This window comes from Dreissena polymorpha, chromosome 6 (assembly GCF_020536995.1).
Source record: "Dreissena polymorpha isolate Duluth1 chromosome 6, UMN_Dpol_1.0, whole genome shotgun sequence".
NCBI classification, from domain to species: domain Eukaryota; kingdom Metazoa; phylum Mollusca; class Bivalvia; order Myida; family Dreissenidae; genus Dreissena; species Dreissena polymorpha.
In genome coordinates, this window is record NC_068360.1 from 14,463,967 (window position 1) to 14,572,087 (window position 108,121).

The following is a 108,121-nucleotide window of genomic DNA, read 5'->3' on the forward strand; positions in this document are numbered from 1 at the left end:
AATATTTTTTCACTATTTTGTTTAAAAAGTACTTAAAGAAATCCAGGCAAGAATACATGACAAGTAAGGGTTGTGTCAAGAAGGTGCCATTTAAGACCCTATTATCAGTTTTGGATGCCCTAACCTGTATAGGTGAGAAGACTGTGAGAAGATTTGGGACAGTGGGGCATGAGGAACAACTAATACACAGTAATTGACAGGTTCGTGTTGAATCAAGCATAGAATTTTCTGAGCATTCATGATTCATTAGAATTGAAACAAGAAATATCTTTAAAAAAGATATACGGCGTAAATAGTTTAATGAATGAGATCAAGGATAGCGAATGTCTTTTTCTGTGCAGTTCTTAGCTGCATCACACGCAGTACGGGATGTTACGGGGAGTTTTCGCGGCTTATTTTACATTATAACATATTGCTGGTCATAAACCTATAGATACAAAACAGAAAACCAAAAGAAGAATGGAAGTGAAATTTAAACATATGAGTCAACCGGCCACACGAGAACAAACCTGTTTTAGTGGTCTGTCGGGCATTGCTATTTGATTCGATTATTAACAGTATCGAGAATCATCGTGCTCATGCTTGAAGTGATATTATGGGCATTTTGCACTGTTGAATTGAGCTGAAAAGAATTAACAGGTCAAAATAGTTAGTTAAAATGTGGTTACTGATCAATTATCTGCAACTCACCTTGCTACCAGTTGTTTATAAAAATATATTTTATATTCGATATTCTTACGTGACCCACCCAGTCCTGTAAGCCGAAATGATCCGTAAAACAATATTGTGTCTTTGTGTCGTATGAACAAATCTGCACTAAAACTAAATTTAGGTTCAACTCGTAAACGCATGATCAGTTGTCAAACGAAAGTACGGTTAATATTCAAATGCATTATTTTTCTCTTTCTGGTATATTGTTTTAGTATGTTGATGCTGCATTAATTACTATAAGTGTATATGAAGTAGAAACATCAAAAATAATCAACGGTTGCGATAGACACCTATAAACTGTTACATGCTCATAATATCACTTTAGTACATTAGGCAATATGGTGGAATAATTATTGTTAAATTTATTAAAAATAATATTTATCATTGTATTGTTGAAAACACATTAAGAATCTATTATTGACATACCATAATTATATTGCTGAATATCTTCTTTTAACATATTTCTGGTCTAAAGAAAATTCCAGGTCACCTAGTTCACGGATAGCGTCTTTATTATATAACGATTATTTTACTGACCGCGAACTCCGGTGATGACCTGTATATAAACTCTGAATGTCCGCGACTTGACCCGAAACCTCGCGGGTTGAAATGCAATTCTTTAAAGTGAGGCCTCGCTTCCACTGCTCTTTATACTTTTACATGTTAACATGTTGACAGGAATATGGAAGTAAGTACTAAATATGAGAACATAGCCTTTTAAGTATAAACGCTTTTGCGCTGGTAATACTCTGAAAATAAAAGGTGTACGCACAAACTGTATTGGTGTCGAGAATTGAGTGTAAAACTGTTCTATCTATTAAGCCTTTTCATTAGAGATAAAATTGTTTCATACAGTAAAACAGTGTTACAAAGACGCGGATATGTTTCCAATGTTCTGGTGGTATACTCAAATCAGCCAATGGAATAAATGAAGTGTATTCATTCGTACCTAGCCGCGGGAAATTTTATTTGAATTTTATTGGACACTTACAAAGGTCAAGTCAGGGTAAAAAGCTGGCTTATGCAGCTTACGCCGAAAAAAAATCAATCAACCAGAAAAATCCAGTTGACCAACTTTGACTTATTTGCATGAACAGGTATAAAATAGTGGGTATTAATAGCTTAAGACATTATTGGCAACATGTCTGTTTAATTTATATTATCAATATTGTTAATTAAGCATGGAATATTAATCAAAATTGGGGGTACAGTTCAATCGACCAGTATTGACCAGTAAGGACAAATTTGGGAGTATTGACAGGTAAAAACCGCCGGTTAAAACCGGGGGCGGTCGATTGGTGCCAACCCTGGGTGTACTAAAGGAATACTAGAGGAATACATGGGATATTCTCAAAATCTTACACATGTTGTTTTTAATATAATTAAATAGGATCAATTGATGAATTAATTCAGTTTGTGTAAACTTGGGCTGGGTTGTGGAACTATAGTTATTTGTTGTTATACAATTAAATAGGGTACTATGTAACTGTCAAAAAAACATATGCATTCACACGCATATAATCCATTTATTGGATGTCACTGATATTTTCAATTTTACTAGTAGCTAATTAAGACTAATTAAAACAGAATTGGACTTTCCTTGCAAAGTATTTCATTATTAATAATATAATACTATAATTAGCTAATATAATCAAAACATATTGATATTTTAATAATTTAACTCAATGATATTAATAATATTTAAATTTTCCCCAAAAAACTAGGGCAGGAAGATAGGAAGGATTTTTTTTGGAAAATCAACAGTGTTGTCAGTGTAAAATATTTGTAAAGCTTCTTCTGAGTTTGAACTTCAGTTTTACATTTTATGACCTGCAACATATTCTATGCTACTTTATTTCACTAAGGTAAGTCATTAAAGTGTTATTTATTTTTCAGCTAATCTCATATAATGAATTACTACCCCATTTAAAAATGACACCTAATCTAAATTCATTAATACAATAGTTATAATTGTTTTATTGTAACATGCTATTCCACTAAAAATGACCATCATAGAACATCAATGCTGTGCTTTTACTAAATTTTTCAATGATTTCAATTATTTAAAGAAAGAAATCTATCAGGCACTTATAAAAAAATATATAATAAGGGTGTCAAAATTTAACAAACTGAACAAGTCAATTTGAACTTCTTGCAATGCAAATGGAGCCACTTGAAATACCAAATTGTTCCCATACTAGTCGGCAATATAGCTATGACATTGTGTCTTTTCAAAACATGCATCAGACACACCTTCTGAAACTTTATAAGCGGTTTTGAAAACGCTATTTCATTGCAAACTTTCGTCAATAAAGGATACATGTTGTTATACAACCGAAAGTGAAAGTTCTGTTTAAAAAAAATATAATAAATAAAGAGCGAAATTGTTGAAAACTAACGAAAATTATAATTGATACCAACATAAGACCGTAAGACTGAACAAAATAATACTTAACTTTTAAATCATAACATGAATGTTTACTTATAAAGCAAATTCTTCATTCATCCGCGGACTTCTTTGTGTCGTAGTCATAAATGCCTCCAAATGGAGGTGCGTGATGCGTCTAAGTATAGAGGTGACAATAACGTAGTGACGTCACCATCTATGTATAGAATGCCGATCCCTATATAGAGAGTAACGATAGATAAGGGGAGGTAACCAATCTAGGAAGGTTATTGCTCGTGTGACTTTAGGTTATATTACACTAATTCCGATTCCCATAGGGTCCCATTATAAAACTGACAACTTTCACAGCATTTTTCTTGCCTTTCCGACGTATCAATTTTTCCGAACCTGGTATCATTTTAAAGATGGATCTGTCATCTTCCAATAATTGCAATCAAAAACATACCGTCTCGCAACTTCTAAGAAAGTAAATCGCTGTCGAATGAACCCACCGTAGAAAAACGTGTTTCGGAATCCTAATTTCGACAAAAGCCCCACACAATAGAAAACACACCCTCAAAAGTTCATCTTTTAAGTTAGCTTCCAATCCAAGGCATCAAAGTACTCCAGACACATACAGGATATTACAAATAACCACAAAAGACATGTCTCACATTGTTAAATGGCTTATATTCAAGAAGAGAAAAGGAACTCTTTAGAAATAGGCACTACTTTCGAATGGACCACGGAGGGATACACAATGATTTAGTGTAATGTAACCTTTAATAATACTGTTATTGTTTGGGTATTGAATTGGGTCTAGTGTGACCCATTGTCACGTGATCAAAACTTCCGCTTTTGGTCGAAAATCTGTTCCCGCTAATATTGGATATTAAACTCGTAAGTTTGCTATTTTTGGTCTTGCATTTAAAGTTTTGAGAAATGCAGATCGATCATATATACCAAGCAATTACAGTTTCGTTCCCTTTCATAGCTCACGTTCTTTTCGTGGTTTGCGGTGATCACTGCATTTAGAATCTCTATCTGCACAAAGCAATTTTCATAATTTTATGGCAGTGGCAAGCCGTACATGTATGAAGCATTGCAAAGAAATCTGCACGTAGATCATTAAATAATCAATATGTTTATTTGTTATAACAGCCGTACGGCTAGACAATCCCCATAGAAAAGACTATACGTACAGAGCCGTACCACTAGCCAATAGGCTTGCCGTATGGCTAGCCTATTGGCTAGTCGTACGGGCCCGTACTACTAGCCACAGCCTAATTTTATTTTAATCTATTCCTGATTCTGCTGTTTCAGTCACAATGCCAGGCGTGAGACCCAGACGGGCTGCATTCTGATTATAGCCTTCTGTGTAGTACAGGGTTTTCCCCAGGCCATTTAAGCGCCCCCTTGCTGGGGCGCTTGAATTTCGAAATCAGAGTCCCCGGGGCGCTTGAAATTTTCCGAGATTGTAAAAAAACACAAAGGTTTCTCTATCAGTGTATCAATATTCCCTGTTTTAATAGAGCACACCGTACCTACTTTCACAAGTAATCGCCATAAACACCACATGGGGTAATTGTTAATCCACTGATAAGAGAATTGCATAACGCGTGTATTGATTATTCTAGCCACATTACAAAGTCATTTAAATGCTGACAAAGATGTATCAGGTAACTTTCCAGTCGTCAAACTGTGATGTTCATCGTCCAATCGGTTACGCGAATGCTTATGAGGGCTGGGTTAACTATCGACCATTATTTTTGATTGAAGTCGGGCACGCTGTAAAAGTTTATCGCAGCTTGATTAGCAAGAATTTGTACCATTTACGTAATAAAAAAGTACATTGAAGACGGTTTTGGGCATCATCATCACACCTTTTTACTGTAAACAAGTGTTACCTATGACTCTTGTAATTAATACAAGAAATTAACTGAAAGAGGTAAAGAAATAATTACTTATAGCGAGTAAGTTGTGCAAATACAGGGCCCTCAATCTGTCAAATCCATGGCCGAAATTCGGCCGCATCCCCCCCCCCCCCCCCTGGAAAGTATACTTTTTTCCCCTTTTTGGGGGAAAAATTCCCCCTAAAAATTTTTTTTTTTTTTTTTCTTCTTTTTAAATAGATAGATGTCTCATGATTACTTTATCTCAATTCTATTTTAATTTAATCTTGTCAAACATACTAAATTATGAAATAAGCAATGAATATAGTGCTAACATGTACAAATGTAATAATTAGAGAGTAAGTTAAAAATCCCCCAAAAAGGGAAACGCCGCAAAAATTCCCCCTGCTATGGGTAGCGACCCGCTTCCCCTAAAATGGTTTGAGGGCCCTGAAATAACTCCCGTTTACAATTATGCGATAACAATTTAATTCCAGTACATGTATATTTCATCATGTCCATTTATAACGTTTTTCTGGAATTTATTCGACACGTAATGCGTTAACAAATTTTCTTTGAATTAATTACGCACACTAGTAAATTTTTCGTCCGATAAACGATACTTAGAAGACTGATGATGGCAACCGGCCGTCATCCTCGTGAATTTCATGCATAATTCTGTCAAAACATTTATTCAACTTAAGTGTTTAAACAAATTATCGTTAAATTCATAACGCAACTGTTAATATTTATTAAAATCTCAAATGGGAATAATTAAATTTGTCATCCGGAACCCTTTTCCGTATGTCGACGTTAACGCGTTTTTAATCCAAAAACTTCCGAATGTAAATGTTACCGCAACGTTAAAATATTCTTGCTTCAAATTAGTTGTGTAAATTTATTTTGTGTGGAATCTTTTTCTCATATAAAAAGAGCGCGAAAATTATGCAGCATGTACAACGTCGCGTGTATTGTTTTAACAAGCACACAACACGTCAGAGGATTGACGCATGTTCAGAGGCAATATTTCATCAAATCTATAAATAGTCACTTAAAATTTATTTGATACTATAGAAAAATGGCAAGGTTTGTTCAAAAGAAATAATTGAGAGCTTTTATCGTAAATATTTACCAGAAAGTGATTTATAAAAACGGAATAAACGGGATTATCGGATAAATAGAAACTTGAATAGTAGTAAGTATGCAGTAATAGATTCGGGTTGAAACAGATGTATTGGAGAATCGTTCAAGTCAGGATTTAACTGTCAGAACGGGAAAGTTTTAAAACAATTAGACAATATAAAAAAGTATATATATTTTTTAAATGATAGGGGGATTTTTTTAAGAGTCATAGCGCACCAAATGACGTCTTTAGACGCTGTTTTTCTTTGAGTTAAAACGCACCACAGAGCGTTAATTGACACATTAAATTAAAAAAATCAAGAACCACCCCTATCAGCCCCGGGGCGCCTGACAAACATCCTGTGGAAAGCACTGGTGTAGTATTATCAGTCAATCTATTCATGATTCTACTGTTTCAGTCACTATGCCAGGTGTGAGGCCCAGACGGGCTGTGCAGGAACATGTGCAGAGCATGGCAGAACCAGCATCAGAGATCTCCATGTAAATGCAGTAGAGTACAGGGCTTTTTTTATGCCCCCGAAGGAGGGCATATAGTGATCACACTGTCTGTCCGTCACACTTTGCGTTTAGGTTTCAAAAAATGCTCGTAACTTCTATTTCGCTTCAGATGTAACCTTCCTAGTTGGTATGCATGTGTATATGGACAAGGCCTTTCCATACGCACACAAATTTTGATCCCTTTGACGTTGACCTTGAACTTAGGGTCCGCGTTTAGGTTTCGAAAAATGCTCATAACTTCTATCAAAGCGTTTTTCGGGGGCATATGTCATCCTATGGAGACAGCTCTTGTTTTTTAATGAATTGCAACATTTTGTCCAATTCCCTATCCAGCTTTGTAATTATAGGTTGAACCCAGTCTTCGAATTAGCCTATGAGCTCGAAGCCCGAGTCGATTCTTGGGCCAATCGGTCGATCCTAAATGCTTATAAAATAGCCCAACCAGTCGATTAAATATTTTAGCTTCATATCAATAACATGATTTATACGCGCTTTTAGAGGCACGCTTGAATTCGCTATTTAAATGCCTAAAATGACGTTATACGTTTTAAAGCATGTGGCCGTCATTTTTCTAAACTGTCGTGTAAACATCCAGGTATGTTGCTATTTGAAGTAATGATGCAATTGACGCCCAATCAAGATGAGGTTACTCAACCTGAACATGCGTAGATCACGTTCCGGGATGTTTGCGCATTGCGGCACTTTATAATGTTTTAAAATAATGACCAATCTAGAAGCGTATTTAATTTTAGAAGCGTTTTCCGAAAATGTATTTATAATTCATGAAAATGGACGAAGTAATTTTTCAATAAAAATAAAGAGTCTGTAAGGGATATTGTACGCATTGGGTTTAAACAAACTGATCCTTATTACAGTTTGGTTTCCATGTGTTTTAATCAATTATTCTTGCGTATTAGAAGACGTTAGTACTTTCGTTTATTCTATAATCTTTTTCTGCTACGTGACCTACTTTGCTACTTATAATCTGTTTACGAATATTCGATACTTTTCACGGTTGACACATGATGCTTATCAAAACATCGGGAGTAAATTACAGAAGCAGACATTGTCACTTGGTAGATTGGGCAGTTAACACAACCAGTGGCTTTTGTTCTGAAGCCACATGCCAACAATTCAGAAATTCACTGGCGATTGTCCTTACTCCTAGTAATAATACGATAATAATCTGTTATTTTAATAGGCTGATGTATTTTTGAAGTTCTTCGGATATTTTTTAAACATGATAATAATTCAATTTGCTTTAAAATAAAACCAAACACCGGTCAAACTGATTAATAGAATCATTGAATGAGAACATGCGTAATTATAAAGTTACAATAAACAGCATAATTATCTGGTGCATTTTGTATAAAATGCATTTGAAAAGGAAACAGAATACCCTTTATTACTCTAATCACATGCATCTGTTTTAATGGAAGTAGATTTTCTGATTGTTAATAACTATTTTGGTGTTCCTGGCCAAAAAAGTCATAAAATTTAAATTGACCTACTTGGGCTATTGAACGTGTTTTCGGGCTATTCAAAATTCCATCTGATTAGCCGGAAGGGCTATTTGGCTAAAATATTTAGCGTGAAGACTGAATGAACCATAGCAAAAATAAAATATTTTAAAACACTTATTCTCAGTTCTTATGTATTAACTATTTGTTAACAAAAAAACACACAACAAATGGCAATTTTTCAAAGTTATTTTTCCATATTCTTAGTATCGTTGAGTGACCCGAATCGACGCTGCCCCAATTCAACGCATTTTTTGTTTTGCCTTTGTTTGATACATGAGCGACATCCGTTGACGTCATACAATAGCAAATGGTACTCTTCGCACAAATTACTATAGTTATTGTGTGTTATGTGGAAAATAGCGGGTTAAAAGGTAAGATATGGTTGATCGGTTTGCAATTGATGGATTTTTATGTACTTTACTTAATGCAAAACTTTTGAACACTTTACACCCAATTGTCTTTGTTAATAAGACCGTGGGATAATGCATCGGTTTCGTATGCAAAAGTTCACAATTTCATTCATAAGTCACGTGACTGCCATTTGACAAAACATGGTATAAATAGATTTATTTTCACTATGAAAAAGGTGTACGCGTAAACTTTCATTTGAAGTCCGGATATGTTTTTCGTTATGCTGTAATACAATTTTAACTATATGTAGCACGTGTTTATGTTGGTAATTGCATATTATGTTTATTACTAATTTTCATTTAATTAATTATAAGTGTAGGTTCCACAAAAGAACTACAGGTTATATTCACATATCTATCATAAACACAGCTTATGACAGGGTTGCTGACACAGGCCCCTATTAAAACCACTGCCATACAGTATGGCATCACACAATTAAAAATCTTAATTGATTTAATTAATTTCAGTTTCATATTACTTTTACAGCAATTACACATTTAAGTAGAACAACCATGAGTTATTATTTTATGCATTCAGTCTCCACAGGAGTGATATTTACATTAAAATCATATAACCAATCAGATGCGTCGTTTTAGGGCACTCTCAACAGATATGGCCGCCGTTACATAGACTTGGGTCATTTCGTTTTTCAACGAATTTTTGTTGATAACACAATCGATTGAATTTAAAATGTGTAAATAAAAGGTGCATGTGTAATGAAATAACAAAATTTATTACATAAATCCCTATATTGAGCAACAAAACTTCAACAAACTGCTTGTATGCGTCGAAATTGGGCACTCGAGGATATTGTTGTTGATTCTGAATTTGTTAATGTATTACTTCTGCAGGGACAATGATGATGACAGTGAATTTGAGGAGCCCACCAGACCATTGGGTAGGGGGCGTGGTCGAGGAAAAAGGGGAGGAGCCGTCGGTGATCCCTCGGTATGTGGCCAGCCACTTGTTATTGAATCAGTTAATTTTCCTTAAAACAGACAGCAAAAACCTAGTTAGGGCCTTCAGACAAATTTTCCTATAAAGTTTTGAATTTTATCAGGCATTTGGTCAGTATCATACACACATCCTTCTTACCTACACATTTATTTTCGAGACATTGTATTAACCATTGTCAGATTTATTTTCAGATTTCGTAATTTTTGGTCTGACTGACAGGTTTTGCAGCCTCTGTATGAATGTGCACCTTGCTCTGGTAAAATGAGGCTTATCTGGGACAACACTTCACAGATACTTGATTTTCTTTTAGAGCAGACTTCCACTATTAAAACATAAAGAATTATCCCTGATTAGCCTGTGTTGACTGCACGGGCTTATCTGGTACAACACTTTTCGCACATGCATAATGATAAATCCAGTTTTCCCAGATTTTATCTCCTAAAATTCCGCCTGTGTTGTAGGTGTCCAGGAGAGGTCGTGGCGGTGCTGGTAGGGGTCGAGTCACAAGGGCTGCAGCATCCACAGATGATGATGGCGATGGAAGCTCCCTCTTTGAGATTGTCAAGGTTGGCAAGGCCTCCTTACAGGTGGGTTCACTGATATACCTTCATGCTTGTCACTCCTTACAGGTGGGTTCACTGATATAACTTCATGCTTGTCACTCCTTACAGGTGGGTTCACTGATATAACTTCATGCTTGTCACTCCTTACAGGTGGGTTTACTGATATAACTTTATGCTTGTCACTCCTTACAGGTGGGTTCACTGATATTACTTCATGCTTGTCACTCCTTACAGGTGGGTTTACTGATGTAACTTTATGCTTGTCACTCCTTACAGGTGGGTTCACTGATATAACTTCATGCTTGTCACTCCTTACAGGTGGGTTTACTGATGTAACTTTATGCTTGTCACTCCTTACAGGTGGGTTCACTGATATTACTTCATGCTTGTCACTCCTTACAGGTGGGTTCACTGATATAACTTCATGCTTGTCACTCCTTACAGGTGGGTTCACTGATATTACTTCATGCTTGTCACTCCTTACAGGTGGGTTCACTGATATTACTTCATGCTTGTCACTCCTTACAGGTGGGTTCACTGATATTACTTCATGCTTGTCTCCAGTATTTTGTCAGTCAGGCACAGTAGCAAAGCAGCAGGGGTTTACTGATATAACTTCATGCTTTTCCCAGGTATTTGGTCAGTCAGACAAAGTAGCAAAGCAGCATGGAAGGGGTTTGTGCAGAAAAGGACTTGTAAAGCACATTTTTTTATACGCCCGTATAAAATACGGGACGTATTATGTGAAACCCCTTGGCGGGCGGGCGGGCGGCGGGCGGAAGGCATCACTTTGTCCGGACTCTAATTCAAATTGTATTCATCCGATCTTCACCAAACTTGGTCAGCAGTTGCATCTAGTTGATATCTAGGCCAAGTTCGAATATGGGTCATGCCGGGTCAAAAACTAGGTCATAGGGTCAATAAGTGCATTTTCAAAGGGGCCACTTTGTCCGGACTCTATTTCAAATTGTATTCATCCGATCTTCACCAAACTTGGTCAGCAGTTGCATCTAGTTGATATATAGGCCAAGTTCGAATATGGGTCATGCCGGGTCAAAAACTAGGTCACGGGGTCACTTAGTGCATTTCAAGCATTTAGCATGGTGTCCGCTCTCTAATTGAAGTAGTTTTCATCCGATCTTCACCACATTTTGTCAGAAGTTGTGTCTAGACAATATCTAGGTCAAGTTCAAATATGGGTCATGCCGGGTCAAAAACTAGATCACGAGGTCATTTAGTGCATTTCGAGCATTTAGCATGGTGTCCACTCTCTAATTGAAGTAGTTTTCATCTGATCTTCACCAAATTTGGTCAGAAGTTGTGTCTAGATGATATGTAGGTCAAGTTCAAATATGGGTCATGGTAAAGTTATCAAGTTGTCCAAAACCTTTAAACGGGCGTATCTTGTGACAGTTTGGCACTCTTGTTTGAATATGTATTAACCATTTTTGTATCACGCCGTTTTTAAGCGCCACTCTGCCCTTTTCAAAGGCAAAAGCCACCTCGCCCCCTTATGGATGACATCTTAAGAGCCTCTTTACCAAAATTCTAAGCCAAATAGTACAAGAGTATGGCCCGAAGGTAGTGAAGATGCTCATGGTTGTGATTTAGTCAGGCATGAATAACCTCGTGTCAATATCAATCGAATATGTCAACGGTATTGTTGGCTTTGTATTGTATACCAGCCACTTAAATAGGTCCCATATGTGTACACCAGTACGATAAAATCATGAACAGTTATTTAGAAGACCTATGCTGGCAACCTGGGTGTAATCCTTGTGAAAATAATGCATTTCATGCATAATACATTAATGTCAAAACATGTATTTTTGCACATAAAGCTTTAAAAAAAATTATAATTGGATTATTTACAAACAACTGTAAATGTTCTGTTGATTTCTAAAATTAGCATTACCGGGTATTAAATTTCTTATCCAAAACATGAATTGTAATGTAAACGTGACATTAAGGAATTATTTTTTGAATAAACAGTGCTAATGTATTTCTTGTTGATCATTTTGCCTTATTAAATACAGGTGAAAATTAGGTTGCACAAAATGTCAAGTCCTCCGCATGGAAAGCGTGGGTGTATTGATTTTGTATAAATGCTTTGAAGCGCAAGAAAAATTGAGATCTTTAATTACAGTTAAAAGTTTCGTTGTTCATACTGTGAAACCGTTATTAATCGTCAGGCATTAATTTTCGTGTATTCCGTCAGTCGACCGATTGACGAATTCAAGATCATTACGAACAATTATGTCCCATTTGAACAAATTATAAAGCCTGAATTACCAAAGGCATGAGGCCCTAAAATTCAACGTAATCCACGCAAACATACTCCGTCTGTTTCGTAATTGAGATTAATCCGGTTTTGACACAAAAGGGTGTAGATTACACAGTGTACTTAACAGACACGTGACATTGCTCTAAAACGCAAGCACAGTACAGCTGTATCGACTGCATTGACTTCGTTTAGGTAGAATAGTAATGATTATTGATTAGCGCTAATTTTTAACTCCTAAATTTTTAACCCAGTGTGTGTATTGTATTTTTCAGTGTTGTTGCAAATTATACAGCCTCCACACAGCGGATCTGGATCAAAGACAATTAACAAAATTAAAAGATGATGATGTGTGATCAACACCTTACTTGTATACATTCTCCGCATTGATTACAAATTTATACAGAACATATTGATTTGTGTTTGGTTGTTTGCGTTTAACTACAATACATTCGTAAAATAACCTGTGTTTCGTTTATGGGCTATCGATATTTTAATTATTGACAGCTTTGACAAGTTTTACGATACATATAGCAATTGAAAACGTAACAGGTAAAGAGAAATTAGCAATCATGACGATTAATTTCATCCAAACGTAGGGTATTTGTTTAAAAAAAATAACTTATATTTTTGCGTGATTTTCAGGAAATCCCTGGAAAGCATGTTTTTCGGATGCAATAAAACATTGTTTTGTATCCTATTGCATTCAATCTAATTTAAACTCATTCGTCCATTGGTTGTTACAATTAAATCTGAGCTGTGTCCTATGAAACCGCTATCCCATAATGCACTGTTAATTTTACACTTCAGAAAATTATTGTACTAAAAGCGATCAAATATTTACGCTGCAAAACTCTGGAAACTTTATTGAAAATTTACCAAATAGTTTGCTAATTTTAACCAATAATCTTCGCATCTTCTTTAATTTGCGCCGAAAAAGGTAAGATTGTTATTAGTTTGGCGATGATAATAATTGAATAAGACCAATTGGAGATTGGCTTCACTGTTTCAAACACTCGTTAACGGTTATTCGGTCCCACTAATCCGCTAATCTTAATAATGATACCCTGATAACAAAAGACTAGTTTATTGACATGTGACAAACAGGCCCCACCTCCTGCATGTGACTCAAGTGTCCTCCCTCTTTTCCTACTAAGATTCATCGCAACCGCGATATATTTCGGGCAAACAAATCGGATATTGACTGAAGCATTTTAATTTTTTTTTCAAAGTCAGGAATTGGCGAATTTAAGTGCTGACGAAAACGTCATTTTTATAAAAATGGCGAAATTTCGCTCTGGCGAAAATAAATGGTTTCACAGTATTGAGAAACTTATATAGCAACTGATTTGTAAGTATATCTACACTAATTACTGATAAAGTTCGAGTTTTGTTCAGGTTCATTTTTTTCAAGAAGTTGCGGGTCTTTGACTTTGGAATCTTCTTTAAAATAACACTTTTTTAAAATGCTTTCACAGATAATGACCTTATTTTTGGTGTGTGTGTTTCTATTTGCATGACTTAAAAGTGCAAAAACACAGCAGTTGTATTATTGATGTATTTTATTGAGTTTAACTCTTTCCCCATAAGAAGCAAAGTGAAAATGGCTATGTGCAAAGTTGCAAACAGCAGAAAAACAGAACAGCCTGCGAGTAACTCGCAGTCTGTTCAGGTTTTATGCTGTTTGCTGCTTATCAGTATCTTGGGGTTATGAAGCCTTTAAAACTTGAATCTAGTAAGAAAGGTCTTTAATTAAATTTAACTTTCTGAGGAACAGTTCCATGTTGTTTCAGTAAACTGTACAGTAATTGGTCAGTTAAACACAAAAATACAATACAAATTACCAAAAAGCTAGATTACTCATGTTAAAGATAAACAAATTCTTAATTTTCATATTACATATAAAAAACAAGGTGCAGCATTTGATAAACTTTGATCTCAAAAATTACTATAAGTACAACTAAATTTAAAATGTCCTTAAAATGAACTGGATCTGTTTTATTATTAGTTTTTGTGAACCAAGTGGGGTGGGTGTGGTATTCTCCTTGTCTATGGTATTTACCAAACTTACACCCCTGTATGTGCAAAACCCACTTCATAAAGCAGACGGTTGTAGATGAGTCAGAGTGGATAGAGAACCACAATTCATACCGTAACATGTTTAAGATAAAAATATTTATTATGGTTGTATTACAGTGCAAACAAGGTGTATCATATGATGAACTTTGATCTCAAAAGTTCTTTTTTTGTACAAAAATTTCCTGAACGAGCATAAGGAGTACTTGCGCTGAACCAAATCCCTGAAACAATAAGTTTTGGTTTACCCAGTTGGGTGGATTAGGTATTTTCTTCCTCTTAGTTTTTGCCAAACTCACACCCCTGTAAATGCAAAATCCACATGCAGCCGTTTTTATCTTGCAGACGGTGGTAGACGAGTGGATAGAGAACTACAAGTCAGACCGGGACACGTCCCTCCTAGAGCTGATCCAGTTCTTCATACAGTGCTCCGGCTGCAAGGGCAAGATCTCCCCCTACATGTACTCCAACATGGAGCACGCGGAAATCATCAGGAAAATGACCGAAGAGTTTGACGAGGTTACTGGCGGATTTTTCTGCATTGAAATTATTATTTAAAAAGTCAGCATTTTTTTGGAAGCTGGTTTATGGTGTGCATGCGGGAGTATTTATTATCAGAATCATCAGGAAAATGACAAAAGAGTTTACGAGGTAACTGGCAGAATTGCCTGCATTGAAATTATTATAAAAAAGTCAGCATTTATTTTGGAAGCTGTACTTTGGCGTGCAAGTGGGGGTATTAATAATCAGAAACATCAGGAAAATGACCAAGGAGTTTTACAAGGTAAGTGCTAGAATTTCCTGTGCAGAAAGTGTTGTCCCTGATAAGCCACCTGTGTGGACTACACAGAAAATCTGGGACGGCACTTTATGCACATGCATTACTCCCAGTTTTCCTGCTTTAACCCTTTTCCACCCAGATTCGCATTTTTCCCTTTTGCATACCCTTTGAAAATCAAATGAAATTAAAGACTTTTCAGGCTTTTAAGGCTTAGTTTCCAAGTGTGAAACTAGCAGAATGCCAGTTACTTGCAGGCTGTTTTGTTTTTATGCTGTTTGCATACAGCCACTATCACTTTGCTTCTGAAAGGGAAGTAGTTTCTTGCATTGAAGGCATTTTCAAGTAACATGGCACAAAAACTATATGAGAAAGTTTTCTGCTGTCAATAATCCTATTTTGATATTTAAGTTGAAGGTCATGGTTTTAGATCAAAAGTAAAAATGTGGCCAGAGAGAGGCTAAAAGGTTTACCCCATTCCTGTTAACATGACAGCAGAGAATACACTCTCATTTTGTCTGCTATAGTTTGTACACTTTTTGCACCTGCATTAACCCTTTTCCCCCATAAGAAGCGAAGTGAGTAACTCGCAGTCTGTTCATGTTTTATGCTGTTTGCTGCTCATCAATAGTTAAGGGTTGGAAATGAAGCCTTTAAAACTTGGATCTAGTAAAAAAGGTCTTTAATCAAATTTAACTTTCTAAGGGACTACAAATGAGTCAAAATACATATATATATGTTTAAGGGTTAACCCAAGTTTTACCAAGAGCAAGGTTCAAATGTTTATTTTGCTATTACTGTTGCCAGGACAGCGGTGACTACCCTCTCATCATGGCCGGTCCTGCCTACAAGAAGTTCAAGCCCAACTACGTGGAGTTTGTTCAGGTGCTGGTGAGGCAGTGCCAGTACAGCGTCATCTACGACCAGTACATGATGGACAACATCATCTCTCTACTCACGGGGCTCACTGACTCACAGGTCAGGGCCTTTAGACACACCAGCACACTGGCAGGTTGGTATTTGGAGCATCTGATAACATTCCTTAGAAAAGTACCTAAATGTTTCAGCAAACATTTGATGGCATCGACATTTGGTGGACATCACCCTTAATAATGTTCAGTTTTGATGCTGATCAATACCATTATCTATTCTTATTTGAGACTCAATTAAAAAGGCCATTTCCTTATGATAGGTTACATTATTTTTTATGTTAAACTTATGGTTATTATGGAATGAAAATTCCTATGTTCAAAGCGACAACATTCTGTAAAACATGATTAAAAAATTTAAACATTAACATTTCGCAGTTAAAACTCAAGTTAGTTGTCATTATCTTTCTTTCATACATTTTTTCCCATTTTCCCAGATTTTATTATGCAAGCTTTCTGATTTGATAATTATGAAATAAGAGGATATTTGTTTTCTATATAGACTATCAATTTTAATTCAGGAGTGATCAGAGAAATCCATATGAAGTTTTCTCTTGGCGTAACCAGGAGTGAAATTATTTATTATGCTCCCCCAATTTTTTTTTGGGGGGGGGGTGCATATAGTCACCGCTTTGTCTGTCTGTGCATGTGTCAATCTGTCCGTGCATGTGTCAATCTGTCCGTGCACAATTTTTGTCCGGGCTATTTCTCAGCAATTAATGACCGAAATTCAATTAAACTTTATGGGAAGCTTCACTAACAAGAGGAGATGTGCATATTATCAGCTGGTTCTTGTCGGATTATTTTCCACAGAGTTATGGCCCTTTGAAATTATCTATTAACTGTACATATAGTGTAATTCTTGTCCCCCCAACTACTAGACGTTTCCTTTTATCTGAATATATAATGCAATATTGTGACAAAAAAAAACTTTGGGGAGCATCACCCGTCTCCGATGGTTTCTTGTTTTCTATGGTCTCGAGTGAATGCAAGTCTAATCAAAACAAGTTTTATTTTAATTTAATGCTTTTTGACCTTTTATTTTACATTTGAAGAGAATTCAGCTGGAATGATTACTTATGATTACTTACTGATGTCAAAATGACGACTTATTTGAAAGCTGAACAGTGAAAATTATTAATTATTTTCATGGTCATTTTTCACTGTTTGAAACAGTGAATTATCAATTCTAAATCACAGATTTTTTCCTATAAACCACAGAAAAGCATTTTTAAGAGCGCAGTTAATAAAGGCATGCCATTTTGACTAGTTCATATATTTTCCTATGTTTAAACTAGGTTTACTTTAGAATGAAAATTACCATCATAAAAGTGTTGCACAATTTTGTGCAACATACATTTACATTATTTACATCATTAAAATAAAGCACAAAAAAGCTCAACAAAATTGACCTGGTTATTCCATAAGTATAAATTAAATTTTATTAATATATAATAAGATTGTTTTGCATGGTGTTTTGTAAGCACATGATACCAGAACCGAAAAAAACCTATTCATAGTAACATGAGTTTGCTATACTCATGCCATTTTTTTCCCCTTAAAATTCAGGGCCAGTATTCTGTCCCATTCCCAATGAAAACAAGTATGCAGGGAATAATCTACATGTGCGTCCCGCGTCTATGACGCACAAATATCGAAATAGACGCATAGTTTTGAAATATGTGCGTCCACTCGGGCGCATTGCTGAAACGAATCCGTTAACTCATACGCGAATCACGATAAGTACGAACCATCTTGGGTATGAGTCAAAAGTGTAGCGATGAACGCTGAGTTTAACCGAATGAGGCTTAAAGACGGCAACAAGACTTTTGATTGGCTCTAGTCAAGCAGCTGCTGTATAATACGAACCAATTAGAATCGACCTTTTAAATAGTGTGTGTTTAAAACCTGATAAAAACCTGCTTTAACTTTTTGTAACTTAGTTATAAGTAATACAGAAAAATGCCTCCGAAATAAGGTGTTGAAGCTAAATCCTAAACAAACAAGGCAACGGCTTGCAATTCGGACATTAACAATAATATTATCAGGTTCGCAATTCGGATGTTAACAATAATATTATAATTGACTTGAATCAAGTTGAAATGTTGTTACAGGTTACATTTATGAAACAGATAATGTTATGGCCTATGTGAAGGAAAACAAGATAGTGATAAACCTGAATTTGTTGTTTTGGTTTGAACATGTTTTTGAGATTTTTTTTAAAGTTTAATGCAAAATATAGTTATTGAGCTAGTGTGATTAAGACTCGTTTTCTACATTACTTGGTATATTTCAAAATTTGGGACCCATTCTTTTTCAAGGTGGACTCATTAATTTTGGCCTGGGACTCATTTGTACAAAATCTGCGAGTTCAAGGGACTCGTAGATAGTAAATTCTAGATTATTCCCTGAGTATGTAACAAGTATGTCCCAAATGGGACCTAAAAATTTCCAATTCATGGTTTCCAGAAAGAAAAAAAAGGAAACAAATATTATAATTATTTTCCTGAAAATTCGGGTCCAGTATTATAATCCAAACGGAACCCGGCCCCATTCCCAAAATGGTGTTAAAAACACTGAATTCATACAAGTCAGTGCCCATTTAATATTGGCAAGCTACAGTTATCAATTCAATATCTTGCATTTATACCCTTTTGAATATTTACTGAGCAAACTTTCTCATTTGCTGGCTATGAAACATCATTAATTAAAGTCTTTCACTCAAAGCCATGAAGCTGATGACAGCGCTGGTGGACGTGGCGCTAAATCTGAGTATCAACCTGGACAACACACAGCGCCAGTACGAGTCTGAGAGACAGAAGACCAAGAACAAGCAGGCCACGGACCGCCTCAACCTGCTGATGAGCAAGCGGCAGGAGCTCGAGGAAAACCAGGCAGAGATCAGGAACATGCTCACATACATCTTCAAGGGAGTCTTTGTACACAGATACAGGTAGACAGTTCTGAATGAAATTGTTGTATTTTGGTCCTATTTTTGCCCATTATTCAGCCCCATTCCCAATGTAAAAAAGTTTACATTGTTTCCAAATGACTGCATTAAATTCCCAATTGAAGGTTTCCAAAAACCTTTTTGTGCAAATAAACTGCAACGATTAGTTAAGTTTCCTATGCAGCTCTATGGATTGAACCTTAGCAAATATAATATTGAAAACACTTAGCCTCATTTTTCAAGTATTTTTAGCAAAAAAATAAAATATCCTTATTTCCAATGTTGTGTCAAAGTAAAATGGAAGATTTTTTCCAAAAGAATAAAATACTTTTATTTCCTTTTTTTTCAAAACATAATGGGAAAAAAACACTAGTTAGATTGTTTTGATACCTGTTAACCCTCTGTGCCACACGTAAGCTCCACATCAAAGCAGAAAGGTGTCTAAGACACAATCTTATCATGACTGACTTAGTACTCCTTCACTGTTAATTCAATACAATAAAATTCAATATGTCAGTTTCAACATTGCATAGTTAAAAACTTACTATGCTTTCTTCAAAGTGACTCCAAATTTGAACCTATCTGGTCTGGTCTTATTCTATGTATATATTGAAACATAGAGCCTTTAGTTAAGTGACACGACTTAATAGATTTTTATGCATATGGCGTGGTTGATTTGCAGAGCTTATGTACTACATTCATTTCAAAATTTTAATTTATTTACACTTATATTTGATTAGAACAAGCAAAGCCAGTTACATTATGTTTCAATAGTGAAATGGTCGTTTTTGACCGTTTTTAACCCCCAAAGTCAGCTTTCCACAGTTTACAACAGCTGTTTCTGTGTGGCCCAGTTCGATTTGTTGAGAGTCCATGTCAAAATTGTTTGAAATGGCCATCCAGGGTCGCTGTCAAGAAGTTAAAAAAGGCCTTAGTACTTATTTTGAACCGGAAAAATTATAAATGTGAATCTGTATGAACACTTTGGAATTTAAATCAATGTTGTATTGAAACCAATAAGTACATGTAAGCTCTGTTTCATACTTAATTAAACATATTTGTTAAAGGGACACCCAAGCTGAAATTCGGTCAATCTGTATGAAGGAGATTGGAGTTTGGATGAAGAAGTACCCCAACATGTTCCTGGATGATGGCTACCTCAAATATGTGGGCTGGACATTGTATGACAAGGTATGGGGATTTACGTCAAAAATGTGGGCTGGACATTGTATGACAAGGTAGGGGATTTACGTCAAATATGTGGGCTGGACATTGTATGACAAGGTATGGGAATTAACCTCAAATAGTTTGGCTGGACATTGTATGACACGGTATGGGGATTTACCTCAAATAGTTGGGCTGGACATTGTATGACAAGGTAGGGGATTTACCTCAAATATTTGTGCTGGACATTGTATGACAAGGTATGGGGATTTACCTCAAATAGTTGGGCTGAACATTGTATGACAAGGTATGGGGATTTACCTTGAATATGTGGGCTGAACATTGTATGACAAGGTAGGGGATTTACCTCAAATATGTTGGCTGTACATTGTATGACAAGGTATGGGGATTTACCTAAAATATGTGGGCTGGACATTGTATGACAAAGTAGGAGGATTAACCTCAAATATGTGGGCTGGACATTGTATGACAAGGTATGGGGATTTACCTCAAATATGTGGACTGGACATTGTATGACAAGGTAGGGGATTTACCTCAAATATGTGGGCTGGACATTGTATGACAAGGTATGGGGATTTACCTCAAATATGTGGACTGGACATTGTATGACAAGGTAGGGGATTTACCTCAAATATGTTGGCTGTACATTGTATGACACGGTATGGGGATTTACCTCAAATAGTTGGGCTGGACATTGTTTGACAAAGTAGGAGGATTAACCTCAAATATGTGGGCTGGACATTGTATGACAAGGTATGGGGATTTACCTCAAATATGTGGACTGGACATTGTATGACAAGGTAGGGGATTTACCTCAAATATGTGGGCTGGACATTGTATGACAAGGTATGGGGATAAACCTCAAATATGTGGGCTGGACATTGTATGACAAAGTAGGAGGATTAACCTCAAATATGTGGGCTGGACATTGTTTGACAAGTTATGGGGGTTCACCTCAAATATGTGGGCTGGACATTGTATGACAAGTTATGTGGGTTCACCTCAAATATGTGGGCTGGACATTGTATGACAAGTTATGGGGGTTCACCTCAAATATGTGGGCTGGACATTATATGACAAGGTATGGGGATTGACCTCAAATATTCGGTTTGGACTTAACATGGTATGACAAGGTATGGGGATTTACCACAAATATTTGGGCTGGACATTGTTCGACAAGGTAAGGGAATTTTGGTGGTACTTTAACCCTTTGCTACTCAGATACGCACTTTGACAGGTTTGTAGTGCCTTAGATTATCTAATCAAATTTAAGCCTTATCTTACAAGTTTGAAGTTTTAAACGCTTCATTGCCAAGCCTAAGCTACTGATAAGCTGCAAACAGCATAAAACTGGAACAGGCTGCAAGTTTCTTGGAGGCTTTTCTGGTTGTATGCCTGTTGCGTGTAGCCATTTTCAATTTGCTACTGAGCAGAAAGGTTTACAAAAAATTGCATTGTGCTAATGAAATGATGGCCTGGCCATGTTAGATATAAAGTTTGTATTTCATAAGTGGCAATTCCAAACAAAAATGTCTGAAATTTGAAAACTATTCTTAATTTGATATGTGATGTTCTTTTCATATGAAAAAAGGCAACAAACAAATTATAATATGGACAAACACAACGGTAGTAGCTGTAACATAATGCATTTCATTATACCCACACAAACGAAGTTTAGGGGGATATATAGGAGTGAGCATGTCTGTAGGTCGGTTGGTCTGTCGGTCCCTATTAAGTGTCCGTTCTCTAATTCAATTTGTTATACCCCCGGTAGGGTGGCATATAGCAGTTTAACTGTCCGTCAGTCAGTATGTGTGTATGTCAGTCTGTCCACCCGTCTGGAAATTTTTTTAACTTTGGCCATAACTTTTTCAATATTGAAGATAGCAACTTGATATCTGGCATGCATGTGTACCTCATGAAGCTGCACATTTTGAGTGGTGGAAGTTCAATGTCAAGGTCATCCTTCAAGATCAAAGGTAAAAAAATAAAATAAATTCAAAGCGGTTGTCTCATAAAGCTGCACATTTTGAGTGGTGGAAGTTTAAGGTCAAGGTCATCCTTCAAGGTCAAGGTCATCCTTCAAGGTCAAAGGTCAAAAAAATTATAAAAAATTCAAAGCGGCGTTATCATGAAGCTGCACTTTTGAGTGGTGGAAGTTCAAGGTCAAGGTCATCCTTCAAGGTCAAGGTCATCCTTCAAGGTCAAGGTCATCCTTCAAGGTCAAAGGTAAAAACAACAACCAATTTTTCAAAACGGCGTTATCATGAAGCTGCACATTTTGAGTGGTGGAAGTTCAAGGTCAAGGTCATCATTCAAGGTCAAAGGGCAAAAAAAAATCAAAGTGGCGTTCGCATGAAGCTGCACATTTTGAGTGGTGGAAGTTCAAGTTCAAGGTCATCCTTCAAGGTCAAAGGTAAAAAAAACACCAACAAAGCGGCGCAATAGGGGGCATTGTGTTTCTGACGAACACATCTCTTGTTTTCATCCGATCTTCACCAAACTTGGTCAGATGTTGTATCTAGATGATGTCTAGGTCAAGTTCGAATATGGGTCATGCCGGGTCAAAAACTGGGTCACTTAGTGCGTTTTAAACATTTAGCATGGTGCCCCCTCTTTAATTCAAGTTGTTTTCATCTGAGCTTCACACTTGGTCAGAAGTTGTATCTAGATGATGTATAGGTAAAGTTCGAACAGGGGCCATGCCGGGTCAAAAACTAGGTCATGGGGTCACTTAGTGCATTTTTAAGCATTTAGCATGGTGTCTGCTGTTTTATGCGAAGACAACATGCAAAATATTCTGTGTCAATGCGGCATGTGGGGGTATTCGTCACGTTTGTGACAAAGCTCTAGTTGTATTTGTTTTCAAAAATACTGCATACCATTTCAAGCTTGATATCCAGTCAAAAAAGCCCTGAACCCATAACCTAGCCATGGGAGATGTTTCTGTTGTCCCTAACAATTATGAATCTCTTTTTATCTTTAGACCCCTGTTGATTAGGTTTATCAATATTCTATAAATTGAGCCTTGTTTTTGAAAAACTGGGCTTAATACATGTGTGTCAAGTGCCTTCTGAGATAAGAGTGTGCAGGCTTATCAGGGACAACACTTTCCGGCATGTTCTGGAATTTTGCTAAGAATAAAAAAAATGCCATAAAAGCGGAAAGTGTCCCCAATGATTAGCAGGCATCAAACCCCATTTTCCCAGTGCAAGACTTGTATTTCAACTCTCTAGTTGACTTGGTAGATCAATTTTCTATAAATTAGCGCTGAGATGATGGATACGGTGTCTTGTATTCCCCAGATAGGAGATGTGCGGCTGTGCTGCTTGAAGGCCCTCTACCCACTGTACGACACGTCAGATCTCTGCCATAAACTGGAGTATTTCACTAACAGGTTCAAGGTAGGGCAATAAACTGTTCATTTTTGGAATGGACTCAAGTTCTGATGTGTTACCTCAGTCAGCTGTATGACAAAATTGTACAGAAGGTCTTGGCAAATCAACTGGATTACTGATTTGTTTGAATTGAAAGAAAATAATATGATGATGCATAGAGGTTATAAATAATAAACTTAGACACAAATAGAAAGTTTAAAACCAAAATAATTCTGCAAATTTCAATCACTGCAAACAAAATTTTTTTTATTAAGAAATGATAAAATTGTGTCACTGAAATCTTTTAACAAATTATGTGCCTAAATAAGTATATTGCAGGGATTGGATTTCTCCTTCTTTCAGCTGATTTTCTCCATTTCAATGTCACTTTAATTTTACAAAAAGTTATGAATTGTTATGGATCTATATACAAATGAAGAGTTTAATTGAAAACCCTGAAAGTTGGGTAGAGCATTTTCCTCCCTGGGGTCGTATTCCAGAAGCATCTTAAGTTAAATTTTATTCTTATCCTTAAATTGGGAAATTTTCTTAAGTGTTTCATTTCATATTGCAATAGATTGGCATCAAGATATACATTTAAATAACATCATTATGCCAATGTTATTTAAGGAATACCAAAAAAACATGTGTTTCCTTATTTAGTAACGAAATACAAAAGATTGTAATTTTGAACTTAAGTGAAATTATTTAAGAAATTACTTAAGATGTTTCTGGAATACCACCCCAGGGGATGATTCTTTAATCAGATAATCAGACCCCTTTAATTATTTTGTGTGAATTCCAGGATCGTATTGTTGAGATGACCCTTGATAAGGAGATGGAGGTGGCCGTACAAGCAGTCAGACTGGTCATCAGTATACTCAAGTATGTTTGCCGCTATCTGAGTCCATGCCCTGGGAAAACGGGACTTAATGCATGTGGGTAAAGTGTCATCCCAGATAAAACAAGAACCCTTTCAGCTATAATGGAATTTTTTGTTTGGTCAAAGGCGGTGCCTTCTAATAGAACAATCAGTGTAGGCAGAAAGTGTTGTCCCTGATTAGCCAGTGCAATCTTCACAGGCTGATCAAGGTTGAAACTTTTCACACACATGCATTAAGCCCCATTTTCCAACAGAGCATGGCTTATTTGTTGTCCAAATTGTGTATGTAAACCTCATCTATTAAAAACATTGCTGAACCATCTTTATGAACCAATGGTAGTTCATCCAAATTATAATGTTTGATATGATGTATAATTTTGAACACATTTAAAATGTGTGATTGGTTTGTAATCATCGATTAGTATGTGTTTTGTGTGTGTGCGTGTTTTTTATTGAACCTGCTGTGGAGTAAGTCTATATAGGGATTATTGTTCAAGTTTTATGCATCGATAAATGTTTGGTACAGTGCCCTATATTTTGTTGTTACTTGACTTGAAACTTGTTTTAATTTGATCCTCAAATAAACATATTTAAGTGTTGGATATTTTAGTTATATTTGTCACATTGTGACAAAGCTGTCAGTGCTTGTGTTTTTTATCAGAACAAATTGCAGTCCTTATATCCTTCCTTTTTCCATTAATAAAAAATCAAACATCGCATATTTTGTTGATTTTGTTCTGTAGTTGACAAGAACAGATTCTCCATTTTGGGGGAAAAAAAGGGTTAAGTGAGGGTTTTTATAATAGTTAAATCTTAGCTGTTCTTGGTGTTCTGTTTGCAGTAGTTTTGGTGATGCTGTGCTCAGTGACAAAGACTGTGAGAATGTGTATGAGCTGGTGTATTCATCACACAGGCAGGTAAGTCACTATAGAACTTTTACAGACTTTTAAAGCGGGTATATACGATTTTGTCAAATATTTATGAATTTATATAAAATGTGTAAAAAAACTAATTATATATATATTTCAATATAAATAAAAATAAAAGTTAAGAAGAACATGTGTCGAAAAATGCGAAATACGCCAGATATGTAATTCTCAAATTGAAAACGGCTGTACAGCCGAATTCGCCAGCATGCATATCATACATGTACAATGTGAATCTAAACTTAGTTTAACGGTTTATTTGAATTTCTGCAACGATATCTATTCATACGACACACGAACACTAACTCCAATCCTAATAAAAAGACGAATGCTTCGGTTGTTGTAGGAAAATATGTTCGGCACAATCGGCTCGGGCTGCTAATTTGTCTTTGCTGCATTTTATGAAATTCGGCTTTAATGTATAATTTTTCTTGTCTATTTTGTGTAATTGTAACATATTTTATCAATATATTACAAAGAAACACATATAAAACATCGTATATACCCGCTTTTAGAGTGTGGAAAAAACTGTTATGTCCTCGGGAATTTTCATGCCGACACTTTCCGCTTAAACTAGATTTTGGTAAAAAGGGACTTTCTTTAAATGGAAAATACCATTTAAGTGGAAAGTGTCGTCCCTGATTAGCCTGTGCGGACTGCACAGGCTAATCTGGGACGACACTTTACGCACATGCATTATATGAACAGCTTTCACAGAACAAGACACATGTATTCCCCATAGAAACCTCTATGCTATTGCAACCTGCAGGATTTGATTCATTCATATTAAAGCAAGGCTCACAGTAGAGAGGTGTCCTTCATTGGTTATTGCACGGTAGGTAGCTCTTTGTACCCCCTCTCGGTGGCCCAAGCTGCGGGTGAGTTCCTCAATGCCAAGCTGTTCAATATTAGGGAGGATTCTTTCATGAAGGATTATACAATACCTTTGTTTGTTATCTCCCTAGGTGGCTCAAGCAGCAGGTGAGTTCCTCAACGCCAAGCTGTTCAATATTAGGGAGGATTCTTTCATGAAGGATTATACAATACCTTTGTTTGTTTGTTATCCCTCTAGGTGGCCCAAGCCGCGGGTGAGTTCCTCAACGCCAAGCTGTTCAAGCAGGACGAGGAGAGTCAGGGGGCTAGGACCGCCAGTGGCAAGAAGAGGAGTGCCAACACCCCCCTCATACGAGATCTTGTCCAGTTCTTCATTGAGAGTGAGGTAAGTGCCAACACACCCCTCATAGGAGATCTGGTCCAGTTCTTTATAGAGAGTGAGGTAAGTGCCAACACCCCCCTCATACGAGATCTGGTCCAGTTCTTTATAAAGAGTGAGAAGTGCCAACACACCCCTCATACGAGATCTGGTCCAGTTCTTTATTGAGAGTGAGGTAAGTGCCAATACACCCCTCATACGAGATCTGGTCCAGTTCTTCATTGAGAGTGAGGTAAGTGCCAACACACACCTCATATGAGATCTGGTCCAGTTCTTTATAGAGAGTGAGAAGTGCCAACACACCCCTCATACGAGATCTGGTCCAGTTCTTTATAGAGAGTGAGAAGTGCCAACACACCCCTCATACGAGATCTGGTCCAGTTCTTTATAGAGAGTGAGGTAAGTGCCAACACACCCCTCATACGAGATCTGGTCCAGTTCTTTATAGAGAGTGAGAAGTGCCAACACACCCCTCATACGAGATCTGGTCCAGTTCGTTATAAAGAGTGAGGTAAGTGCCAACACACACCTCATGTGAGATCTGGTCCAGTTCTTTATAGAGAGTGAGAAGTGCCAACACACCCCTCATATGAGATCTGGTCCAGTTCTTTATAGAGAGTGAGGTAAGTGCCAACACACCCCTCATACGAGATCTTGTCCAGTTCTTTATAGAGAGTGAGGTAAGTGCCAACACACCCCTCATACGAGATCTGGTCCAGTTCTTTATAGAGAGTGAGAAATGCCAACACCCCCCTCATATGAGATCTGGTCCAGTTCGTTATAAAGAGTGAGGTAAGTACCAACACCCCCCTCATATGAGATCTGGTCCAGTTCTTTATAGAGAGTGAGGTAAGTGCCAACACCCTCCTCATATGAGATCTGGTCCAGTTCTTTATAGAGAGTGAGGTAAGTGCCAACACCCCCCTCATATGAGATCTGGTCCAGTTCTTCATAGAGAGTGAGGTAAGTGCAAACACACCTCATATGAGATCTGGTCCAGTTCTTTATAGAGAGTGAGGTAAGTGCCAATACACCCCTCATACGAGATCTGGTCCAGTTCTTCATTGAGAGTGAGGTAAGTGCCAACACACACCTCATATGAGATCTGGTCCAGTTCTTTATAGAGAGTGAGAAGTGCCAACACACCCCTCATACGAGATCTGGTCCAGTTCTTTATAGAGAGTGAGGTAAGTGCCAATACACCCCTCATACGAGATCTGGTCCAGTTCTTTATAAAGAGTGAGGTAGGTGCCAACACACACCTCATATAAGATCTGGTCCAGTTCTTCATAGAGAGTGAGGTAAGTGCCAATACACCCCTCATACGAGATCTGGTCCAGTTCTTTATAGAGAGTGAGAAGTGCCAACACCCCCCTCATATGAGATCTGGTCCAGTTCGTTATAAAGAGTGAGGTAAGTGCCAACACACCCCTCATATGAGATCTGGTCCAGTTCTTTATAGAGAGTGAGAAGTGCCAACACCCCCCTCATATGAGATCTGGTCCAGTTCGTTATAAAGAGTGAGGTAGCGCCAACACCCCCCTCATATGAGATCTGGTCCAGTTCTTTATAGAGAGTGAGGTAAGTGCAAACACACCTCATATGAGATCTGGTCCAGTTCTTTATAGAGAGTGAGGTAAGTGCCAATACACCCCTCATACGAGATCTGGTCCAGTTCTTCATTGAGAGTGAGGTAAGTGCCAACACACACCTCATATGAGATCTGGTCCAGTTCTTTATAGAGAGTGAGAAGTGCCAACACACCCCTCATACGAGATCTGGTCCAGTTCTTTATAAAGAGTGAGGTAAGTGCCAACACACACCTCATATAAGATCTGGTCCAGTTCTTCATAGAGAGTGAGGTAAGTGCCAATACAGCCCTCATACGAGATCTTGTCCAGTTCTTTATAAAGAGTGAGGTAAGTGCCAACACACACCTCATATGAGATCTGGTCCAGTTCTTCATAGAGAGTGAGGTAAGTGCCAATACAGCCCTCATACGAGATCTTGTCCAGTTCTTTATAGAGAGTTAGGTAAGTGCCAATACACCCCTCATATGAGATCTGGTCCAGTTCTTTATAGAGAGTGAGGTAAGTGCCAACACACCCCTCATATGAGATCTGGTCCAGTTCTTTATAGAGGGTGAGGTTAGTGCCAACACCCCCCCCCCCCATATGAGATCTGGTCCAGTTCTTTATAGAGAGTGAGGGAAGTGCCAACACACCCCTCATATGAGATCTGGTCCAGTTCTTCATAGAGAGTGAGGTAAGTGCCAAGACACCCCTCATACGAGATCTTGTCTAGTTACATGAACGATTGAATATACTATTACTATAGCAATGATTTTGTTTGCACCTGTTTCTTGTAGTTACATGAATGATAGAATATACTAATACTATTTTAGTGATCTTGTTTGCACCTGTTTCTTGTAGTTACATGAAAGATAGAATATACTAATACTATTGTAGTGATCTTGCTTGCACTTGTTTCTTGTAGTTACATGAAAGATAGAATATACTAATACTATTGTAGTAATCTTGTTTGCACCTGTTTCTTGTAGTTACATGAAAGATAGAATATACTAATACTATTGTAGTGATCTTGTTTGCACCTGTTTCTTGTAGTTACATGAAAGATAGAATATACTAATACTATTGTAGTGATCTTGTTTGCACCTGTTTCTTGTAGTTACATGAACACGGTGCGTACCTGGTGGACTCGCTGTGGGAGATCAACCCCATGACGAAGGATTGGGAGTGCATGACAGACCTGCTGTTGGAAGAGCCAGGCAGGGGAGAGGAGGGTGAGTGGGCTCTGGGAGCAGTGTTGTGGGAAAACTGGGCTTAATGCATGTGCAGAAAGTGTTGTCCCAGATTAGCCTGCGCAGTTCACACAGGCTAATCAGGGTAGACATTTTCCGATTTATAAGAATTTTTCATCTGAAGGATGTCGCTTCTAAAAGAAACATCCACTCAATGAAGAAAGTGTTGTCCCTGATAAGCCAGTGCGGACTGCAAAGGCTTATCATGGAAGATACTTTACACTCATTCATGATACTTTACACTCATTCATGATACTTTACACTCATTCATGATACTTTACACTCATTCATGATACTTTACACTCATTCATGATACTTTACACTCATTCATGATACTTTACACTCATTCATGATACTTTACACTCATTCATGATACTTTACACTCATTCATGATACTTTACACTCATTCATGATACTCTGTATTCACAGAACAGGGCTCTTGAGTTAACCCTTTCCCGCCAAGAAGCAAAGTGAAAATGACACGCATAAAACCAGAACAGCATGCAAGTAACTGGCAGTCTCTTCAGGTTTTATGCTTTTTGTTGCTCATCGGTATCTAAGGGTTGGAAATAAAGGCTTTAAAACTTTAATCTTCTAAGACTGTCTTTAAATTTATTGGATTTTCAAAGGGACTATTAACGTGTCAAAATGAGTGGTAAAGGGTGAAGACAGTGTTTGTAGCTTGACATGGCCATACTTTCTCACTTGCTGCTCTTATCTGTCCTTCCTGAATCATTCCATTGGATGTTTGTGTCATGTTTATTTCTTAATGTAAACTTTGGTGGAGTAATTAATACTTTAGTGAGGGGCATCAATGTATTACAGTAACTTGTCTTGTTTTAAGCTTACCTTTGCCTTTTGATATTTGTAAGCTCTTTTATTTTCGTAACATCTATTTGAACTTCACTAAAATCAAATGATCGTTTTTCGTTGTTTGACGGCAATTATTAAAACATATTTATCTACACTGGGTTTTAAATTAGCAAAAAATATCCTTTGAATGTAAAATTTCATAAAAAACAGAAAATATTGTCGCTGAAAAGCCTGTGTACTGCACAGACTTATCTGGGATGGTACTTAAGCACATGCATCGAGCCCAGTTTTCAAAGAACGATTCTGAACTAAAGTGATCTCTTTGAATACTGTTTATTGTTTGTGTTTTCCAGCGCTGGATGATCGCCAGGAGGCTAGCCTCATAGAGATTATGGTGTGCTGTGTGAAACAGGCAGCCACAGGGGAATCACCTGTGGGCAGAAGTGCAGCAAAACAAAAGGTACCGAAATGTGCAGTATGCAAATTAACTGTCCAATGTTTAGAGTTTTAGTGGAATCCCTCTTGTTGGCCAGGGAATCAGTATCATTATCAGTATTTGAAATGTTGTGGAGAAATTTTTATCTGCTCTGCTTGTGTATTTGTAAAACAAACATACCATGCAAATTGCCTTTTGTGTTTTTTTGTTTTTTTTCAATTAAAGAAAAAATGTTTGTATTTCTTGATCTTTTAATAAGATACACTGTGTATGTATTACATAAAGTGGATCAAATATTTGTTTCTGCACAGCATAAATAATTATTAATTGTTTACAGATAACAGGATAAATAGTTCAAATTGAATGTTTTCTGACAAGATATTTTCCAGTTATTGTGCAAATTATGTATTTTACTTTTTGAATTATTCGCATGTGTGAGTGCGTGCCTGCTTGTGTGCGTGTGTGTTTGTAGCAGAGGGTTGTAGATTATAGTCAATAGTTTTGTTCTTTGTCTACATTATTTGAGCAGTGCTCTTTGTAAATTTGCTCCATGGATGTGCAAAAAGTGTCGTCTCAGATTGACCTGAAACACTTTCATTTTTTAGCTTGGCTGTTTTAATGTCATAAATACTGACCTGTTATCGTATGCTTATACTTTCCAAGGGGAAATAACTCATCCGGAATTTTAACTGGGAATCCGCCACCTCAATACCGTAATACAGGCCAGGTTAAACATAGTGCAATGCAACCTAGCCAAAAATCGGTAACCAACCCTCAATATTCTTTCCGGATCAACCAGGTGTATACGTGTCTTTTACGGCTCTGAATTAAAATATTGTTTTTCACTTGGTTGATTGGGGTTTTGAATAGATAAATTGTGTTATTTATCTTTTTATTTCTCATTCGGATTAATTTGTGTGGATTTAATGGATTTTGTTTCATTTGTAAAAGGTAAGCCATGCTTGTTTTTATCGAACAATGGTTTATTTCTACCATGCTGGGTGTTTTCAGGCGCGAACGACCACGTGCAAAACGTGCTCTTCTAATACATTGCTAGAACGTGCAAAGCATGTTCTTCTAATGTGTTACGAGATCGTGCAAAGCGTGTTCTTCTATTGACAGATTGTTTATCATTTGCCATTGTGTGCAATAATGATTTTAATGTTCCGTATGACAATCTAATTGATCGTCATTTTATTTTTCATCTGTTTTGAATTAAACTTTTGTTTAATTTATGATCTACGGCAGTATTATTATAATTTTCATTATGGTCAAATAATGATTTTATGTGCCGTATGATAATCTGGTCTGTGACCAGTTTATGGTTGAATATGCTTTGCTCTTGTTTTTCATATATTCGACTACATGATGGTCGCAGAAACAAGAGTGGATAAATACCCGGTGACTTCGCAGATCATGGATGATAGTTGCAGTATCAGTCACCGGGTATCGGGCACGATCGCGACCGTACTATGCTAAGTCTCTTAGACAGTCGGTCAACATCAGACCATATGGCGACACCCGTCAGCCGGTCTTTGCCCGATGGCATTGGTCAAGGACATCGACCAATGCCGGACCATTTGGCATCCGCCATACGGTCATTATCCGGTGACAACACTGGTCATGATATGACCGGTACGTCACCGGGGACGTTGATCACGGACCATTGATCGACGTCTGACCGGCCGGTCCGGTCAACGGTCATGTCACCGGTCCGGTCCGGTCATTGATCACCGGTCCGGTCACCGGTCATGTCACCGGTCCGGTCCGGTCACCGGTCATGTCACCGGTCCGGTCACCGGTCCGGTCCGGTCACCGGTCCGGTCCGGTCACCGGTCCGGTCATTGATCACCGGTCCGGTCCGGTCACCGGTCCGGTCACCGGTCATGTCACCGGTCCGGTCACCGGTCATGTCACCGGTCCGGTCACCGGTCATGTCACCGGTCCGGTCACCGGTCCGGTCCGGTCACCGGTCCGGTCATTGATCACCGGTCCGGTCACCGGTCATGTCACCGGTCCGGTCACCGTACATGTCACCGGTCCGGTCCGGTCACCGGTCATGTCACCGGTCCGGTCATGTCACCGGTCCGGTCATGTCAACGGTCCGGTCCGGTCACCGGTCCGGTCATTGATCACCGCTCCGGTCACCGGTCAACAGTCATCAGTTAGGCCTGCCACCGATAACACCAGTCACCGGTCAAGAAGAAGAACTCGGTCTTCTTCATTGAATTATTCTCCTATTCTTCGTTGAATACATCGTCTTCATCAAGGATTAGACATCGGACACGCTCTTCTTCGTCGAGCAGTTCTCATCGTCGCGGCTCTCGTAAGCGATCACGTCGTCACTCACGGAGACGTTATTCTAGAAGATCTCGGCCTCATCGCAGCCGATCCACATCTCGGCCGATCCAGATCTCGACATCGCAGGAAACGAGGACGCCGTCAACCTTCACGTAAACATCAGCGGACTGCATTGAGCACCACTGGATAGTTATCGAACATACCTCTCCTTCATTGAGCAGTTCTCGGCGTTGATACGCTCGTAAGCGATCATGTCAATGCTCACGGAGACAATATTGTAGAAGACAATATTTCCAGTGTAGCCGAACAATATTTCGGCATCGAAGTTATATGGATGTCGCCACTTCTCACGTAGGCGTTAATGAACCTACTAGTCATATCGACGTTCTCCATTTTATTCCTTTAGGAATATCATGTCTCCATTCCACGTGTGATGGTTCTTCTTATGGCATCCACACATGTTGCAGTCACCGAGCCGTAGTTGTATACGAACACTAGTTCGTTTAACATTCAGGCTTCGGGATAAGCTGTTCTTTTCTCCACTACGACTACAAGGACACTTATGCCTATTAATACTGATAATCTACCGTTGTTTTCCGGTTAACATTATCAGATGACTTCGTGGATGGTCATTCTTCTGCACCAGATATTTCCATTCTGACGCAGTTATATTATACCGGTCCCGATCACCGGACATCGGTCACCATTCATCGGTCATATCACCGATCACTGATCACCGGTCAGAATAAGTGATGTCTCATCGCCATCGGATTGGATTTTTTTGGCATGATCTTCTTTTCCGAGCAGTGCTTGACATTGATAACAGACCATATGGATTCCACCATTTTTCGGTCTTTAACTGGTAACGTCACCGGTCATATTATGACTGGTCCGTTCACCGGGCTACAGTTACCGGTCATTGACCTGTCCGGTTCGGTCACCACTTACCAATTACCGGTATTCCACTGTGTTTTCATCGGTCAATTTTTAGTATCACGGGTATCGTCTACATTACATAGTTGTATACCCCTGGCTTTGATTGTATTGAATACTATATTTTATGGATTCAACAATCTACATGACTTTTTGTGTTTTTCAATACTGATGTTCTACTGGCGACGGTTACCAAATCATGCTATATCTGTTATTTGTACTTCTATCTCAACCGGCTACATGCAGACTACTGGTCTTGCAGATAGATCGGCTGAAGTGGGCTCGGAGACTAGCATTGAGGTCGAACATTACTATTTGACCTCTATTAATTTATGTTCGAGACCCGAAGGATGAATTGTTTTAACCGCCTTTACCTGTCGGCTACAGACTTTGCAGTCAGTGTCACGGAACAGTTGGGACACATTAATGACGCTAGCAGGATTAGCAAGACGACATTTGTATCGACTTCTGCTTTTCTATTGCTCCTACGGCAGTGCATATTTTCAAGCTACTGGAATCAACAAGAGTTCTGATACATAGGATTGCCTATCAGATTGACGGCTACAGTCTTGTAGATGGCTTAGGACCTATTGAACTCAGATCTTAGATCCTAGGATCTGGAGGGACCTCATCTTAAAGTTATTCTTCTATTACACTTCTGGCCATAACAGGCCGTCTTCCTATAACTGGTCGTATTCCTTTCGGAATTCGTCCAGGTTAGAAGTCTTGAAGTAAATGGATTAATCAAGTCAGAATTTAAGACTTCCATGCATTCTACCGGCAAGCGTGGACCCGCTTAAGGTTATCCCTAGGGTTTTCACCTTTTTCTGCCATCACACCTCCGATTCCGGAGGTACCACTATCAATCATATTTCCGTACTTCGCAAATCGATGACTTCGCGACCTGTATTATCCAGGATTTTAAAGGCGCCTGTTATTGGTTCAAGAAGAGGCTATATTCTGTAGATAGGTCATAAACTTATAAGTGTTAAACACTGTCCTATTCTACCAATTTTCAAGTGTGTTTGGAGTGGGAAAGTTCGGCTTGCCGTGGTTTCTTTGCCCACCCATCCTTGACAAATGGTTCCGGTCACCGGTCGGTATTTACCGGTCCGGTCACCGGTCCTTCTGCTGAGACGTCTTTTCTTACGTCCGTTTCAGCTTTATTTTTAAGATAATTGTATTAATCTCGGGATTATTTAAAAAAACAAGATTTCCTTCCTTTTGTCATTATTTACCACTATTCAGTGGTGTCTATACTAGAAGATTATCTTGGCAAGAATATAGTTTATTCTACCACAACCTTCCTTACATCTTATACAGATGTGAGCAGATAAGGTTATGGACGATCACATAGAACAACGTATCTTGATTTTCTCAATTATGTGGTATCCTAACGAATATCACCTGCACATCTACATCTTGAAAAGCGAAAATTCTTTATAGCTGTTTTTCATTTACAACACATTTTCACGATTCCTTTGTGATGGTTTCAACTATCACACATCGGTCGTGGTTTACTTACAGACACGGAGGTGATCATATTATCACTCCTTGTAACTGGAAATCAGGAACTTATTCGTTCTTTGCAAGAACAACAAATTTTCTCTATCGTCTTTCTCATACCAGTTCGTCTCGCCCTGTTGGACCTTTTGTCCTGCAGTTCTTTCTTTCGAATTATTTTTTTTTTCCGTTGGGTTCAATAATGTAATTGCGCATGCGCGGCAGTGAAGTTGCAGACGAGTTGCATGGTGTACATAGTATATCAAAGAATGTTGTTTATCATCAAACGCTAGTTATTAGCGTTATGCGATCGTATATCGCAGTGTATACCGGTATGCTGAACAACGTCAACAATGCAGTTCACAGAAATCGATCCAGCAGGGTGTGCGATTGTTATACATTCGTCCATTGACATAAACTGGAATATCTTGCCTTCTTGGTGAGTTTTTGCAATAACTGAGTTTTTGCCATAATTTCATGAAATATACTTAATGAACCATGGGATTATGGTTCTACGACCTTTTAAGTCTCCTGTACAATTATTTTCAGGAAACTTCTTCACAGGTCAAATATCATATCTCACTGAGACATATTTTTACTGATCCAAACATGTGCCACTTCATGTCTGGCCATTAATAACTTTTAGTTATCTCTACAGAAGAACGTTTTTCTGTTAGAGTTTCAATCCTTGTTACTTGTGCAAGGATAATTCCATCAGAACTGTATAAAGGTTCTATGGAAATTCATTTTTTACTGGGTAATTGAGAGCATAGTTATTACCTTAATCACTCTGCTAGATACATAGAGGTTTTTCTCATCTTTTTCTTGATGATAAGAAATTTGTTCTTTTCTTCATCAAAGGATAGAGATTATGCTTTCGTATACCTTGTTTTGTGTAAGTCATCGCAACTCTGTGCTGTCTTACCTATTTTGGAACTGATCCAAACTATGGAACGTCAACACTATGTTTTTCGTTCCTTTACCTTCTTAAGCGGTTTTGACTTGTGTAACATGTTGGGATGCTTAATGAGCTCCTTATGAACCTTTTTCATCAGGCTTATCAACAGTTCCAATATAATTTTAAGACGGTTTTCCTTCTTATTATGGCTTTTACGATACAGAGAAGTGAAATTCATGCTTTTTCTGTTGAATACGACCAATTCCAGTTGGATCTATTGTCGTTTTCACTTTGTTGTGTCAGCCAGGATTCCTTGCTTAATATCAAGTCCTCTATATGGCTTCTACCTTCAAGTTTCCAAGTTTTCTTAAACTGGTAGTCATGAAGATGAGGATAACTTCTTTGGGCAATCAGGGCTTTGAAGTTCTATCTCAGCAGTGTTAGTCAGAAGTCCATTCGAGGTTCTCAAAGACACTCTTCATTTCCCCAAAAAAGGGGGGGGGGAGATGTGTCTGCGGCTTCTATTTCTCGGGGTTAGACCTCGACTAAGGAAAGTTAATCTTATCCTATCTAAGGATTCATTCCTTTTTAGGATCTGACCGCATGAATTAAGAGCTCTGTCTGTTTTGTGGGCATATATTAATCACACCCCACTTTTTGACGTGCTCTAAGCTGTTTACTGGAGGAATCCGACCACCTTGTCATCTTTTTATCTTCGTTTTCTGAAGTGCCAACAATACAATTTGTATACGTTTGGGCTTGTTGTGGTTTCACTAACGGTAGTGTCTTCTTTACGACATAGACATATTACTCTGTCCGAGAAGTCATAATTTATACCGTTTTAACGAAGATTACTTGATATCATTAGCTGATAACCCTGTTTATGGGTTCTACTGTGTTGGGAAAATATATACGAACCTTCCCACCGCAGCTGCAAAATCAGCATACGATAACAGGTCAGTATTTATGACATTAAAACAAATTTTTTAAATAAAATTCATTTTAATTATTAAATACTTACCTGTTATCGGTAAGTCCCACCTCCCACCCCGCTATTCGATTAATATTTTTGTATATATATTGAAAGAATATTGAGGGTTGGTTACCGATTTTTGGCTAGGTTGCATTGCACTATGTTTAACCTGGCCTGTATTACGGTATTGAGGTGGCGGATTCCCAGTTAAAATTCCGGATGAGTTATTTCCCCTTGGAAAGTATAAGCATACGATAACAGGTAAGTATTTAATAATTAAAATGAATTTTATTTAAAAAATTTGTTTTCGGAGAAAACCCTGAGGTATTGTCATAGCCAGCTCGTCGTCAGCCGTCCGCTGTAGGCGGCGTGCTAAAACCTTAACATTGGCTCTAAAATCAAAGTGCTTCCACCTACAACTTTGAAACTTCATCTTTAGATGCACCTTGATGAGTTCTACACGCCACACCCATTTTTGGGTCACTAGGTCAAAGGTCAAGGTCACTGTGACCTCTAATATAAAAATTTAACATAGGCTCTAAAGTTGAAGTGCTTCCACCTACAACTTTGAAACTTCTTATGTAGATGCACCTTGATGAGTTCTACACGCCACACCCATTTTTGGGTCACTAGGTCAAAGGTCAAGGTCACTGTGACCTCTAAAAAAAATAAAACATTCTGACAAGCTTTCGCAGCCGAGCGTTTCACCCGTTATGCGGTGCTCTTGTTTATGGATTTATTTTGTTTAGACGAAGTTTCTGCTTAACAAAAATTTAGTCTAGTCAGAAAGTGTCCTCTCTGATAAGCCTGTGCAGTATTCAAGGGATAATCAGCAACAACACGTAACACATGTACTTTAGGGTCAGTTTTCCAAAAGCACAGATCCTTGTTGATTATTAGGACAAATCATAAATAACATGCATTTGTGCTTTTAAGAGGCCCCATAGTCCGCCCCCAATGGTTGTAATCACCAAAACCCAGTATTTTTTATTCGTCATTGTTGCTGAACTTACATTTCAGTTGACGGCTAAGGAGAAACAATCTGTGCAAGATGACAAGACTAAACTGACAGAGCACTTCATTGCAACTCTGCCTCAGCTTCTACTGAAGGTACCCACTCAGTTGTGTCTCTATTAGCCTCCATCAGCCTGTTACTTGAAAACTCGGCTAAACACATGTGCGTAAAGATACATCCCTGCTTAGCCTGTGCACTCCGCATAGGCTGATCAGGGATGATGCTTTCTTCTTTTATGGTTGTAATCGTTCAAGAAATTCTCTTTGTAGCAAAAATCCAGTTTAAACAGAGTAAGTGTTGTCCGCGCACATGCATGAAGCCCAGTTTTCAGAAACCTGCTGCCATGGTAACACGTGTGATTCAGTGGATGTGTTGTCCGCCTATCAACCAGGCGGTCAGGGTGTCCATCCCCAATGTGGGGAACTTTCTTTCACTCTCCCCCAGTACCCAAGTACTGTTTCTATCCAGGGAACAGGCTTGAGAGCATCTCAAAAACATGATTGTTTGTGTTAAATAGAGTTTGGATGAATCTAATAAATTATAATGGGGAAGAGTATTTCACTCCTAGGAGTCATTTCCAAAATCACATCCTGGGTGTAGTGGCTGGGACGTCTGGTCTCTTTATGGTCACAAAGTACTGGCTCTTTGCAGGAACAGAATGAAGACCGTCTTTATAACCAAAAGGTTGTCTTTGCAATTGTGTTAAAATGCATTGTTTTATACTGACTTAAATGTGTTGTTGTTTTTAACCTTTGAAATATTGATAATCCACTGTTCCCAAAATTGTTGTTCTATTCCTCAATTATTTACCATAATTGCTGTACTTCAAGTGTCATGACACTTTAAAATACTAGTTACTGAACGTATTAATGTGTCATTTACATTTCAACTGTGCAGCGTGTACATGTCCCCTGTTTCAGTACCTGATGGACCCAGAGAAGGTGACCAACCTGCTGCAGATCCCACTCCACCTGGATCTAGAGATCTACACCTCCAGCAGACAGGAAAAGGTATGCTTAACACTTTCCCCACTCGAAAACTAGTGTTTTTTTACACTATTTTAGAAATGGGGCTTGGTTACTTTGGATAGGGAAAAATCACCGCAATTTTACCAAAATTGGGAAATTAGTGTTGTTGTTTTTTTGGCTAACAAATGCTTTCAAAATGAGAATGAAAATGTTTTAGGTATAATATTTAATACAGTGTAACTTGTAGAACTGGATGGGAGATTAAAGACTTAATGTTGAGCTTTAAAATAAAGTGCAAATGGTTATATGCAACCAGCATACAACCAGAACAGTCTCCGAGTAAATATAATACTGTTGATTCATTTAATTTTGTTGACTCAACATTTCATGGATTTATGTAAATATCAATACATATGTACTGTGATACCATTATTATTCGTCAGACATTAATGTTCGTCTTTTTCGTCCTTCGACCGATGGACGAATTCAAGATCCTAACGAACAATCATGTCCCATATTTGAAACAAATAAGACTGAATTACGGTAGGCATGAGGCATTTAAATCCAGCGTAATCCTCGCATATACACAGGGCTCGAAATTAACACTCGCACACTCGCAAAATGCGTGAAAAAAAAGATTGCAAGGTAAGTTATAAGCCACTAGTATTTTTTGCAAGTAAAGAAATAGTGAAAAAAAACACGAGTTATATTGCTAAATGCGTTCGGCGGCGTGAACGCTAAACCGTAGGTCAATTTTTTGAACGTCCAAATACCATGTGCGGAAGCGCGCACCTTGTTTGTAGACTGGTATACTTATAGTACAGATACCCGGATGGAATTGATACAAAGAACATGAAACAGTTGACTATTCACACTCAAGTTAAATCCGGTTATGACACAAAGGGGTGTACATTATACAGTGTACTGACAACTGACATTTCCTGTAAAACGCGAATGCAATAAGGCTGTATCGAATGCGTCGACTTCGTTTAGGTATTATAGTGTTGATTAGCGCTAATTGTTAAAAACTTTATTACCCAATGTGTGTATTGTGTTTTTCAGGGGTGTTGCAGATTACTGACAATACTATTAAACGCAATTAAAATATGACGATGTGTGATCAACACCTGACATATATTCTGCGCTTTTATTACAAATTAATAAAGAACATATTGATTTGTATTTGGTTGTCCGTGATTGTAATGGAAAAATACTAATTGGCAATTGGCTTCGTTGTTTAAAACACTCGTTAGCGGTTATTCAGTCCCACTTATCCGCTAATCATAACAAAGAACGTGTCAATTACATAAAATAATAAGGGACAGTTACTATTACCTGAAATAACAGACTTGTTAATTGGCATATGCCAAACAAGGCCCACCTCCTGCAAGTGACTACCAAGTGTCACCTCTCTTTTCCCAGCACGATTTTTTCGCAACTGCGTATTACATGTATTACAAACATAACAAAAAAATCGGACGCTTTTTTTTCAAAACCAGAAATGGACGAATTTAAGTGCTGACGGAATAGTCATTTTTTTTAAAAAGGACGAAAATAAATGGTTTCACAGTATAACTTTCAAATGTGTGACCTATGCAATAAATGGTGGTAAATGTCTGTCTGAATTGTTAATGACGTGATTTGTTTGCAGAGTTTGGAAGGACTTCTTCGATACCTGCATGAGATTGTGGAAAAGCACACAGACCAAGAGGTCAGTAGAAAAGGCATAAGCCAGAATGTAATGTGAGGGTTAGGCGGTTAACTATTGTACCTGTGAGGGAACTGTTGTGCAGATACAATGGTTTCACACTACACACATTTCTCTTAATGACTTCAGTTTGTATTGTGCCTTTAAAATACAAAATAGAAATTCAATGAAGTCGTAATTTTTATGCCCCCGGATCGAATGATCGGGGGTATATTGTTTTTGGCCTGTCAGTCAGTCATTGTATGTGTCTGTCTGTCACAAACTTCAACCTTGGTTTAACTTTTGCAATAACTTTTGCAATATTGAAGATAGCAACTTGATATTTGGCATGCATGTGTATCTCATGGAGCTGCACATTTTGAGTGGTGAAAGGTCAAGGTCATCCTTCAAGGTCAAAGGTAAAAAAAAAGAAAGAAAAAAAATCAAAGCGGCGCAGAAGGGGGCATTGTGTTTCTAACAAACACATCTCTTGTTTTTATATTTGTTAAGAAAGTGGGGGAAGCCTTAGGCTTTTTATGCAATTGAGCCTAAAGTAAATGGTTTTGACGTAGGTTCTGGAGTCGTGCTCCAAGTGCTTCGAGACCCTGTGTGATGAGACGTATGCCATCGCGGGACGGTGTGACGTGGCACGTAACACTCTCATTGACAGCCTGGGGGTCAAGTTCAAAGAGGCCATGCAGGATTTCTTTGCTGAGGTAAACATCGCATTGATTCATATGTCCGCGCTCCGGGAAAACCTGGCTTTAAATGCATGTGCATAAAGGGAAGTATGATCAACCTAATTTACATCAAGATTGGTTGGTAATTTGTCTCATTCATAACAGTATGTAGAGCTTCAAATAATATCTGCTATAGATATAATGAAATTTCACTACTGTAATAGCAACATGACAAATATAATCTCAATTAACCCTTTCCCACTCAGAGGCAAGTGAAAATGGCTATGGGCAAACAGCATAAAGCCAGAAACAGCCTGTGAGGTTTTATGCTGTTTTCTTCTCTTCAGTATCTAAGCGTTGGAAATGAAGCCTTTAAAACTTGAAAACTATTCAGGAAGGTGGTAAAGTAACTTAAATTTTCAAAGGGACTACAAATGCATCAAAGTGCCTATCAAGAGTGATTAAGGGAAGCATCGTGTCCAGTTTTAATGCCCCCTTTCGAAGAAAAGGGGGTATATAGTTTTCGCACTGTCCGTCAGTCTGTCTGTCACACTTTTTGTGTCCGCTCTCTAATTCAAATAGTTTTCATCTGATCTTTACCAAACTTGGTCAGAAATTGTATCTAGACAATATCTAGGTCAAGTTTGAATATGGGTCATGCCAGGTCAAAAACTAGGTCACGGGGTGGAAAAAACAAATCGAAGGGAAGTAATAAGCTTGAAATGGACATAATTATCTGACCTGCCAAATTATATATTCTTGTTAATAAATCAAAGCGGCGCAGTAGGTGGCATTGTGTTTCTGACAAACACATCGTGATAAAAGGTCAAAGTCAAGGTCATCCTTCAATGTTTAAGGTCAAAAATACAAATCCAAGGGAAATAATAAACTTTAAAGGGAGATAATGATTCAAAATTGAACTTAGCAACTTGATATTTGGCATGCATGTGTATCTCATGGAGCTGCACATTTTTAGTGGTGAATCTACAGTCATGGTAGTGGCTTTTAATTATTTGCTACTAAAAATAGAGATTTGTTAGAGACAATTTTTTTCAAGGGAAGTAATTTATATAATTATAAATCTCATATTATATATTTCCTAAACAAGAATTTAGGTTCTTTTCACAGTTACTGTACAGATTTTTTACTTTGATTATTTATAACTCAAATGATTGATTTGTCAAAGGTTTTTTTTTATACATAATTATCATTTCTTTGTACTAATTTATGAATAGTAGGGTTCATTATATACCTGTGGACTTATGTCCAAAGATACATGATGAACTCTGGCTATGATCTCTTTCTTTGATAAACCACAGGCCTTGGTTGTCAGTGATGTCTGACTTGGTCATTTTTGACTGTCTACAGACCCCCCCCCCCTGTTGGATTGGACAAAATCCAAGGGAAGTAATAACCTGTAAAGGGAGATGATGATTTCTATACCTAACAAATGATAAATAGAAATTTTATTTCATAGCGGCGCAGTAGGGGGCATTGTGTTTCTGACGAACACATATCTTGTTAGCTCGACTATTATACCGGTATATGAAATATATATAGTGGAGCTATCCTACTCACCCCAGCGTCGGCATTGGCGTTAGCGTTGGTGTTAGCGTGCAAATGTTAAAGTTTGCGTACTACTCCAAATATTTCCAATGTCCTTGACATATTGCTTTCATATTTTGCATACTTGTTTACCATCGTGACCCCAACCTATAAACAAGAGCAAACAACTGTATCAAGCATTTTGACAGAATTATTGCCCCTTTTATACTTAGAATATGCATATTATTGATAAATCTATGTTAAAGTTTGTGTACTACCCCAAATATTTCCTGTGTCCCTTGACATATTGCTTTGATATTTTGCATACTTGTTTACCATCATGACCCCAACCTATACACATGAGCAGACAACTGTATCAAGCATTTTGACAGAATTATTGCCCCATTTATACTTAGAATATGCATATTATTGATAAATCTATGTTAAAGTTTGCGTACTACCCCAAATATTTCCTGTGTCCCTTGACATATTGCTTTCATATTTTGCATACTTGTTTACCAACATGACCCCAACCTATAAACAAGAGCAGACAACTGTATCAAACATTTTGACAGAATTATGGCCCCTTTTATACTTAAATAATTGGACATTTTGCTTTAATTGCTATAACTTCTTTATTTATGATCAGATTTTATTAATACTTTGACAAAACAACACTTACCTGAATACCACAATGGATTCCACCCAAACAATACCCCACACGCCAACCCAGAATCCCTGCCCCCCCCCCCATTTTTTTTCCTTTTTTTATTTTTGAAAGATCATCTAATAAATGACCAGTACCCACATTATACCCCCCTCTCAACCACGTCTACCCTCCGCCCCCCCCCAAATTTTTTTATTTTTTTTTTCCTTTTTTTATTTTTGAAAGATCGTCTAAAAAATTATTGAATATGAACAATTTCCCCATGATGGCTTATGTTTATACTGTCAAGCACACGAATATTCGAGCGCGCTGTCCTCTGACAGCTTTTGTTGTACATCTTCCTTGTGTGTTTTCAGGGTGAACAGCCGGATGAGGATGAAGTGTATGCCCTGGTTGCAGCCCTCAAACGACTGTATTCATTCTCATGGTAGGGGCTGACTGAGACATAGTTATCAAGTTGATTTAGCTGTGCAACAATACCATTGGTCTCTGGTTGTGAACAACACCTGCTGCTCATACAAGGCATTATAACCAGTTGTATGATTGTGGTATCAGCACCGGATAGTTATCATAGCACAATACCATTATACAATAATATTCCTGTTATTTGTGTTTTATATTAGTTTCTTCAGTTAATCATATCCTAGAACTGCAGAATGAGATATTAGCCTTGCTAACAAGGCTTAATTCATGTTCATAAAGTTTCGTCCAATATAACAGGCCTTTTTCTGCCTATCTCCAGGGTCTGATAGTCGGACCCATTCCCAATGCCAAATATGCATATTTTTTCCCAATTCTCAAAAAAATCCCAATTTCCAAGGGAAATTCCGACCGAAATGACAGAAGCAGAAAAATGTGTTTCCCGGTAGGTACTGTGTTTTAAATAACCGTGTGTCGTGTTTGAGCGTGCCAATAGTAATACCCCGTAAAACGTCATTGTATCGAGTTTATTCAGAATTATTAGGTAATGTACCCGGTATACAACAAGTGATAATCATGTGTACGTTTTAATTATTCTAAATTGGTTGAGAATCGATGTCGATGGTCTGAGGTAGAGAAATGTGATCTGGTTTCACTTTAAACTTTACTGTGTTTCAAAAAATGGTTGCCTTCAGACATTTGGCAACTTGAATTTTGAATAATAATATGTTGAACGCAGGTCCTTCGACTGTGAAATTTCATAAAAAATCCTAAATGACATATCAAGCTATGTATTTTATTTGAACTTAAGCATAACATTAACAAAGTCTGTATTTTTATCATACACATACTTATGCTAGCAGTGGACAATGACTGTTGCATGGAAAAATTGTTCTAATACTTTTCTTAGCATTTTATGGCAATACCAATGTATGAAAACATTAGATTTAATAAAAAAAAAATCAGACAAATAATTTCCCCAATAATGCTTTTATCGATGAAATTTCTTCCCAATTTTAAAGATTTCGCGACTCGAAAAATCCCAATTTTGCTAGGTACTTTTTCCCAAAATAGACAGAAAAAGGCCTGTATAAACCTTTCAATTTCAAAGAAAGTCTAAACGTAAATCAAGTCTAGGCAGTGTCGTGCCTGATAAGCCTGTGCAGACTGCACAGGCTAATATGGGCAATACTGTTATGCAAGTATTCTCTTCCCAGGGTGTTGCTTTTATATCAAGGTTAGGATTTCTCCTTCTTGCAGGTGTTTTCCTCCCTTTCAATGTCAAACTTATATTACAAAAGGCATTAAATTTGCTGGATCTGAATACAAATAATGAAATTAGTTGAACCCTGTACGTTTATTTTTGCATTTTCTTCTACTGAGGTAGTTTTTAAATCACAACCTTGTATCTATAGCTCTAACACCATTTTTTTAAGAAATGAATAGCATTTTTCTGCATTTTAATTCTGTCGGGAAAATTACGCCTAATTTGCATAAATGCCGATGGCGTTTATGCATAAATTAGGTGTATTTTTCGCGAATGTTCATACACCGATAAAATGCAGAAAAATGCTATTCAATTCTTATAATTACAACACAAAATTATCTAAAAGCTGAAGTTCTATCGTGGTAAGTGTAATAAAAGTCCTTTTTAATCTAGCGTATGAATCTATTTTCAGTTTCATCTCTGTCAAACGGGTATATCGTTGAAGTTCGCGCAAAAATATAACGTCATTTCGCTATTGACCAATAAAAAACAACGACATTAAGTTTCGCGTAAAACATATCGTCATTGTGGCAACTTCTGCAATAGAGTAGTGCCATGAATATATATGTTTAAATTTGCATAAGAAGTGGGCTCATCAGAAAATGAAAAACCTGGTCACATGAACAAATTATCCAATCAGAATGCAGCATTCATATGAATGTGACAGAAGTTGTAATCATAATCCATTGAATGCTCTTCACATGCACATGATTTCAGTTGCCACGACCTGAGTTCCTGGGAGCTGTGGGAAGACCTGTTCCACATTGTAAGGCTTGCCTCAGAAAACGTCGACCTGTCTGACGAGGTAAATTGAATTTACATTTTATTAACTACATTCATAGATTTGTTCCATCAAAACTTCATGCGTGATTGCTGATAGGTTCGCAGTAATTGTTACTAAATAAAGATAAAGTGGCTTCCGCTGAATAAATCAATAACAAATGGAGCACTTGTCCATATCTAGCATGGGACTGCATATATTTGATGTGTGGTCAAGGTCATTATTGGTAGATAAAGAAAAATGGTTTGTATACAATAACTAATTAAGCAATTGTAGTATAACTGTATACATGGATTTCTTACCTCAAGTAAGATATGGGATGAATGGCATCAAGGTCGTGGTAAACTGTTACTAAATAGAGAAACAGGTTTTCAGAAGAGTCAAGCACACTGTGAAACATCAGCTCTTGTTGTTTTTTAAATCATGAATTCAGGTCTTATAAGTTAAACCTTAGAAAATGTCATCTAAAAACACTTTAAACACATTCAGGGGTTTTTCAGCACTGCCTGCGCTTCAGGAAAACGGAGGCACTCCCAAAGCAAACCCACCCGATCCCAAACCGAAATTATAAAAACATCCCTTTTTTCCAAAAAATTGTTTTAATTTTTTTTTAAGAATGAAGTGTCTTATTACTTGTGCGACTAACCAGTGTTTGTTTTGGTAAAAAATATCTGCTATAAGGTTTTGACTGTTCAGTCTTTATCTCAGAGTGTAACTGTAACTGAAAAACAAAACTGCAGTACTTGAATAAATGTTGAACATGCCCAATATTGCATCTGTTTATATAAAGAAGACAAAATAACAACTAAAAACAATTTTTTTGTTAAACCACTGAATTATTAAGCATGATAAATTCACATTTTTTTCCCAAATGAGCTGTTTCATCAAAGCAAAATTCCCAAAATGGCAAATTTTGTCGATAAAAAATTCCCAAATTGGTCAGACTCCTTTTCCCAAAATAGGCAGAAAAACCCCTGACAGTTTAATTTATGTTTTTGAGCGGGTTTCTGGGAAAACTCGGCTTTATGCATGTGCATTAAATTTCATCTCATATCAGCCTGTGCAGGCTAATCAGGGACGCCACTTTCCACTTATACTAGAGTTTTGTTTGGAAGGGACCTTCTTTTAGCAATTTTTTTCCATAAAAGCGAAAAGTGTTGTCCCTGATAAGCCTGTGTGTACTGCACTGGCTAATCTTGTATGACACTACGCACATGCATCAAGCCCTTTTTTCCAAAAGAGAGGCTCATTTAGTTAAAACTTTTACATACATGTATGCTCAGGCCCATGCTAATTTTTTATCTGCTTATGTCATGTCCATTTTCCCACCTTTGCATTATTCTTTGATGCTGCTATAAATACGAGTAGAAATGACCTCTTGGTCAACAAACTCAAGGGAATTTCGACTCAGAATCCAGAATCACATTCCTAGGCCCGTATTCACCAATCCTTTCTTAGAATTAGAATAAAGAAAAGACTTAGAACCCCAAAATGTGTTCAGTGTTTTAATATATACAGGCCTCCACTGGTGATTATGTCATTAACAAAATGATATAGATAGGGATGATTAATGCCAAGTTTGACTCAAAATTCAAGCAATTCTTGGAATATATCAATTTTAAGAATTTTCTTTATTCTTAGACTTGAGTTAAAGAATTGTTTGGCGAATACGGGCCCTTATTTTGGTCTATTTCTGCGTGGTTGCAGATTGTGAGCAAGGCCCAGATGACGCTGCACATGCTGCTGCTGTGGAACATGAAGAAGATAGACGAGAATGGCAGCCAGGACCAGGCGCTGGTCATCAAGAAGTTCCAAGCCGACCTCATGAAGTACTGCCATCAGCTGCTCTATCATGGCCAAGACAAGATCAGCGAAGACGTGAGTGTTTATGACTTACTGACCATTGCTTGGCTTTTTAACCAGGTTTTCCGAAGGAAAAAACTGATTATTAGATTGGCGAATGTCGGCGGGCGGGTGGGCTGGCGGGCGGAACAAGCTTGTCCGGGCCAAAACTTTGTCGTTCATTGTGAGATTTTAAAATCATTTGGCACATTTGTTCACCATCATTAGGCGGTGTGTCGCTCAAAAGAATTATGTCGATATCTTCAAGGTCAAGGTCACAATTTTAGTTAAAAGGTCAAAAATGGCTATAAATGAGCTTCTCCGGGCCATTACTTTGTCGTTCATTGTCAGATTTTAAAATCATTTGGCACATTTGTTCACCATCATTAGACGGTGTGTCGCGCGAAAGAATTACGTCAATATCTTCAAGGTCAAGGTCACACATTGAGTTCAAAGGTAAAAAATGGCCATAAATGAGCTTGTAGGGCCATATCTATGTCATTCATTGTGAGATTTTAAAATCATTTGGCACATTTGTTCACCATCATGGGACGGTGTGTGGCACGAAAGAATTACGTCAATAATTCCAAGGTCAAGGTCACCTCAACTAAAAATATATTTATTTTGATACAAATGGGGTTAATTATAAACAATTATCAGATAAAGGGAGACAAATAAAACTGAACTGATTAAATCAGTTAAGTTTTAGTTGTCTCCCTTTATCTGACTTTTTCACTTTGAAAACCTGGTTTTGTGACAATTTTGTCCCTTGTTATGTTAGTAGCTTAAAACCATTTATTTTAGCTTGATTTGTATTGCAAGACTAAAGGCTAATTGAAAAGTTCTGGAGTCAGTTTTTATTAGTAGAACCAGAACTCCATGTCTTTTGGAGATTTAAAGTGGGGATCGAACCTGGTACCTTCTTATCGCAAGGCTGACACCATATTCATTTCGCCCAAGGTCACCTTGTTTTGGCTGTTTATGTTGATTACCTTATAACACCATGTTTGAGACAGAGTTAACTACTGCTGTCAGCTGCTGTGCCTTGCCTGGGACAAGATCAGCAAATTACTGGGTTTTCAGTATGTTTCTTTGGTCAAATGTTGGGCAGAAATTGGACCCCATTCCAAACCTAACATAAGTATAATTATAGTTTCAAAATTACTGCCTCAAATTCCCATTGAAATGTTTCTGAAAAAAAATCAGTAAATTTCATCATTTATGTTATTTCCCTACTCAGCTCAGTTAAGCCTTAGTAAATATAATATTGAACACAATTTTATTTCACTTTCATCCTCATTTTTATGCCCACCAAAAATTTGTTGGGGGGAGTATATAGTCGCCGCTTCGTCTGTCCGTCCGTGTGTCCGTCCCTCCGTGCACAATTTTTGTCCGGGCTATTTCTCAGCAATTAATGATAGGATTTCAATGAAACTTTATGGGAAGCTTCACTACCAAGAGGAGATGTGCATATTATCAGCCGGTTCTGGTCGGATGATTTTTCACAGAGTTATGGCCCTTTGAAATTTTCCATTAACTGTACATATAGTGCAATTCTTGTCCCCCCAACTACTAGACGTTTCCTTTTATCTGAATATATAGTGCAATATTGTGACAAAAAAACCTTTGGGGAGCATCACCCGTCTCCGACAGTTTCTTGTTATAAGTCTTTGTAGGCAACAAACACACAACACCAGTCTCCCAATTTTAGTTTTAATGAAGCGATTTTTCCCAATCCAAAAGCCCCAATGGTGAAAAAATGCCCGTATTGATAACTAATGTTTATTTTGGTTCATATGTTAATTTTAACATAAATTTAGAAAAAACAAATGAATAATACCGCCATTTTAACGGATAAGACTCCTAAATGTCTACCATCTGAGGATGTGGACCCAAAAATTGTATAACGATGTCACAAGTCGTTTTTCTCCTTTGCTAGGCCTACTTGACCCTGTGTGACTCGCTGATCATCTACAGCAAGCACTCCACAGAGAAGGAGGTGCTGAAACAGCTGGTGTATGAGCCAGACAAGAGTCTGCAGCTGCAGCTAACCACCTTCCTCTTGAACAAAGTCTTCCTCGAGGACGATGATGGTAGGTCGCACTTTTGTCGGTTGGTCACAAAATTGTTTGTCAGTTGGTCATGCTCGCTGTTATTGGGTCGGTTTTGCCTACATTTTTGCTTGATCACGCTATCGTTTGTCTGGAGGTTTTGCAGCTCAACACATTTATCCTGAACAAAATCGGAACAAAAAGTATGATGATGGTAAGTCTCACTTTTGTCGGTAGGTCAGAATGTGAAGCTTTCTGTTATTGGGTTGGCTGTTCTTACATATGTGTTCGGTCACGCTGTCGTTTGTCTGAAGGTTTTGCAGCTAATCACATTCCTCCTGAACCTCAAGGATGATAAACTCTTCTTTTTCAGCTTTAATATAATAAATACACCTTCATAGATTTGCTAGCCCTTGCCTGAAATGCTATAGAACAAAAAAGTAAAAACAGAAAAAATTATGCTTTCTTAGTAGGACGACACTGTTTCAAATGCAGTTGAGAGTATCCATTATTTTCTACCGGTATACATGGTTATTTACCCAAGTACGCGAATGTAATGGTCTATTTTCCTCAAGCATGCATCTGCCAGGTTTTATAACCTTAATCCGGTTGTAAAAGTCCATTATCAAAGTGACTTGAGATGAGCAAAAACAGGGCAAAAGTCTGTAGAATAGGCCAGTAAAATGTGCTGTCTTGAAATTAAGAGACATTATATATAGACAAATCCTATATGTCCGAAAATGAGTCAATAAAAATAATTATTTTTGCTTAAAAAAGAGGGTGTCCGAAAACTAAGAGTCTGAAAACTTAGAGTAATTACGGTAAATGGTAACATTTGGACACATTTAGCGCCACAAGTAAGTCAATTTAAGTATTCAAGATGCAAATGATTAACCCTTTCCCACTCATAAGCAAAGTGAAAATGGCTATGTGCAAACAGCATAAAAACAGAACAGCCTGCGAGTACCTTGCAGTCTGTTCAGGTTTTAGGCTGTTTGCTGCTTATCAGTATCTAAGGGTTGGAAATGAAGCCTTTAAATCCAGTAAGAAAGGTCTTTAATTAAACTTTCTAAGGGACTACAAATACGTAAAAATGCGTATCTAAGTGGTAAAGAGTTAAAGGGTATTAAACATAGACTTCAAAAGAATAATGTAACTGAGGTGTGTGATTTCTCCTCCTTTCAGCTGATTTCCTCCTTTTCAATGTCAAACTAAGTTTACAAAAAGTAATACACTTTTCAGCTATTCAGGATCTATATAGAAATGAAGAGTTTAGTTGAACTGTCAGGGATTTTTTTTAGAAAAAGGGGAAGACGCTGGACGCTGGGTAAAAGGGGAAAATCGAGCTAGAAAGAGACATATTTGGGGAAAAAATAAAAACTGTTCATTTCAATGTCTATAACTCACCTACAGACTTCAGGTTTTTTATAGAAAAAGAGGCATGTCTCTGACCTTTTTGTTCTTAAACACATGAACAAGTAAATTAAAGTCAAAGTCTAAATAAAGTTGCAGGTGTAGATCTAATAATGGGAAATGTTTTCAACTGGGGCCGGGGAACGATGTCAATATTATGATTTCAATTTCATGATGAATGGGTTGACGATCTAGATCTGCTACAGTATTGGAAGGGAAAGGTGCGGCAGCTGCCGATTGTCTACTTTCACTTTCACAATAATCCGACAGTATTAATCGATGTTGATTTCATGTACCTCCGAATCCTGCTGTGTTTCAACGGTTTTTGATGATTCATTCTTAAAAAATGCGTCAATGCAATTGATATTTTCCGAGTCCGAACGTTTTGTTCGTGTATGAACGCCAATTGTGAGACTTTTTTCTGTTTTAACGTTGGCTTTCACATAACCCGGATGAAAATTCGACTGGTTTCCGGTAATTAATTGAAGAAACACCCTTCTCGCGCAAGACCGGAATCCAGTAAAATAGTCACATGATTAATACGATTAGTTGCCCGGTTTCCATGACGTAATTTAAGAGCTATATATAGAATCACTGGGATTCCCAGATTTGAGTGTTCGTCGGGAGAGAGAGAGACAGAGAGAGAGAGCGAGATCGTTGTACATGGTACAAATTGGATAAGTGTCGACTTCCCAAAAGAAAAAAAAACATTTCTTTGAGGGTAAAATATTATATTTTGGTGAAAAAATCTATTTTGGAGGGAAAATGGTATTTTTAGGGGAAAAATTCTGGTAGGGGAAGACGCCGAATATCGGCGTCACTTTCTTAGTAAAAAAAAACCCTGACTGTGTAAGGGGGGTAGGGCATTTTCCTACCCTGTGATGGTTATTAAATCACACTCCTGGAGCTTATGGTAATATTGCGTGCTTAGTGTGACAAAAGCTAAATTGACACTTTTTTACCCTTTCCCACTCAGAAGCTAAGTGAAAATGGCTAAATGCAACCACCAACTAGAACATCGTGTGATTAACTCACAGTCTGTTGAGGCTTTATGCTGTTAACTGCTCATCAGTACCTTAGTTCCCAAAATGAAACCTATAAAACTTGAATCTATTAAGAAAGATCTTTAATTATCCTCCGCCATAGGCGGAGGGATATTGTTTTTTGCGTTGTCCGTCTGTCCGTCAGGAGCCATATCTTGGAAGTGCTTTGGCCATTGAAACTTGGTATGAGTATGTATATGGATAAGAGGATGATGCACGCCAAATAGCATTGTACATGATCAGTTAATAACAGAGTTATGGCCCTTTGTACCTTAAAAAAATGCTTTTATTGTGTTTCCGGAGCCATATCTTGGAAGTGCTTCGGGGGATTTCATTGAAACTTGGTATGAGTAAATATATGGATAAGAGGATGATGCATGCCAAATGACATTGTACACCATCTGCTATTAACAGAGTTATGGCCCTTTGTATCTTGATATAATACTTTTGTGTCCAGCTGCATATTCGCGGGGGATATCAATTCAATGAATTTGCTTGTTTAATTTGGTTTTCTAAGGGACTACAAACAAGTCGAAATGTGTATCTTGAGTGGTGAAGGTGAATTTTGGTTTTTAGATTAGTAATTACATGTGGAAAAATATTTATATTTTGGTCTTAATAGTTTGAATGTATGAACCTTGGTCCATGTACAGATGAAGGTGATGAGAACATCAAGATAGAAGAGCTGCACAAGAGACGCAACTTCCTGGCCTGCTACTGCAAGCTCATTGTTTACAACATAATGAACATCTCCATGGCGGCACCCATGTTCAAACACTACATGAAGGTCCGTGATGCTTTTCAGTTTTAGCCTATTGATTTTAGCCCAATTGCATGAAAAGCCTTAGGCTCTCGAGTCCGATTCTTAGGTAGAACCAATACTCGGTGTCTTACGTGAAATATTTTAAGAAGGCTCATACAGTGGGGATGGAACCCTTGACCTCTCGGTTGCTAGGCAGACACTATTTACAATTAGATGCGTCAACCTGGTCAGACTTCACTTGCCCATTACTCTACTATATGTCTCCATTTTCAAACACTACATGAATAGAGGGGGTAATCACGTGATAGTCAAGATGGCAACGTCCATCCCTAGACAGTTATGTTTTGCCATTTTATACCCTTTATTACTTTTATTAAATTTTTGAATGACATTAACTTTCCAGCCAAATCAGTTGTAATTAGCGTTTATTTCATATTAAATTCGGTTTATATCTCGACTTTACACCCGGTGAATTTTCTTAGAGGAGCTGTAATACTGTCATCCCTCCAAGAAATTTTGCAGCGAGTAAAGTTAATATATAGAGCGGATATTAATAGGAAATAAACACTGGTAACTCTCTCGCTGATATGGCTGGAAAGTGAGTGACATAATTATAATACAACTAAGAAAAAGTATGATCTGGCAAAAATGCCTGCCTTGACTATCATGTGATTACCCCTGTGTTGCATGTTGACTGTGTGAAATTCACTTGCCCCATTACTGTAGTCCTGTCCTAAATGTCAAGTATCAAACATCACTTAAAAGTTCATGTTACAGTGTTGAATTCACTTGCCCTTTTAATGTAGTCTAATTGTCCATGTACCGACTCTGCCACACCTCAAATCTCCAGATATTTAAAAAAAATGCAAAATTGCCTTACAGAATTTTCTTTCTGATGCACTTACTTAAAAACAATAACAAAAATTAAGATAAGAGGCAAATGCAAACTAATTAATTCTCTACTCTTATTTTGAATGAAGCGACAATTGCTTTGTATTTTTGTCTTCGCCATCAACATTTGTGTCAACGTAGGGATTGATGTATGTTTTATATTGTAGTTCTACAATGATTACGGAGACATCATCAAAGCCACATTGAGTAAGGCTAGAGAAATCAACAAAGTGTCCACGGCCAAGACTCTCATTATCAGCTTGACACAGGTAGGTGATCTAACATGACATGTTTTCATACGGAATGTGATATGCTCTGGGAAAACAGGGCTTAATGCATGTGTTGAAAGTGTCGTCCCAGATCAGCCTGTGCAGTCTGCACAGGTTGATTAGGGACGAGACTTTCTTCTTTTACGTCATTGTGTTTTTTAAGGAAGTTTTATTTTTATCCTTTTATGCCCCCATTTCGAAGAAAAGGGGGTATATAGTTTTCGCACTGTCTGTCGGTCGGTCGGTCAGTCAGTCGGTCGGTCGGTCACACTTCGTGTCCGCTCTCTAATTCAAATAGTTTTCATCCGATCTTTACCAAACTTGGTCAGAAGTTGTATCCAGACAATATCTAGGTCAAGTTCGAATATGGGTCATGCCGGGTCAAAAACTAGGTCATTGGGTCACTTAGTGCATTTCAAGGATTAAGCATGGTGTCCGCTCTCTAATTGAAGTAGTTTTCATCTGATCTTTACTAAACTTGGTCAGAAGTTGTATCAAGAAAATATCTAGGTCAAGTTCGAATATGGGTCATGCCGGGTCAAAAACTAGGTCACTGGGTCACTTAGTGCATTTCAAAGATTTAGCATGGTGTCCGCTCTCTAATTGAAGTAGTTTTCATCTGATCTTTACTAAACTTGGTAAGAAGTTGTATTAAGACAATATCTAGGTCAAGTTCGAATATGGGTCATGCCGGGTCAAAAACTAGGTCACGGGGTCACTTAGTGCATTTCAAGGATTAAGCATGTTGTCCGCTCTCTAGTTTATGTGGCTTTCTGATTTATTTTGATATTCTAAGACATTTTTATGCCCCCGAAGGAGGGCATATAGTGATCGGACTGTCCGTTCGTCTGTCCATCCGTCTGTCCGTCACACTTTGCGTTTAGATTTCAAAAAATGCTCATAACTTCTATGTCGCTTCAGATAGCAATTTCATATTTTGCATGCATGTGTATATGGACAAGGCCTTTCCATACGCACACAAATTTTGACCCCTGTGACCTTGACCTTGAACTTAGGGTCCGCGTTTAGGTTTGAAATCTGCGTTTAGGATTTGAAAAAAACCTAATAACTTCTACCAAGCGTTTACACAGTTATACTTTTATGTAGTGACAAAGTTACAGTTGGGGGCATCCGTGTCCTGTGGACACATTTCTTGTTCCTGTTTTCTTTTAATTTTGACTGTAACAGTAACTATTTAACGATTTATAACCTTTTTATCGTTTTGTGCAAACACAAAATCTACAATGTTAGAACCCACATATATTTGTGTGGTCTTGCTTTCTTTTTACATGCCCTTTTCCAATAACTATAATATTTTCATTGTTTTGTACAAACAATCACCAATGTTACAATCCACATTTATTTGTGTGTTCCCCTTAGAAGGAAGCAGCGTGTAGTAACGCTGTGAAAACTTCTTGCCTTTGCTTTAACTATGTTTTAAAATAACGTTTCCCCTTCCGCAAAAGGTCAAGGTCACACAGTAGGGGCAAAGGTTTATTTGACTAAAATATATATGTATTTTTTTGCCATTTATTGATGGATTTGGAAATAACTAGCTGCAAATGTTGTGCATCGTAAGAAGCTTTGTTGTGTGTTATACCTGTGTCCCGTCCTCAAAGGTCAAGTTCACACTTAGAGGTCAAAGGTCAAGTGTGATGATAAAATAGCTTGTTTTTAACAAATGGGGAGTTTTTCATAAGGCTCTGTAACTTCTGTCCCCTTTGTTATTTACTCATGGCCAATAATTATGCAACCTTGAGCCTAGTTGAATACAAACAAAGGCATAAGAGAAAATCTGTAGATATCACTGGAAGCATTATCACTACATTTTTTGTTTGTTTATTAGTTTAAATACATGTAATGTGTCAATAACTTGCATAAGAACTGAGCTTGACGATGAATTTTCAGCTGTTTGGAGAACTCTTGGGGGAAGCCAATGGAGTGATCGACAGATCTGCAGATGCCTTCCAGTCTATCAAGGTTTGTGGTTGGACAATTCACACATACGGGCATGCCTTTCTTGTATTGTCCCTTTTGGGGAAATATTGTAATTTGTGCATTTTAAACAATTTGGGGGAAATTCTGGGAATTTGCTTCAATTAGTGTTAGTTATTTAGTTATTTTCGAAAGACTGTCAAATATTGTAAGAAAAAATTATCTGCTCAGGAGAATATGTGTGCATTCAACCTGATAAGGTTATTTCGTGTGCAATATAGTGGGAAGAATGTGTGTCATTTAGATTGCAGTTGTACTCGAGGCTTCCCTTGAAAGGCATATGAGACAGGTCATGCAAAATTATATATATTGCCAACGTAGCTCCCAACCAGCCTGCTCATTGGGGCAGTCTTGCCAGGAGCTAACCTGTCTGCCTATGAGAACACTTAACCTTGCATGACTTAACTCTTTCAGTGCTGGAACCAAATTTTGAAGGCCTTTGCAAATAGTTTGGATCCAGATGAGACGCCACAGAACGTGGCGTCTCATCAGGATCCAAACTGTTTGCTATTCTAATAGTATTCTTTGAAAAAAAATGGAAGAAAATGCAAATTTTAGAAATTCAGCAGACAACATTTTAGCAGACGACAAATTTCCCAGAATGCAAAGGGTTAATAGCAGACAGGGTAGCACCTGGCCAGACTTTGCACATACTCAGGATGGTTTGGAGCTAGGATGGCCACATTAGGCATGAGACCCAGTTTTGCACAGTTTGAACAATTATATGTTTATGCCCCCGGATCGAATGATCGAGGGTTAATTGTTTTTTACCTGTCTGTCTGTCATTCATTCATTGTGTGTGTCCCAAAACTTTAACCTTGGTAATAACTTTTGCAATATTGAAGATAGCAACTTGATATTTGGCATGCATGTGTATCTCATGGAGCTGAACATTTTGAGTGGTGAAAGGTCAAGGACATCCTTCAAGGTCAAAGGTCAGATGTATTGCTTCAAAGCGGTGCAATAGAGGGCATTGTGTTTCACTAACACAGCTGTTGTTTATATTATATTTATAAATATATTCATTATTTATTTTAATTTTGCAGCAGATACTTTTGATAATCAGCATATTCTGTTGTATATATTTACATGTTCTTTTATCAATCTGCACTGTTGCAAGAATTGGTGGTTTGCTCAAAACTTCATTAAAAAAAAAAAATCAAATTTTTAATTTTGAGTTATTTGGCTATTTGAGCTGTTGACACTGGAAGCCCTTCTTAACCTTTACCCACTCAGAATCAAAGTGCAAATGGCTAAATGCAACCAGGGTACAACCAGGAGAACCTAAGAATAACTGGCAGTTTTTTTCACGCCTTGTGCTGTTTGTTACTCATATGTATTTTAGGATTGGATATGAAGGCTTTGACACTGGAATCTATTTAGAAAGGTCTTTAATTTAATTGGACTTTCTTAGGGACTACACATGCGCCAACATGCTTACCTAAGTGGTTACGGGTTAGCATTAATTGTTGTTTGATGTTTTCCAGGAGCTTGCTAGACGTTTCTCGTTGTCGTTTGGTTTGGACCAAGTCAAGAACAGAGAGGCCGTGGCAGCCATGCACAGGTAAATGTTGGGCCTATATTCACGAAGCCTTCTGCGGGGCAAAAATTAGGTTTATGTTAAGGAGAAATTATGGTACAGGTTCCATGAGCTGCATTGCAGAATCAGCAAATATTGGGTTCTGTATCTGTCCCAGTGGTTCAGTTTTCATCGTACAATGGTGCACAGTTTTCCATCTGTATGGGGGTAAATATTAAGTTGATCAGGATACTCAGTAATTTGTATACAGAACAAAATTATTATTAATAATAAACACTGGAACAAAAAGAAGCCAGACTTTAAAGAAACAAGATATTATAAAAATTCAGATTATGTCAAAATCTATATAATGGTCAATTTGAAGGCCAATAGACAATTACATTACTAATGTGTGGCCATTTAACAACTTTGGCTACTCTGGTTTGTTTCCCTTAAGATTACAACTCAAAATAATTGTTTATTAACCAAAGACAATGATAAAATTTAAAACAAGGTACACAAATATCTGTAACCCCCCCCCCCCCTCTTGATGTTTCTATCCAAGAAATGGCATTCTTTCTGTAATCCCTCCTGATGTTTTTCTGGATTCTTTTTTGTAACCCCCCCTCCCCCCAAAAAAAATGTTTCTCTCCTAGACACGGCATTGTTCTTTAACCCTCTGCCCCCCCCCCCCCCCAAATTTTTAGCTGGTGAGCTTATGTGACCGTGTGATGTCCGTTGTGTGTGCGTGCGTCCGTCAACAATTTGTTTGTGTAGACAGTAGAGGTCACAGTTTTCATCCAAACTTTATGAAATTTGGTCAGATTGTTTATCTTGATGAAATCTGGGTTGGGATTGTATTTACTTTATCAGGGGTCAAAAACTAGGTCACTAGGTTAAAAACTAGGTCACATACTAGGTCAAATAATAGAAAAACCTTGTGTAGACAGTAGAGGTCACAATTTTCATCCAATCATTAAGGAAATTTGGTCAGAATGTTTATCTTGATGAAATCTGGGTTGTGATTGTATTTGGGTCATTTGGGGTCAAAAACTATGTCAAATTATAGAAAAACCTTATGTAGACAATAGAGGTCGCAGTTTTCATCCAATCTTTATGAAATATGGTAAGAATGTTTATCTTGATGAAATCTGGCTTGGGAATGTATTTGGGTCATCTTTGGTAAAAAACTAGGTCACTAGGTCAAAAACTAGGTCAAATAATAGAAAAACCTTGTGTAGACAAATAGAGGTCGCAGTTTTCATCCAATCTTCATGAAATTTGGTCAGAATGTTTATCTTGATGAAATCTTGGTTGGGATTGTATTTGGGTCATCTGAGGTCAAAAGCTAGGTCACTAGGTCAAATAATAGAAAAACCGTCAACAATTTGTTTGTGTAGACAGTAGAGGTCACAGTTTTCATCCAATCATTATGAAATTTGGTCAGAATGTTTATCTTGATGAAATCTGGGTCGGGATTGTATTTGGGTCATCTGGGGTCAAAAACTAGGTCACTAGGTCAAAAACTAGGTCACTAGGTGAAATAATAGAAAAACCTTGTATAGACAATAACGGTTGGAGTTTTCATCCAATCTTTATGAAATTTGGTCAGAATGTTTGTCTTGATGAAATCTGGGTTGAGATTGTATTTGGATGACCTGGGGTCAAAAACTAGGTCATTAGGTCAAATATTAGAAAAACCTTGTGTAGACAATAGAGGTAACAGTTTTCATCCAATCTTTATGAAATTTGGTCAGAATGTTTATCGTGATGAAATCTGGGTTGGGATTGTATTTGGTTAGTCAGGTGAGGGATTCAAGGCCATCATGGCCCTCTTGTTCTCTACCTCATTCCCTGAATCTTTCTCTCCAAATCCCCCTTCCAAGGATTCTCTCTGTAATCTCTCACCAATATTTTTCTCTGTTATCCCCTCAATGTTTTTTCTCCCTCATCCGGCCATGTTTCTCTCCCAATCGCACATCCACTATTTCTCTCTGTAATGCCCCAAATGTTTCTCTCCCAATGCCCTCAACAATGTTTCTCTCTGTAATGCCCCCCTCAACAAATGTTGTTCTCTGTAATGCCCCCAATGTTTTTCTCCCAATCCCCCCTCCAATGTTTCTCTCTGTAATGCCTCCAATCTTCCTCTGTAATGCCTCCATCGTTCCTCTCTGTAATGCCCCAAATGTTTCTCACCCAATTCCCCCTCCAATATTCCTCTCTGTAATGCCACCAATGTTTCTCTTCCTATCCCCTCCTCCAATGTTCCTCTCTGTAATGCCCTCAAAGTTTCTCTCCCAATACCCCCTCCAATATTCTTCTCTGTAATGCCATCAATTTTTCTCCTTTTCCCCTCCTCCAATCTTCATCTCTGTAATGCCACCAATGTTTCTCTCCCTATCCCCTCCTCCAATGTTCATCTCTGTAATGCCACCAATGTTTCTCTCCCTCTATCCCCTCCTGCAATGTTCCTCTCTGTAATGCCACCATTGTTTCTCCCTCTAACCCCTCCTCCAATCTTACTCTCTGTGATGCCACCATCGTTTCTCCCTCTATCCGCTCCTCTCTGTAATGCCTCCAATATTTCTCTCTGTAATGCCACCAATGTGATTCTCTGTAATACCTCCAATGTTTTCTCTGTAATGCCCCCAATGTTCCTCTCTGTAATGCCCCCAATATTTCTCTCTGTAATGCCCCCAATGTTCCTCTCTGTAATGCCTCCAATGTTCATCTCTGTAATGCCACCAATGTGTCTCTCCCTTTATCCCCTCCTCTAATGTTCCTCTCGGTAATGCCACCATTGTTTCTCCCTCTATCCGCTCATCTCTGTAATGCCCCCAATGTTTCTCTCTGTAATGCCCCCAATGTTCCTCTCTGTAATGCCTTCAATGTTTTTCTCTGTAATGCCCCCAATGTTCCTCTCTGTAATGCCCCCAATGTTTCTCTCTGTAATGCCTCCAATGTTCCTCTCTGTAATGCCTCCAATGTTCCTCTCTGTAATGCCTACAATGTTCCTCTCTGTAATGCCTCCAATGTTCCTCTCTGTAATGCCCCCAATGTTTCTCTTTCAGGGACGGCATTCTGTTCAGCCTGGCCAACACAGACCCCAATGACCTAAGCAAGGCTCCACCCAACATTGCCTTCCTGGAGGTGCTCTGTGAGTTCACCAACAAACTCATGAAGATGGACAAGAAGACTGTGTAAGTAGGAACACGGGGCTGGATGCATGTGCGTTCAGGGTTCGCACAGGGCTTAAAAAGTGCTTGAAAACGAGTCATAGGCTTGAAAAGCCCTTGAACAAAGGTTGGCCTTGAAAAAGTGCTTGAAAAGTGCTTATTTCATGTAAAAAAGCCTTGAAAATGTTTATTTCTGCTCAAAATTACTTTTATCATCGCTTTAATTATAAACTTAAATCGTTCTTTGGGGGAAAGCGCTTTGAAAAGCCACGAGAAAGAGGAAACCCACAAAGAAAACATGACATTGAGAAGCAATGTGTTTGCTTGTAATAACTTTAAAAAGTAAATACATACAGTCATTCAACCAGTTTAGAATCATCCGGCAAAAACGTTTATTCTTTTGACCACACTAATTTCTTTCGGGATTTAGTGTCAATGTGAGAAGATGTAAAAATAAAGGGTAATATTTATTTTGTATGGTAACAGGTTAAGCCAGACGGCATATGCAGTTTTTTTGTCAAAAAAAGCCAATTAAAGATCACCTGGATACCTGGATACCTGGACTGTTGGGCCGTAATTTAGCTATGCTGTAGTGGCCCCTCTGATAAATGGTCTCTTCTTTAGAATCTCTCTCTGATAATTACTATTTTATTAAAAACTTCTCTAGAGTGCGCTTAGTAAAATTAATTGTTAATTTATCTTAAATTACCGACGGGTTAAACTTCTGAATGTTCCATTTTTCAGAATTTAGCAATGATTTAAATTGATTAACACTTGTGGCAGCTATTGTTGATTCTTCCAAACTGTTCCAGTAATGAATTGATCTTTGACTAAAGGTGTTGAGTCTTACATTACTTTTGGAATTCTTGCCTCTTAGTTTCAAGTGATGACCACGAAGATTATCCTCAGCCAGATCGAACAATTTTTCCCAGTTTAAATCATCTAGCTTATGTAAAGATTTGAAAATTTGGATCATATCCGCCCTGTCCCTTCTGTACTCAAGTGTGACAAGTCCCAACTTTCGAAGTCTCTGGTCGTATGGTAGGTGTGCCACCAATGGCACTAATTTAGTTGCTCTTCTTTGAACATCTTCAATTAACTTTATATGTTTTTTTAGGTGAGGGGACCAAACACATGATCCATATTCCAAGGTTGGCCTGATTAAAGCCGTATAAAGAGGCAAAAACATTTCTTCATCAAGACACTCAAAGGATCTATGTACTAAGCCAAGAGTTCGCTGTGCTTTATTCGTAATGTTTGTAATGTGTTGGTTAAAACTTAGCCGCTCGTCAAAAGTCACACCTAAATCTTTCTCATTTGTAACTGCTTCAATGGCTGTATAATTTCCGTCCGGGTCTCTCATGGAATAGCGAAAGTCACTATTTGAACTTCCAAGGTGAAGAACTTTGCATTTTTTTGCATTAAATGTTAATTTCCATTTATCACTCCAGTCACTTAAGTTGTCTAGGTCAGATTGAAGATTATAACACTCCTCATTTGTTGTTACTGGTGAAAAAAGCTTTGTGTCATCAGCAAAAATCTTAACAATTCCTGATACTATGTCAGGTAAGTCATTGATAAAACACAGAAAAAGTATCGGTCCGATTACACTGCCCTGAGGGACTCCGCTAACTACATCTGTCCATGATGATAAAGTAGATCCTATACGAACACACTGCATTCTTCTAGACAAGAAATCCCTAATCCAATTAAGGACTATTCCTCGAATACCCAACTTGTGTAATTTATGAATCAAATGTGTGAAACGCGATCAAAGGCTTTGGCAAAGTCCAGGTAAATGACGTCTATTGGCACACCTTTGTCTAAGGATTCTGTCCAATTATCAAGAATCTCTAATAACTGAATAGAGCATGACCTTCCTGATCTAAACCCGTATTGTGCGTCAGAAAATATCTTGCTGTCATTCATATGTTTAACGAGTTTATCCCGGACAAGACGTTCACATAATTTACACACCACAGAAGTTAGGCTAACTGGGCGGTAGTTTGCTGGCTCTTTCTTACTTCCATTTTTAAAAATGGGAGAAACAATGGCTTTCCTCCAATCCTCGGGAATAACTCCTTCACTCAACGTCTGATTAAATAAAATTAATAGTGGTTTTACTAGTTCCTTCTTAGTTTCGTAGAGAACCCGAGGGTGAATATAGTCCGGACCAGGTGATTTCTCTGGGTTAAGTGAATTCAAGGCTTTTAACACATCCTCCTCAGACAACAAAATATTCTCTAGTAAATTCCGATTTTCATGTTGAACAATATCAATATGGTCATTTCCTGCATTGTCTGGTCCAACAAAGACACTGCTGAAGAAGCAATTTAATGTTTCTGCCTTATCAAAATCTGTCTTAGCTTCAGTATTATCCTCCCTTACCAACATGCCTATGGAATCCTTTGTTTTTCTCTTAGAATTAACATATCGCCAAAAGGATTTGCTGCTCTTATTTACTTCATTTGCAAATTTTTTCTCATAACTTCTTTTGGAACGTTTCACAATATTAGCACATTCTTGTCTACACTCAGCATATTTCAAGTAACTATCATGTGAACGTGAAAACATATATTTTTTCCAGGAGCTCCTTTTCTTGTTAATTGCTAATCTTGCAGTTCTATCCAACCACAATGGTGAATTCACTTGTTTTAAGTTTGACTTTTTCTCAGGAATAAACGCCCTCGTAATCCCCTTTAAAATACTGGCGTCTGACTGGTTCCTCACCTAGTTCAGCAACATATAATTTCAAATTACAGCTAACTATAGAATGATCACTTTTCCCCAATGGCGGGTTTATTTCAATTGAATCTTCATCTACCATTGCTTCCTCATTAGTGAAAAGTAAATCAAGGCAACTTGGCAATTGTCCATCCCTAAAGCGTGTACTTCCTTTCACATGTTGAAACAGAAAATTATCCAAAAAACAGTCAAAGAATTTGTGTCCATCAGAACCAATAGCATAATCACATGTTGGTATTGACCAGTCTATATCCTTGTAATTAAAATCCCCCATGACAGCATAATGAGTGTAATTCTTTTGACATGAATAATTTAATAATTCCAATAATTCCATATTATTTTCATGACTTGAGCCTGGACTACGATAAATCAATCCAGCTTATAGCGACACACCAATTCCAGGCATTGCATTTTGATTTCACACCAGACACTCTCGTTAAATCCTGAATTATCAAAAGTAGTCACATTAGTAGCTTTCAAATATTTTCTTATTAAAAACAATACGCCTCTGTTCCCATTCGAAGTAGGACTAAAGACATCATAGTCTGTAAACTTCAGATCATTTATACTCAGTTTTTCATTAGCTGACTTTGGAAAAACCTCACAAATTCAAAATATATCTGGATGTACCAAGTCTAAAAATGCCTCAAGTTCTGCAACTTTATTCGATAACGAGTCAACGTTTGTAAAGCACAATTTTAAAAATGTATCTGTATCTTCAGATGAACCATTTAACAAATTATTTGAACACCCTGCATAATCCACACCTTCATTTGAACTACGTAATAACTGAACATTTTGAACGTGATTAACAATATTTTGAACATTTTGAACGCGATTAACTGTGTTTTGAACATGTTTAACTGTTAACATATTTACATTACAATCATTGTTAACCAAACCATTTAATGACCGTCCCCCAACCCTTGAGGGGCGGGGAGAGTAGTCCCTGTTGCACCAGCTGGCAAGTTAATTGCTTGTCTGGGTTGAAGTTCAACAATCTTATCCCGCCGGATAGCCCATAATTTCCCTGGGAAGTCTTTTTTCATAGCCTCTAGTGTTTTTTAACCAGGTTTTCCGAAGGAAAAAACTGGTTATTAGATTGGCGAATGCGGGCGGGCTGGCTGGCTGGCTGGCTGGCGGGCTGGCTGGCGGGCTGGCGGAACAAACTTGTCCGGGCCATAACTATGTCGTTCATTGTCAGATTTTAAAATCATTTGGCACATTTGTTCACCATCATTGGACGGTGTGTCGCGCGAAATAATTATGTCGATATCTCCAAGGTCAAGGTCACACTTTGAGTTCAAAGGTCAAAAATGGCCATAAACAAACTTACAAAGGGGGTTAATTTTGTTTGTTCATTTCAAAAGTTCAGTTTGAGTTTTCTCCCTTTATCAGATTTTTTTTCCACAATGAAAACCTGGTTTTGTGACAATTTTGTCCCTCGTTTCAGTATAATATTGTTTTCTCTCTGCTTCTGAGTGAGGTCTCTCCCTATTCCCACCTTTGAAAGTGTACCAATGTCCTTTAGCTTATAAGCATTCCTTAATATTTCTCCCCTCTTGATGCGACTCTCAATGGATAGCCTTATGGGGCGTATTTTCGTACTGTTTGGGAAGAGACGACCTAATCTTGTTACATTCTCTAATTGTGATGGATCCAAATCTATTCCAATGCTACTTATTACCTCCCCTAGTAATTCAATGTCCCTTTCCTTTGAACTTCCATTCTCCGCTTCTTTAAGATTAAAGAATATCATGTTATTAGCTCTCAAATCTTCTTCCCTCTTGTCTAAAAGTACCTCACTAACCTTTTCGCTGATCACTTCCAGTAGCTTGAGCTTCATTTCCACCACATCTTTCATTACAATACTTATCTCGGCCGCCTGATTTGACAACTTCCCATTAACGTCTTTTAATCCACCGTTTACTTTTTTGACCTCTTCCTCTAGTTGATCCTGCCTTTTTGATACTAAAGTGAGCATTTTTAGTAGCTTCTGAGAAGCTCCTCTACAACTTTTACAATACCACTGGATGCTATCGTCCGATTTTGTGAGAAATTTATAATCATCCATGGGAACATGTTGACAGTTAATGTGATGCCACTTTTCACAAACACAACACACCAATGCTTTATCATCTGCCCCTACCTCCTTTTTACAGTCCTCACAATTATAACGGTTCGATTTCTTGGGCGGCATTCTGATCTCGGACACTCACGGTTATTCCGGACACACGAGGCAATTCACCAAAGACTGATTTCAAATGGTTAACACAAGTACATTTGATAGCGAACACAAATCACTATGTTGTAATAATGTTTAAATCCAAAGATAACTTAAATTTGTCACCCATAACACTTGATGATCGCGGATATTTTAAAAATAAATATTAAATTATTTGCTCTCAAGAAAAGCTGCCATATCCTTCGCGCATGCGCGGAAAACTTTTAAAAATCATTCAACTTACAGAATTAGAATTTAAAAACATTGTCATAGCATTTGTTTTCAATCAGCAAAAAGTTTATTTGAAAATAATAAAGCCTTCTATATCCATATGCACATTTCAAAACATAACTCATTCAATCAGTTCCGGTTAACTTTTTGCTGCATTTTTCCACCCTGTAAGCTATTTACAAAAGATTTCTTGCTAAAACTTTGTTAATTTATTCCTTTACCTAATGTATACCTTAGACACTTATCATTTTGTTTTTATTGGGGCATTATGGAGAATTAAATACAAATTAATCGGTACTGCTGATAATCGGAACTGCTGATAATCCGGAACTGGTTGACAAACTGTATGTGAGATTATTGAGTTAAGGATGGAAAACATGTATGCAATAACTAGAAATAACATGTATGAGTTATTGTGGAATAAGTTTAATTTGTTTGAGCAAATAAATGATGTTTACTGTGTTAAACTTGCTTGAAAATGATTTTTTTTAAGGAAACTAACGAACGGTTCTCGGCCTTGAAAATGAAAATTTGGCCTTGAAAAGTCCTTGAAAAGTGCTTGAATGTAGGTTTGAGATTTCTGTTTGAACCATGGCGTTAATTGTCATCCCAGATCAACCTTTGCAGTCCTCACAGGCTAATTAGGATGACATTTTTCGCTTTTATGGAGTTCACCAACAAACTCACAAAGATGGACTAGAAAACTGTGTAAAGGGAAATGAAAGAAGCCTCTTTCTAGGAAAATGGGGCTTATTGCATGTGTGTAAAGTGTCATGCCTGATTAGCCTGTGCAGTCTGCAGTGGCTAATCTGGGATGTCATTTCCAGCCTAAACTGAATTTTGGCAAAAGGGAAACCTCTTTTAAAGGTACAATTAAATTCAGAAAGTGATTTAATATTACATGCCCTTAAACCTTTCCCACTCAAAAGCAAAGTGAAAATGGCTATATGCAAATAGCTTAAAACCAGGCCAGCCTGTAAGTGACTCGCAGCCTGTTCAGGTTTTATGCTTTTTGCTACTCATCATCTTCTAAGGGTATGCAGGTTTTTTTTACCTTATATAACAGACGCTGAATGTCGGCGTCTACCCCCATCAAACTAGGCTGTTTTTTTCCCCTTTCAGAACCAAAAATTCCCCTTAAAAAAAAAAAAAAAAAATTTAATAGAAAGATGTGTCTCATGATTATAATATCTCAATTCTCTTTCAATTTTAATCTTGCCAAACGTAATAAATTATGAAAAAAAAAATTAATATTGTGCAAACATGTACAAATGTATTGTAATAATGAGACAGTAAGTAAACAAATCCCCCAAAAAGGGGAACGACGCGAAAATTCCCACGCGCACAATTTTTCCCCAAAGTGGAAAATCCAGCTTAAAATCCCCCCACATAAGGGCTAAAGGCCCCTTCCCCCACAACCCAAAAAACCCCCTGGTATGAAATTAAGGCTTAACAAATTGAATCTAGTAAGAAAAGTCTTCAATTTAATTAGATTTCTAAGAGACTACAAATGTGTCAAAGTGCATATCTGATTGGTACAGGCTAAAGGGCTAAGAATAATTTTTCTCATTGACAGTTTGAACAACCTGAATTAGCCAAATTAGCCAGTGCAGTATGCACAGACAAAACAGGAAAAACACTTTGTGCTTTAACTGGATTTTTTGTTTTAAAAGAGAAGTTTAAACAAAATTCTATAAAAGCAAAAAGTTTTGTCCCTGATTAGCCTTTGGATTCTGCATGGGCTGATCTGGGACGACTTTTCACACATGTATTAAGCCCAGATTTCCCAGAACAATTCTTTATTCACCTCATTAACAGTTAAAACTATCTCGACAAGCAGATGGTTTCTGCATGGTTGAGGATTAAACATATTGATCACATAATGTCAAAACGTAGTTTAATAATTGCAACAATTATTACCTAATCGTACTTTCTTATTTATTTCCATCATCAACAGTTTGAACTACCTAGACAAGCAGATGGCGGGTATTCCCCCGATACAACGTAACGCTGACGAGTGGAACCCTCTGTTCACGTACAGGAACAGCCTGGTACAGGGAGAGCACGAGATCCACCCCATCACGCTGAAACAGGCCGCACAGAAACGCTATGGCAAGAAGAGGAACGTCACCAACATTGACGGTGAGTGAGACAGTCTAGTGTACTTTTGAAGACCTTTTTTTTTTAGTAGGAGGAATGTCACAAATATTGACTGAGAGATGGTGGTTGGGTACTTTTGAAGCCCAAATCTTTTGAGATGGGTGCTTATATTTAAGTTGCGAAAATGACTAGCCTGAACAATCATGCAGTCTGACAATGAGTTATTTTGACCACTGAGACCACAAAACCTTTCTTGACTATATAGCGTCCAGAGTAGCTCCTGACTAGACTGCACAAAGGCGCATGCTGGTCTGGATCTTCATTATCCACATATGGCATATGACTCGTATATTTATATATTTTAGATAAAAAAATATTGTCTTGATTGTTCTAATCAACCATTCTGGAGCATGATCAATTTAAGTGGAATGCTGCAGTGTTTAGAAGTGGTTTTGTATTTTAATGGGTACTGAATTATATTGAGTTTTTTTAAGGGAAGTACAAATGACAAGGGCCACTACCCTTCACTATTCACCCCTCTGTGACTGTTTACAGGCACGATCACTGATGAAACGTCCAACCACAGCTGGGATGCTCAGACCCCAGGACCAGGCTTCATGCCCCAGCACCAGTCCACCGCGTACCACGCCGCCACCAAGCGCCGCCGAGTGGACGAGGAGAGTAACCCGTCTGAGCCGGGGTCAGAGGCTGACTTCCAGGAATCATCGTGAGTTGCTATTTATTGGTTTGAGCCACGCCCTGGGGAAATGTGGCTTACAAAACTTTTATACATTCTAAAATCAGTGAATTATAGGATTTCTGCAATTCAACAAAAATATTTATATATTTAATTCTTTCAAATTTCAGTGTGAGTCACTCTCTGGGTAACAGGGCAAAATGTGTGTGTGTTGAGCATCGTCCCAGATAAGCCTGCAGGGCCCTCAATCTATTAAATCTGCCGCCGAATTTCAGCGGCAGTCCCCCACCTGAAAAGTATATTTTTTTCGCCTTTAGGGGGGCAATATTCCCCCTAAAAAAAAATAAAATAATTTTTTATAGAAAGATGTGTCTCTCATGATTATTATATCTCAATTCTATTTCAATTTAATCTTTTCAAACATACTTAATTATGAAAAATGCAATGAATATAGTGCAAACATGTACAAATGTTATAATGAGAGAGTAAGTAAAAAAATCCCCCAAAAAGGGAAACGCCGCGAAAATTCCCCCTCCTAAGGGCTGCAGACCCCTTCCCCCAAAGTAGTGTGAGGGCGCTGGCCTGCAAAGTCTACACTTTCTGCTGCTTTTATGGATTTTTTTAAAGGATTTTTTTTTCTCAAGGAAATCCTGTCTATGTGGAGAATGTTGTCCCTGATTAGTTTCTGCACAGGCTTATCTGGGTTGAGACTTTACCCACATGGATTAAGCCTTGTTTTCCGCAGCTTATATTGAATTTTGTATGAGTGTTATGTATTTTTTTGTTGAAGTTAAGGAATCCCAAAATTCTCTGTTTTAAGATCGTGAAAGAGTTATGTATATGGTTGTTGTTGTTGTTTTGCTTTTGAATGTTTTCTTGCGTTAATTTTTGGGTATGAGAGGGAGGGAGGACTTTTGTAGGTTTTTCTATGGATTTGTTATTCTTTATGTCATTTGTGGAACAGAAAGAATGCACATAAAGTACTATTTATGAGAACTCTTCTATCAGTTGCTATAAAAAAAAAAAATATGTTATTTTTTTTTATTATTTTTACTTTTGTGTATCTTCCTGGACTCCTTTTTTTCCATTATTGCAATATTGAATTATTGAGTGTTTTGATATTGTCATGCAGTTCTAAAAGTATTGCATTAAGAAAACTTCATGCAATCTTTTTTAGTCTGATATTGTTTTGTGCCCGTGTTGCATGCATTTGTTATTTCTCTGCTGTTACTTCCAATTTAGTAAGGATGATTAGGTTTTACTAAAAGCTCTGCTAACTGCAGAGCATTCAATAAATGGCTAGACTGCAGTTTCTATGTTCAGCTTGGCAAAGTCAAGGTGTAAGAGAAAGGGATAAAGATAGTTCTATTATGCATTTAATTAAATTATCACAAGGTATACCTTCAAATTGCCCAATTGGGGGAAGAAAGGTACCATGTGCCTTCTAATTTCAATGTCACATGGTACTTTTTTGCACCAAGGCGGCGAAATATTCTTTCATAAATAATTTTAGACCTTTTCATTCGCTGAATTTTGTTTGAACAATGCAATGGCGTTTTTTTTTTAATGACATCTCACTGTGTAATTATTTCAGAAAATCCCTTATAGTATTTATCAAAATATTTTTTGTAAAATTTAAAGTGGTTTAATTTAAATTAAAATAAGTTTTAATAGAGATCTGACACAAGTTTTCATTAAGTTATGATATTTATTAAAATCAACTGATTTATTAAAATCATTGATATTTTGCAAATTTTGGACTTAGTTTTATCAAAAACAAAATGACAACGCTTGTCAGATCCTATATGTTCATAAATTCTGTTCCTTTAAAAATATCTTAAGGCATTCCTGAATAGGAGTCAATTTTTGAGTTGGGGACAAAAAATCTTAAAATTTTCTAATAATTTAATTACCACATGTTGATCCACAAAGTAATGTTTGTTTTCCTTTCTTTGTATATTTTTTTCATGCATTTCATTCATTCTTGCATTCAGTTTGTCAAAGAAACTACTCTAAATTGCTTCCCCCATTTCAAAAAAGTAATTGTATGGTGTTTGTTTTTTCTTAATTGTGCAGACCTATTTGGAACTTAAAAAGGCTTTACCATTTCTTTATTTACGATATCCTTGCAGTAAAGGGAGTATATTGGGGTCACTCTCTGTCACTTTCTGTCTTAGGCCTGTTGGTTAGTCAGTCAATTTGTCCAAATGAAAATAAAGCAATTAAATTGGAACTAAAAACATGATAACACTATTAAACGTAGATGTAAGAGGGGGTAATCATGTGATAGTCAAGATGGCGACGTCCATGCTGAGAATGTAAATTTTGGCTGTTTTATACCCTTTATTAATTTTGTTAAAAGCTAAGAAATTTTGCAGGGGATAAAGTCAAGATAAAGAGGGAATAATGATACAAAATAAACTAGTAAATTCTTGCTGATATGACTGAAAATTTAGTGGCATAAAAACAATTAATTCAAGTAATAAATGGTTTATAACAGACACATAAGCAAAAAATGCCTGCTTGGCATGGACATCACCATCTTGACTATCTCATGATTAGCCCCTCGTGATGTGCAGGACACTTTTATTACCCCAGGGATCTACACATTCCTAAGTTATTTTCCTTTGAGAATAGCCTTCAAAGGGATGAAGGGGTAATTGGCATGTTTGTGACAAAATTCTGGTTTGTGGTTTAATGCAAAAACACTATTCTATATTCCTTTTTTTTTGATAATCTGAATGCTTTTGTATTGTTATTTTCTGAAGAAATGGGTTTATTTCTGAAGACGAAATTAATCTGTTTGTTTTGGGTGCATTATTCTGACAAGATTGCAAATACATTGTAAAACTGGGTACTACAAGACAGTTTTTACATTAGTGTTGTCCCAGATAGGCCTTTACAGTTCACACAGGCTTGTCTGAGAGGACACTTTTTGTCAAAACTGGATTTTGGCTTGGAAGAGACTTTCTTCAACCAAAAATACTATTTCTTAAACCAAAAATACTATTTCTTAAACCAAAAATACTATTTCTTAAACCAAAAATACTATTTCTTAAACCAAAAATACTATTTCTTAAACCAAAAATACTATTTCTTAAACCAAAAATACTATTTCTTAAACCAAAAATACTATTTCTTAAACCAAAAATACTATTTCTTAAACCAAAAATACTATTGACGTGGAAAATGTGGTCCCTGATTAGCCTGCACAACTGCACTGGCTAATACGGGACGACACTCAACGCACCCAGTTTTAACAGGTTAAGGCATATATTTTATGAAAGAAAATTCAAATAATATTTTTTTTTAAAGATGTTTCTTGAAACATGAACATATAATGTGTATGCCCATTTCTTCAAACTGTGTTGGGTTGTTTTCCATTTCACTTTTGTTTTCTGTTTTGAGTTCATAGTTTTTGTTGTCTTGCTTCATTTCTAGTGTTTGGGGGTGAAGTGTGAGCAAGGCTGACGTGAACAATGTCCCCACCCACCCGATATCTGCAGCCCTTTAATGGACACAGTGAACCACTTGTTTACATTGATGGAATAGGCTTGGAATTTTGTGATTAACCTAGTGTGAAGAATGCGTTATACTCTGGTTATAAAATGAAACAACCAGTTAAATTTTCCAAATGGAAATATATCAACAATTGTGAACTCTGTTGAATTGTAATATTGACAGATCCATCTGTTAGTGCAAGTATATGTTTACTGTGAACTTTTAATGGATATTTGTATGTGCTTTGATCAAATAATTTGAGTGTGTTTCTGTTAAAAAAACTGCTATCAATTTTCTAGTTAATAAAATTTATTGATTATTCCAGAATTGCAGTCACACGTGCATACTTAAGGTTTATTTTTTTGTATTTATGTAGAACTTAAACCCAAGGCAAATGTTTTATGGAAAAAAACAACAGCTTGCACAGAATAGGCATGATTATTTCACTGTTTCTGCCAGGAAATGTTGTTTATTAATTTCTGTAATATTGCATGCATTGGTATATTGTGTTCTTTTATATTGTGTACATATTGTATATGCTTCTCTTAAACTTGGAAATACTGCCCAAAATCAATTTGTTTCCTCTACAAATTAAATTTTCAGCATCTTTAAACCTTCAAATAATGTAAAAAAAAAGGTTACTTGTAAATTTGTTGATTTAGTTTGAACATCAAAATTTACACAAATAAAATACAATAAGGATTCAGTTCTTTTATCATGTTATATTTTAACAGGGGGGGTTGGCCTTTTCAATAACAGAATTGCTCTACAAAAAGTTTTCAAGTTTTCAATGTTAAAGTTAATAGTTTTGAAGGACTTTCTAAGACAGCATGAGTGGATAGTAGGATAGGGGTTTGGATATTTTCCGTCCCTTCTCGATGTTCTCAAAACCACACCCCTGTGTTGTTGTTTTTTTCTTTCAATAAACATTGCTGCCATTTGTTGGCGCTTTTTGTATAAGTCTAGTGTGAAACATTGTGAACACTACCTGTTCAGTAAAGTTCATTGGGGTGACAGGAGAGCGCCTTTGGCCACCTTTTTTTCAGTTGTTACATTCATTATCAATGTAATAAATTTGCATTTTTATCATGTAAAAAATCGCTGTTGTCATTTATGTTTTATAGGTCAAGGCCTATATGTCATAGATTTAGACATTTTTAAATGTGCAATCTATGTATGAACTAAATATCTTCAAAATAATAAATTGAATGTGTTGAGAGAACAATACATTTTTGTGTTATTTTGCTATTCTATTATCATTGTAAGATAAAAGTTTTCATTGCACGTTTGGAAAGCACGCTTTAAGTTTCTGAAGCAATATGTATGAAAGACCTAATATGCCAATAAATACCTCTTTATAGTATAGAAAAATGTAAGTGTCCCTCTGTTATACAATTTATTATCCTCTGCAAAATGTGGAGAGATATAGAATTGACGTTGTCCATCATTCCGTCTGTCGGTCTGTCTATCACACAATTTTGAAATTGGAGGGGGATATTAATTCAAAGAATCTGCTTGTTTTTACACAGGACTTCTATAATGTAGCAGTAAATAAATGTTTATAAAGCCTTAATTGCATTGATACTCTTTGATAACATCAATGTCTTTGTCACTGTGCTATACTAAGTTCAGCCTCAGCAATTGGGGGTGGGGGGATAAACTTTTGGTGACTTGTTGCATAAATCAATAAATGAATGCCACTTAAAGGTTAGTGCATGGCAACATAAAGGAAGCAGAACACAGCTGCTGTGGATAACTTTGTACAAAAAAAGAAGCCTTGCTTATTTGATCATGCAACTTGGTGTGAAGGTTAGTTACAGAGTGATGTGAAATTGCATTTATTGCCGATTTGTTGCAAGTTGGAGGGTCATAATTAGTTTACAACCAACTCCTGTGTAATGTTAACTATATTATCAAGCATGCAAATGCAAAGTGTCCATAAACAGGTACTTTATGTATGATTGAGCAGAATGGTAAACACAAACAAAAAACTGTGAGTTGAGCTCCAAAACTACTGAACCAGACCTTGAATCCCAAATATTACCAAGTCTCTTATTACAAGATTAGCTTCTCACTTTTCACTGTTTATGCTCCCGGATCGAAAGATCGGGGGTATATTGTTTTTTGGCCTGTCTGTCATTGTATGTGTGTGTGTCCAAAAACTTTAACCTTCTTCAAAACTTTTGCAATATTCAATGTAGCAACTTAATATTTGGCATGCATGTGTATCTCATGGAGCTGCAAGGTCAAGGTCATACTTGAAGGTCAAAGGTCCAAAATAAATCAAAGTGACACATTAGGGAGCATTGTGTTTCTGACAAACACATCTCTTGTTAATGTTTCAAAATGAAAAAAAGCATAAATAATGATAAACAGAAAAATTACTGATTAATGAAAAAAGACAGACTACTAATAAGCTCTGTAGTTATCCCCCGCTAGAGGCGGAGGGATAGATATTGTTTTGGCGTTGTCCGTCCGTCCGGCCGGCACTTTTGTGTCCGGAGCCATATCTTGGAAGTGCTTTGGCGGATTTCATTGAAACTTCGTATGAGTATATATATGCATAAGAGGATGATGCACGCCAAATGGCATTGTACAACATCTGTTAAAAACAGAGTTATGGCCCTTTGTATCCTGAAAAAATGCTTTTTACTATAGGCACTTTTGTGTCCGGAGCCATATCTTGGAAGTGCTTTCGCGGATTTCATTGAAACTTGGTATGAGTATATAACTGCATAAGAGGATGATGCACGCCAAATGGCATTGTATACCATCTGTTAAAAACAGAGTTATGGCCCTTTGTATCTTGAACAATTGCTTTTTACTATAAGCACTTTTGTGTCCGGAGCCATATCTTGGAAGTGATTTGGCGGATTTCATTGAACATTGTTATGAGTATATATCCTCCGCCAGAGGCGGAGGGATATTGTTTTGGCGTTGTCCGGCTGTCCGTCCGTCCGTCACTTTTGTGTCCGGAGCCATATCTTGGAAGTGCTTTGGCGAATTTCATTGAAACTACTCAGAGTATATATATGCATAAGAGGATGATTCATGCCAAATGGCATTGTACACCATCTGTTAAAACCAGAGTTATGGCCCTTTGTATCTTGAAAAAATGCTTTTTACTATAGGCACTTTTGTGTCCAGAGCCATATCTTGAAAGTGCTTTGGCGGATTTAATTGAAACTTGGTATGAGTATATATCCCCCGGCAGAGGCGGAGGGATATTGTTTTGGCGTTGTCTGGCTGTCCGTCCGTCCCTTTTTCGTCTGGAGCCATATCTTGGAAGTGCTTTGGCGGATTTCATTGAAACTTGGTATGAGTATATATATGGATAAGAGGATGACGCACGCCAAATGGCATTGTACACCATCTGTGAATAACAGAGTTATGGCCCTTTGTATCTTGAAAAAATTCTTTTTGAGTGTCAAATATAATACTTTTGTGTCCAGAAGCATATAGGCGGGGGATATCAATTCAACGAATTTGCTTGTTGATATATTGTGTTGCAACTTTCATTCTTATGACTGATTGACAAAAGAGAAATTGAGAATGAAGCGTGCAATCCTTAAAAAAAAGTTGAGGAATCAGGGCAGCATTGTTGATTGATGTAGCATTGATAAGAAGATATAGCACTGTCACCCTCACCCTCAGTCCATTATAGGAGTGGTTGGTACATGTCACCCTCAGTCCATTAAGAGTGGTTGGTACATTTCACCCTCCGTCCATTAGCAGAGTGGTTGGTACATGTCACCCTCAGTCCATTAGCAGAGTGGTTGGTACATTCACCCTCAGTCCATTAGCAGAGTGGTTGGTACATGTCACCCTCAGTCCATTAGCAGAGTGGTTGGTACATGTCACCCTAAGTCCATTAGCAGAGTGGTTGGTACATGTCACCCTCAGTCCATTAGCAGAGTGGTTGGTAAATGTAAAACCCAGTCCATTAGTGGAGTGGTTGGTACATGTCACATGCAGTCCATTAGCAGAGTGGTTGGTACATGTCATCCTCAGTCCATTAGTGGAGTGGGTCATACATGTCACCATCAGTCCATTAGAGGGGTGGTTGGATACATGTCATCCTCAGTCTATTAGTGAAGTGGTTGATACATTTCACCCTCAGTCCATTAGTGGATTGGTGGATTCATGTCACCCTCAGTCCATTAGTGGATTGGTTGGTACGTGTCACCCTTAGTCTATTAGTGGAGTGTTTGGTACATGTCACCCTCAGACAATTAGTGGAGTGGTTGGTACATGTCACCCTCAGTCCATTAAAGGAGTGGTTGGTCCATGTCACCCTCGGTCCATTAGTGGAGTGGTTGGTTCATGTCACCCTCAGTCCATTAGTGCAGTGGTTTGTAGATGTCACCCTCAGTCCATTAGTGGAGTTGTTGGAACATCTCACTCTCAGTTCATTAGTGCAGTGTTTGATACAGGTCAACTTCAGTCCATTAGTGAAGTGATTGGAACTTGTCAGTCCATTAGATAAGTTGTTGGTACATGTCACCCCTAGTCCATAAGCAAAGTGCTTGGTACTTGTCACCCTCAGTCCATAAGTAAAGTGGTTGATACATTTCAAGCTCAGTCCATTAGTTGAGTGTTTGATACATGTCACCCGAAAGTCTATTAGTGGAGTGGTTGGAACACGTCCCCTCAGTCCATTAGTGGAGTGGTGGGTTCATGTTACCCTCAGTCCATTAGAGGATTGGTTGGTACATGTCACCCTCAGTCCATTAGTGGAGTGGTTGGTATATGTCACCCTCAGTCCATTATTTGAGGGGTGTGTACATGTCATCCTTAGTTCATTAGTGGAGTGGTCACAACATTTCACCCTCAGTCCATTAGTGGAGAGGTTGGTTCATGTCACCCTCAGCCCATTAGTGGAATGGTTGGAACATGTCACCTTAGGTCATTTAGTATAGTGTTTGGTACATTTCAACCTCAGTCCATTAGAGGAGTGGTGGTTCATGTTACCGTCAGTCCTTAAGTGCAGTGGCTTGTACATGTAACCCTTAGTCCGTTAGTGGAGTGGTTGGTACATCTCACCCTCAGTCCATTAGTAGAGTGGTTTGTTAATGTCACCCTCAGTCCATTAGTGGAGTGGTTGGTACATGTCATAGTCAGTCCATTAGTGGAATGTGTTTACATTTCACCCTCAGTCCATTAGTGGAGTGGTTGGTACATTTAACCTAAGTCCATTATGAAGTGGTTTGTACACGTCACACTCAGTCCATTAGAGGGAAGGTTGGTACTTGTCACCCTCAGTCCATAGTGGAGTGGTTGATGCATTTCACCCTCAGTCCATTATGAAGTGGTTTGTACATGTCACCCTCAGTCCATTAGAGGAATGGTTTATACATGTCACCCTTAGTCCATTAGAGGAGTGGTGTATACATGTCACCCTCAGTCCATAAGCAAAAGTGGTTTGTACATGTCACCTTTAGTCCATGAGTGGAGTGGTTTGAACATGTCACTCTCAGACAATTAGTGGAGTGGTTGGTACATGTCACCCTCAGTCCATTAGTGGAGTGGCTGGAACATGTCACCCTCAGTCCATTATTGGAGTGGTTAGAGCATGTCACCCTCAGTCCATTATTGGAGTGGTTGTTACATTTCACCATCAGTCCATTAGTGAAGTGGTTGGTACATGTCACCCTCAGTCCATTAGTGGAGTGGTTGGTATATCTCACCCTCAGTCCATTAGTGGAGTGGTTGGTACATGTCACCCTCAGTCCATTAGAGGAGTGGTTGGTACATGTCACTCTCAGTCCATTATCGGAGTGGTTGGATCATGTCACCCTCAGACAATCAGTGGAGTGGTTGGAACATGTCACCCTCAGTACATTAGTGGAGTGTTTGATACATGTCACCCTCATTCCAATAGTGGAGTGGTTGGTACGTGTCACCCTCAGTCCATTAGTGGAATGTTTGATACATGTCACCCTCAGTCCATTAGTGGAGTGTTTGATACATGTCACCCTCAGTCCATTAGTGGAGTGGTTGGTACATCTCACCCTCAGTCCATTAGTGGAGTTGTTGGTACATGTCACCCTCAGTCCATTATTGGAGTGGTTGGTGCATCTAGCCCTCAGTTCATTAGTGGAGTGGTTGGTACATGTCACCCTCAGTCCATTAGTGGAGTGGTTGGTACATGTCACCCTCAGCTCATTTAAGGTGTGATTGGTACATGTCACCCTCAGTCCATTAGTGGAGTGGTTGGTACATCTCACCCTCAGTCCATTAGTGCAGTGTTTGATACATGTCACCCTCAGTCCAATAGTGAAGTGGTTGTAACATATCATCCTCAGTCCGTCAGAGGCGTGGTTGGTACATGTCACCCTCAGTCCATTAGTGGAGTAGTTGGTACATGGTTGTCCCACCTAGGCAAATCTTGTTAAATCCTCTCTCTGATGGCATTTGAGTTTGGTTGGTCCAAACACGACAGGTGGGGTTTCCGCCGGATATTCTGGCTTCCCTCCACAACACAAAACCATACACAAATTTAAAAGCCAATAAACCCTTAAAATCAGCGGATATTTTGTACGATATTTCGAAAAATAAAGTTAACTCAAACAATCACTGTTTCTTATAGCAATAGCCAAAATTCAACGCTAGATGTGGTCTGGTAACATAGATTCAATGCCATACGAAAATGCTCGTTTTTATTTTTTGAGGGTTACAATATATTCCTTGTGAATTTCCGGCTACGATATCAGAACTTTAAGGAATGAACACAAGATTGGCTTCGAGCAGTTTTGGAAGCATGAGGTAGTTCTCATGAATTCGTCATTCTTTTGATGCTGCTCGAAGCCGGTTTCACATTCGCCTGTAAACGTTCGGATATCGTGGCGGGAATATATTGTCGCACAAAAATAACAAAATGAGCATTTTGTATCTCGTTAAATCTATCTTACCATATCACATCATATAGCAGTTGAACTGTCCGTCAGTATGTCAGTCTGTCCGTCCGTCCGAAAAAAAAACTTACGTTGGCCATAACTTTTGCAATATTGAAGATAGCAACTTGATATTTGGCATGCATGTGTATCTCATAAAGCTGCTAATTTTTAGTGGTGGAAGTTCAAGGTCAAGGTCATCCTTCAAGGTCAAAGGTAAAAAAAAATGATCAAGGCGGCGCAATAGGGGGCATTGTGTTTCTGACGAACACATCTCTTGTTGAGTATAATGTTACTTTAATGCATTTCAGTACATAAAAAAGCTGTGAATTGCAGCTATAATTTCAAGATAGTCACAACTTTCGTGAGTGGAGTAAGTTTATTAGACACACTCCTTGACCTTACAAATTGCAGCCATTGATGAGAGGGACTGTATAAACTCTGATATACAGACAAAATCTGACACACAAACCAAGTATGAATATATATTCACCCTTGCTTAGCTTGTGTACAACTTGAACTGTCAGAGTATGATACTACATAAATTGTCCTGCAACTGTAAATGGTGCAATGATTTATATGATATGACCAGGATGTAAGTAATAAGGAAGCTATGAAACTAAATAAACAACCACAGAATGTTGAAGATTAAATGTTATAAATATGATTATAACAATATAATTATAAGCCAATCAAATATATATAAAAGTTTGGTAACGTATCCTGGCATTAAAGGGCCCTCATAACAGATTGGAACATTAATGACAATTTTCAAATTGTGTGCGATAGATTTCAGAAATAATGTTTATAAGTTAAAATATAAATGCAGCAAAATAACAAGCATGACTAAGAAATTAATAATTTTGTTTAAAGAATCTACCGATGATTTAATATATCAGTTATATCTTGCATGAGTAATTAAAAAAATAGATTTATTACTTTCTTGGTGTTAAAAAAGAGCATATTTTAAGCATTCATGTTTTGAGTGGTAAACTTATTAATATTTCAAGCTGACCATTGAAAGAGGCTTTGTGAAAACTTTTTATTTTAAATTTATTTAAAATTATTTCAAACTTTTTTTTTTGTTTTAACATTTAATGATTCATACACACACAAAAAAAACCAGGACACTTGTTAACAAGTCCCTTTAATATAAAATGCTCAATATTTGCACATTTCAGCAGGACACTCGTTAACAAGTCCCTTTAATATAAAGTGCTCAATATTTGCACATTTCAGCAGGACACTTGTTAACAAGTCCCTTTAATATAAAATGCTCAATATTTGCACATTTCAGCAGGACACTTGTTAACAAGTCCCTTTAATATAAAATGCTCAATATTTGCACATTTCAGCAGGACACTTGTTAACAAGTCCCTTTAATATAAAATGCTCAATATTTGCACATTTCAGCAGGACACTTGTTAACAAGTCCCTTTAATATAAAATGCTCAATATCTGCACATTTCAGCAGGACACTTGTTAACAAGTCCCTTTAATATAAAATGCTCAATATTTGCACATTTCAGCAGGACACTTGTTAACAAGTCCCTTTCATATAAAATGCTCAATATCTGCACATTTCAGCAGGACACTTGTTAACAAGTCCCTTTAATATAAAATGCTCAATATTTGCACATTTCAGCAGGACACTTGTTAACAAGTCCCTTTAATATAAAATGCTCAATATTTGCACATTTCAGCAGGACACTTGTTAACAAGTCCCTTTAATATAAAATGCTCAATATTTGCACATTTCAGCAGGACACTTGTTAACAAGTCCCTTTAATATAAAATGCTCAATATTTGCACATTACAACCACGCTCTGGGGAAACAGGGTTTAATTAATGTGTGGAAAGTATCACCCAGATCAGCCTGTGCAACCTTCACATGCTTATCAGGAAAACGTTCTCTGTTTAGACTGAATTTCATTGAAGAGACTTCCTTCTAATGTATAATTCCATAAAAGCGTCAAGTGTCTTCTGTGATTAGCCTGCGCATGAAGCCCAGTATTTCCAGAGCATTTGGAAATTAGTTAATCACAATCCTAAACATGAAGACACTGTTTATTGTTTCAGCCTGTGTATTGTTTCAGCCTGTGTATTGTTTCAGCCTAGCTAACTATAATCGTCAATACCACCAGGTGGAGGGAGATTACAGGCGCAGACACGGTGACATGTGAGTACACTGAGGGGAGGGAGTACAGCTGTTAATACAGTTATGTATCTGATGCCCTTTCTTATCTCATTTATTTTACCATGTTTGACATTAACATTGAATCCAGTTACATTGCATTCATAAAATATGGGTAATATAGCATATAACATATATGACACACTCATGCAGAATAGTTTTTAGTGGTACATAAGTTTATAAAATATAATACAGTACAATCATACATAAGTTTAAACACATACAACATAGGTTGTCAGAATAAATCATTTTATATAAAAGAAAACAAATATGAGTGCGCACGGACAAACACGCACTAGCCTGCACATGCTCATACACACAACACAGTGTGTTTGAAAAAATTAATTGAACACTTGAACACGTAATATAATCCTACTTAAAGGGGCCTTTTCACGTTTTGGTAAATTGACAAAATTAAAAAAAGTTGTTTCAGATTCGCCAATTTTCGTTTTACTTATGATATTTGTGAGGAAACAGTAATACTGAACATTTACCATGCTCTAAAATATCCATTATATGCATCTTTTGACGATTTGAAAACCTGAAAATTATTAAGGTCTGCAATGCGAAACGATTGAATAATTTGGAAAGTTCTGTTGTTGTCGTTATATTTTGTGAAACAACGAGGATTGCTTATATAAAGTAAAAGATACATTCTCTCATAGCATGAGCACGGATGGCCGAGTGGTCAAAGCGGAAGACTTTTGCATCCAGGACTCCAGGGGTCAGTGGTTCAAGCCCAGTTTAGTGTTACCTTTTTTTTAACATTGTATTCTTGTTATTTACCGGAGATTTTTAGGTCCAATGTTTAATTTTATCAATATAAAGCATTTAATGACAAACTTCAATACATGCCAAAATCTGTGAAAAGGTCCCTTTAATTCTTTACATGTGTTTTGTTGTTATGTATCAGATGTCCTGAATGCAAACATTCTAAGCCCTATTCTAGTTCTTTGTTAGATGTACATTGAAAGCTAATGAAAATAAAGACACACTACATGTTTTATGTGAAGTTGAAATAAGACATCAATCTTGGAATAAACTGTGTTTTTCAAACAATTCATAACATGTAGTTATACTTTTTGTATTTATTATGCCCCCCTTCGAAGAAGAGGAGGTATTTTGCTTTGCACATGTCTGTCGGTCGGTCGGTCCACCAGGTGGTATCCGGATGATAACTAAAAAATGCTTAGGCCTAGGATCATGAAACTTTATAGGTACATTGATCATGACTCGCAGATGACCCCTATTGATTTTGAGGTCACTAGGTCAAAGGTCAAGGTCACTGTGACCCAAAATAGTAAAATGGTTTCCGGATGATAATTTAAAAACCCTTAGGCCTAGGATCATGAAACTTCATAGGTACATTGATCATGACTCGCAGATGACCCCTATTGATTTTGAGGTCACTAGGTCAAAGGTCAAGGTCACTGTGACCCAAAATAGTCAAATGGTTTCCGGATGATAATTCAAGAACGCTTATGCCTAGGATCATGAAAATTTATGGGTAGATTGATCATGACTCGCAGATGACCCCTATTGATTTTCAGGTCACTAGGTCAAAGGTCAAGGTCACGGTGACTCGAAATAGTAAAATGGTTTCCGGATGATAACTCAAGAACGCTTATGCCTAGGATCATGAAACTTGATAGGTACATTGATCATGACTGGCAGATGACCCCTATTGATTTTGAGGTCACTAGGTCAAAGGTCAAGGTCACGGTGACCCGAAATAGTAAAATGGTTTCCGGATGATAACTCAAGAACGCTTATGCCTAGGATCATGAAACTTAATAGGAAGATTGATCATGACTCGCAGATGACCCCTATTGATTTTGAGGTCACTAGGTCAAAGGTCAATGTCACGGTGATCCGAAATAGTAAAATGGTTTCCGAATGATAACTCAGGAATGCTTATGTCTAGGATCATGAAACTTGATAGGTAGATTGACCATGACTCACAGATGACCCCTATTGATTTTTGAGGTTACTCGTTCAAAGATCAAGGTCACGGTGATCCAAAATATTAAATGATTTCCGGATGATAACTCAAGAACTCTTATGCCTAGGATCATGAAACTTGTTAGGTACATTGATCATGACTCGCAGATGACCCCTATTGATTTTCAGGTCACTAGGTCAAAGGTCAAGGTCACAGTGACCCGAAATAGTAAAATGGTTTTCCGATGATAACTCAAGAAAGCTTATGGCTAGGATCATGAAAGTTCATAGGTACATTGATCATGACTCACAGATGACCCGGATTGATTTTCAGGTCACTAGGTCAAAGGTCAAGGTCACAGTGACAAAAAACATATTTAAAAAATGGCTGTCACTACAACTGAGAGCCTATATGGAGGGCATGCATGTTTTACAAACAGCCCTTGTTTATTTTTACAAAATGTAAGAAAAGTAGATATTTGCATATATAATTGCATCATATGAATTGATTTCACATAAAAACTGGATATTTAATTTGATTTTTTGTCTTAACCTCAAGAAATGAAACATCAAAATGAACATAAACAAGAAACCGTTGGAGACGGGTGATGCTCCCCAAAGGTTTTTTTGGTCACAATATTTCACTATATATTCAGATAAAAGGAAACATCTTGAGGGCACAGTAGTTGGGGTGACAAGAATTTTTTTTTTTTAATTTCAAAGGGCCATTACTCTGTGAAAAATCATCCGACCAGAACCCGCTGATGATATGCACATCTCCTCTTGGTAGTGAAGCTTCCCATGTAGTTTCATTGAATTCCGGTCATTAGTTGCTGAGAAATAGCCCGGACAAAAATTGCACTATATGTACAGTTAATGGAAAATTTTAAAGGGCCATAACTCTGTGAAAAATTATCCGACCAGAACGCGCTGATAATATGCACATCTCCTCTTGGTAGTGAAGCTTCCCATAAAGTTTCATTGAATTCCGGTCATTAGTTGCTGAGAAATAGCCCGGACAAGAATTGCACTATAAGTACAGTTAATGGAAAATTTCAAAGGGCCATAACTCTGTGAAAAATCATCTGACCAGAACGCACTGATAATATAGCACATCTCCTCTTGGTAGTGAAGCTTCCCATAAAGTTTAGTTGAATTCCGGTCATTAGTTGCTGAGAAATAGCCCGGACAAGAATTGCACTATATGTACAGTTAATGGAAAATTTCAAAGGGCCATAACTCTATGAAAAATCATCTGACCAGAACGCACCGATAATATAGCACATCTCCTCTTGGTAAATAACAAGAATACAATGAACTTGTTATTGAACATGAACAGGTATACAAATAGTCACTCACCAACATGACAACTGATCTTTTCGCATGACTATGACATTAAAATATCGCGGAATTTAATACTTACTGCGGATGTCTCGAATTTGTACATGTACAATTATTCGATCCAATACATGTAACAAAAGAAACAGGAAATCACAAAAATAGTCTGATATCAAATTACATGTACATGTAACATGTTTGTATGTAATTGTTGGCGAGCTATATATGTACACAAAAGAGCACGGATTTTCGAAAGGTTAACAAAAAACAATTCTTTAATTAAGAACAAAAAGGGAAACTTCATGCAGAAACAATTGAAACAAAACCTGAAGCATGAAATGCAAACTATACTCACGCTCGATGTAAGACATGTCAATGATTCTGTAAAGAGGGCAAACACGAGAGAAAAGAGTAACTGTTGAACATTCGGTGATTTTATTATGAAGTGCATGTAATACATGTACATACAAAGTTAAAAAAAACAACATTATACGATCTGCAATGTGAATGAACATGTACATTTCGACATTGCAGACCGTACACTAGGCTAGATTTTCATTTAGAAGGGATTTCCTTAAATAAAAACTTCCACAGAAGTGAAAAGTATTGTCAACTCATTTTGGGAGACACTTTCTGTTCATACATGAAACCCTGTTTTTCCACAGAGCAAGGTTTAAATGTTTTTATTCTTGGGACCTTATTAAAAAAAGTTAATCAGATAACAAGATTTGAATTATACTTCAAACACTTATAATAAAATAAACAGAATCTGATGATAGCATATTTTGTGCCATGCTTCGGAAAGTTTCTCCTATTCTCATGTAAATTTTAGAAAAAATAAATAAAATTGTGTGACCTTTATGCATAAAACAATTTTTAATACTGTGTAGGCCCCAGCTTGAGCCGGAGTCCAGTGAGGCAAGTATTAGCGAGTATGAGAGCCCACACATGAGGGGTCACTATGGTAACATGCACGCCCACCACCCTGCCCACATGGCGTACGATGACGGCTCACAGAACATTGACGACGCTTCGGTAAGAACCTCTTTAGAACACTTTAGGGGAAGATTTAAAAATGTTTGTATTATCAAGGATTTCATGAACCCTTGACCGATCAGATACGCACTTTTATCCTATTACCAGATAAAAATCGATAGTATAACAATGATCGTATAAACATGAGCTTTATTTTATCGCTATTTTTAGACCATGGTTTTCTGATATGGTTCAATATGACGTCATAGCAACTGATGACGTTGAAGTAAACAAACACTTCTGAGTCAACTTGGAAAACCAGCGCTGTTTCTTTGAATTTTAAAGTATTTTTACTCTTTTTGAACGATAAACGACCACAAAATAATAGGATAAATAGAATATTATGTGAGTTTTGGATAAAGATCAAGTTTATCATGCTCGGCACGAACCATGTTAGGGCTCGGCAAGCCTCGTGCTACATCGGTTCTAAGCCTCGCATGATAAACTTGACTTTTACCCAAAACTCACATAATATTCTCTATTGACGCGATTGTAGTATTTTGAAATTGAAATTACATATAAGAGCTTTCTTATTAGATTCACGTTTCAAAGGTTTAATTGCTAACCGCCTAAGGTACTGATTTAGGAGCAATTAACATAAAACCTGAACAGACTGCAAGTTACCTGGTTGCATATAGCCATTTTCACTTTGCTTCAAAGTGGAAAACGTTTAATAGGTTTTGCAGTATCAGGGATTTCATTAAGACAAGAGAGGCACCCTGCTTTTTTGACATGCATGTTTAACAATACTTGGCTACTTTTTTCAAGCTTTAGTAAAAATTCCTCTCCTTTTGCTGTCAATCATCTGCCCACTTTACCACTTAATGAAATCCTGGATTATAATGTAGGCCTTTACATCATAGCAAAACCTCTGAGTTATGTTAAAGGTATTCCAAAATGGAAGTCCTTATAATTTTTCACTATTCACAATAGTAAATATTACACAGAGTTATAACTAAAATCAATGAAGTAATATCATAGCTGTACTTAAGGGATTGAAATAAGTGGTTGCCCTTTCATTAGGCTAGTCTGTTTCAGGAATTGGTAGTATTAAAGATGGTTGCCTATCCAGGCAAACAATCGGAGACAGTTAGTTTGCATCACTGACTTGGAGTAGTAATTTATGAAATGAAAACAGTAATACATGTATGCTCATCAAAGTCAAATTTAAAACTAGTGTATCTGACAAATATATATTTAACACTTTCAGTGTGGGAACCGCATTTTGAAGGCCTGTGCAAACAGTTTGGATCCAGATGAGACGCCACAGAACGTGGCGTCTCATCAGGATCCAAACTGTTTGCTATTCTGATAGTATTCTTGGAAAAAAATCGAAGAAAATGCTAATTTTAGAACTTTAGCAGACAACATTTTAGCGGACGACAAATTTCCCAGCATGCAAAGGGTTAACACTTACTGCAGATTCACATCCAGCTTGGTGAAATTTATTTTTTACCATGCAAAAATGGGCCTTATTCCATATTCGGCCAGCATAGCTCCATACAAGTCTGTGCAGTCTGGTCAGGAGCTTCACTGTCTGCTTTAAAATCATGTTGGTTTTGTGGTCAGATTAGTGAACAGAGTAGTTCCAGACGAGTCTGTGCATATGAGCAGGGTGGTCTGGAGTTACTTGGGCCGCATATGGCATAATACCCATTTTCGTATGATGCAGCTTTTTTATGTCACACAGTACTACAATACATCAATTTATGAGCAAAACTTTCTATACAAATGCTGAAAAGTTCAATTATTCAGATTTGACTGTTAATGATTAAGCAGCCTGTACTGGTATTCAATGGGTATTGTTGACAAAAAAAAGGAGTATCTGGCGTTTTACTGGCATATCTAGGAAAGCAAAATGGTTTTGAATAATCCCCAATTTTAAAAAAAATCCTGCGTATTTAAAAAAATTTTATTAAGAAGTGTCTTATGATTTGTATACCTCAACTTTATATCACATCTAACATAACAAAGTATATAACTATAATTTTTTATGATTTTGTTCTTATAATTTGAATTATTATAAAGAGTTAAATTACATTAGTTTTTCCAAAATCAGTTGACTTTTCCCACATACATGTTTTTGATCCTGGAATGATATTTTCCCCCAAATTGCCTGAAAAAGGCCTGAGTATAGATTCATGGTATTCTGATAGTGAAATATTGATGGTACTTTGGTGGGACCCATTCAGATGTGATAGTGAAATATTGATGGTACTTTGGTGGGACCCATTCAGATCTGATAGTGAAATATTGATGGTACTTTGGTGGGACCCATTCAGATGTGATAGTGAAATATTGATGGTACTTTGGTGGGACCCATTCAGATCTGATAGTGAAATATTGATGGTACTTTGGTGGGACCCATTCAGATGTGATAGTGAAATATTGATGGTACTTTGTAGGGGCCCATTCAGATCTGATAGTGAAATATTGATGGTACTTTGGTGGGACCCATTCAGATGTGATAGTGAAATATTGATGGTACTTTGGTGGGACCCATTCAGATGTGATAGTGAAATATTGATGGTACTTTGGTGGGACCCATTCAGATCTGATAGTGAAATATTGATGGTACTTTGGTGGGACCCATTCAGATGTGATAGTGAAATATTGATGGTACTTTGGTGGGACCCATTCAGATGTGATAGTGAAATATTGATGGTACTTTGGTGGGACCCATTCAGATGTGATAGTGAAATATTGATGGTACTTTGGTGGGACCCATTCAGATGTGATAGTGAAATATTGATGGTACTTTGGTGGAACCCATTCAGATGTGATAGTGAAATATTGATGGTACTTTGGTGGGACCCATTCAGATGTGATAGTGAAATATTGATGGTACTTTGGTGGGACCCATTCAGATGTGATAGTGAAATATTGATGGTACTTTGGTGGGACCCATTCAGATGTGATAGTGAAATATTGATGGTACTTTGGTGGGACCCATTCAGATGTGATAGTGAAATATTGATGGTACTTTGGTGGGACCCATTCAGATCTGATAGTGAAATATTGATGGTACTTTGGTGGGACCCATTCAGATGTGATAGTGAAATATTGATGGTACTTTGGTGGGACCCATTCAGATCTGATAGTGAAATATTGATGGTACTTTGGTGGGACCCATTCAGATCTGATAGTGAAATATTGATGGTACTTTGGTGGGACCCATTCAGATTAAATTATAGTAGTATCATGTTTATAGTACATACTGGTTGATCAAGGCATTGTGCTCATTTTTTTCAAAGTTTATATTCAGTATTGAACAAAATCAATGAATTGAAAAGCAATTTATATTTAAGCTATACAAATTGAATATTTTTTTATGGTTATTCATGGTTTAATCCTTTCCCCATCAGAAGCAAAGTGAAAACATGCAGTCTGTTCAAGTTGTATGCGGTTCGCTGCTCTCGTCATTATCGAAAGGTTGGAAATGAAGCTTTTAAAACCTGAATCTTGTTAAAAAATGTCTTTAATTAAATTTAACTTTCTAAGTGACTGCAAATGCGTCAAAATATGTATCTATATGGGAAAGGGGTTAAAAGTTGTATGTGTTATGTGAGATTTAATTCCTTTACAACCAAGTATGATAATTTCTAATACAAAAGTAGCTTCACATGTATGTATGTACCTTACACTGATCATTGAGGATCTCCACAGGGGTGTGATTCCTCCTACTTTTAAATGCAAATAGTGGGTACATTTGTTGGACATCAATGTATCGAGAGTTGAGAGGAAAACTACTGTATCATATATAGAATTGTTTCAAGCTAAACTCTTTTGCTGGTGAACCCTCCTGTTAGTGGGGGCAATTTGCTGTTTTGAATAGGCAATACCTCTTTTTAAATCACACCCCTTGATTTATTTTATTTTTAAAGAATAATACAAAAAAAATCATGATAAGAACATGGTCGCCATGGCATAGTGAAATGGTGTCCACCTGGCAACTGGGAGGTCATGGGTTCGACCTCCACTGTGGGACTTATAAGCCTTAGGCTTTCTATGCAATCAAGCTAAAATAAATAGGTTATAACTAAACTAAATAATTCTGTTCTTATGTTTCAAGCACTCACATCAGGGCGTGATGCAGATGTCTCAGTCCCAACAACACATCTCCCCCTCCATGACCCCCCGACCTCCACAGCCCCTCACCCCACTGCCCCCTCCCCTCACCCCTCAACAACCCCAGGCTCCCATGACCCCCGGTCCCAGCCACATGATCCAAGGTCAAGGTCAATATTCCCAGGGTCACCACATGTCCCAAGGTCATGCTGTAATGTCCCATCAAGGTCACATGGTGCCGTCCCCTATGACCCCAATGACCTCTCACGGGGTCATGAGCCCGGGCCCTATGCCCCCCCACCACCCACATGGCACCCACAGTCACATTCAGCCCCACACACCCGGGCCACATCATGGTCACCCACACAGAGTAAGTATGTTGTCATGTGCGTTTGGCCTAGCTTGTAGAACATTACTGTATTATTTTCTATGCTGTCATGTGTGTTTGGCCTAGCTTGTAGAACATTACTGTATTATTTTCTATGCTGTCATGTGTGTTTGAAGCCTAGCTTGTAGAACATGACTGTATTATTATTTCGTGTGTGAATGTTATGTAGCTTTTTACTTCACTCACTGAATTATTCCTCCAGTGTTAAAATTATACATAATCTTGTGCAATTTTGAAACGTTCTGGATTTGATTTTGTTTCTACTAGCTCTATAATTTTTATATAATTTATATAAATATATAATATAAATATAAACTAAATAATTTATTTTTTACTAAAAAAAACTATAATTATAATTTTATAATAATTATAATTCTTTGATGTGCTTTCTTTTCAAGAGTGGTAGCTGTGTTTCTGTTTGAATGTATTTGATTTTTCCCTAGTTTATCTGTGTATTTTTCTATGTTCAAAGGGGATATCTTAGTAGATGTGTGGAGTAAATCGATGTAAAACAACATCATTACATATTCATTTTGAAGGCTTCTGGCATAATAGTGTTGTCTCCACTCATTTGTATAAGCCCGTTAAAAACAAATGGGGCATATTATGAGAGCACCTGCGACAAGCTAGCTGTGCCCAGAGGAACAATGTGAGTTCAATATTTAAAATAGTTTGCATCGATCATCATGAAACTTGGTAATAATGTTTGCGGGCATTATATCTCGGTCAATTTAGAAAACCAGCCAGATCACTTGAAGCACTTCAGAATTATGGCCCTTGAATTATGAAAACTTAGCAAAAAAAAACATTGTCTTACTCAAAAACTTGTGACAATGTTTATGGGTATAATATCTCAACCAAGTTTTTGAACTAGTAAGATTGCCTGAAGAACTTCTGTTGAATAATCCTTAGATGCCAAATTATTGTTGTTTGCTCTCTAATAGGTTGATTGTGGTCAATGACACTAATTTGCATAATCAAATAGTCAGCTTGAACACAGATATAGCTGGTCAATGACACTAGTTTGCATGAAACAATCAAATAGTCAGCTTGAACACAGATATAGCTGGTCAATGACACTAGTTTGCATAATCAAATAGTCAGCTTGAACACAGATATAGCTGGTCAATGACACTAGTTTGCATAATCAAATAGTCAGCTTGAACACAGATATAGCTGGTCAATGACACTAGTTTGCATAATCAAATAGTCAGCTTGAACACAGATATAGCTGGTCAATGACACTAGTTTGCATAATCAAATAGTCAGCTTGAACACAGATATAGCTGGTCAATGACACTAGTTTGCATAATCAAATAGTCAGCTTGAACACAGATATAGCTGGTCAATGACACTAGTTTGCATGAAACAATCAAATAGTCAGCTTGAACACAGATATAGCTGGTCAATGACACTAGTTTGCATAATCAAATAGTCAGCTTGAACACAGATATAGCTGGTCAATGACACTAGTTTGCATAATCAAATAGTCAGCTTGAACACAGATATAGCTGGTCAATGACACTAGTTTGCATAATCAAATCGTCAGCTTGAACACAGATATAGCTGGTCAATGACACTAGTTTGCATAATCAAATAGTCAGCTTGAACACAGATATAGCTGGTCAATGACACTAGTTTGCATAATCAAATAGTCAGCTTGAACACAGATATAGCTGGTCAATGACACTAGTTTGCATAATCAAATAGTCAGCTTGAACACAGATATAGCTGGTCAATGACACTAGTTTGCATGAAACAATCAAATAGTCAGCTTGAACACAGATATAGCTGGTCAATGACACTAGTTTGCATAATCAAATAGTCAGCTTGAACACAGATATAGCTTAGGATTGAATTTGGGGCTAGTCAGGTCACGGTCGAGGTCATTGTTACTTATATCTAAAAACAATATTAATTTCTTAATAGCTTAAGTTTGATTGGAGGTATTGAATTCAAATTTGTTGTGTTTGTTAATTGCATGCAGACCTGGCTCAGGATTTGGGGGTCAAGGTCAATGTTACTTAAATAGAACAACAGTTTCTGCTCAATAAATTCAGTTCAACAAGGTGTTTAACAATGAAATTTGGTGTAATTAGGTAGCTTACCTGTTGGCACAGCTAGTAATAGGTATTATTCGGAACTTTCCAGTCTGGGTTTTTCGATATTTGAGCACGCGCGGTAGGTACAAACAAAAGCTGACTAGCATATTTTAAAAGAGAGAGAATCAATAATTTCTCTTGTCGCTGAATAGTAAACACCACTTTTTCTGCTCAAAAGTTTGTCATAGTTGATAAAAATACCATGATTTAATCATTTTTCTTTAGATGAACTAATCTATGAAAGAATACTATGTAACATGATATAATGCTGCATGTACATGTAAACAGCTTCGGTCACGTAACTATGTCATTGCATATACTTTGCGTAGGCCTGGGCATTAAGTTTTTAATATATGTTTGTAAACGAAACTACCAAGACATTGACTCTGTCGTATATATATTATACTATTCAAAATCATATAAACAAGTACCAAACAGCAAAAACCTTACTATCCTCAATCCATTCGTAGTACTAGAACAAATATATCGTTCCAGTTGGATATTTATGTCTATTGATATAGCTCTATTGTCGTGCTTTTCTAATCTAAAAAGTAAAGGAAATTATTCGCTAAAGACTAAGACCTTAAGATTAGAAGGCACATCACTAACGAGCTTTACCATACATTACTTTTATTTGCTATATCTATCAAGCATGCCGAACAAACACGAACATGCATAATGTTTTTCAGAAGAAATATTGCATACGTCAAGCCGTTTGTATAGGTTCCTTCATTACCATACAGCTGACAATGTCTGTTTTTATGTCTTTTAAGGATGTTAGCTGGACCCATTCGTATAAGCGGCTGTACATCTGAACGGTGTATTGAGACTTTAAGACTTTAATCCTGTATTAAACGTCTGACATACATGTATATCAGTGTTAGATTTGTTATGTGTAATTATTAATAATTATAGTAATAACAACAAAAGACTTCAATTTTGACATTTCCTAAAAGAAACACTTCTGTTGTTTAAATACTTATTAAACACTGCTGAATGGGAAGCAAATCGGATATCGACGTTACTGGTCAGTACTGTATTAATGACAATGTTTGTACCTCCCGCGAGTTCCGACTTAAATCTATTCTAGTAATTGCATTTGGGGCAAGGCATGTGGAGGTCAAGGTCACTGTTACTGCAAGGTGAAATAAATCAGTATAAAAAACACTATGGAGATATTTCAGTGATATTGTGTGCACATGTAGCTTACAAGACCTAGCTAGCTTAATGGGATTACTGATAACATCTAACTTACCTGGGTCACCATGTCTGATATTGCCATTAGTTGTGTTACACTAAAAGCGTTTAACCCTTTCAGTGCTGGAACCGAATTTTGAAGGCCTTTGCAAACAGTTTGGATCCAGATGAGACGCCACAGAATGTGGCGTCTCATCAGGATCCAAACTGTTTGCTTTTCTGATAGTATTCTTTGGAAAAAAAAGAAGAAAATGCTTATTTTAGAAATTCAGCAGACGACATTTTAGCAGACGACAAATTTCCCAGCATGCAAAGGGTTAATTAAGAAATAAGAGAATAGTCTTCTGAGAAAGATGTGGAATCATGCAACGAATATTGAAGTGCTCTTGAGTCGATAGGTTTGCTCTTGTCTTAAGTTTTATTTTACTAATTTTCGTGCTTTTCTACATTGATTATCAATTGTTATGCATGTGTGACTAGTTTAGAATATTTGTGACTTATGTAAATATATTTCATTTGAATGCATTTTAATGGCAGAAAAGTGAATCATGAAACAGTGGCCTTATTGCTCACAAAATAAAAAATTAATAATTGAAAGAAATACCAATTAGGTACCATAGACTTATTAAAAAATACTAATTAGACTTTAATTGTATTTTTGTTTTGATTTTGATGTAAGCTTTTTTAATAAACACAAATACATTTTACATGTTCTCTTTTTTTTGAAAATAATATATGAATACGTGTATGTGTGATGATAAAAATAGTACTGCAATGGATGTCAGCTTAAATGCTTTTATTTAAGTAAGGGTGTATTAAAGGTATAATGTATATAAATAAATATAAGAACTTGATATGCCAGTATATATTGGTATATAAGTTTTAAAAGTAAGCAGTATTGTATTTTGTTTAACAATAAAGAACAAGTCTGTCCTGGGAACTCTTTTGTCAGTATTTGTGCTATACAAGATTGAATTGATGATTATAACGTTAAAGCAACAAAATGTTACACACGGCTGAAATATTATACAGGGCTTAAATGTTACGCAAGGCTGATATGTTACACAAGGCTGAAATGTTACACATTAGGCTGATATGTTACACAAGGCTGATATGTTACACAAGGCTGTATATGTTACTTAAGGCTGATATGTTACACAAGGCTGAAATGTTACACAATGCTGATATGTTAAACAAGGCTGAAATGTTACACGAGGCTGTATATGTTACACAAGGCTGAAATGTTACACAAGGCTGAAATGTTTCACATGGCTGATAAGTTACACAAGGCTGTAGATGTTACACAAGGCTGAAATGTTACACAAGGCTGTATATGTTACACAAGTCTGTATATGTTACACAAGGCTGTATATGTTACACAAGGCTGAAATCTTACACAAGGCTAAAATGTTTCACATGGCTGATAAGTTACACAAGGCTGTAGATGTTACACAAGGCTGTATATGTTACAAAAGGCTGTATATGTTACACAAGGCTGAAATGTTTCACATGGCTTATATGTTACACAAGGCCGTATATGTTACACAAGGCTGAAATGTTACACAAGGCTGTATATGTTACACAAGGCTGTATATGTTACACAAGGCTGTATATGTTACACAAGGCTGTATATGTTACACAAGGCTGTATATGTTACACAAGGCTGAATGTTACACAAGGCTGTATATGTTACACAAGGCTGTATATGTTACACAAGGCTGAAATGTTTCACATGGCTGATATGTTACACAAGGCTGTATATGTTACACAAGGCTTAAATGTTACATAAGGCTGTATATGTTACACAAGGCTGAAAAGTTTCACATGGCTGATATGTTACACAAGGCTGTATATTTTACACAAGGCTGTCTATTTCATATGAGCCTTGCCCTGGGAAAACCGGGTCAAGTGCATGGGCGTTAAGCATTGTACCGGATAAGCCTGTGCAGTGTGCTGTTTGGAATTTTTGTTGAAAGGAAGTCTCTTCAAAATGAAAATCAAGTCTAGGCAGAAAACTGGGACAACACTTTACGCACATGCATTAAGCCGGTTTTCACTGAGCCAGACTCATAATTTACAATCGCACCACACCGGTTAGCTCAGTTGGTAGACCGGTTAGCTCAGTTGGTAGACCGGTTAGCTCAGTTGGTAGACCGGTTAGCTCAGTTGGTATACCGGTTAGCTCAGTTGGTAGACCGGTTAGCTCAGTTGGTAGACCGGTTAGCTCAGTTGGTAGACCAGTTAGCTCAGTTGGTAGACCGGTTAGCTCATTTGGTATACCGGTTAGCTCAGTTGGTAGACCAGTTAGCTCAGTTGGTAGAGTGCTGCACTTTAATCCAGAGGATTGCGCTTTCAGTCCCAGGTCCTTACTTGTGTAGTAATTCGTCATACAATTCTTTATATGGCCATTCTCTACGAACCTTGAAATCAAGGTCAGTTGCCAATTACTGGCTGAAGTGTGAACATGCAGAACTGGTAAACTAGCTATTGCAGAAAAAGTGTGAGTTGGTTTACAGACAGCTGTGATACTTAAATACTGTTGAAAACAGAAAAACAAAAGCATACATTTGGTTCAGAATCTACTACATGCAGTGCATGGATTTTAGAAGTTTTTAACACTGTCAACTTTTGGCTTGGTTTCTCAAATCTTTAATGGCTAGTGCTTAAATATATACATGTATGTTAATTTTAGGGCTGTCACGATGTGCCATTAGCGTATCGTAATATATCGTGATGCGGCAACACTGTATCGCGATACGTATCGCGATATTTTACAGAATGTATATCTGTGAAGAAAACAAGAGAATAACAGGTTTTACAACTTTATTACACTCAATAATCTGAAAACCATGGTATCATGGTACGACTAGAAACTGTAATAAATAAGAACAATCATTTTCTGACTATAACCTGTCAAAAGGTGATCAACACAACCTAATAAACTTGATAGAACTTCAAACGATTATTAAATCAAAGTATGTTATGTATTTATCCGCTGTGCTCATAAAAGAATAATTAGATTTAAAAAACTGGTGCGGTAACGCTGTACCGCGGTGCAATTTTTTTAACGACATACATCGATATATACCGATTTACAGGTGAATCGTGACAGCCCTAGTTAATTTTCAACAAATTTGTTTGCTTGAATAATCTGAAATTTTTATGTCCCCCACTATAGGGGGACATATTGTTTTTGCCCTGTCTGTTGGTCTGTTGGTTGGTCTGTTGGTTGGTTGGTTGGTTGGTTGGTTTGCGCCAACTTAAACATTTGCAATAACTTTTGCAATATTGAAGATAGGAACTTGATATTTGGCATGCATATGTATCTCATGGAGCTGCACATTTTGAGTAGTGAAAGGTCAAGGTCATCCTTCAAGGTCAAAGGTCAAATCTATGGGTCAAAATCGCCCATTTAATGTACACTTTTGCAGTATTTCAATATTCAAGATAGCAACTTGATATTTGGCATGCATGTGTATCTCATGGAGCTGCACAATTTGAGTGGTGAAAGGTCAAGGTCAAGGTCATCCTTCAAGGTCAGATGTCAAATATATGTGGCCAAAATCGCTCATTTTATGAGTACTTTTGCAATATTGAAGATAGCAACTTGATGTTTGTCATGCATGTGTATCTCATGGAGCTGCACATTTTTAGTGGTGAAAGGTCAAGGTCATCCTTCAAGGTCAAATATATGGGTCAAAATTGCTCATCTAATGTCACTTCTGCAATATTGAAGCTAGCAATTTTATATTTGAAATGCATGTGTATCTCATGGAGCTGCACATTTTGAGTGGCGAAGGGTCACCCTACAAGGTCAAACGTCATATAGGGGGACATTGTGTTTCACAAACACATCTTGTTTATCATTACATTGCTTTTAAAATTGATTTTATTGGGTCTGAAGTAAACAGACTGTTACCTTAACAGGCCATTAAAGTTTTGAGCAACTGGGCCCTGAACTATTCTATATGATGATTTATAACATTTGTGTCAATATTGCAGTCGGACTATGGCAGCCAGCCAAGCTACTGAAATGGGGATCTTACACACAACTCTTTCGAAGATCTGCCAATACTTCAATCACACAAAAACGTGTGCGACCACTAGTGTTAACATGTCAATGTTTGTTTAGATGTTCTTGTCAATGTTGTCCTAGTTGGTATTAGTGTGTATTATTGTGCCATGCTTTTATAATTTGAGAATTTTTATGCTTAGTTTTCGCGATAGTAATTCTTCAAAAAAATTAATGTGTGTTCAATAAATGTTTGTAAGAACTAAATTGTTTTAATTATTTATATATATACCATAATTATTTCTGTTTGTTGGACAATAAATGCCATATAGTGGGGGGTTAGGGTATTCAACAATAGGACAAAACACATTATAAAGAAAAAATCACATTTGACAGCTTTATAATTCTGCATTTTAAAGATTTCTACAGTAAAATCTGCACTTTATTTAAAAAAAAACTAAACACCTGCTAGAATTAAATTTGCATTCACTATAAAACATTTGCATTAATTGAAAATAATTTACGTACAAAGGAAATAATTAAGGATTGCATAATATGTATAAGAAAACGGAGTTTATGTAAAATCGTAAACGACTACATTAATCTCGATACATAATTTACGATCGTATAAAAATACGTAATTATTGATGAAACGGCCCCCAGGAGTCCAGGGGACTATTGGGAAATATTTTAGGATATAGTGATAACTGTAAGTTCTTGAAACCCAAGATTACATTTACATGGAAATGTTCTTCCTGTTTACACATTTCATTGCCCACACATTTTGTTTCAAATATACTTCAGTATTGTTATAGAAGTTTTACTCCAAGTGATAATGATTTCCTTGATACATTACTTGCACTAGATATAGTTTTATTTTACATACTGGGTGATTACATTATACCACTGGTGTCTTATTCTAAATCTGTCTCAAAGTGATAAATTCAAGTAAATTATGTACACAGTATATGGTAATTATGTTTCTAGTACACACATCGGTGGGAGTTTTATCAATCAAACTGTGTGTATTATTTCTGTGCCATATGGTTAACTCTTTCAGTGCTGGAACCGAATTTTTAAGGCCTTTGCAAACAGTTTGGATCCAGATGAGACGCCAGAACATGGCGTCTCATCAGGATCCAAACTGTTTGCTATTCTGATAGTATTCTTTGAAAAAAATAGAAGAAAATGCTTATTTTATAAATTCAGCAGACAACATTTTAGCAGACGACAAATTTCCCAGCATGCAAAGGGTTAATATGGAACTACTTCACTGACTCCTGTCTTATTCACCTGTCGGATCATATACGTGGACAGACCTTTAAGGGCTTGTTTACTGGTATGATTATGTTGGATCTACAGAAGGCCTTCGACACTGTAGATCATGACATACTGTGTCAAAAGCTTTGTGCGATGGGAGTGGAGTCTGTGGAGTGGTTTCGCTCGTACCTAACTGATAGGACGCAGTCTGTGCATGTTAATGCCGCTAAATCGGATTTCGAATCGGTTGTGTGTGGAGTCCCCCAAGGGAGTATGCTGGGTCCTCTCTTGTTTTTGACCTACATTAATGATATGAAAACAAGTATATCATCAAATTGTAAACTAATACTCTATGCTGATGATAGTGCAATTTCAAGTTTTAGGCAAAGAGCTTTAGTCCTGTAGTAAGTGGTTAATAGACAATAAGCTATCCCTCCATCTAGGCAAAACAGAGTGTATTCTTTTTGGTTCGAAACGTAAACTCACTGAGGTGGACAATTTTAATATACAATGTAATGATCATGTTATAGAATCTCAGACGCATGTAAAATATCTTGGTTCGATTTTGGATGCTGATTTGTCTGGTACTTCTATTGTAAATAATATTGTCAAGAAGGTTAACACTAGACTTAAAAGTTTTATATAGACAAAGTGCTTTCTTAAATAAAAGTCTTAGAAGAAGTTTATGTAATTCTTTAAAACAATGCCATTTAGATTATGCATCCTCTTCGTGGTATTGTGGGCTCATAAAACAGCTCAAGCACAAGTTACAAATAGTCAAAAATAAAATGGTTCGTTTTATTAACTAAATATCTTGAATGGTATCTTGCAATATTTTTTAGCTCACCTAAGCACAGCGTGCTCATGGTGAGCTTTTGTGATCGCCTTTTGTCCGTCGTGCGTTCTCGTTGTGCAATTCAACATTTGCCTTGTTCACTCTCTAGAGGCCACATTTATTGTCTAATCTTCATGAAATTTGGTCAGAAAATTGGTTTCAATGATATCTTGGATGAGTTCGAAAATGGTTACGTTTACTTAAAAAACATGGCTGCCAAGGGGCGGGGCATTTTTCCTTATATGGCTGTAGTAAAATCTTGTTAACACTCTAGAGGCCACATTTATTGTCTTATCTTAATGAAACTTGGTCAGAAGATTCATTCCAATAATATCTTGGACGAGTTCGAAAATGATGCCGGTTGGTTTAAAAACATGGCCGCCAGGGGGCGGGGCATTTTCCTTATTTGGCTATAGTAAAACCTTGTTAACACTCTAGAGGCCACATTTATTTTCCGATCTTCATGAAACTTGCTCAGAAGATTTATCCCACTGATATCTTTGATGAGTTCAAAAATGGTAACCTTTGCTTGAAAAACATGGCTGCCAAGGGGCGGGGCATTTTTCCTTATATGGCTATATATGGCTATAGTAAAATCTTGTTAACACTCTAGAGGCCACATTTATAGTCCGATCTTCATGAAACTCGGTCAGAAGATTCATCCGAATAATATCTTGGACGAGTTCAAAAATGATGCCGGTTGGTTGAAAAACATGGCCACCACAGGGGCGGGGCTATTTTCCTTATATGGCTATAGTAAAACCTTGTTAACACTCTAGAGGTCACATTTATTTTCCAATCATCATGAAACTTGGTCAGAAGATTTGTCCCAATGATATCTTGGATGAGTTTGAAAATGGTTTTGGTTGCTTTAAAAACATGGCCACCAGGGGCGGAGCATTTTTCCTTATATGGCTATAGAGGCCACATTTATTGTCCAATCTTCATGAAATTTGGTCAGAAGATTGGTCTCAATGATATCTTGGATGAGATCGAAAATAATTATGTTTGCTTGAAAAAAATGGCTTCCAAGGGGCGGGGGCATTTTTCCTTACATGGCTATAGTAAAATCTTGTTAACACTCTAGAGGCCACATTTACTGTCCGATCTTCATGAAACTTGGTCAGAAGTTTCATCCCGATAATATCTTGGATGAGTTCAAAAATGATGCCGGTTGGTTGAAAAACATAGCTGCCAGGGGGCGGGGCATTCTTCCTTATATGGCTATAGTAAAACCCTGTTAACACTCTAGAGGCCACATTTATTTTCCGATCTTTGTGAAACTTGGTCAGAAGATTTGTCCCAATAATATCTTGTTATCTCAGGTGAGCGACTTTGGACCTTTCAGGCCCTTTTGTTTATTTAAAAATTAGAACTGTCTGACTGTATAATCTATTTGCATTAAACAAGTCCTGCCTAGGGAAAAGATTATTTTCTGATAAGAAAATGGTTTATAATACTCAATAGATTCAAATGTTTAAACTTGAAACGTAATCTGAGTCTATTATCACCAAGCGCAAATTAGCGCAAAATTCACTCATTCATGAACTTATATTTGTTTCTGTTTCTTAACAGTTATTTCATTTTATGCTGAAAAAGTTCAAATCAGTAAATCCTGCTCTGATATTTAATATGTTGTTCTCTTGTGAACCAAATCAATTGCTTTATTATTTTATTTTTATTTGATATGTGTTCTTTAGGACAACTTAAGTTGAGATTTTGCTTAGAAGCTTTTTGAATACCGTGTCATTGAGCTTTTCTTGAATATTTCAACTTCATGTTTTAGTTGTGGATGATGAAAATCTGGTCAATTTTTTACCAAATGATCTTAGACTGATGTTTTCTTGTTGTGTTCTGTATTGTGCACAATTTTTCTATATTTTTTATTTCCATAAACATAACTTTACAATTATGTAGAAATAAATAAAACAGAAATATCTTTTTTTGTACACAAAAAGTTTGCTGTAAACAATGAATTATAGCATGTTAAATGTTTAGTATTACTATTTCCTAGTAAATATCATAACTACAAAGAAAATTAACTAATCTGAAACAATTTTTTTGCATTTTTGTCAATTTACCAAAATGTAAAGCGATCCCTTTAAAGCCAAAGTCATCATTTTGGTATCCAAGATTAAAATACAGAACTTATAATGTCAAACTTCAAATGGCATATGTGTCATGAGTATTCATATATATAATAATATATATTCATATGTGGGGGTATTCATAAATTTCAGCTCTACTTTAATCTCGTTCTGTCAGTCTGTTATTTCCATTTTCCTGTTGTATGTGTAGCAAAGTTGTCTTTATAATCATGTCACTTGAGTGTTCAGAGCTGTTTTCAGGTTTTGTTGTTCGTGGAAATAACTGTGTTATTGTGGATATTTATTTTGTGTTACTGATTTATCATATAATTATTTTTGTGCACCAATAAAATGTTTATTTCGAAACATGTGTTTGTTTTAACATAGTATGGTTTTGGGTTGACTTTGCATTAGTTGGGCATAAAAAGTTCAGAAACGAAGTTATAGCATTTTAACAAAACAAAGTAACACAAGCATTTTATATGCTTGCCTAATCTACCACCAGATATTTATTTTAAGTTACTTGCTTTTAATCATAAAAAACAAAACAAAAAACAATGGTATTGATTTGATGCGTTAACATAACTGCGTTGTAAAAGGATCCAATATTACACTTGATTTTGTTCAGTCAGTAACCAATATGCATATATTTAATATGCATGATCTTATAACCTTACTTTGTGCACAAGCCAAGTCTTTTTGTTCAAGAAAGATGACATTTATATTCACCTCACTCTGTGAAAATGGGCCATAATGCATGTGCATAGCCTCCTCCCAGATTAGCCTGTGCAGTCTGCACAGGCTAATCAGGGATGACACTTGAACCAGATTTTTGTTTTTTGTCTTCCTTTAATACAATAAAAGCTGAGAGTGCTGACCCTGATTAGCCTATGCAGACTGATGAAAGATGGCGGAAAATCCAACTCCAAGCCCAGTCAGTGTTTGCTTCAAGTTCTTTCAGTTGTTTACAAACAAGGATACCTGTCCTTACGACATAAATGTCATTTTCATCCCTGAGCAATTGGAATTCATGGAAACAAAATCATAATCTGTCTGCGTGCAGTCATAACTCCTATGATTTAGTTCAATAACATTTCCATAATGACTTTCAAGGTCATTTTGGCATTTGACCTTTTCATGGTTAACCCTTTGCATGCTGGGAAATTTGTCGTCTGCTAAATGTTGTCTGCTGAAGTTCTAAAATTAGCATTTTCTTCGAATTATTTTCAAAGAATACTATCCGAATAGCAAACAGTTTGGATCCTGATGAGACGCTACGTTCTGTGGCGTCTCATCTGGATCCAAACTGTTTGCATAGGCCATCAAAATTTGGTTCCAGCACTGAAAGAGTTAACATCTCTATGCATCTGGCCTGTGTGAAAGCTAAGTTTGCTTGATTCATTTTCGAGTTTGTGAGAATACCTCATTAGCTTATTTTATTATTTTGCATTTTTTATTTTATTTTCTCCACTAGAACAATTCCACTGTGATGAATGGACTTCAGATTAACAGTGGTCTTTGTAAAATAATTTGCTTCCTTTGATAAAACCTTTTTTGCTATGTATTTAAAAATCAGTTTTACCATTCTGGGAGAATCAAGTTACCCACAAACATTTATAAGAACTTCTTTATGCATTTTTCACATCATCATCTCGTGTAATTAAATTTAAGACATTGCAATAACATACAGGTGATCCAAAATCATTGTCTAGAGATTTCACAGTCAAACCGATATTTATTTTAAGTTAGCTTTAAATCAATCATCAATTGATTGGATTAGGTGAATTTTTCTATTCATTGGTTCATAAAAGTAGATTAGGATGTATTAAATTTAACAGAAGTCATGCGGTGGATTTTGAAACTGATCAGGGAGTTTATTTGGCAAAATTATATCTTAAGTCACTTTAATAGATTTGTATACCCAAACGTTTAAGTATTCCAAATGCATGTCCTTATTTACCCATTAGGCAGTCAGGCAACTACCTATCCGCCCCATGAGACCATGACAAAATTAAAAACGAGATGTGTTCGTCAGAAACACAATGCCCCCTATTGCGCCGCTTTGATTTTTTTTACCTTTGACCTTGAAGTATGACCTTGACCTTAAACTTCCACCACTCAAAATGTGCAGCTTCATGAGAACACCGCTTTGAAATTTTTTATTTTTTTTACATTTGACCTTGAAGGATGACCTTGACCTTAAACTTCCACCACTCAAAATGTGCAGCTTCATGAGAACACCGCTTTGAATTTTTTTTATTTTTTTAACTTTGACCTTGAAGGATGACCTTGAACTTCCACCACTCAAATTGTGCAGCTTCATGAGAATGCCGCTTTGAATTATTTTTTTTGGACCTTTGACCTTCAAGGATGACCTTGACCTTGAACTTCCACCACTCAAAATGTGCAGCTTCATGAGAACACCGCTTTGAATTTATTTTATTTTTTTTTTTTTTTTACCTTTGACCATGAAGGATGACTTTGACCTTGAACTTCTACCGCTCAAAATGTGCAGCTTCATGAGAATGCCGCTGTAAACTTTTCTCTTTTTTTTTACCTTTGATCTTGAAGGATGACCTTGACCTTGAACTTCCACCACTCAAAATATGCAGCTTTATGATATATACATGCATGCCAAATATCAAGTTGCTATCTTCAATATTAAAAAAGTTATGGCCAATGTTAAAGTTTTCGGACGGACAGACGCCATATATTTGACATTTGACCTTGAAGGATGACCTTCACCTTTCATCACTCTAAATTTTCAGCTCCATGAGATACACATGCATGCCAAATATCGAGTTGCTATCTTCAATAGTGAAAAAGTTATGGCCAATGTTAAAGTTTTTGGACGGACGGACATTCGCCATATATTAGACATCGGACCTTGAAGGATGACCTTGACCTTCACCTTTCGCCACTCTAAATTTTCAGCTCCATGAGATACACATGCATGCCAAATATCAAGTTGCTATCTTCAATAGTGAAAAAGTTATGGCCAATGTTAAAGTTTTTGGACGGACGGACAGACACCATATATTAGACATTTGACCTTAAATGATGACCTTGACCTTCACCTTTCACCACTTAAAATGCTCAGCTCCATGAGATACACATGCATGCCAAATATCAAGTTGCTATCTTCAATAGTGAAAAAGTTATTGCCAATGTTAAAGTTTTTTTCGGACGGACTGACATACTGACAGACAGTTCAACTGCTATATGGCACCCTACCGGGGGCATAAAAATTACCCACTTATCATGCAACACAATATTCTTGTTGTTCTGAAGAAATAATTATTCCTGTGTAAACACTGTATTCATATATTTTTTTTAATCCGTCTGCCGGGCCCAAACAGTTTAACTGCCTATGGCTTAATACAGCTTAACCCTTTACCCCTTATAATTGCACTTTGATGTGTTATTAGTCCCCCTGGGCAATCAAATCAAATTTAAAATCTTCTTTACTAAAATTAAGTTTTAAAGTCGTCCTTTCCAACTTGAGATACTGATGAGCAGAAAACAGCATAAAGCTTGAACAATCAGCGAGTTACTCACAGGCTGTTCTGGTTTTATGCTGGTTGCAAAAGCCATTTTCACTTTGCTTCTGAGTGGGAAAGGGTTAATCAGGCACTGTATGGTGGCGCATTGTTTTATTATTGTAGATATTAAGGATGCTTTATATGAACCCTTTGTGTAAAAATTCGTTATTTGTTCATGATGTTAAATTGCATAACTAAGTGTAGCATTGGTAAACAGGTGTTTTTTTACCTAAATAAAGTTGTACATGCATTACAAAAAAGAAACCAGCATTTCGAAATTAACTATTCTGTTGTACTGGATTACCCACATTCAAAGTTTATCAAAACATTTCCATAGATAGCACACGTCAACATCCATTTTTCTGCACAAATGGTCGTATATATACAGTACATTGTTCAGATGTGACTCAATATTTTACCCCAACCAGGAAGGATCTCAAACGCAATTTCATGCATGAGAATTCTCATTGAAAAGTGGAGTCCGCTGGCTGAATTTGTTTATTAAAATTCCTTGGCAAGCCTCCATATTATATCACCTAATACAAGATAACTATTGATGCAAAGCATCAAAGGGCGTCGGGAATTTCAGTGTAAAAGGCACTCAATGAAGTTACATGGAACGATTTTTTTTCTACTGAAAATATTAATATATTGGCCAAATATTTTAAACAAAATAGAAAAAGATACTGGTATAACCATTATCTATGATTTTGTGTTATAACCCCCCAATAACCATTATCTATGATGTGGTGTTATAACCCCCAAATAACCATTATCTATGATTTTGTATTGTAACCCCCAAATATTTCATAGTTCATTTTATTTACATTGGTTTCCTTTTTTACTGGCATCCGTGTGCAGTTTTCATTAATGGAACAGAACTGTGTAGGTTTAAAAAAATCTGCTTTATCTTGTAAGCGTAATTTCATATTTTTCTCAACTTCAAGGGAAGATGATTCTGAACTTATTCTTAGGTTGCTCATTTACGAGAGGGGTTGAGTACTCATTGATATGAAAACACTGTAAAAGTTTTAATGTGTTTACGAACCCACCCCACCCTCTCACACATATATTTCATGGGCATTATTAAAAACAAAAAATGGTTACAATAAAACAGCATATTTATTAAAACTAAAATGTCTACATCAAAACCAAAAGTTAACATAGAACACAAATAAAATAATTTGATTCTACTGGGGCTCGAACCTTGGGCCTCTCACATGTGAAGCGAGCGTGTAACCACTACACTACGGAACCGCTTGAACAATCACCTTCTAACTAAGATATTAATAAGTGACTGTAGTGTAACAGTTATCAATAAAGCAATAAACCGTGTAATCACTGTCGTTTTGTAAAATTGAAGAAAATATGCGTTAACCAAAACTGGAACAGCAAAAGTCTGCGCTATTGTTAGAAAAACCACAAAATAAATATATTTTGATTGTTTTGTTTTTATACAATACCAGAAAGTTTCACCGGTTCGCGTATTTGCCCAGTCCCTGTGATCTTTTATTATTGCCCAGTCCCTGTGATCAGTTATTAATTCAAAGAATTAGCTTTGCATTATTGGCAATAAATGCTGTAGTAAATGTAATAGGCTCAAATGCAGTATTTATTTACACTAATTCACACAAAAAATCACCACTATGCAAGATATTCTGAAAAAAAAATATATACATTGATCCTTAAAATAACTTCTCCCATAAGCGAAAAAAAAACGTATTACATACGAGTCGCCGCACTTCAGTGCGACGCCATTATTATTATTTTGCAACATTATATATATATATATATATGAAAAGATTTGTTTTAAAATGATTCATTGTAGGACATTTCAAATTTATATGACATGATCCAGACACTGGGCTCAACTTTCTTGAACATCCATAAGCCTGGTTTAAGAAAAAACTTGCTTATTTCATTACAACTTATAAAACATTTTGATGTGTTTGTTAAAGTACCTTAGACAATCTAATTAAAGTAAAAATCTTCTTAACTAGAATCAAGTTTTAAAGGCTTCATTTCCAACCTTAAGATACTGATGAGCAGCAAACAACATAAAACCTGAACTGGTTGCGAGTTACTCGCAGGCTGTTCTGGTTTTATGCTGTTTGCGAACGCCATTTTCACCTAGCTTCTGATGGGGAAAGGGTTAAGTCACTTATTTCATTTATTAATATAATACTGTATTGCAACATAAAAAATGTGAGCTTACGCTTGTACGGATTTAACCCTTTTCCCACTTTAGAAACAAAGTGAAAATGGCAAACAGCATCAAAACGGAACAGCCTGCGTGTAACTCACAGTCTGTTCAGGTTTTATGCTGTTTTCTGCTCATCAGTATATAAGGATGGGAAATGAAGCCTTAAAAACCTGAAT

General features: G+C 37.1%; 1 protein-coding gene across 3 annotated transcripts; it reads left to right on the plus strand.

Annotated features, from left to right (window-relative positions):
• Positions 1-3,911: 3,911 nt before the first annotated feature.
• LOC127833631 (cohesin subunit SA-2-like) lies at positions 3,912-102,566 on the plus strand. 3 transcript variants are annotated; one of them, XM_052359011.1, is made up of 32 exons: positions 3,912-3,997; positions 6,531-6,612; positions 9,416-9,512; positions 9,983-10,108; positions 14,787-14,960; positions 16,027-16,231; positions 18,876-19,101; positions 20,166-20,289; positions 23,589-23,687; positions 24,466-24,545; positions 25,385-25,460; positions 26,542-26,688; positions 29,371-29,485; positions 30,670-30,776; positions 38,381-38,470; positions 39,296-39,385; positions 40,995-41,054; positions 41,603-41,746; positions 44,279-44,349; positions 46,327-46,414; positions 48,098-48,268; positions 50,172-50,325; positions 53,393-53,526; positions 54,561-54,662; positions 56,571-56,642; positions 58,145-58,221; positions 61,248-61,376; positions 68,510-68,694; positions 69,208-69,379; positions 81,857-81,922; positions 86,107-86,251; positions 98,009-102,566. In XM_052359011.1, the coding sequence occupies exons 2-32, from the start codon at positions 6,536-6,538 to the stop codon at positions 98,036-98,038; spliced, it is 3,633 nt and encodes a 1,210-aa protein (XP_052214971.1). In that variant the 5' UTR covers positions 3,912-3,997; positions 6,531-6,535; the 3' UTR covers positions 98,039-102,566. The 3 variants fall into 3 exon arrangements, with proteins under 3 accessions (XP_052214971.1, XP_052214972.1, XP_052214973.1); XM_052359012.1 differs by lacking the exons at positions 81,857-81,922; positions 86,107-86,251; positions 98,009-102,566 and adding an exon at positions 72,791-74,077; XM_052359013.1 differs by lacking the exons at positions 68,510-68,694; positions 69,208-69,379; positions 81,857-81,922; positions 86,107-86,251; positions 98,009-102,566 and adding an exon at positions 62,470-63,175.
• The last annotated feature ends 5,555 nt before the right edge of the window (positions 102,567-108,121 follow it).

What these genes read in the sequence shown, in the direction of transcription:
- LOC127833631 (XM_052359011.1), top strand. Translation starts at nt 6,536, where the DNA reads ATGCCAGGTGTGAGGCCCAGACGGGCTGTGCAGGAACATGTGCAGAGC. An exon ending in TGACCGAAGAGTTTGACGAG is followed by an intron (nt 14,961 to 16,026) that starts GTTACTGGCGGA and finishes TACTGTTGCCAG; the next exon opens with GACAGCGGTGACTACCCTCT. An exon ending in ATGCCTTCCAGTCTATCAAG is followed by an intron (nt 56,643 to 58,144) that starts GTTTGTGGTTGG and finishes GATGTTTTCCAG; the next exon opens with GAGCTTGCTAGACGTTTCTC.